General features: G+C 46.9%; 1 protein-coding gene across 1 annotated transcript; it reads right to left on the minus strand.

The window, feature by feature from the left end:
• Positions 1 to 5293: 5293 nt before the first annotated feature.
• Positions 5294 to 83722, minus strand: LTA4H (leukotriene A4 hydrolase). The gene is made up of 19 exons (XM_073556926.1): positions 83505 to 83722; positions 80462 to 80592; positions 67922 to 68042; positions 63711 to 63779; positions 62390 to 62494; positions 61938 to 61990; positions 58317 to 58389; positions 50113 to 50253; positions 46420 to 46443; positions 44642 to 44712; positions 43581 to 43692; positions 42722 to 42866; positions 39226 to 39329; positions 39046 to 39116; positions 35838 to 35892; positions 32544 to 32639; positions 21678 to 21760; positions 21194 to 21298; positions 5294 to 6346 (listed from the first exon to the last, which is right to left on the minus strand). The coding sequence occupies exons 1-19, from the start codon at positions 83649 to 83651 to the stop codon at positions 6226 to 6228; spliced, it is 1827 nt and encodes a 608-aa protein (XP_073413027.1). The 5' UTR covers positions 83652 to 83722; the 3' UTR covers positions 5294 to 6225.
• Positions 83723 to 144179: the final 60457 nt, after the last annotated feature.

A 144179-nucleotide genomic window follows, 5' to 3' on the forward strand; every position in this document is an offset into this window, starting at 1 on the left:
TATTAGACCACTTTACATTTCTCTCCTGACTTTCTCATATGGATGATAAAAATGTATTAAAAGGATACCCATCCGCAGAATTATTCAGCTGCCTCCCTCATTATAAAGTTAGTTTTAGGAAGTGTTAAACAGACCATATAAAAATTCTCAATTTTTCATAAATCTGGTATTCGATCGTCCATGACAGCACCATCTGAGAGAGGGGATCTGCCCTTCAGGAACAGCCTACAGATACATAAGGGTGGCACCTCTTCCACTCATCAGTTGGTTTCCTGTTCCTGGAGGACAAGATTCCCTACAGATCGTGCCATTATGGGCGTCAGGAATTCCCAGGCCGGCTGTCTGACTCAGGTAGCGAGGGGGTCTCCTATCTCTGTCAGTGCTGGGTCCCTGGAAGGTGGGTCCAGGTAGGTCTCCACGGCAGTGTGCGGAGCAGGTGGGAACGGGGTCCGGAGGATGCCCGTCTCTTGAGCCAGCGCTGGTAGGTATCCCCCCAGCCCCCGGGTCCGTCCGGATCTTGCTCCTTTGCATGTCCTCCATCCGGGCCGTTTTGCGCTGTGTGGCGGGGGGAGGGGGCGTGCCGGGTTGGTCCGCTACGCCGCTATCGGCCTGCGCGTCCCCACGCGTTGCTGGAGGCCGAGACCACAATGGGGCGGAAGTGACGGGGGTCGGATGCCTGCCGGCTTCTCCCTTCCTGTGCGCCACCGGGCTGCGGCGGTATGGATGTCGGCGTGGAGGTGGGGCTGCAGTGCGCAGATCCGTGAGGGTCCCATTTGGGGGGGGGGGGGGGACACGTAACCACTGGCACACCCTTGCTACACCCGGATGTCCGGCTATAAAAGGAGCACAGAAGCGCTGCAGGACTGCGTTTGGCCCACTGCAGCAATGGATGAGCCAGAGGCTCTAGTCACTCAGCTGGAACAGGAGCAGGAGCGTTCCTCAGAGAGGTCCCACCCAGGCTCCCAGGAGCGTTCCCCCCCCCCCCCCGTGATCCGGTACCTATTCCTACTGCCTGGGTAAGAGATCTTCGTGAATGTACCCTGATGCAGTGTTCCCCTTTATATTTTGTCTCCTAGGGGATGAAATGCTCTGCTAAGATGAAAAACAGGGAATTTGCCCTTTGCAGTGGTCCCTTGCCAGAAGCCTACCCTAAAAAATTGTGTCAGCCGGAAAGAAGGGTTCATGCTGTGGGATTTGAACCTAGTTCTCACGGCCATGACAGAAGCTCCGTTTGAGCCTATTGCATCAGCCTCCATAAAGACCCTGTCCCTCAAGGTAGCCTCTCTGGTAGCACTGACGTCAGCTCGTAAAGGCCCCGTCACACATAGTGATCTCGCTAGCGAGATCGCTGCTGAGTCACAAGTTTTGTGACACAACAGCGATCTCACCAGCGAGATCGCTGTGTGTGACAGCGATCAGCGACTGGCCCCCCTGCCAGTATCGCTGTAGGAAAGCCCTGGACATTTTTTTTGGTCGCTGGTCTCCCGCTGGCCAGCACGCATTGCTGCGTGTGACAGGCAGGAGACCAGCGATCAGCTGGTAACTAACGTACACATCGGGTATCTAAGGGACGTGCGTCCCTTAGATACCCGATGTGTACGTTAGTTACCAGCGCGCTGATGCAGGGAGCTGTTAACGTACACATCGGGTATCTAAGGGACACATGTCCCTTAGATACCAGATGTGTACCATAGTTACCAGCTCCCTGCATCAGCGCACTGGTAACTAATGTACACAGCGACGCCGGGCGCTTGGCGTCGCTCTGCTGATCGCTGATGAAGCTGTCTGTCTGACAGCTCACCAGCGATCACATAGCGACTTACCAGCGATCCTGACACGTTGAGATCGTTGTCGGGATCGCTGGTGAGTCGCTATGTGTGACTCCAGCTTAAGCGACATCGAGGCGTTATCTAGGCTTCCTCCTTATACTCAATTCAGGGATGATAGGGTAATACTGAGACCTGACCCAGCAAACATACCTAAGGTAGCCTTCAGTTTCCATAGGGGAGAGTTCTTCCATCTTTTGTCCCTAATCCAACTAACGAGAAGGAAAGGAAGCTACATAGCCTAGATATTAGATGTCTCCTGGAATAGCTGGCAGTTACTGAGCCCTGGAAAAAAGGTAATGCCTTGTTTATCTCCTATCAGGGCACTAGGAAGGACCTTAGGGCATCAAAAAGCTCCCTAGCTAAGTGGATTAGGGAGGCCATTTCATTAGCATACACCTCGAAGGGCAGGTCGGCACCTGGCAAGCTGAGGGCGCATTCCACCAGAGCCATAGCAACCTCGTGGGCGGAGATCGGAAGTCTCGATCAGCCAAATATGTAAGGCAGCTACCTGGTCCTCTCCGAGCACCTTTTACGATCATTATAGACTAGACTAGGGTGCTTCCTCAGACCTCTCCTTTGGTGTAAGGGTACTGCAAGCTGTAGTCCCTCCCTAAGTAAGTAATTATTACTATCTGTAATTCTCTCAGGTGGTGCTGTCATGGACGACCGAATAAAGTCTTAGTTACTCACCGGTTAACTGTATTTTTCGAAGTCCATGACAGCACCCGTAGATTCCCTCCCTTTTATTTAGTCTGGGTGTGCACTTCTTCCTCTTATATGTACACTGGTAATAAATAGTTAAGTAGTAATAGTGTTGTACATAAATCTTTAACCTTGGTGGTCCTCTTGTGCTCTGTAAACCAACTGATGCGTGGGAGAGGTGCCGCCCTTATGTATCTGTAGGTTTTTCCTCTTCCTGAAGGGCGGATCCCCTCTCTCAGGTGGTGCTGTCATGGACTCCGAAAAATACCATTAACCGGTGAGTAACTAAGGCCTCTTTCACACTTCCGTTTTTGACAATCAGTCAAGATCCGCCAATTTTGAAAAAAAACGGATCCATTTTTCTCCCCATTGACTTTCATTATTGGCGGATCCTGACTGATTGCCGTCCGTTGCATCCGTTTTTTTGAGGATCCGCCACAATGTTAGTGTGCGTCAACATCCTCAAAGATTTACAAACGGAGCTTGCATCTCTCTTTCTTTCTTTCTTTTTTTTTTTTTTTTCAGGATCCGTCTAAAAACTGATCCTGTGCCATCCGTTCACATCAGTTGAGAATGGATCCGCTTGTCTGCCTTTTTGGCGGATTTTAACTAATGCAAATAACTGAAGTGTGAAAGAGGCCTAAGACTTTCATTATGTCATCTGTATGTTTGGCAAAATAGTTTTCCATCTTGCATTACTTTAATAGAACTGATCCAGACAGATGGTGTCTATAATTTTGTTTTTGTACACCCATTGAGTTTGATGAACAAATCTGATGAAAAAACACAACAGATCAGAGTCGGAATAGTGCATTTTTTTTTCTTTTTATATGGGTGTAAAAACTTTCATCTGAAATCCTTCACTCACTTGCATTAGTCTGTGTACTGTCCTTTTGACACAAGAACTGATTAATTACTCACTGGTCTGAACGAGCCCTTACTCTGACACTTTGATACTTTTTCCCTGTACCTGGAACTTTTTAATTATGGTCCTAAAAATATCATTATCGATGGCATGTAGTTAGTCATGCAGAACTGGGCAGAGAAGCCGAGGTTGAAACATTTTCCAGCTCCTGACAGAGCCCATAGTCAATAGATTTCAGCTTTTATGTGCAGTGAAGGTTAGAAAATAAAGCTTATAACCATTTATATTTTAATATAATACCTACAAAGAATCATTGCATTTCAGTATATCTAAAAAAAGGACGAATAAAATCAGTTATATAAAAAGGTTAATCTATCATGAAGGAAAGTCCAAAGATGTTTAACTCCATATCGGCTTGGGTTTATTAGGAATTGCTCCTGTCAAACCATTCTAATCGGGTTTTATGAAGAGGTAAGCTATAGACTGGACCAAGGTGGGTCATTGGATCTGGTATATCTTGATTTTTCCAAAGCGTTTGATACGTTCCACACAAGTGGTTGGTACACAAAATGAGAATGCTGGGTCTGGGGGAAAATGTGTGTAAATGGGTAAGTAAATGGCTTAGTGATAGAAAGCAGAGGGTGGTTACAAATGGTATATTCTCTAACTAGGTCGCTGTGACCAGTGGTGTACTGCAGGGGTCAATGTTGGGACCTATTCTCTTCAACATATTTATTAAAGATCTGGTAGAAGGTTTACACAGTCAAATGTCGATATTTGCAGATGATACAAAACTATGTAAAGCAGTCAATGCAGGAGAAGATGGTATTCTGCTACAGATAGATCTGGATAAGTTGAAAACTTGGGCCGAAAGGTGGCAGATGCAGTTTAACAATGATAAATGTAAGGTTATACACATGGGAAGGAATCAATATCGCTATTACACACTGAACGGTAAACCACTGGGTAAATCTGACATGGAGAAGGACTTGGGGATCCTAGTTAATGATGAACTTACCTGAAGCAGCCAGTGCCAGGCAGTGGCTGCCAAGGCAAACAGGATCATGGGGTGCATTAAAAGAGGTCTGGATACACATGATGAGAGCATTATACTGCCTCTGTACAAATCCATGGTTAGACCGCACATGGAGTACTGTGCAATGTTTTGGGCACTGGTGCTGAGGTAGGATATAATGGAACTAGAGCAAGTACAAAGGAGGGCGGCAAAATTAATAAAGGGGATGAGGGAACTACAATACCCAGAGAGATTAGCAAAATTAGGATTTTTTAGTCTAGATAAAGACTGAGAGGCGATCTAATAACCATGTATAAGTATATAAGGGAACAATACAAACATCTCTCCGAGGATCTGTTTTATACCAAGGAATGTGAAGGTCACAAGGGGTCACTCTCTGCGTCTGTAGGAGAGAAGGTTTTTCCACCAACATAGAAGAGGATTCTTTACTGTTAGGGCAGTGAGAATCTGGAATTCCTTGCCTGAGGGAGGTGGTGATGGCAAACTCAGTAGAGGGGTTCAAGAGAGGCCTGGATGTCTTCCTGGAACGTAACAATATTGTATCTTAAAGTGACTAGGTTGTTTAGAAGGACGTATCTGGGGATTTAGTCTGACGGAATATAGGCTGAACTGGATGGACTAATATCTTTTTTTTGTTTTGTTTTTTTTTGGCCTTGCTAACTATGTTACTATATAGGATATGTACAAATCAAGTAATCTAAAATACATGAATAATTCACTTAATTAGGCATGACACAGGTCCTGTTGTATTATGTATCCCTATATATAATGGCAGATAAGGCAATTACAAGAGGAATGATATAGCTGTCAAAAATATAACAGGTAAATGAATATAGAACTAAATGAAACCGTCAAGCTATATTGATGTGAAAAATCAGTTTAATAAACATATTTCACTAAAGGGATGGTAGCAAACTAACCAAAGTGTAAGACCTTATCAAAACCTCATGATAAATGCATAATATGAATGGTACCTATGCACACGAGATGCGTGTTTTACAGAGGCTTCTTCAATGGGGCGGATGTGTGTTTCACCAATGCTTCTTCGATGGAGCGATATAGTATATTTTAAGGGTGTGTGCAGACGCTGCGGAATCCGCTGCGGAATAATCTGCACGGATTTTGCAAAAACCGCAGATAAACCGCAGGTCAAAAGACCTGCGGATTATCTGCGGTTTTGCCTGCGGTTTGGTCCTGCGGATTCACCATCTCCACAATGGTGGAGATAGGAACCCGCTGCGGATTCCGCAGAAAGAATTGACATGTCAATTCTTTCTGCGGTTTCAAAACTGCAGCAAATCCGCGCAGATTTTTCCGCAATGTCTACACAGCGTTTTTTTTTTACCATTCATTTGAATGGGTACTGTACACCGCAGCCAAAACTGCTGCGGGTCCGCAGCGGCCAAAACCGCTGCGGAAACCGCAGCGTGTGCACATACCCTAAGGCTGGTTTTTTTTTTTTTCTGCTGTATCTGTTCTTACTCTTTACACTGGTCCTGTGGCAAGCTGCCTCTTGTTTTGTAGGCTTTTTTTATTTGGTTACCATTTGTGTTTTACGAAACTGGCATGAACAGAAACTTGCAAATTATACAGCTAACTTTCCCTAAACTACATTAATAATGCACAGGTAAACCCTTAAATATACCTATAAAAGCTCACCATGATTATTTATTGTAGCAGGGAAAAAACCAAATACTTTGACTTTTGTTGCAATCCCCTGATTAAGGCAGTAATTTCTAAATCATTTAGCGCAAGTAAAAACTTATGAAAACAATGTTGAGGGGCCAACTACATTATCCATCCACATGTAAGTCTTTGGCCACCAGCATTGCAGTCACTGGATGCATGAAGGCTCTGTTCTTGACGAAAGTGCTGACTGCTTGGTCCCGGGCTTTGTCAAAGTTGTAGAGGTCCCTAAAGAATACACACAAAGTAAATCAGTTAGGCTGGGCTCAGATAAGTATGCAAACATTGTCCACACTTCATTCAGATGAAGAGAGACTAGTTTTCTTTATTACTTGTCTGTTTTTCATCCATGTAGCATCCAGCTTTTAAATGAACAATGTAATGAAAGGTTATACACAGTTTCCTATATTAATAATCGTAATAGATCTGTGAAAGTTGCATGATATCTAGATGGGAATGGGTATGTGATCTGTTTTTTTTTTTTTTTTATTTTTTTTGCATACCCATTACTTATAATGGGAGAGTCAGATCTGAATTATGGATCAAATGCATGATGTCATTAATTTTTAAAGGTAGATCATTGGACAAATCTGTAAAAAACAAAAATAAAAGCTAGTTAGTTAACATGCTGACTTGAATTGGTCAGTGTGCTGTCCATACCCATTTTGCATAGGGACAGCACACAAACCGATTATACTCAAGTCTGAAACGGTAGTTTATTTAATCAGTTAACGACCAGAGGTATTCAGTTTTTTGTTTTTGCTCCCCTTCTTCCCAGAGCCATAACTATAGCCATTTTGACAGAAAACTATGTGAGTGCTTGTTTTTCTCCTTCGCCTCATTGGGGGACACAGGACTGTGGGTGTATGCTACTGCCGCCAGGAGGCTACCACTAAGTGAATGAAAAAAGGTTAGCTCCTCCTTCGCAGTATACACCCTCGCCTCGATTGCAGGCGGAATCAGTTCATGCTTAGTGTCCTAGGAGGCAAACACGTCTGGTCTTTTTCCAGACTCTTTTCTTTTTACTTTCCATGAAGATGAGACAGGGGCAACGGACCCTATTGAAATGGTCTGATTTCCCCAAACCATCAACGGGCGAACACGTGCGAGTGTCTCCTCCACGTATCCTCTCCCGGCAACGTGGGACACGTATGGTCATTTTTCCCAGACTTTTTTCTTTTTACTTTCCATGAAGATGAGACTGGGCAACGGACCCTATTGAAAGGGTCCGATTTCCCCAAATCAACAACGGGCGAGCACGTGCGAGTGTCGCCTCCACGTATCCTCTCCCGCAACATGGGACATGATGCCAGACTCAGCCATGACCACCCTAAGGTATTGAAACCCTAGGCTGTACAGAGGCACAAGTACAGTCCATGCGGCCCCCACTGCTCCACCAATGCCGGAGTGCGGTGCTGCAAGGCGTCGGACGGTCCCTCTTCTCATCCCGGGTAAGGAACAATGGAGCCAGTGTGCCTGCACCGTCCTGTACACAGCCCCCCTCTCCCCCCACACACACCTGACAGGCTGGCAGCTGAAGCGCTCCATGCGGTCAGGACAGGGGGCACGGATCGAGGGTGGGCTGGGAGGGCTCCTGTGGATGGCCTGCCACTTTCCTGGTGCAGCTCGGTTTTTTATTGCATTTTTTGCGCCAGCAGCGGTTCCCTGGCGCGTTCAGCGTGGCGCCGCTTCATCGTGGCCAACGCCAGAGCCTTTCTCCCTGGCTCCTAGTTCGCCCTAGGCCGCGGGCGGGAGTCCCGCCACTGTACCGTCCATATCCAGCAACCGGGCCGGCGCTGTAATTTCAGCCCCCGGCTTTGGCCTGTGCTAGGTCACAGTCGGACGTCATGCCCCCAGACACGCCTACTTCTGGCGGGCCCGCCCAGTCGCGAGGCGCAATTTTTGAAGTTAGGAGCGGCCCAGACCCTCCTGCTGCGCTTCAGGACGCTCAGGGGCGCAGGACTGTGGGTAAGTTCTACCCCCCCCTCCAGCCGGGCACCTATACTAATGGCGTCACTGCCACAGGCTATGTCAGCCAGCAGGCCCATCATGTTGCCACCGGCCACTCTAGGTTGAGTATGACTGCTCTTGTCAGGTGGCGGCCGATAAAAGGTCACTGGCCATGAAACGGAGGTTCAAGCTCATACAGTGCTATTGCTGTACGCACCGCCGGTTGGTTCGTTCTTTTCTGCAGGCACAGAGCTATCAGTATGCGAGGCTTGCTATCCCTAACGCGCCCAGGAGCCTTCCCCTGCGACCAGCCCCAGAATGGGCTCTATCTTTGTCGCAGTTTATGACACAATCAAGTCCCTTCAGGCCCCAGATAGGGGCAAGGACAGTGGCTCACCTGTCTTGGAGATATTCTTGACCTTACAGGAGCCTCCGGCCTGCAGAGGCCACCCTCTCTAGATGCAAGGGGGGAAATGAACCCAAACAGCGTAGCCCAGCCCGACTGCCTTGGCATCCATGAGCTCTGCTTCTCTCTCCCCTGTTCCAGGGGATGACAGCGAGCAAAACTCGAATTACGATTCAGAGGGGCCCCTCATTTGGATGCACCTAGTTACCAGGAATCAGCTGTCAGGCTTAGTGAGGCCATCAACCAAGCCCTGAGTATTGGCGAGGAGTCCACCTTGACCTCCGGTCATATGGTGTCAGGCAAATGGGCCAGTCGGTAGACTCTCCCAGAATTTGAGGACAGACGCAATGACAGAGGGCACTGGATGAAAGATAACCGTCTGCCTCTGAACTCCGTGAAGGGTGGGCAGAGCCCCCATCAGTAGACCCACCTGTATTGCGGTTGGTGTCAAGAACCCGATTATCCCTACCTAACGGGTCTCCTGATAAGGATCCCACTGACCGTCTCAATAGAGAGCCGGGCTCGCTTGGTGTTTGAGGCCTCAGGATCAGCCCTCTCTCCCGCTTGCACGGTAACTTAGGTAGCCAAGGCCATGATTCCTAGTCAGTCATCAAATACAGCTTTGCGGAGCCTGTGCCTACCGTCGGAGGTAGCTGAGATCGCAAATCAGATAAGCCCTGGGAGGCTAGTTCAATTAACGCATCCTTGGATGCAGCTAGCACGCAGCACTGGCTGCCGCAATGCGATTTGCATTAGGGGAGCCCTATTGCTGAGAACATGGCGAGCCTACCTGACTCCCAACAAATCCCTAACTACTTTGCCCTATCAAGGCAGCAGAGAGTTCAGTGAGAAGCTAGATCAGCTTATCTCCAACACCACAGGGGGGAAAAGCAACTTTCTCCCACAACAGGGTAGCAGTCATTTCATCACCAGTTTCAAACATGGTTTCGACCGCCAGTTCAGGTTGGCCCAATCAGGGCAGAGATCATCAGATCTCATATAGGACCAACCCATTGGGGAGGATGCGCTCTATCCAGCCAAGATCAGGGGGATCAAAGCCCCACAGGTTCACAGCTGAATGACTGGAGAAACATCCGGTCTACACCTGCAGGGTAGGCCGGGGCCTGCTCTAGTTGCATGACATCTGGCTCACCGTCGTATACGACGCGTGGGTAGGAGAGCTGGTGCCTTCAGGGTACAATATAGTATTTATCAGCCACCCCCAAAAGGAGAGATTTCAGGGTTTCTACTCCAACCTGCTTGTAGTCCCCAAAGAGAGGAAAGATTATTAAAAAATAAATTTTTAATGGAGGAAAGGAACGGAATCGTGGAACTGAAGCTTCTGAACAAGACTCTTCCGGAGGGAATCCGGTCATATCTGCCGTGAAAAAGGGAATATTCGGCAGCTATCGACGCCCAGGGAGCCTACCGCTGCATTCCCATTTTTTCCTGGCATAAAGGGCTCTTACAGTTGCCATCAGCAACCTGCATCACAGCCTTACCCTTCGGGCTAGCCACTGTCCCCACGGTATTCACAGGGGTCATGTCAGCCATCATGTCCATCCTGCATCCGGGGCATATAATCATTTGGCGTTATCTGGACGCCCTCCTGGTCAAGAGTCCATCTTTTTTAGTCTTACGAGGAGAGCATCAACTTCACGCTGGATACACGTCTCCACCTAGAGTGGCTGGTGAATTTGAAGTTCTGAGGTTTGTCCCCGATTCCAACGCGCAACAATTTCCCTTCTAGGGATGATCTTCGACACGTCCCGAGGGTCGGAAAGATCTCCCTCAGGATAAGGCCCTAGCACTCCGGTGGGTAGCCTGGGCACTTCTCCAGCCGCTCATCTGTACCATCCGGGTTGGCATGAAGGTCTTAGGGAAAAAGGTGGCAGCAATAGAGGCTGTTCCATTTGCCCAGCCCCACCTTCGTCCCTTGCAGCACGCCCTCTTGGCATCCTGGGACAAGAATCCTGTTTTTTCTCCGACCACCAGTGCCGATTGTTTGCACCGGTCAGACAGGCTCTCAGATGGTGGACGATGAGTCCCTCCCTGCTGCAGGGAAAGTCGTCTTCTGCAAACCATTGGTTGATGGTCACGACCGACGCCAGTCTCCTCGGATGGGGAGCAGTAATTCATCAACACACAGCCCAAGGATGTTGTCACCTCGGGAATCGCGCGCCTCTATCAACTTTTTCGAGATTCAGGCGTTTCGGCTAGCACTTTTCATCATCTCCTGGAGGACGCCCTGTCCGAATTAAATCAGACAATGCCACAGCAGGAGCTTACATAGACCATCAAGAGAGGCAGCCCCAGCAGGACGACCATGATCGAGGCAAAGCATATCCTTTGTGGAGCCAAGAAAGGTCACTCTGTGATCAGCAGTTTACAGTCTGGGCGTGGAGAACTGGGCGGCGATCCTTTCTCAGCCGGCAGGGTCTCGCGTCCGGGGTATGGCCACTCCATCCCGAGTTGTTCACAACAGTTTTTCCAACATTGGGGAACCCCAGAGGTAGACCTGATGACTTCCAGGATAAAGGCCAAGGTGCCTAGGATTGTCGCTCGGTTCCGGGACCCACAGACAATTGCTGTGGAAGCGATGGTCCTTACGCGGAACCAGTTTTCATCTCTCGTACCTGTGTCCTCCGCTTCCGCTGCGTCCGAGGGTTTCAGGAAGTTCAAGGCATAGCGGGGTCCAGTAATACTGATGGCCCCAGATTGGCCTCGTCGGACAGGTTACGCAGATTTAGTGTAACTATTCGTCAACATCCCCTGGTGGCTGCCAGAGCCCCAGTCCTACCTTCCCAGGGCCTGATCTACCGGAACCCAGAGGCCTTGTGTTTGGCGGCTTAGCCGTTGAATCTTGGATCCTGGCTCAGGCTGGGCTCGGCTGGCGGGGGGTGGCTGCGATAGTTAGAGCCCGGGAGCCCGCCTCAGCACGTGTTTACCACCAAGACTGGGAAGTTTTCCTCTCACGGTGTAGGACCCGGTCATCCTCCACTGGGATTCTCCATTCTTAACATTTGTAGCTCTTCTCCAGTCTAGACTAGACTCAGTTTTAGCTCCAAGATCCCTTAGGAGACAGGTTTTTTCCTTATCTGCCCATTTTTTCCAGTGGAGGATTGCTACCAATCTGCACGTAAAGACCCTCAGCCAGGGGGTCTCCCGCCTGATACCCCCCTATAGGGTCCCTCTGGACGCTTGGGGGCCTTAACCAGGTCCTAATCTGTCTGCAGGAGGCTCTGTTCGAACCACTACAGGGTCTCTTTGTCATATCTTTCCTGGATGGTGGATTCCTCGTGGCTATAATGTCAATTAGTCGGGTCTTGGAGCTGGCGGCTCTATCCTGTCGAAGCTCTGTACCTGTTTTTTTTCTTTTCCACACGGATAGAGTGGTTCTCTGGCCGACTCCTTTTTTTTTTTCTGCTAAGGGTCATTTTCTTCATCTTTATTGAGGATGTTATCTTTCCCTTTCTGACCATCACCGGAACACCGGGTGGAAGAGGCTCTTCATACGTTGGATCTGGTAAGAGCTCTGAGGAGGTACGTGTCACGGACGACACCCTGTCGTTGGAAAGGCACGCCATTCGTACTCCCCGAGGATCGCAGGAATGGACTCGCGGCCTCAGGATCGACTGTAACCAGGTGGACTCGTGTGGCTGTGCAGGAGTCTTACCGCATCAGAAGCGCACCTGTTCCAGCGGGATCAGGGCACACACCTCTTGGGCACCAGGCTTTGGTCAAGCACGTCAGCAAAGTGGCAGCCTGCTCCAGTCTGCACACATTCTGGAAGCACGACAATATCCATACTCGGGCTTCAGCATACGTGACCCTGGGTAGAAGGATTCTCCAAGCAGCAGTGGTGCACCTTTAGACAGGAGGTGCATATAGCTTGGACCGGTGAGTCGATTTCCAACCCATGGACTGCTTTAGAACGTCCCACAGTCCTGTGTCCCCCAATGAGGCGAAGGAGAAACATGGATTTTTGTGATAAACTCACCGTAAAATCCTTTTCTTCGAGATGCTCATTGAGGGACACAGAACCCACCCTGCTAGCCAATTGGCTCCTTTTTGTTTATTAACAGGTATTTGATACCAGGTGTTTTTTTTTTTTCTAGACATATTGTTACCTGCATTGAGGCTGATTTTGTCTTGTAGACCTCCTACTGCTTTTGCACTGAACTGATTCCGCCTGCAATCGGGGCGAGGGTGTATACTGCAGAGGAGGAGCTAACCTTTTTTTTCATTCACTTAGTGTCAGCCTCCTGGTGGCAGTAGCATACACCCACAGTCCTGTGTCCCCCAATGAGCGTCTCGGAGAAAAGGATTTTACGGTGAGTTTATCACAAAAATCCATGTTTTGCGGGTCAAGTTGTACTTTTGGTTTTAACATATTGCGTACTGGAAAACAGGAAAATAAATTTTAAGTGCGGTGAAACTGCAAAAAAAATGCAATTCCAGTTTTTTTTACCATGTTCACTTCAGGCTAAAACTGACCTGCCATTATGATTCTCCAGGTCATTACTAGTTCAGTCGCCACCAAACATGTCTAAGATCTTTATTTAAGTAGTGAAAAAAAATCAAATTTATAAAAAAAAAAATTAAAAAAATAAAACAAATGGCGTCCTTTTCAGAGACCTGTAGCATCTCCTTTTTTTTTTGTGATCTTGGGCTGAGTAAGGGCTTATTTTTTGCACGCCAAGCTGACGATTTATTGATACGATTTTGGTGTGCCCGAAAGGGTGCAGGGTCCGTGGGAGTTCCGCATCAGTGTACTATTACTCCCAATGTTGGAAATGGGTTAAAGGGATTCTATCAGCAAAGAATGACTGATCAAACTAAGTGCCGCCACTTGGTGCGGAATAGCGGGGCTAATTATTTATATACACCTTCCCACCTGATTGTTTTCCCTAGATCTCCCGCCCCCTTATTTGATTGACATTTCTGGCTTCATATAGCCTTAGAAGGGCAGAGACAGATGGAAACCAAGCAGATGGGAAGGTGTATATAGAGGTTTGACTTGAACAGTCATTCTGTGCTGGAAATCCCTTTAAGAGCACATACAGGTGTTTGATGAAGGAAGTGAAAATGGAACAGATGGGTTTTTTTTTTCTCGTTCGCCTTATTGGGGGACACAGAGACCATGGGTGTATGCTGCTGCCACTAGGAGGCTGACACTATGCAAAAAAAGGTTAGCTCCTCCTCCGCAGTGTACACCCCACCGACCGGCAGGGATTTCCTCAGTTTAGCTTAGTGTCAGTAGGAGGTGGACACGGGTCTTTCATTAGACCCCTATCTACCTCGTCGTGCGTCGTTCCTTTACAGGTTCTACGGAGGGATACAGAGTGAACAGTCACATCTGTACTCCCACATGGAGTCTGCGAGTACGGCGTGTACTGCCACCCCGTATCCTTGCAGTTCTCCGCGACAGGACCAGCAGCCCAGACGGACGCCGACACCAAAACGTGCCAGCGACTCCAGGGGTCCTTGTCGCCAGTCTCCCTCCCACTCGCCTACCAGAGCCTGTCGGTTGGAGGAGACACAGGAGCTCTTCAATCCAGGTAATTGATCGGGGATGGGTGAGTATGGCCTTTTTTATTTTACCTGGCTGCCCATTCCCGACGGACAGGGGGTCCTCTCCATTGGCACAGGGATGCGGGCGCGCAGCCACCCTACGGGCACATCATCCTTATATTGCTGCCCTCCGCTCTTCCCCTTCCCTCCCCCCTTTCTGGGGACAGAGAGCACAGGGCCTCTCCCTCCCCTTCTTCCATGCTGGGAAGCGGCTTCCAGCGGCGGCGTCCTTGTCCCGACCTCCGCGCCGACCCCCTGCTGACAGGCGGCCGCCGCAACTAATTTAGGCCCCGGCTTCTGTTCGGGCCTACCGCAGCGTCGCGGCCACGCCCCCCACCCCTTTCTTCTAAGCGGGCTTTTCTCCCGCTCTCCCCAGGCCCTCCCCCCGCCTTTCCTTCTCCTGCTCAGCCTGTTATGGCCAGAGGGCAGCGATTGGGTAACCCTGCGGCGAGCTCCGCCCTTCCCCTTCTCCTGGACGCTCGCTTCTCTACAGGCAGGCGCCATCTTCACAGCCTGTCAGCCGGACGCACATCTCCGGATATCCAGCAGCCTGTGCTTTGGGGACACCGGTCCGTGAGTAGCTCTGCACTGCAGACTGACCCTTCTCCGCCTTCTGTCCCCCAACCTTCCGGCGCTACCTCAGGTTTTCATTATGTCTAACTCGAAATCTGATCGTACCCGCTCTATGGCCCTCCCCTGCACCCTAGTCAAGTTCTTTGCATGTTCTTCGTGCAATCGCAAACTTCCCTCAGGTCAGTCCTCTCCCCTCTGTCTGGATTGTAGCAATCCAATTCAGTCGGACGCCGCCCAGGAGCCATCTACGGCCCCAGGTGAGAGTGAACCCCCCATGCCTGGCTGGGCCTCTTCTCTATCTCAATCAGTGGCAGACCTCACCAAGGTGTCTCAATCCCTAGTTGCCGTTCTGGATAAGTTGCCCCTGGACACTTCGGCAGGGCCCAGCAGGTCCCAAGAGATTCCAACTGAGTCAGCCAACGTTAGTCGCAAACGACCCAGGCGAGATCCCCAGCCGGAATCCTCTCCTAGCCCCATCTCACCGCATAGCCCGTCTCAGCAACCTCCCTCTCGGGCTTCCTCTCCCGAGTCAGGTGAAGCGTTTTCGGACAGGTCATCTGAGGGGATTTTAGAGCTGGATTCAGACCAGGATGTGAACATGAAGGTCACAGTGCAGAACCTCATTGCAGCGATCCATCATACCTTCGATATTGCTGAATCCCCTGTGAAATCCTCAGATCAGGAGGTTTCATTCAGACGGGCAGAAACTCCCTCCAGGGTATTTCCTTTCCATTCCGAGTTTGGAAAGATTTTTACCAGGGAAAAAGAAGATCCGACCAGACGCTTTCAAAGAGGGAAGCGTCTCGGCGTACTCTATCCGTTTGCTAAGGAGCTCACGGACAACTGGTCTGCTTCTCCCTCGGTGGATCCGCCCGTGTCCAGGCTTTCCAATAACACGGTTCTCCCGCTTTCAGGCGTGGCGTCCCTAAATGATTCTAATGACAGGATTATAGAATCCCTGGCAAAGTCTGCTTTCGAAGCGGCTTCAGCGGCGGTATGTCCAATCTTTGCTTCATCCTGGGCAGCAAAAGCCATAGCGATGTGGGCAGACGACCTCCGTCAGGGCATCCTAGATAAGGCGCAACCGGAGCGTTTGGCCGATCTCGCCAATCAGTCCCCCGCATGGGAGATCTATCTTCTTTCCGCTTCCTTGGATGCAGCATCCTGCACAGTTCAGGCGTCAAGCAACGTAGTTGCAATTCGACATACTATTTGGCTAAAGGCCTGGCAAGCTGACTTGTCTTCTAAAAAGTCCCTCACTAACCTGCCTTTTCAAGGGGTGCGCCTTTTTGGGTCCCAATTGGACCAGATTATTAAGGACGCCACCGGAGGCACGAGTTCACTCCTCCCCTCAGTCCAAGCCTCGCAGACCTCCACTAAGGCGTCAGTTTCGACCCTTTCGGACTTTCCGCCGTTTCAATACGGCGGACAACTCCTCCAATCAACAGAGACTGCAGGCACGCCAGGATAGGAAGTTTCTTTCAGACCCACTCCTTCCTGGCAATCCCACTCTTCCCAGGGCAGACCGTCCAGATCTAGATCTGGACGGTCTACATCAGCATGACTATCGTCGAGCACCCGAGGGGCCCTTCCAATTGGGAGGTCGACTTCTTTTCTTCAGAGAAGTTTGCCTGGCCTCCGTAGAGGACGCTTGGGTCAGGGAGGTCGTATCCTCAGGATACAAGATAGAGTTCGTCTCTCTTCCACTGGATCGTTTCTTCGAATCCCGGCCTCCAAAAGACCCAGCCTTGATCCCGGGGTTCTCTACGGCTATCGCCTCTCTTCTCAGTTCTGGAGTGATTGTGCCCGTTCCCGAATCGGAGCGCTTCACAGGGTTTTATTCGAACCTGTTTGTAGTGGCGAAAAAAGACGGCGCAGTTCGTCCCATCTTGGATCTCAAGCTGCTCAACAAGAGAGTCCGCCTTCGCCACTTCCGAATGGAGTCGCTTCGCTCGGTCATCGCTTCCATGGAGGAGCAGGAATTCATGTGCTCAATAGACATCCAAGATGCCTATTTACATGTTCCAATCTTCTCCGGACATCAGAAGTTTCTGCGTTTTGCGATTCGGCAGCACCATTACCAATTCGTCGCACTGCCCTTCGGTCTCGCCACCGCTCCCAGAGTCTTCACGAAGATCATGGCTGCGTTGATGGCTTTGTTGAGAGTCAGAGGTCTCGCTCTTTTTCCGTACCTCGACGATATTCTGATCAAAGCTCCCTCATTTCAACAGGCTCACCAAAGTTTGTTAATCGTCCTGGACACTCTTTCCAATTTCGGGTGGATCGTCAACAGGAGAAAGTCCTGTCTGGTTCCTACCCAACGTTTGGTCTTTCTAGGCCTACTGTTCGACACTCGTCGGTCAAGGGTCTTTCTCCCTCAAGAGAAGATCCTTTCCCTGCAGCAGGAGGTACGATCGCTGCAGATCACACGATCCCCGTCCCTCCGTACAGCCATGAGGGTCCTGGGAAAGATGGTGGCGGCAATAGAGGCGGTTCCCTTTGCCCAATTTCACGCCAGACCTCTCCAGCAGGCCATTCTGTCGAGATGGAACAGGTCGCCTCTGTACCTGGATCGCCCTGTCCATCTTTCATGCCGGATCAAGCGGTCACTCAACTGGTGGTTGACGTCACCTCTCATCCTATCGGGTCGATCCTTTCTTCCCATTCACTGGCATATAGTAACCACAGATGCCAGTCTCCTCGGCTGGGGTGCAGTGTTCCGCAACCACACTGTTCAGGGTCGATGGTCGGATCGGGAATCGGCACTACCGATCAACGTTCTAGAGATTCGAGCGATCCATCTGGCTCTCGTTCACTGGGAGAGGCTTCTCAAGGGACTGCCTGTTCGGGTTCAGACAGACAATGCCACAGCGGTGGCATATGTCAACCGCCAAGGGGGAACACGGAGTGTCTCAGCCCTGGCGGAGGTGTCCAAAATTCTTCTTTGGGCGGAGATTTCCGTTCCGACAATTTCCGCGGTCCACATCCCCAGCGTAGACAACTGGGCCGCCGATTTTTCTCAGCCGCGAGGGTCTCGCGGCGGGAGAGTGGTCCCTACATCCGGAGGTGTTTCATCGGCTCTGCCTCTGGTGGGGAACCCTGGATGTAGATCTCATGGCGTCTCGCCTCAACAGGAAAGTTCCACAATTCGTGTCCAGGTCTCGGGACCCTCTGGCAGTGGGCGCCGACGCCCTGGCCGTTCCTTGGTCCCAGTTCGATCTTCCCTACCTGTTCCCTCCTCTGCCTCTTCTTCCCAAGCTGTTGAGGAAGATCAAGGCAGAAGGAATTCCAGTCATTCTCATCGCCCCGAATTGGCCCAGAAGGTCTTGGTTCGCGGACATTGTCAATCTTCTCACGGACGCTCCCTGGAAGCTTCCGGACAGAGCAGATCTGCTGTCCCAAGGTCCGATTTGCCACCCCAATTCTTGGCCGCTCAATTTAACGGCGTGGCTGTTGAGACCGAGGTTTTGAAACGAGCTGGATTTTCCGACCAAGTAATTCAGACCATGATCCGAGCCAGAAAGCCATCATCTTCCAAGATCTACTACCGTACTTGGAAGGCCTATTTCACTTGGTGTGAGACCAATGACATCGTGCCCATGTACTTTTCGCTCCCTTCAGTCCTAGCCTTTCTCCAGGCAGGATTGGAAGCGGGGCTTGCCCTCAGTTCCTTGAAGGGGCAAGTTTCGGCGCTGTCTATTTTCTTTCAGAGAACGTTGGCTTCCCGTCCTCAAGTCAAGACCTTTCTTCAGGGCGTGGCTCACACGGTTCCGCCGTACAGGGCGCCCGTGGATCCATGGGATCTTAATCTGGTTCTTGAGGTTCTGCAAGGTTCTCCCTTTGAACCTCTCAGGGAAGTTTCCCTTTCTCTTCTTTCTTGGAAGGTGGCCTTTCTGGTGGCCATCACCTCCGTCCGGCGCGTGTCGGAATTGGCAGCTTTTTCTTGCCGCTCTCCCTTTCTGGTGCTTCACCAGGATAAGGTAGTTCTGCGGCCTCCGCCCTCCTTCCTTCCGAAGGTGGTGTCCTCGTTTCACCTCAATGAGGATATCGTGCTACCGTCCTTCTGTCCGAGTCCAACTCATCCCCGAGAGCGGTCTTTGAACAAGCTGGACCTGGTTAGGACAATAAGAGTCTATCTGTCCAGGACGGCTTCCTTGCGAAAGACAGACTCTCTTTTCATTATTCCAGATGGGGCGCGGAAAGGTCTCCCGGCGTCAAAGGCCACTATTGCTCGCTGGATCAGATCGGCAATTTTGGAAGCCTACCGAGTTAAGCGTCGCGGAGCCCCTCTGGGGATCAGGGCCCACTCTACTCGGGCGGTGGGTGCCTCCTGGGCGGTACGCCACAGAGCTTCCGCGCTGCAGCTTTGCAAAGCTGCAACATGGTCATCGGTTCACACGTTTGTGAAATTCTAGAGTCCACACCTACGCTTCGGCGGACGCCAGCCTAGGTAGAAGGATTCTGCAGGCCGCGGTGGTGAGTCCGCTGGCCTGATGGAAGTTTGTTTCCCACCCCAGGGACTGCTTTTGGACGTCCCATGGTCTCTGTGTCCCCCAATAAGGCGAACAAGAAAACAGGATTTTTGGGTTGCTTACCGTAAAATCTGTTTCTCGGAGCCTTCATTGGGGGACTCAGCACCCTCCCATGTTCTACAGCTCCTGTTCTTACTTTGGTTGAATGGTTACAGTTGAGTTGTTTGTTCTGTTTTCAATCTATTCTGTTACTTCTCCTACTGCTTTCTCACTAACTGAGGAAATCCCTGCCGGTCGGTGGGGTGTACACTGCGGAGGAGGAGCTAACCTTTTTTTGCATAGTGTCAGCCTCCTAGTGGCAGCAGCATACACCCATGGTCTCTGTGTCCCCCAATGAAGGCTCCGAGAAACAGATTTTACGGTAAGCAACCCAAAAATCCTGTTTTTCCTTTATTCGCCTCAGATGCGAAAATTTGCTGTAATATCAGAGCAAAGTAAGTATGAAAACTGATGCTAAAGGGGTATTCAGTTGAAGATACAAAAATCTACATGATTTACCATGGGAGTTGAAGAATTTTTTCAAATGAATAAACTGTAGTAAACATTAAAAAATAGCCTATTAAAACCTTTTTCATCCATGTTCCATGGGTCCCCAACAAGCTTTGCCTACTTTGCTGGAGTAGTGATGTCGCTTTTATCCAGGTGACTGCTGCCACCAAGCACTAGCCTCAGCAGGGTGTGCTGAATGATTGGCTGCAGCAGTACAGTATCTCGTTTCTGGAAATGAAAAATGAGAATTCCAGGGACTGCTGAAGCCACGGTGGATTTCACAAGCAAGTAACCTTTGTTCTATTATTTAATACAGTTTAAGACACAAATCGGATGTATTTTTTTCAGATACAGACTTAAAATCTGATGTACACTCACTGGCCACTTTATTAGGTACACCTGTCCAACTGTGTGTTAAGACTTAATTTCTAATCAGCCAATCACATGGCGGCAACTCAGTGCATTTAGGCATGTAGACATGGTCAAGACAATCTCCTGCGGTTCAAACCGAGCATCAGTATGGGGAAGAAAGGTGATTTGAGTGCCTTTGAACGTGGCATGATTGTTGGTGCCAGAAGGGCTGGTCTGAGTATTTCAGAAACTGCTGATCTACTGGGATTTTCACGCACAACCATCTCTAGGGTTTACAGAGAATGGTCCGAAAAAGAAAAAAAATCCAGTGAGCGGCAGTTCTGTGGCCGGAAATGCCTTGTTGATGCCAGAGGTCAGAGGAGAATGGGCAGACTGGTTCGAGCTGATAGAAAGGCAACAGTGACTCAAATTGCCACCCGTTACAACCAAGGTAGGCAGAAGAGCATCTCTGAACGCACAGTGCGTTGAACTTTGAGGCAGATGGGCTACAGCAGCAGAAGACCACACTGGGTACCACTCCTCTCAGCTAAGAACAGGCATCTGATGGCTACTTTCAGCAGGATAATGCGCCATGTCATAAAGCTCGAATCATCTCAGATTGGTTTCTTGAACATGACAATGAGTTCACTGTACTCAAATGGCCTCCTCAGTCACCAGATCTCAATCCAATAGAGCATCTTTGGGATGTGGTGGAACGGGAGATTCGCATCAGGGATGTGCAGCCGACAAATCTGCGCCAACTGTGTGATGCCATCATGTCAATATGGTCCAAAATCTCTGAGGAATGCTTCCAGCACCTTGTTGAATCTCTGCCACGAAGAATTGAGGCAGTTCTGAAGGCAAAAGGGGGTCCAACCCGTTACTAGCATGGTGTACCTAATAAAGTGGCCAGTGAGTGTATATGGTAATATAATATTGTCTGCCTGTGTCCGTCACTGGAGGGTGCTTACAGGCTTATTGCAAATTGTGTAACATTTTGCATTGAGCGCCCCCTAGTGGTAACTGCAGGCAGCAAGACTTTTATCTTCCATCTATGCAAGGGATCTCCTGGAGCCCTTTATAGCAGAAGTCCATTCACAACAACATCTAATTAGTGCATAATTCTGCATATATTTAGAAAGCAGACGATTAACATTCACTTTGATGCTCTTTGTTTCCAAAATCCTTTTTATATCTTACCGATACAACGGACGAGTAAATTTCATCCGACCCTGCTCGGTTGCCATTTTTAAAGCCAAAGGAATGACGTCTTCCCACTTTGCAAGAATACAAAGTCGTAACCATCTGTATGTGCGAAGAAAGAAACATTCAGTAAGTGTGAAAAGTTAAAACTACATTAAAAAAAAAAGGTAATTAAATCAAGGGAGTGGTCAGAAGATATTTCTGGCAGGTTTACAGCAGTCTTGCCATTTAATAATGGAGGATAAATCTATATCAAGTAGAACTGCAACATATAACAAAATAAATAATAAATACATTCTTCTTTACTGAAATTATAGTGGAAAAAATGGAAACAAGTATTTAAAACGCCAAAAAAGAAAAAAACCTTCACACTGATTAATAGTAGGTCTCAAATGTACCAGCAGAGGGCAGTCCTCACTAGTATGGCAACAGTTTTTCCACTGGACATTGTGAGCCGATTGTCAGTTTTGATCTTCCATACCTAAACAGGATCTCCGAGTTCTTGACATCATTGAAGTTGTATACCTCTTGCATACGCTTCACATGAGACACTGGCAATGGGTCCTGCGCAGAAACCAAATTAAATTTAGAGTCCGTATTCTACACTCGTATTATGTGAAAAGGTATACAGCACGTTTATCTGGACAACGGTGCTTCCAGACTACCCCTGTATCAATAGAGAAAAATCCAGACTACATCCTTAAAGGGCATCTGTCAGCTTAACATGTGGCCCTAGGTAAGGGCAGTTCTATTACAGCCACAGGTTCCTGCATCCAGTAGCCCAAATGGCTCAAAACGTGTGCCGTTTGGCTGATCGATGTGCTGAAAGCATACAAGTCCTGTGTTTAGGAGAGCACTATATAATATAGCGCCTTAAGGAGGTAAATGGCAGACTAGCGAGTATGCATGCCTACATAGCCTGTCAAGCACTACAATCCTAGTACTCCTATTAGGGCTCATACTCACATGAGAGAAACTCGGACGAGTCTCGCACGTCAATACCCGTCGCTGCCACCGGCACTCAGATCGGAGTGTTCAGCTGCATGTATTTCTTTGCAGCCGCACGCTCCGCTCCCAAGTGCTGGCGGCAGTGCCGGGTATTGACGTGCGAGACTCGTCCGAGTTTCTCGCATGTGAGTAAGAGCCCTTAAAGAGAGTCTCTGCACAAAATGACTTCAAATCAAGCACCGGCGCCTGGTTCACGCTTGGAATGGCCAAATAGTTCAGTGACCCTACTAGTTTTTAGTCTATCTCCACCCTCAACTTCTTCCTGACTGGATGATTTTTAGAAGGGGGGGGGGGGTTATGCTTTAATTTTTTCCTCCCGATTTTTCAAGAGCTATAGCTTTATTTTTCCCTTCACCCATGACAGCACCACATGAGAGAGGGATCCGCCCCGCCAGGACAGGAACCTACTGAAACATAAGGGGCGGCACCTCTCCCCCGCTTCAGTTGGGTTCCTTTCCTGGAACGGGATCCCAGTCTGACAGCGGCGGTGCCCGTCATGGATGAAGATGGACCCAGGGCCGTCTCGGCGCGGGACGAGCAGGTCAGCTTACCTGCAGCGCCGGCCGTCGGTGGCCTGGAAGCGCAGGCCCCGGGTTCGTGCGGGTGCGGTATGGCGACCTCAGCAGCGGGGTTCTCCGTGCCTCCCTCCCCCTGTGCACGCCCGATCCTTCTCCCTGAGTGACAGGGGAAGCCGGGGGCGGTTTCGGACGTCGGCGGTGCGGTGCACCCTGGGAGTGCGCCGGCTGACGTCACACACGCGACGGCAACATGGTGCCTGGTGCGGCGCCGGCCACAGAAGAAGGAAAACGGCCAGCGGTCGCAGGGGGGAGGGGTAACGAGCACTCACCGGAGGCACCTACAAAAGGAGAGCAAGGAGCAGGACGGCCAGGTGCTACAATGGAGTCTCAGCAGGAGCGTTCATTGTCTCCGCCCCCGTCGCAAACCTCTGCACGCAAGCATGGGAGCCGTTCAAGCGGCAAGAGCAGCCGCCCGAGCCATAGATCGAGGGATTCCTCGAGATCGAGAGAGCGCAGGACGCATGCTCCAACACAACCTCCGAGTCCGGTATCTGACTTTGGGGGTGGTGAGTGATCTTCGAGAATGTTAGACCAATATTGACAGGGTCCTTCTTGTGTGTTATTTTTTTCCCTTAGGAAAAAGGCAAAAAAGCAGGGAGCAAAAGGAATAATAGTGTGTGCTATATATGCCAGAGCCCCCTAGCAAAAGATTGGCAAAAGGACCTTTGCGCCAGCTGTATCCAGCATACTATGACGGAGGAGGAGCTGAGCCTGGCAACTAACCTCAGATCAGTCATAAGGTCCGAGGTAGAGGGCTCACTTAAAATATTATTAAAGAAAAAGAAAAAAAAATATAGAAGAGACTCCCCAAGTCCTTCATCAGACTCTTCCTCGTCCGAATATCAGATTGAACACAGATCCTCCTCCTCTTCGGATAGTGATACGGGGGCAGGCCGTGTTTCCCGGTAGAGGAAACGGACGCTCTCCTTAAGGCCATTAGAACGACTATGGGCCTACAGGAGGAGAAAGTAACTAAGTCCCTAGAAGACGTAATGTTTGGGGGATTACAGGAAAGGAAAAAGCGCACCTTTCCGGTCAACGACAAAATCCAGGCACTCATTGATAGAGAGTGGAGGAAGCCTGAAAGATCAGGTAGCCTTCCCGCTTCCTCAAAAAGGAGATATCCCTTTGAGCCTAAAGATACAGATATCTGGGACAAGGTCCCAAAAATTGATGCGGCAGTATTCCGATCATCCAAAAGGTCGGCCCTGGCCCTAGAGGACTCAGGAGTACTGAGAGATCCGCTAGATAAAAAAAGCAGACTCCTACCTAAGACATACATGAGAAGCAGCGGCAGGGGGTCTGAAACCGGCAATAGCCGGCACCTGCACAGCCCGGTCCTTAATGATCTGGTTACAGCAGCTGGAGGAAAAACTCGCATCCAAGGTGTCAAGGGAAAAATTTTTAGGAGAGATGTATCTTCTACATGGAGCAGCCGCCATTTTGGCCAACACCTCTGCCGATTCCATGAGGTTGACGGCGAGGGCAGCGGGGTTATCAAACGCTGCAAGGCGTGCTTTATGGCTTTAAAGGCTGTCCTGGAGACCTACAATCAAAAGCTAAGTTATGCTCTCTTCCAAGTGATGGACAATTTATTTTCGGAAAAAATTTAGACTACATCCTTGAAAAAGCAGGGGATAGGAAGAAGGGCTTCCTCAGATTTATGAAAGATCAAAGAAGACCGCCCTTTCGGAGGGGAAAATTCAATAGAGGCCGTCCTCCGGGGGATCGGAAAAGATGGGAGGACAAAAGAAAGAGTCCGGATTCATGTTTGGGGGAGCCGCTTCATCCGCAAAAAAAGTCCCCACAATGACGCCAATATCCCTGTAGGGGGGAGACTGATGCTCTTTCATCAGGCCTGGGAAGATCTATCTTCCAAAACTTGGATTTTAAACATCATAAAAAGAGGCCTAAAATTTCCTTTTTTTTTTTTTTTCAACGGCCGAGAGCATCGTTTGTGGTGACCCCCGTCAGGAAAGGGTTAGAGCAGTCAGCCCTAGAAGCAGAGATCCTAAGTCTGCTGGACAAACATGTTCTGATCGAGGTTCCAAGTGAACAGGAAAAAAGGGGTTTCTACTCACCCCTCTTCCTAATAAAAAAACCGGATCATTCATTCAGAACGATTATAAATCTCAGAGGCCTCAACCAATGGATAGGAAACCAGACCTTCAAAATGGAGTCAGTCACTTCGGCCATAAAGCTGTTACACCACAATTGCTTTATGGCCATAGTCGACTTAAAAGATGCCTACTACCACATCCCTATCCACCCAGAGTACCAGAAATGCTTAAGGGTAGCTCTCTACATTCAGGGCAACCTTAGACATTTTCAATTCAAAGCCCTTCCATTCGGCATATCCCCAAGGGTGTTTACGAAGGTAGTAGCAGAGATGACAGCCTTTCTCCTCCGAATCCACAACACGATTATAATACCCTACTTAGACGACTTTCTAATTGTGGGCAACTCGGAACGTCACTGCACAGAACAAGTGGAAAGGGTAACAGATGCCCTACAGAGACTTGGCTGGATGGTGAATGTCAAGGCTACAACCCCTAAAAAGACAAACAATTTTAGGATTCATCCTGGACTCGGAACAGCAAATTTGACTTTTACCAGAGGCCAAGGTGGAAAAGGTGAGGAATTTGATCTTGGCAGCAATAGACCAACCTCACACGACTCTGAGAGGGGCGATGTCCTTACTAGGCACTCTGACGGCCTGTATCCCAGCGGTCAGATGGGCACAATTTCATACCCGTCAACTGCAAGCAGAGATTCTATCAGCACAGAAATTGCTAAAAGGGCATTTAGAAGGAAGGCTGGAACTTTCCTTAACCCCTTAATCCCCAAGGATGGTTTGCACGTTCATGACCGGGCCAATTTTTACAATTCTGACCACTGTTCCTTTATGAGGTAATAACTCTGAAACGCTTCCATGGATCCCGGTTATTCTGACATTGTTTTCTCGTGATATATTGTACTTCATGCTAGTGGTAAAATTTCATTTAAATAACTTGCGTTTATTTGAGAAAAAAACGGAAATTTGGCGAAAATTTTGAAAATTTCGCAATTTTCCAACTTTGAATTTTTATGCTCTTAAATCACAGAGATACGGCACACAAAACTTGATAAGTAACATTTCCCACATGTTTACTTTACATCAGCACAATTTTGGAACCAACATTTTTTGTTAGGAAGTTATAAGGGTTAAAAGTTGACCAGCAATTTCTCATTGTTTGCAACACCATTTTATTTTTACGGACCACATCACATTTGAAGCCACTTTGAGGGGTCTATATGATAGAAAATACCAAAAAGTGACACCAGTCTAAAAACTGCACCCCTTGAGGTGCGCAAAACCACATTCAAGAAGTTTATTAACCCTTTAGGTGCGTCACAGGAATTTTTTGAATATTTAAAAAAAATGAACATTTAACTTTTTTTCACAAAAAAATACTTCAGGTTCAATTTTTTTTTATCTTACCAAGGGTAACAGGAGAAATTGGACTGCAAAATTTATTCTGCAATTTGTCCTGAGTACGCTGATACCTGATATGTGGGGGGAACCACTGTTTCGGCGCATGGCTGAGCTCAGAAGGGAAGGAGCGCGGTTTGACTTTTTCAATGCAAAATTGGGCTGGAATTCAGATCAGACGCTATGTCACGTTTGGAGAGCCCCTGATGTACCTAAACAGTGGAAACCCCCCCCACAAGTGATGCCATTTTGGAAACTAGGCACCCCAAGGAACTTATCTAGATATGTGGTGAGAACTTTGAACCCACAAGGGCTTCACAGAAGTTTATAACGTACAGCGGTACAATTAAAAAATCATATTTTTTCCACAAAAATGATCTTTCCACCCCCAATTTTTATTTTCCCAAGGGTAACAGGACCCTAAAAGTTGTTGTGCAATTTGTCCTGAGTACGCTGATACCCCACATATGTGGGTAAACCACTATTTGTGCGCATGGCAGAGCTCGGAAGGGAAGCAGCGCCATTTGACGTTTTTGGCTGGAATTGAGATCGGACACCATGTCGCGATTGGAAAACTCCTGATGTACCAAAACAGTGGAAACCTCCCACAAGTGACCCCATTTTGGAAACTAGACCCCCTAAGGAACTTATCTAGTTGTGTGGTGAGCACTTTGAACCCCCCAGTGCTTCACAGAAGTTAATAATGACCGGGCGTGAAAATAAAATCGTATTTTTTTTCCACAAACATGATCTTTTAGTCCCCATTTTTTTTTTATTTTCCCAAGGGTAACAGGAGAAATTGGACCCCAAAAGTTGTTGTCCAATTTGTCCTGAGCATATGTGGGAGAAAACTACTGTATGGGCACACGTCGTGTCTCGGAAGGGAAGTAGTGACGTTTTGGAATGCAGACTTTGATGGAATGGTCTGCGGGTGTCATGTGTGTTTGGAGAGCCCCTGATGTACCTAAACTATTGAAACCCCCACAAGTAACACCATTTTGGAAACTAGACCCTCCACGGAACTTATCTAGATGTGTGGTGAGCACTTTGAACCCCCAAGTGCTTCACAGAAGTTTATAACGCCCGGGCGTGAAAATAAAAAAAAAATTTTCCACAAGAATATTTTTGCCCCCAATTTTTTATTTTCCTAAGGGTAACAGGAGAAATTGGACCCCAAAAGTTGTTTTGCAATGTCCTGAGTAGGCTGATACCCTATATTTGGGGGTAAAACACTGTTTGGGCGCATGGCAGAGCTTGGAAGGGAAGGAGCACCATTTGACTTTTTCAACTCAGAATTGGCTGGAATTGAGATCAGACGCCATGTTGCATTAGGAGAGCACCTGATGTGCGCAAACAGTGGAAACCCCCAATTCTAACTCCAACCCTAACCCCAACACACCCCTAACCCTAGCCCTGGCCCTAACCCTAACCCTAGCCCTAATGGGAAAATGGAAATAAATACATTTTCTTTTAATTTCATTATTTTTCCCTAACTAAGGGGGTGATAACGGGGGGTTTGATTTACTATTTATGGCGGTTTTTATGTTTGGCAGCTGTCACACGCTAAAAGACGCTTTTTATTGTAAAAATAGTTTTTTGCATCACCACATATTGAGAGCTATAATTTTTCCGTATTTTGACCCACCAAGTGATGTGGGGTCTTATTTTTTGTGGGACGAATTGACGTTTTTATTGGTACCATTTTCGGGCACGTGACATTTTTTGATCGCTTTTTATTCCGATTTTTGGGACGCAGAATGAACAAAAACCAGCGTTTCATGAATTTCTTTTGGGGGGGTGCGTTTACACCGTTCCGCGTACGATAAAATTGATAAAGCCCTTTTAGTCTTCGGGTCAGTACGGTTACAGCGATACCTCATTTAGGTCTTTTTTTTTATGTTTTGTCGGTTTTATGCAATGAAAAGTATTTTATAAAAAATTATTTTTGCATCGCTTTATTCTGCGAGCTATAACTTTTTCAATTTTTCGCTGATGATGCTGTATGGCGGCTCGTTTTTTGCGGGACAAGATGACGTTTTCAGCGGTACCATGGATATTTATATGCTGCTTTTTGATCGCGCGTTATTGCATTTTTTGTTCGGCGGTATGATAATAAATCATTATTTTTTGCTTCGTTTTTTATTTTTTAAGGGGTTCGCTAAAGGGGTTAACTAATGGGACAGTTTTATAGAGCAGGTCGTTACGGACGCGGCGATAACAAATATGTGTACTTTTATTGTTTTTTTATTTCCAAAAAATGAATTTATTGGGGGAATTTTTTTTACTAATTTATTTGGCGATTTTTTTTTTTTTAACTTTATTACATTGTCCCAGGTGGGACATCACATCAGATCGCTGATCTGTCATATCACAGATCACTGTGACATATCAGCGATCTGTCACAGGCAGTGCAGCAGGCTTTCTCGTGCCTGCGCTTTGCAAGCACTGAGGAAGCCCGCTCCCTGCAGGCCCCCGTCGCCATCTTGGATTCGGGGGTCTGTAGGGAAGGAGCCCCCCGCAGCAGCGCTGCACATTGTGCTGCCGTGGGGGGCTCAGGGAAGCACGTAGGGAGCCCCCTCCATGCCGATGCTTCCCTTTAACCCCGGTACACCGCAATCGTGATTGATCGCGGTGTGCAAGGGGTTAACGTGTCGGGGGCGGTCCGTGATCGCCTCTGACACATTGTGCCGGGTGTCAGCTGTGATAATCAGCTGACACCTGGCTGCGATGAGCGGCGCTCACAACGTGGGCGCCGCTGATCGCTATGACGTACTATCCCGTCCCTGGGAATTAAGTCCCAGGGCACATGGACGGGATAGTACGTCATATGGGATTAAGGGGTTAAAAGTCAAAAATTCTTTCAGGTGGTGGCTAGACAAAACAAACCTAGCAGCAGGAACATTATGGCACAGTCCAGTATCCGATGTGATTCTAACGGACGCAAGCTCCTCGGAGTGGGGCGCACACCTGAGAGGACAGGGGGCCTGGGGACACAAAGAACAAAACGCATCCTCCAACCTAAGAGAATTAAAGGCAGTAAACAAAGTCCTAAGAACATTCATCCCCAGTCTAGAAGGCCGCAATGTCCGGATCATGTCGGACAACAAAGTGACAGTGGCATATATCAACCAGCAGGGAGGGACAAGGTCACACTCCCTAATGAGCGAAACCAACGAAATCTTTCGCAGAGCAGAACGACACCTACACTCTCTAACGACCTTACACATTAGAGGGGAAGGAAACATACAGGCCGATTTTCTAAGCCGCAACACGTTAAGACAGGGAGAATGGGCCCTAAATCATTTAGTGTTTCAAAAGATAGCACAACTCTGGGGACAGCCAATAATAGACCTCTTTGAAAACAAAAGCAGGCAGGTAAAGAGATTCTGTTCACTGAACCCAAAAGAAGACCCATGGGCAGTGGACGCATTACAAATTCCGTGGAAATTCAAACTGAGTTACGCCTTTTCCCCCCCGGTAGCTCTAATCCCGGCGGTAGTAAAGAAAATAAGAGAGGACCAGGCCAGAGTTATCTTGATAGCTCTGTTCTGGCCAAAAAGGCCCTGGTTTTCACTACTTCAGATGATGTCCCTCTCAGACCCATGGGTGCTGCCAGAAATTCCAGACCTTCTAGCTCAGGGTCCGGTATTCCACAAGCAAGTCAAGGGGTTCCATCTGATGGCGTGGAATTTGAGAGGTCACTTTTAAAAGATAGAGGGTTCTCCCCTGGGTTGGTGGCTACACTGATGAAAAGTAGAAAGCCAGTAACAACCAATATAAACGGTAGGACATGGAATAAGTTTCTGCAGTTCCTAGGAAGACCGTTAGATCAAGAACCCCTGATCAAAGCTATCAGAGTTCTTGCAGGCAGGACTACAACTAGGCCTAGCGGTAAATACACTCAAAGTGCAAATTTCAGCACTAGGCGCTCTATATAACTGTAATATAGCAGCAAACAGATGGGTAGCTAGATTCATTAAATCCTGCCAGAGGTCCAAACCAATCCCCTTGCCAAAAATAGCTCCCTGGGATCTAAACCTGGTGTTAGAAGCTCTCACGAAGGAGCCATTTGAACCTGTGCAACAACTACCAGTGAAATATCTTACCCTAAAAACCATTATTTTAGTGGCCCTTACATCAGCACGTAGAGTGAGTGACTTGCAGGCCCTCTGTTAACCCACCCTATACCCAGGTGTACCAAGACAGGGTTGTCCTAAAAACAGACCCTGCTTATTTACCGAAAGTTGTATCAGATTTCCATCGTAGCCAGGAAATTGTCCTCCCCTCCTTCTGTGACAATCCAAAAAACCCAGGAGAGGAGAAATTCCATAATCTGGACGTCAAAAGAGCCCTCTTAGAATATATATCAGTAACTAGCCAGTGGAGGAGGTCCCAGTCCCTATTTGTGGCCTTCCAGGGTGCCAGGAAAGGTTACGGTGTATCCAAAGGGACTATTGCCAGATGGATTAGGGAGGCCATTAGTGTAGCCTACTCAGCTAGTGGTGTCCCGATTCATGACGGCATCAAGGCTCATTCCACCAGAGCCGTGGCGACCTCCTGGGCTGAAAAAGCAGAGGTATCAATTGAGCAAATTTGTAAGGCCGCAACCTGGGCCTCACCCTCAATCTTCTTTAAACACTATAGATTAAATCTATCCTCCTCTGCTGACTTAACCTTTGGTAGAAGGGTGCTGCAAGCGGTGGTCCCTCCCTAAGGTGTTTCGAAGACTCCAAAAACCTCTCATGTGGTGCTGTCATGGGTGAAGGGAAAACCACCATGGTTACTTACCGGTAGCCGGTTTTTCCCTAACCCATGACCGCACCCGTATATTCCCCCCCCCTTTTTCACCATATGGGTGTGCACAATAGTCGGGTGCATTTGTGTGATGTGGTGATGGATAAACATGTAACTAACCGGGAAGTCCGCTCAATGCTCTGTAATCCAACTGAAGCGGGGGAGAGGTGCCGCCCCTTATGTTTCAGTAGGTTCCTGTCCTGGCGGGGCGGATCCCTCAAATGTGCTGTCATGGGTTCCGGAAAAAACGGCTACCGGTAAGTAACCATGGTGGTTTTCCATAGACATAGCCATATGAGGACTTGCATCATCAAAAAATTACAACTTGTCAAGCAAAAAAAAAAAAAAATTGATTTACCATTTAATGTGCTAGAAAATAGGAATAAAATTCCAAGTGCAATGACATTCTTAAAAACAAAACAAATTTGGCTTGTCGCCATTACCCGTGATCTGTAGAGCTTTTTTTTTTTTGCAGGTTGATGGAGCTCTGTGTGAGGACTGCTTTTTAGCGTTTTTACTGATATTGATACCATTTTGGGGAGATCCATCCTTTTGATCACTACGTTTTGCAATTTTTGACAGCGCTGTGGAGACTGAAAGGCCGCACACAGTTCTGGAGTTGAGAATTTTGGATCGCCAATGAGCAGAAAGCCATAATACATCCTACCAATAGGTTGTCACTTTCTGAGGTGAGATAGCAATTTAATTGGAATCTGTCAAGTTGTTGTCCCCTATGGTGCCATCTAACACTTCTTCTGTAAGTTACATACAGAATCCATATTATGTAAAACTTAAAAGGGCTATTCCCTTCTCCAAGGCCCTATCCCAAAATGTAGTATGTGTGATATCAAATACTTCCAGTTAGAAATGTAGTATAGTTCTTCTGATTCGCCATGTTGCTTACCCCATGTGCAGGGCACTGTAGTAGCTTAGGTATCCCTGGTTACAACCACTCAGTGACAGTTAGCTAGTTAATAGTGGTTGTAACTACAGATGCCCTGCATATGTGGACTGAGAAATGTAGTGTAGTTCTTCTGATTTCACTAGGTCTACTTGGAGGATAAAAATAATAATAAACCTACTACATATTGCGATAGGATCTTTGAAGATAGGAATATCCCTTTAACATGCCACTGCCAGAAATGTTGTTTATGATATTACGTAGGTAAGTCACCCTAAAACCCAGCAATACAGCAACATGCTAGAGATTTAGGGTACAAATATTTTGTGACCGGTCACCTTTAAAGCCAGTGTAGTTTAGTTAACCCTAGAGTATACAGTATAATCTCTATAGCATTGTCTGCTTCCCCTGAACTATAGGTGCGAAGACAAATGATTACACGGTTAATAGATTTTGTTTTTTAATTACATGTTTGGCCTACCTTGTACCCTCTTTATCTGAAAAGTATCACTATTAGTAAAATGGAATCAATGCAAAACAGTTTTCAGAATATAATATGATATTAATGCTACAGTGAAACCAGGAACAATTTACCTTAAGAAGCAAGAGAGTCAGGAACTCAATTTGCTGATGGGATGATAATTCTTTCAGGTCGGTGGCAGTGAATGAACTCAAATCACTCTCCTTAGCCTAAACAAAATGACAAAAAAAGAAAAAAAATTGTGAATGCTTTACCCTAAAAAAGTACTGTGCCAGCAGGATTCATATTTATCTATCCTGACTCTACTGTGGATATTCTACATATATTCTCTTTTGCTTTTCAAGATTGAGTTTGAGCCAGTATTTGTGTGAGATAACAGGTCCCTCTCAGTAAGGCCTCTTTGTCTAACGGATTTATAGGAAAGTTGGATAAATGAACCTAAGGGGAGGAAACACACCTACCGTATTTTTTTGACTATAAGACGCAATTTTCCCCAAAAAATTTGGGAGAAAATGGGGGTGCGTCTTATAGTCGGAATATACTTACAAGTAGTGTGGCGGCAGCAGGAGTTGGGCGATTCTGCGGCGGTCCGACGTGGCAGGGCGATGATCACACTCCCTTCCCAGGCTGGTGTGGCAGGATTCGGCGGTGCGGGGCTCTGCTGACTTTTTTTGAAAGCCCGGAGACCCGCACATCCCCACTGCTGCAATGCGGTGGCCTCTGGGAAAATAGGCGCCGGGTCGGCGCATGCGCAGATTGACATATCGGGAGACAAGATCTCAATCTGTGCATGTGCTGACCCGGCGGCTATTTTCCTAGGGGCCACCGCATCGCAGCAGTGGGGATGTGCAGTGCTTCGGACTTTCACAAAATGTCGGCAGAGCCCCGCACCACTGAGAACTGACTAACCTGCCGCACCAGCCTGGGATGGGATTTCCCGGAGGCCTCCACTTTACAGCAATGGATGTGCTGGGGCTCTGGGCTGTCAGAAAATGTCGGCGAAGCCCCCGCACCACATGCAACACAGAACCTGCCGCACCAGTATGGAATGGGAGTCACATCATCGCCAGACCACCAAACACCCCCTGGGACCACGCTCCACCAGCGCTACTGCTTTTCTCCAGTAAGCTGAATTTGGACTGTAAGATGGACCCCCATTTGACACATTAATTTTTTCCCCCTATTTTCCTTCCGAAAATTTGGGGTGTGTCTTATAGTCTGAAAAATACGGTAATTTCTTAGCTGGGTGTAGACAGTATTACCTATATCCAATGAGATGTATATATGCTAATGCCAGCACATATTTAGAGATAGGATGAGCCAATTATATTGATACAATGCATGAATATTAATAACCTATAAAACCCTGACCAAGGTATGTAATAGAATCATCTGCTTTGATTCCTAATGTATTAGAGTGGCTTTTCTGTTCATGCATTTTAATTTTACAATTTAATTTGGAACAGGCACAACGTCCCGCATTATGTGGCGATGACGGTACAAACCGTGATATCTGATCTAATTGGTCATCATATTACAATCATTTCAGTCTATTAAAAGAATAACTTTATGTATACACATATGAATATATAAAATTATATACACACATGCGCAAAAGTAAACTTTTTAGCTCTTTTATGCCTGTTAATTGGTTTTTATTGTGTTCTACAAACTTTTCCTAGAATCACATCTGCCTTTTGAAAGAGGCTTAGGCCGGGGTCACACTAACCGACGCAAAATACGGTCAGTATTTTACATGCGTAATACGGATGAATGGCCCCTAAACAGTGCTCCGTATGTCATCCGTACGCAAGGTGTGGTCGCGTATTTTGCGCATGTAAGCATCTGTATGTAATCCGTATGGCGAGATTTTCTCGCAGGCTTGCAAAATGGACATATAATGGATCCCTATGACAGGGTTTATAACACAAACCAAAGAATAGATATAGACACATAGAATGCATATATATATATTCTATGTGTATATATCTATTCTTTCTTTTCTTTATTAAAACTGTCAGTGTGAGTTTACTGTATAGCGCACTGAATTGCCGGCTTTGCTAAAAGACACCGGGTGCGTATTTCTCGCAAGTCACATGTGTGGTCCGTGTGTAATCCGTATTTTTTGCGCACCCATAGACTTGCATTGGCGTATTACGGGCGTAGTACGCTGACAATCGCAGCATGCTGCGATTGGCACGGACCGTAGAATACGGATAAGAAATATACGGCTGGTGCGAGGGACCCCATAGAGAATCATTGGTCCGTGTGTAATGCTTGCTTTTAACGCCTCTCACTCGTCCGTATTCCTCGCCAGTGTGACCCCGGCCTTAAAGGGAACCTGTCATGTTGAAAATGGCATCTGATCTGTTGGCAGAATGCTATAAAAAGTGTAGGTGCTGTTTGGATTGATATATATTTTCATGGTGAAAGTTTCAGTAAGGGTACGTGCACACACGGCAGATTCTGCTGCGGTTCCGCAGCGGATTTGGCCGCTGCGGTGTACAGTACCATTATTCCCTATGGGAATTAAAAACCGCAGTGCAGACGGTGCGGATTTGTCCACGTGGTTTTTCTGCGGGTTTGAAACCGCAGAAAGAATTGACAAGTCAATTCTTTCTGCGGATTCCTCTGCGGTTTGCCATCTCCTCCATTGAGATGAAAAACCGCAGGGCAAAACCGCAGAGCAATCCGCAGGTAAAACCGCAGGTCTTTTGACCTGCAGATTTACCTGCGGATTTTACAAAATCCGCAAGGCCAAATCCGCACTGCAGTCTGCAGCGTGTGCACGTAGCCTAAAACTTGCCTTGCATTCCTTGCAATCCCTGGTGTTTATATGTATGTGTCCAGTGGGCGGTCCTATTCAGTGGTTGATCGCCATCTCCTCATGTTCAGTTCAGTCATACAGGGAAGACCGTCAGTCACTGAGAAGGACTGCCCACAGGACTCGCGTATAGAAACACCAGGGATCTCAATGAATAAAATACAAGTTATAGTAATTTTTTTTCCGCACCAACCTATATAGGATTCTGCTCAGCTTCTCCTTCTCTATACTATGCTCTCCAGAGATCAGACTGCATGGACACCATCACAGGTTCCATTTAAAGTGGCTGTTATACTTAAAATTAATCCATAATAGGGTGTATAAAACTTTGAAAGACACTACCAACAACTGATGGGCCAGGTTTTTTCTTCTCACGAGAACACCCTTAGCATATGTGAATGCTCTGAACCATTCTACAAAATGGGCAAATGGTGCAGTTTACGTTGCGGATGTACGGCATATGTCACCCTCTCCTCTACAATGATGGTAGTGTAATGCTTCTCTGATCTGTGTGCGTGTACCATTAATCTTCTGACTACCAATAGAAAACGGTTAGAGCCAAGAATGAAGCTGCGCTTCTTACCTCTGTCCATCTGTTACCAAGTAGAATACAGGCATTGGCAAGAGTCATATCGTACCTGCAAAAGAGACGGACGATATCAGCCAGTAAAGCAGAAAACTAGATACGGATTCCCATCAGGGGCTAGAGGGGGAAGAAAGAGTCTGAGGAAAATGAACAGTTTGATATTTTCAAATTAGGGGTAAATTGGAAAGATCCATTAAGAAGCGTTTCCAGCACATGGAATGATGTACATAGATTTAGTTAACCATAATATACCATGTTATGAGGTAGGTGACTAATACAGGAGATAAATGGAGGGATTGCCTAGAACTAAACTCTGGATCTTCGCGTTCATCCAATCTCCTGCCCTACCATAGTAGGACAGTTGGGCTCTATCTGGATATTCTAACCACTTTCTTTACACTGGCTGCCTCAAATAATAGATATATTCTGTTCTCCTGTCAGAAGATTACTTCTCCCAGACCCTTTCCGTTTCTGCGTGATCAGCTCCGACTGCTTGTTTGCAGCTCTATTAATATAAGCTCTTAAAGGGGTGGTCTTCGTTCAGCATTGCTCTCCCATAGACTGTAGTAGATGTAAAAAAACTAAAAAACAACCTGAGAATTAATCACCCTACCTTGAGTACAGCTCTGGCACGTCGCAGCTGCCCCAATCAGTGAGATCAGCGGCTCAGTTTCATTGGGTGCAGCATTGTCCATGTGACAGACTGAAGCAGTGACAGTGGACCTGGGGAGGGTAACTAATACTCCTACAATTACTGCAGACTATGAAAACGCTTTCTGAAAGGGAAGTACTCCTTTACTTTCCCGAAATAAGGGTCTACCCCAACAGTTTAGGGTTTTTGCTCAAGACACACTTTGAGACCACTACCCCTATTTTAGACCTTGTCACAGTGGCAGAGGGGTGACTATTTCCCTTTGGACATTTGTAGATAACTGTGTGTCAGAACATACAACTCTCGAGGGTTTATGCCTAATATACATTTATCAGTACTGTACAAATTTGTCACGGGACAAGTGATACTTATCCCTTTACTGCCATTGGACGGTATAGTACGTCCGATGGCAGTATCCCCCAGTTTGATGTGGGTTCCGGCAGTGAGCCCACCTTAAAGCCGGGAGATGTCAGCTGTTTTGAACAGCTGACATGTGCCCACAATAGGTGCGGGTGGAATAAAGATCCGCCCCCGACTATTAACTAGTTAAATGCCGCTGTCACACGTTGACAGCGGCATTTAACAAGCGCTTCTGGCCATCCGGCCGGAAATGCGCTCACAGGTGACCCGTGATCGCAGGTCACCAGTGTGTCAGCATAACAACCGGTGGTCAGAGCTCGTAGCAAGTCAGTAATTCTGCTACGTAGAGGCGATCTGAGCATCACCTCTATGCAGCAGAGCTGATCGGGCAAAAGTTAAAAAAAAAAAAAAAAAAAGTTTTAAAAATACAAAAAATAGAAGTTCAAATCACCCCCCCCCCCCCTTTCAAGATAAAACCATTAAAAAAAAATCAAACCTACACAAATTTGGTATTGCCGCGTTCAGAATCGACCGATCTATCACTAAAAAAAAAAAAAAAAAAAGGATTAACCTGATCGCTAAATGGCGTAGCGGGAAACAAAAAAATCAAAACTCCGGAATTACGTTGTCTTTGGTCGATATGACATTGCATTAAAATGCAAAAAGAACGCATCTGCACCAAAATGGTATCAATAAAAACGACAGCTCAGCACACACAAATTAAGCCCTCACCCGACCTGAGATCACGAAAAATGGAGATGCTACAGGTCTCGGAAAATGGTGGATTTTTTTTTTTTTATAGCAAAGTTTGGAATTTTTTTCACCACTTGGATAAAAAGAGAACCTAGACATGTCTGGTGTCTATGAACTCGTAATGATCTGGTGAATCATAATGGCAGGTCAGTTTTAGCATTTAGTGAACCTAGCAAAAAAAACAAACAAAAAACAAGTGTGGGATTGCGTTTTTTTTTTTTTTTTTTTTTGCAATTTCACTACACATGGATTTTTTTCCCCCCGTTTTCTAGTACAAGACATGGCAAAACCAATGGTGTCGTTCAAAAGTACAACTCGTCCCACAACAAATAAGCCCTCACATGGCCATATTGACGGAAAAATAAAAATGTTATGGCTCAGGGAAGAAGGGGAGTGAAAAATGAAAACTCAAACCGGAAAAAGCTCTGGTCATGAAGGTGTTAAAAAAATACTGTAGACATTATTCAAACTAATAATCTTTATACACAGCACCAAAACGTGTCTGAGACATTATCAAGGGGTTTTCCAGGTCAGGCAACAACTTTGGCAGCGAGTGCATCATGCCGAATACTAACAGTGTGTAACATACATACTGTTAGGATCGTCCTCTGCTCGAATGGATGGTCGTCGTGTGACCACTCGTATCTAGTTATACATTTTTGTGGTCACCTGCCAAATTGCGTTTATCGGTTCTATCTGTGAAAGACTGAGAACAAGTACGAAAAAGTTGCAAATGGACAGAATGGATGAATTTCACAAACTGTAGGAGGGTCACCGACGCATTTCAGGCCATTAATGGACCTTAGTTATAATGAAACATAAACCGCATTACTAACTTTAGACCAACCATCCATTCTGTATTTTTGATATTAGGAAATCAAACTTCAGTCACTAGGACGAACCGAATGCTGGCTTTGCCTTCTTGCTCACATCCGCTTTGGCTTTGAAATCAGGCTTGCGTCCATGTAATTGCGGGTGAGCGGATATATTCTTAATACAAATGACAAGCTAATTATATAATGTTTTCCTGTACTTAATCTGAAGCTACATATGCTATTTAAAACAATGTACTTTTTGTTTTAGGTTTGTGTCATGTGTAATTTGTTTTCTTTTCTACAAAAGTAAAAAAAAACAACCCCCCCCCCCCCCCCCCCCAGTCACACGTTGTGGGGAAAAAAACTCCCCATGAAAACTAAACCATGGGACAGATATCCCAATACAGAGTATTTTTGTAGCACCCTATTCAATGCCTGGTAAAGGAGGGGATTTTCTTGAGGATTTCGTTCTACGGCAACGAAATCCACAAATGCATGCAGATTTATGGCGAACTTGTAATCAAATCTGAAGCAGAAATTTTCACCAATGTGTAAAAAAAAAAAAAAAAAAAAAACTAGCCATAGGGGGAAGAGCATATTAACAATAGAGGCAACAGAAACTCACTTGGGTTGCACTGGTGGCATGCCTGGCGTGTGCATCCACCCATTCCAGTCAACTTTATCAAGAATCTCCACCTGTATTAACAGACAAGAGGAACACATCATCTATGGTGAACTTTGAAAACAATAACCCACGGGCAAAAAACCCCCCACAAAATAAAAACAAGCAAAACCACACTTGTACCTTGTCTTTGAAATATGAATACAGGAACGTTTTCCACTCCTCGGTGGTTACACTTTTATAAGCAAACGCCTGGATGTAGGTTTTCAAAAATCCCAGAAACACATCTAGAAAATAAGTTTGTAATTACAATTAAAAAAAAAAAAAACCCTACAGATCTATGGGAAGGAATCATCAATAGTCATAAAATAAATAAAAACCGCTGAAAGTAGAAAGTCTTTCAGTATTATATACAATGTCGCACCGGGAAAAGATGGCCGCTTCAGTCGATAGCAGGAAGCCACGTTCGAGAACAAGGGTGGCATTTTACCAACTTTCCAGTATAGCCTAGTAAGTGTGGCCATTCTGTTATTTCTTATGGTATACAGAACTCCATGCATAAAATTATATATAAAATAAGACGCGCACACCATTTTTCAAGTTGGGAAAATATAAGTTTTAAGTTAAATCGTGCATCTTAAAAAACCACTTGCTGTAATAAGGTCCACAGTATTGTCACAAAGCTCTAGCACATATATTAAAAGCAAAATCCAAGGATAGATGGCAAGAACCGTCACATAGATCCACACCTCCGAACCGCACTTAAGGGCCTGTCACACTAAGCGATATCGCTAACAATATCGCTATAACTAGTGACGTTATAGCGATATTACTAGCGACATTGCTGTGTATGATACTTACCTACAACCCGCTCCCCCGCTGGTTATCGCTGATCGCGTGAGAACGTCCTGGACCGTTTCTCATCGTCAGCTTCCTGCGGCGCTTCCTGTGGAGAGACGAGCGACGACCCGGCGGGAAGACGCAGGATCGCCGCGTCTGACAGGCAAGTAGTGACCCCCGTCCCCAGCGATGTCGCTGGTGAGATCTGCCTGTGTGGCAGCTCACTAGCGACCACCTAGCGATGCACCAGTGATCCTGACCGCGTCATATCGCTGGTCGGGATCGCTGGTGCATCGCTAAGTGTGACAGTACCTTTAGTGTGTGTGAGAGACGCAGACGGCAATTAGGTGTTAACCCTTAGGTGCACATTCATGAAAAACAAGCAAATCCAGATTGCAAAAATATAGAAAGAATGGCACTCACCGGGTAAAGTAGTCAAGGCTTTATTGTAAAAGCAGGTTAACGTGAGAACGGGTGCTGAAAAGGAGCAACGACGATCGTTTTGCGCGGAGAAGGCGCTTCCACGGGTCGACTTCTCCGCGCGAAACGATCGTCGTTGCTCCTTTTCAGCACCCGTTCTCACGTTATCCTGCTTTTACAATAAAGCCTTGACTACTTTACCCGGTGAGTGCCATTCTTTCTATATTTTTGCAACATATATTAAAAGGATATTCTAGTTTTAGGGGAAAAAAAAGTCTTGGTCATATGATAATAGGTGTGTGTGATTACAGGTACTAAAGTCATATAATGCTATAACCTAGGTGACTATTCTAATCTAACTTTACCATAAACATCTTAATTTTTTTTTTTTTTTTTTTTTTTAATAGGGCATCTGTCAAGCAATATGCTGCCCTATTTAAGGCAGTATATCATAGGGACAGGTGTATTGTAAGACTAAGCCGAAATAACACAACAATATTGCAACTTCAGGCTTGTAACACTATACAGTACTATGGCACATAGTTAGAAGTCCAGGGTATTCATGAGGAGAGCAGCGCTCCTCTGCCTCTCCGGTCATCAGCGGACCTTTATGGCACGCTGCATGTATCTACAGGGCTTTGAGATCTAGATTTTGGGAGGTGATTAGAAGAAACTGAAAACGGTCTTCAAATAATGGTACGAACATCGATTTAGGCTGCGTGCATACGCAGCAGATTCACCTGCGGATTTTTCCGCGTGGATTTTCAGGTAAAACCGCAGGTAAAGTGACCTGCGGATTTGCCAGCAGTTTTCCCCTGCGGTTTGACACCTGGACAATGGAACAGGTGTCAAACCCCTGCGGAATCCGCAGAAAAAATTGACATGCTGCGGATTTAAAACCGCAGCAAATCCGCACAGAAAAATCTGCAGCGTGGGCACTGCGGTTTTGAAATCCCATTGGCTAGCATTTTACTGTACAATGTCTGCGGAACTGCTGCGGATCCGCAGGGCCAAAAACGCTGAGGATCCACAGCAGAATCCGCAGTGTGTGCACATACCCATAAAAAAACAAAACAGTCTGATAAATAATCAAATAGCCATTTCTGTAATATTAGAACGTTTGTTTCAGGTAAATCTGCAGATCTTTTATAGTTCTCCAGAAAAGCCATTTTAGAGAAAGCAAGACAGAATTTCCACACGTCCAGTTGCTGCACAGATGGATTGCTGTAATATTTAATTGTGAAACTTAACGACTCATTGCATCAACTATACTTTTCTAACGAGCCAAGCATTTCTTTAGAAACGGCCATCAATACATAATAGTGAACGTAACAAAGAATCATCAACATAAGTGTTCTTGGTTTCTGGTCCAGGTTTCCTGTAGCGCGTTGTGTTAGCAATACTATGGCAACTCTCGAAGAACGAGGGTGAAGGATCGGTCTGCACCTAGAATACAGTCGTGTAATGAAATGACTCAATAATACAATGAGGATTGTAAATGAGCCAACCTTGTGTTTCATAAAAACTAACACCAGCCATGGCTTGCTAATTCCAAATGTTCCTAAATCACAAGGCCAAAGTATTTTCAAGTTGTGCCCTAACCGGTGGAAGTTATTCAATGTGATCATTTAAAAAAAAAAAAAAAAAAAATGGAGTTGCCGGTTGTGACACCACAACAAACTACATACAAATGTTGTAAAAGTCAGTGCTTGCACATAACCTCCGCGTTTCGGAGAACCTCTGTCTCCTTCATATGGGAGGCCATGTGCGATAGCTCCTTCTTCCACTTAGACGTTCTCTGCAAGTAATTGCCTACACCAGGGTGACTCGTTCACAATCCTCATCTTTAGGCTAGTTTTATTACACAACTGTATTTTAATTACTATGTGGAATATACTTTATATTATAGTGGGCGGCATGGTGGCTCAGTGGCTAGCATTGCAGCCTTGCAGCGCTGGAGTCCTGGGTCTGAATCCCACCAATGACAACATCTGCAAGGAGTTTGTATGTTTTCCCCGTGTTTGCGCGAATGTCCTCCGGGTACTCCAGAGACATACTGATAGGGAATTTAGACTGTGAGCCCCAATGGGGACAGTGATAATAATGTCTGTAAAGCGCTGGGGAATTAATGGCGCTATATAAGTGTAATATGAGTAATATCAATAGATATTTAGTCCTGTGCTGGATTGGGAATTACTACTCTGCAGCAGGTAGTTTATAACTTTTTATTAATAGTGCCAGGGTTTTTTATGGCTTCATCATGTTCACATAGAAGTTTATTCTCATGTGACGTGGAAGAAAACCCTACAGTTGCCACATGGGTTTGACCTGTAGACAGAAATTTAGGATGTCTTGGCACCCAAAATAAGAAATATTAATCTTCTCTTTCACACGTCTTCCACATCCAACATTTACAGACCTGGTCCACCAAGAAGCTGCTCCAAGTAGAACAAAAGGGCAAATCCTTTCTCGTATGGTACAGAGGAGAATGCGGCGTCCACATCGACTTCATGTAGATTGGGGACCAGGTTGGTGAGTGGATTAGTAGCACCGAAGGTGTTAACCTGTATCCCAGAGAGAATGCCCAGCATATTAGTCAAGCACTTTGTCCAACGAAAGAACAAAATCTGAAGTCTTCTAAACAAAAGGAGCACACGTGGCGCCTATGGCTTCTGGATTCCCAAATGATGGGGACTGAATGATACACAGTTCGGATAAGTATCATCATTGTGCTGTAGGCCCAGCTGAGAACGCTCCAAGCAGAGGCCGCTTTGCCTCCTCAACGTTGTAAGACCGTAGGGGCACTGCAGCTAACCAAAGCAGGTCAACTTTAGAGCTGCGCTTGGAAGCTCTGTAACAGAGAGCTTGTAAGCGCTATGCTCCTTGCCTAGCACACAGGTCACCGGTGCCAGACTGCAGAGGTGGCCAGTAAATTAACCAATAAACTATACACAATAAAATTAAAAATCCCTCCATTCATGAGAATGAGGAGCATTAAGCAAATTCAAGGTACATTTTCTAGGATCACTTTGCAATTTTACCCATTTAGGAAGATGAAAGGACACCCTTTAAATCCTGCACTGCCTACTTTTGCCTGACCCAAAGCATAACCCAAATGGTTCTTCCCATAAAGTTCCTTTCATATATTTAGCGCTTGACCTCAGACCTCTGAACAATAGCAGACTAAATGGATGAAATAACGGCCTACATCTACAGCTGGAGTAAAATCATCAAATTCCTAGTATATACACATAATGAAGATAAACATTCCTACATACAGCGTTTTGAAGTTCTTTCCATCCCCCCAAAGCCTTGAACTGTCGGAACTGCTCTCCGTAGAGAAGTCCATCAATTCTCCGTTCCAGATAAACTGTGTGACCTTCATTTAACCTGAAACAAAAAGCTGCGACTTGATATATTCTCCAACATTAAAATGGGTGAATGACTGATAAAAACAAAGGGTCTCTTTATCCCAGTAACACTGCCCCCATTACGTGTTGGTTGTGTCAGGTATTGCAGCTCTGCTCTGTTCACTTTAATAAAGATCAGCTGCAATCCCACACACAGCCCATAGGCCCAGAGCCAGTACAAAGCTTATGGAAACAGTCAGGCTGGCCAGATGTAACACCAGGTTTATGCTTCCCAATCTGATGGCAGTATAAAATAGTAACAATTCCAGCCATCACTTATTTGGCTTTTTGCAGTAGTTTTGAAAAAAATCAAGGTTTTATCTGCTGCCATTTAGCTCTTTTATATACTCTGCCACAACACTTGACTGTTTCCTGCCTACACTGTGCATAGGCAGAAAACCTCCATTCAATAGTGGGGGTTGAGATGGCAAGAGCTCATGAATATATGAATGTGAGCTTATCACTGCAGCAGACAGACTTATATGAAAACTACAGCCAGAAGCCTAGTAGGTGACATTGCTGGAAGCAGAATCTCTTTCTCTATATTATGCTGCAATTGGATGGGAAAAAAATGATAAATTCCTTTTAACAAGCGCTACAAATTTTAACTCCAGTCACCCGCTGATTTTACATAGGCACGATGTAGAGTTCATCAAGGCATGGAAATCAGTTGAAGATGCAGTGTTGGCATGACGCTGCTTGAATTTGATCAAAAGTGAAAATACCGGGTCAATCTATAGCTTTTTGGGACAAATATGTGATTTGATGCACAAGGCAGCATTTCCCATTAAATGTATTACCTATATGTAACTTCAGCCTCATAAGGTACCATGGATTTTATTAGGCTTTCCTCATCATCTAAACAAGTTTTTGCTTGGGGATGACAAAGACAACCATGTAAGGAGATGGCGGATCAGATATGCACATACCAGAAGTTTTCCCAGGTTCGGTTTGTGACCAAGTTTCCTGTCCAGCTGTGTGAAATCTCATGTGCGATGACCTACAAATGAAATAGCGTTCCATTTCTGACATCCAGCAGATGAGACATTGGTGGCTATTACGGAATGTAACGAAACTTGTGAACTGGAAAAATATGGTTAAAAGTTTCTATATGTAAAAGATTCTAAAAATAAAAAATGGAGGAGATGCAAATCAACAGAATGCAGCTTTTGGAGCAAGAATATTCCCAACGCAGCTTGCACGGTTGAACAAGCAGGGTAGAAGACATTTCTTGGTTGTAATTGTTTAAATGTTAACGTTGCAGGAAAAATAAAAATACATCCGCAAAGAGGAGGCGTTTCTAGATGGAAGCTAATGCATGCACCTTTATAGAGCACTACATATAAGACACAGGGGTGCTAAGGAGTCCTTACCATCAGTGCTGGCTAGGCCTCATTCACGTGGCAGATTTTCCACATATGAGGAAAAATGGGCAGATTATTTTGATCAAGGTGTGGTACAAGTGTAAACCAAGTTTCTGGTAAGTGGAGAGAAGAAAAACAAAATTCTCCATTCTGACAGCCCATGAAAATGGGACCGCACTTGGATGTAATCAGAGTGCAGTCTGATTTTTCCATGGACCCATTAAATTACATGAGACTGTGAAAGTCATGGATAGCCCTCGTACGCAAAAATCGGACGTGTGAATGAGGCCTTATGTTCACACTACGATTTAAAATCCTGCTTAAAGCCGGAACAGACAAAACCAAATCCTTTGCATAACTGGGAAGAGACTGAAGCAGAGGGAAGTCACTGATTATTATGGGTTCTGATGTGGGAGCTTTTAGCACAGAAGAAAACGTTCTGCATAATCCGCTTTTTCCTTCCATTCTGAAACTGACCAAGACGGCCCCCATCGAAAACAAAGGGGGTTTGTCTTCTATTTTCATCATTTTTGTCAAAGATTTCTTTTTTTCTATTAACTATAGTAGTCTGCCCCTAAAAAAGGAACAGACGAGGAATGTCAAAACGTAAGTGCGAGTTTGGCAACATTGGCTCCACTTCCAAATTTGGCAAACAAACAATGGAAACATGTACTGTGCAAATTGCTATGATGTGAAGCTATATCAGCAATAAATCTATTTGCTAGGTCTTGAGATTTCTATTATACAGACCCTCTGCTCTACAGGGTGGGCTGTTTATATGGATACACCTAAATAAAATGGGAATGGTTGGTGATATCAACGTCCTGTTTGTGGCACATTAGTATATGGGAGGGAGGAACTTTTCAAGATGGGTAGTGACCATGGCGGCCATTTTGAAGTCGGCCCACCCAGGTGTATCCACCCTGTACTATGCCGTCAAACATTGGGTTAAACAGCAGAAATCCGAGTTTTTCTTATAACCGCTGTTAGAACAGAGCTGCAGCTATGGCCTTGTGGACCAGCACCACGACTTTGCTCATTGGGGGGGCAGCTACTGTTGGCTACTTAAGTCGAGCATGCTTTTCTCATCTTGCTGAAGTGGTCACATTGGTAAACCTGTTTAGAAAACCTACAAAGAAATTACATAACGAACGACATTGCAGGATGAAATCCCAAATCTAATCTGTGGTATAATTTGCACTCGTTACCTGGCCCGCTTTTCAAAATAAGCGGGAAACATGAAAGCACAAATTTTAGTGCAAATATGCTGTGCAAAAAAAAGTGCTAATTTTTTCAGGTCAAAAATAGCAAAAGAAATCTGCTAATAATACTGTGATACTTACACTTGCTAAAGATCGGTCGCCAGCCTGGAATCGGTCGCCAGCCTGGAAAATAGAAACATACAAGAACTAGATTCAGACGGATATACTTTTTACATGTTACAGGGTACAAGATTATCCTCTACCTAAGAGAAGTAAATAATGCAGAAAAAAAACAAAACCTCATTGCATGCACTTACCCCCTCAATGACCAAGTCTGGAAAGGCATCAACGACCAGTCCGTTTTATTTGATTTTGCCTCTAACAGCAGTTTTTACTACTTTTTCACTAAAGTGGCTATATGAAAGTTTGTTTTATGCAGTAGAAATGGTTTTATTTTTCATTTTTTTTTTTTGGGGGGGGGTTAAGCTAAAGTTATTGTGTAACTTATGTAACTTTTATGTGATGTGACTATACAATGAAAGGTCTGATTTTGGGATTATTTATAATATGGCTTGCGTTTCGCTGTAAATAACCGGATTCATTATCATAATTCTTGACATTACTGCGACAGTGTGTGCATACCCAATATGTAAGGTTTTTTCTGATTTTTAAATGCAACAGTGTTTTGTTTTATTTTTTGTTTTTTCTTTGGAGAAGGTTTTGACTACGTTTTTGTGTTTTATATATACACTCACTGGCCACTTTATTAGGTACACCTGTCCAACTGTGTGTTAAGACTTAATTTCTAATCAGCCAATCACATGGCGGCAACTCAGTGCATTTAGGCATGTAGACATGGTCAAGACAATCTCCTGCAGTTCAAACCGAGCATCAGTATGGGGAAGAAAGGTGATTTGAGTGCCTTTGAACGTGGCATGATTGTTGGTGCCAGAAGGGCTGGTCTGAGAATTTCAGAAACTGCTGATCTACTGGGATTTTCACGCACAACCATCTCTAGGGTTTACAGAGAATGGTCCGAAAAAGAAAAAAAATCCAGTGAGCGGCAGTTCTGTGGCCGGAAATGCCATGTTGATGCCAGAGGTCAGAGGAGAATGGGCAGACTGGTTCGAGCTGATAGAAAGGCAACAGTGACTCAAATTGCCACCCGTTACAACCAAGGTAGGCAGAAGAGCATCTCTGAACGCACAGTGCGTCGAACTTTGAGGCAGATGGGCTACAGCAGCAGAAGACCACACTGGGTACCACTCCTCTCAGCTAAGAACAGGAAACTGAGGCTACAATTTGCACAAGCTCATCGAAATTGGACAGTAGAAGATTGGAAAAACGTTGCCTGGTCTGATGAGTCTCGATTTCTGCTGCGACATTCGGATGGTAGGGTCAGAATTTGGCGTAAACAACATGAAAGCATGGATCCATCCTGCCTTGTATCAACGGTTCAGGCTGGTGGTGGTGGTGTCATGGTGTGGGGAATTTTTTCTGGGCACTCTTTGGGCCCCTTGGTACCAATTGAGCATTGTTGCAACGCCACAGCCTACCTGAGTATTGTTGCTGACCATGTCCATCCCTTTATGACCACAATGTACCCAACATCTGATGGCTACTTTCAGCAGGATAATGCGCCATGTCATAAAGCTCGAATCATCTCAGATTGGTTTCTTGAACATGACAATGAGTTCACTGTACTCAAATGGCCTCCTCAGTCACCAGATCTCAATCCAATAGAGCATCTTTGGGATGTGGTGGAACGGGAGATTCGCATCAGGGATGTGCAGCCGACAAATCTGCGCCAACTGTGTGATGCCATCATGTCAATATGGTCCAAAATCTCTGAGGAATGCTTCCAGCACCTTGTTGAATCTCTGCCACGAAGAATTGAGGCAGTTCTGAAGGCAAAAGGGGGTCCAACCCCTTACTAGCATGGTGTACCTAATAAAGTGGCCACTGAGTGTACATGTATTTTATTACATAACCCATCCGCCGAGCTAACACCTACTTTTTTTTATTGCTCAGGTTTTCACGGTGACTAGAGCATCTGTAGGAGCCGACAGTCTTTAACAGCCGGAGACCCCACCTTAGCTTTCTACAGGTATTCTACGGTATTAAAAACAAAACTCTGTATTTCTTCTTCCCCAAGCTGCACCACTCTCATCCATAAGCAGGCTAAATATTAAAGCTCATCCCAAGTTACTGTGAATTAATATAAGCCACTGCAAAACACCCCAAACTTTTCTAGCCTATAATTTCTAAGTGTTCTCTGAGCTTGATTATCCAGTTAGAGCACGGGTGGGCAATTAATTTTCCCAAGGGGCCACATGAGAAACCGTGACAGTTGTGGAGGGCCGAACCAATAAGCTGAAATTAATTCTACTCAATATTAATATCAATATATTATCTCTCTATATAAAAGTGTATGTGTGTATCACCAACCAGTCAAGACGCATCTTTCATTTCACCAGAGCTGTTCAAAAGAAGCTGAGCTGTGATTGGTGGCTATGAGCAACAGTTTTCCTTGTAACCAATCACTAAGCATCTCTCATTTCACCAGAGCTGGTTAAAAGTAGCTGAGCTGTGATTGGTTGCTATGAGCAAGTTTTCCCACTTGACAACACCTCAGCAGACACTGACATGGTGGGAGAAATCTAGCATCCCCAGGAACATAAGCTCCCAGCCATTGTCTGCCCCCCTGAAAGGAGCAGAGAGCACAACAGAAATGAATCCCCCCACATCGGGCCCTCTGGCTGTCTCAGTCCGGCCCACGGGCTGCACTTTGCCCAGGTCTGAGTTAGAGCATCCACTGAGATATTGTATTTATTCTTATATTAAATCGATTTGGTCCAGGACTTAGAGATTGTCCACTACTTTTACACTGACTGGTCCTTAGGATAAGTCATCAATGTCTGATTGGCCGGGATCAGACACCCAGCAATCAACCGCTATCGGTACTCACATGCAGTGCTGCTTAGTCTTCTGATAGTGGCTGCGGCAGGGTACTACACATCCACTTCCCATTGATCTGAACAGAAGGTGGATGTGTAGTACCACAACCCAGCCACTATAAGTATATGGAGCAGCTTGGTAAATGAGCACTTCTGCCGATCACCCGTTTTCGGTGCCGGCCAGGAGTGCTGGGTGTCGAACCCCGGCCAATCGGACATTGATCACCTATCCTAAGGACAGGTCATCAATGTAAAACTAGTGGACAACCTCTCAAAATGTCGATGGCTTCACAAAAGTATCAGTGATCAGTATCATATTGTTGGGAGTTTTACGTTTTACACCTTGCAACCCCAAACAATCGCATGCTTGCATCTCCTGCTGTGGCCGAATGTACACTGTGTACAGCGCAGGAACAACATGGCTCTCTAGTGGCTGTTTTCAGGTACTGTGGTTCAGCTCTGATTGGAATGGAAGCCGAGCTGCAGTACCAGAGAATGACCACTACAAAGTGTATAGCGCTGTTCACTTCCAGATCTGCACAGTGCGATTATACAGAGAACCCGCTAATCTGACCTATAGATAGGTCATCAGTGTACAAATCCTGAACTCCTTTACACCCAAAATTAATCCAAACTAAAATAGAAAACATTTAAAAAAATGCCAATTCCTATAGATATTAATGTACGTCAGGGCATAATCCAAGAACCCATTTTCCTAAATGGTTTGTTTTTAATTTTATTGAAGACTTATTGTTACATAGGAACAAACATGTTTCAATAATGTTTATCTATCTATTGAACATATATTGCATAAAGTACGGTGTCAAAGCCAGCATCACACAGCACCGTATTATACACGTCTACATGAATTACTTACCAGCACAGTCGGCGTCACAAAGGTAAGGCAAGGGTTCTCCATTCCTCCGTATGGGAATGATGGAGGCAAAATGAGCAAGTCGTATTTCTTCCAGACATAGGGGCCTGCCAGAGACTCGGCAAATTTCAGCATTTTTTCTGTCTACAAAGTGAATGTATAATAAATTATTCAAACACAAAGGAGTCTCAAACTCTTTTATGCGAAAAGCTGAACATGTAATGGAGGGCTCAGACGACAGCATGCCATTTGTGTCTCATTCTCATGTACAACACCATGGCATCAATGGTGTGCTAATAATAAAATCATTTTAAACCCCTTAACCCCTTCATGACCCAGCCTATTTTGACCTTAATGACCTGGCCATTTTTTGCAATTCTGACCAGTGTCCCTTTATGAGGTAATAACTCTGGAACGCTTCAACGCATCCTAGCGATTCTCAGATTGTTTTTTCGTGACATATTGGGCTTCATGTTAGTGGTAAATTTAGATCGATAATTCTTGCGTTTATTTGTGAAAAAATCAGAAATTTGGCTAAAATTTTGAAAATTTCGCAATTTTCAAATTTTGAATTTTTATTCTGTTAAACTAGAGAGTTATGTGACACAAAATAGTTACTAAATAACATTTCCCACATGTTTACTTTACATCAGCACAATTTTGGAAGCAAAATATTTTTTTGTTAGGAAGTTATAAGGGTTAAAAGTTGACCAGTGATTTCTCATTTTTACAACAAAATTTACAAAACCATTTTTTTTAGGGACCATCTCACATTTGAAGTCACTTTGAGGGGTCTATACCCAAAAGTGACACCATTCTAAAAACTGCACCCCTCAAGCTACTCAAAACTACATTCAAGAAGATTATTAACCCTTTAGGTGTTTCACAGGAGCTAAAGCAACATGGAAGGAAAAAAAGGACATTTTAATTTTTCCAACAAAAATTTTCTTTCAGCATCAATTTTTTCATTTTCACATGGGCAACAGGATAAAATGGATCCTAAAATTTGTTGGGCAATTTCCCGAGTACACAGATACCTCATATGTGGTCATAAACCACTGTTTGGGTGCACGGCAGGGCCCAGAAGGGAAGGAGCGCCATTTGACTTTTTGAATGGAAAATTAGCTCCAATCGTTATCGGACACCATGTCGCGTTTGGAGATCCCCTGTGTGCCTAAACATTGGAGCTCCCCCACAAGTGACACCATTTTGGAAACTAGACCCCTTAAGGAACTTATCTAGATGTGTAGTGAGCACTTTGAACCCCCAAGTGCTTCACAAAAGTTTATAACATAGAGCAGTGAAAATAAAAAATCATTTTTTTTCCTCAAAAATGATTTTTTAGCACGCTATTTTTTATTTTCACAAGGGTAACAGGAGAAATTGGACCCCAAAAGTTGTTGTCCAGTTTGTCCTGAGTATGCTGGTACCCCATATGTGGGGGGGGGCACTGTTTGGGTGCACGGCAGGGCGCAGAAGGGAATGAGCGCCATTTGACTTTTTGAAATGAAAATTAGCTCCAATCGTTAGCGGACACCATGTCGTGTTTGGAGAGCCCCTGTGTGCCTAAACTTTGGAGCTCCCCCACAAATGACCCCATTTTGGAAACTAGACCCCCTAAGGAACTTATCTAGATGCATAGTGAGCACTTTGAACCCCCAGGTGATTCACAGAAGTTTATAATGCAGAGCAGTGAAAATAAAAAATCTTTTTTTTTTCCTAAAAAAAAATTTTTTAGTTGGCAATTTTTTATTTTCACAAGGGTACTAGGATAAATTGGACCCCAAAAGTTGTTGTCCAGTTTGTCCTGAGTACGCTGGTACCCCATATGTGGGGGGGAACCACTGTTTGGGCACACGTTGGGGCTCAGCAGGGAAGTAGTAACATTTTGAAATGCTGACTTTGATGGAATGGTCTGCGGGCGTCATGTTACATTTGCTGAGCCCCTGTGTGCCTAAACTGTAGAAACCCCCCACAAGTGACCCCATTTTGGAAACTAGACCCCCCAAGGAACTTATCTAGATGTGTGGTGCGCACCTTGAACCCCCAAGTGCTTCACAGAAGTTTATAATGCAGAGCCGTGAAAATAAAAAATCATTTTTTTTCCCTCAAAAAAAATGAATTTTAGCACGCAATTTTTTTTTTCACAAGGGTAACAGGAGAAATTGGACCCCAAAAGTTGTTGTCCAGTTTGTCCTGAGTACGCTGATACCCCATATGTGGGGGATGACCACTGTATGGGCACACGTCAGGGCTCGGAAGGGAAGTAGTGACGTTTTGGTATGCAGACTTTGATGGAATGGTCTGCGGGCATCATGTTACATTTGCAGAGCCCTTGATGTACCTAAACTGTGGAAACCCCCCACAAGTGACCCCATTTTGGAAACTAGACCCCCCAAGGAACTTATCTAGATGTGTGGTGAGCACCTTGAACCCCGAAGTGCTTCACAGAAGATTGTAACGCAGAGCCATGAAAATAAAAAATCTTTTTTTTTCCTCAAAAAATGAATTTTTAGCTCGCAATTTTTTATTTTCACAAGGGTAACAGGAGAAATTGGACCCCAAAAGTTGTTGTCCAGTTTGTCCTGAGTATGCTGATACCCCATATGTGGGGAGGGACCATTGTTTGGGCACACGTCGGGTCTCGGAAGGGAAGTAGTGACGTTTTGAAATACCGACTTGATCGAATGGTCTGCGGGAATCATGTTACGTTTGCAGAGCCTCTGATGTGCCTAAACAGTGGAAACCCCCCACAAGTGACCCCATTTTGGAAACTAGACCACCAAGGAACTTATCTAGATGTGTGGTGAGCAGCACTTTGAACCCCCAAGTGCTTCACAGAAGTTTATAACGCAGAACCGTGAAAATAAAAAATCTTTTTTTTCCTCAAAAAATGATTATTTTAGCCCGCAATTTTTTATTTTCACAAGGGTAACAGGAGAAATTGGACCCCAAAAGTTGTTGTCCAGTTTGTCCCGAGTACGCTGGTACCCCACATGTGGGGGGGAACCATTGTTTGGGCACATGTCAAGGCTCGGAATGGAAGTAGTGACGTTTTGAAATACAGACTTTGATGGAATAGTCTGTGTTCGTCATTACGTTTGCAGAGCCCCTGATGTGCCTAAACAGTGGAAACCCCCCACAAGTGACCCCATTTTGGAAGCTAGACCTTCCAAGGAACGTATGTATGATGTGTTGTGAGCACTTTGAACCCCCCAAGTGCTTCACAGAAGTTTATAATGCAGAGACGTGAAAATGAAAAAATCATTTTTTTCCACAAAAATAATTTTTTAGCCCCCAATTTTTTATTTTCCCAAGGGTAACACGAGAAATTAGTCCCCAAAAGTTGTTGTGCAATTTTTCCTGAGTACGCTGATACCTCATATGTTGGGGTAAACCACTGTTTGCGCACACGTCAGGGCTTGGAAGGGAGGGAGCACCGTTTGACTTTTTGAGCGCAAAATTGGCTGGAATCAATGGTTGCACCATGTCGCGTTTGGCGACCCCCCTGATGTGCCTAAACAGTGGAAACCCCTCAATTCTAACTCCAACCCTAACCCCAACACACCCCTAAACACATCCCTAACCCTAATTCCAACGCTAACCCTAATTCCAACGCTAACCCTAATTCCAACGCTAACCCTAATTCCAACGCTAACCCTAATTCCAACGCTAACCCTAATTCCAACGCTAACCCTAATTCCAACGCTAACCCTAATTCCAACGCTAACCCTAATTCCAACGCTAACCCTAATTCCAACGCTAACCCTAATTCCAACGCTAACCCTAATTCCAACGCTAACCCTAATTCCAACGCTAACCCTAATTCCAACGCTAACCCTAATTCCAACGCTAACCCTAATTCCAACGCTAACCCTAATTCCAACGCTAACCCTAATTCCAACGCTAACCCTAATTCCAACGCTAACCCTAATTCCAACGCTAACCCTAATTCCAACGCTAACCCTAATTCCAACGCTAACCCTAATTCCAACGCTAACCCTAATTCCAACGCTAACCCTAATTCCAACGCTAACCCTAATTCCAACGCTAACCCTAATTCCAACGCTAACCCTAATTCCAACGCTAACCCTAATTCCAACGCTAACCCTAATTCCAACGCTAACCCTAATTCCAACGCTAACCCTAATTCCAACGCTAACCCTAATTCCAACGCTAACCCTAATTCCAACGCTAACCCTAATTCCAACGCTAACCCTAATTCCAACGCTAACCCTAATTCCAACGCTAACCCTAATTCCAACGCTAACCCTAATTCCAACGCTAACCCTAATTCCAACGCTAACCCTAATTCCAACGCTAACCCTAATTCCAACGCTAACCCTAATTCCAACGCTAACCCTAATTCCAACGCTAACCCTAATTCCAACGCTAACCCTAATTCCAACGCTAACCCTAATTCCAACGCTAACCCTAATTCCAACGCTAACCCTAATTCCAACGCTAACCCTAATTCCAACGCTAACCCTAATTCCAACGCTAACCCTAATTCCAACGCTAACCCTAATTCCAACGCTAACCCTAATTCCAACGCTAACCCTAATTCCAACGCTAACCCTAATTCCAACGCTAACCCTAATTCCAACGCTAACCCTAATTCCAACGCTAACCCTAATTCCAACGCTAACCCTAATTCCAACGCTAACCCTAATTCCAACGCTAACCCTAATTCCAACGCTAACCCTAATTCCAACGCTAACCCTAATTCCAACGCTAACCCTAATTCCAACGCTAACCCTAATTCCAACGCTAACCCTAATTCCAACGCTAACCCTAATTCCAACGCTAACCCTAATTCCAACGCTAACCCTAATTCCAACGCTAACCCTAATTCCAACGCTAACCCTAATTCCAACGCTAACCCTAATTCCAACGCTAACCCTAATTCCAACGCTAACCCTAATTCCAACGCTAACCCTAATTCCAACGCTAACCCTAATTCCAACGCTAACCCTAATTCCAACGCTAACCCTAATTCCAACGCTAACCCTAATTCCAACGCTAACCCTAATTCCAACGCTAACCCTAATTCCAACGCTAACCCTAATTCCAACGCTAACCCTAATTCCAACGCTAACCCTAATTCCAACGCTAACCCTAATTCCAACGCTAACCCTAATTCCAACGCTAACCCTAATTCCAACGCTAACCCTAATTCCAACGCTAACCCTAATTCCAACGCTAACCCTAATTCCAACGCTAACCCTAATTCCAACGCTAACCCTAATTCCAACGCTAACCCTAATTCCAACGCTAACCCTAATTCCAACGCTAACCCTAATTCCAACGCTAACCCTAATTCCAACGCTAACCCTAATTCCAACGCTAACCCTAATTCCAACGCTAACCCTAATTCCAACGCTAACCCTAATTCCAACGCTAACCCTAATTCCAACGCTAACCCTAATTCCAACGCTAACCCTAATTCCAACGCTAACCCTAATTCCAACGCTAACCCTAATTCCAACGCTAACCCTAATTCCAACGCTAACCCTAATTCCAACGCTAACCCTAATTCCAACGCTAACCCTAATTCCAACGCTAACCCTAATTCCAACGCTAACCCTAATTCCAACGCTAACCCTAATTCCAACGCTAACCCTAATTCCAACGCTAACCCTAATTCCAACGCTAACCCTAATTCCAACGCTAACCCTAATTCCAACGCTAACCCTAATTCCAACGCTAACCCTAATTCCAACGCTAACCCTAATTCCAACGCTAACCCTAATTCCAACGCTAACCCTAATTCCAACGCTAACCCTAATTCCAACGCTAACCCTAATTCCAACGCTAACCCTAATTCCAACGCTAACCCTAATTCCAACGCTAACCCTAATTCCAACGCTAACCCTAATTCCAACGCTAACCCTAATTCCAACGCTAACCCTAATTCCAACGCTAACCCTAATTCCAACGCTAACCCTAATTCCAACGCTAACCCTAATTCCAACGCTAACCCTAATTCCAACGCTAACCCTAATTCCAACGCTAACCCTAATTCCAACGCTAACCCTAATTCCAACGCTAACCCTAATTCCAACGCTAACCCTAATTCCAACGCTAACCCTAATTCCAACGCTAACCCTAATTCCAACGCTAACCCTAATTCCAACGCTAACCCTAATTCCAACGCTAACCCTAATTCCAACGCTAACCCTAATTCCAACCCTAACCCTAATTCCAACCCTAACCCTAACCCTCTTTTCAACCCTAACCCTAACCCTCTTTTCAACCCTAACCCTAACCCTCTTTTCAACCCTAACCCTAACCCTCTTTTCAACCCTAACCCTAACCCTCTTTTCAACCCTAACCCTAACCCTCTTTTCAACCCTAACCCTAACCCTCTTTTCAACCCTAACCCTAACCCTCTTTTCAACCCTAACCCTAACCCTCTTTTCAACCCTAACCCTAACCCTCTTTTCAACCCTAACCCTAACCCTCTTTTCAACCCTAACCCTAACCCTCTTTTCAACCCTAACCCTAACCCTCTTTTCAACCCTAACCCTAACCCTCTTTTCAACCCTAACCCTAACCCTCTTTTCAACCCTAACCCTAACCCTCTTTTCAACCCTAACCCTAACCCTCTTTTCAACCCTAACCCTAACCCTCTTTTCAACCCTAACCCTAACCCTCTTTTCAACCCTAACCCTAACCCTCTTTTCAACCCTAACCCTAACCCTCTTTTCAACCCTAACCCTAACCCTCTTTTCAACCCTAACCCTAACCCTCTTTTCAACCCTAACCCTAACCCTCTTTTCAACCCTAACCCTAACCCTCTTTTCAACCCTAACCCTAACCCTCTTTTCAACCCTAACCCTAACCCTCTTTTCAACCCTAACCCTAACCCTCTTTTCAACCCTAACCCTAACCCTCTTTTCAACCCTAACCCTAACCCTCTTTTCAACCCTAACCCTAACCCTCTTTTCAACCCTAACCCTAACCCTCTTTTCAACCCTAACCCTAACCCTCTTTTCAACCCTAACCCTAACCCTCTTTTCAACCCTAACCCTAACCCTCTTTCCAACCCTAACCCTATTTTCAACCCTAACCCTAATGGAAAAATAAAAATATTTTCTTTATTTTATTAGTTCTGCCTACCTATGGGGGTGATAATCGGGGGGTTTATTTACTTTTTCTTTCATTTTGATCACTGTGAGAGTGATCAAAATGAAAGAATGGAATCTGCAGCCGGCAGATTCGGGCGGGCGCACTGCGCATGCGCCCGCCATTTTCTAAGATGGCGGCGCCCATGAACCGGACCCGCCGGACACCGGGAGCGACAGGGGGACTTAGAAGGTGCCGGGGGAGGTGAGAGGGGGTGAGGGGGTTATCGGAATCTGGCGGGGAGCAGAGGGAATGGGAGGGGGGCAGATATGATGACAGCGGCGGCAGATCGCCGCTGTCATTCAGTTGCGGGGGGGGGGGGGGGGGGCGATCGCCGGTGGGGGGGGTGTGGAATCGGTGTCTCCAGCCATGTCCGATGCTACAGCAGCATCGGCCATGGCTGGATTGTAATATTTCATCAATTTTCATTGATGAAATATTACTATCGCTCTGATTGGCTGTTTCACTTTTAACAGCCAATCAGAGCGATCGTAGCCACGTGGGGGCGAAGCCACGCCCCCTGTGGCGAAGAACAAAGCCCCCTGTATCTGCGGGTCGGGTGACCTTTCAGTGACCTAGGTCACCCGACCCGCAGGGGGGCTTTAAAGTCATGACGCCACATAGGCGTCATGGGTCGTTCTGACACGACTTTTCATGACGCCTACGTGGCATCAAACCCGTGAAGGGGTTAAAGGACCTGGCGATTTTTTTGCCATTTGCGTTTTCGATTTTCCTCCCGTTATTTCAAGAGCCATAGCTATTTTATGTTTCAATCAAGATACCAGTATAAGAGCCTTTCTTTTGTGGGAACAGTTTTACTTTTGAATGACACCATTCATTTTTATCAAGTAATGTACTGGAGAGTGGGGGAAAAAATCCAACTGTGGCGAAATAGCAAAAGGAGCACAATTCTGCAAATGTTTTTTTTTAATTTTTTTTTTTTTTTTTATTCAGAGCGTTCATTTTATGGTAAAAATGACCTTACAACAAGATTTTCCAAGCATAAGACCGCAGGTGACGTACAATGCAAGCCGTATATCGTTAAGGGGTTAAGAGAATTCTAAGCTGTAAAGACCCACCTCTGCAAATTCATAGGCAGAAGCTTCCAGAGACTCTTTCTCGGTCCATACTGTGGTCCTTGGACCAATCTTCCTGAAAATAATGATAATAAATCATGAATAATGGTATATATAGGGAGTGTCGCGGGTTACAGGGAAAACAAACCTGCTTTTGTATGTGGATTAAGAGGCTGATTTCACCAATTACTGTACAACTCATGAAATCAAGACATTATTATAGAAAATCCGAAATAGAGCATGACAAATCAGGCGCTTTCCATGAATTTCATGGGCAGGCGTAGCTACGTCCCATCTCTGCCCACTTTGGCTGAGCTGCTTCAATCGCCAAAAGTCAGAAAATTTTTGCAAAACTATGGTAGACATTGCGCAGAAATATTGCTACTTTTTAAAGTTTCAAAAAATACTTTTGATTTTTTCCATCACACCCAAATTCATTTTCTATCGATATTACTTTAGGTACAGCGGGATGACAGCACTGTAATGCTATTTATATGCAAATTCACGCTACATCTGCAGGTAAATACTGGTTTCCAAGGTGACATTTCCTTTAAATATAGGCATTACTTGCTGCAGCAATATGCAATCACTTACCGAATGATGGGGGGTGTCTATCTCTTTTGACCCCCACCTCTACTTGGAATAAAGATGCTGCATAAAGAGTTAAGCAATATGGCTCATCGCTGATTCGCTCCATAGATTTGGTCCTGCTATGAAGAAATAATACCACAGCCCAGGGTCGGACTGGCCCACCGGAGAACCGGAGGATTTTCCGGTGGGCCCAGGCACTGACACCTGCTGGCATACTGGCCAGCAGCTGCATAAAGTCCCCACTCCTCCAGGGGCCCCCAGCCAGTGGCGTGTCGCTAATAGCGGCACACCCAGCTACTACGGGGCCCCTTCTGGTGCTAGCGGAGCAGCAGCTGGAGACGGGAGCCTGTCCCTGCTGCTAAAGAGAAATTAATATTCATGCTGGAGAGGAGTGAATACCATTTCACTTTAGTAGCGGGCAGTGTTAGCCACAGGCTGAGGCTAACATTGCCCGCATGTAAAGCCGATGCGGCTGCATCGGGGCCCCTGCAGCTTGGCAGCGGAGCTGCAGGGATCCGATGCCGTCCTGCTTCCTGCCCAGCACTTCCTGTCTCACACAGAGCAGCTGTGACGTCCTCATTCAGCGCGGCTGTTTCAGAGAGAAAGCTGCTGGGATGTGCTGCGGGGAACATGCGGAGAGGTGAGTGGTGCTGTGTGTGTTTGTGTGAGAGAGAGTGGCGTGGTGCTGTGTATGTGAGAGTGGTGCTGTGTGTATTGGAGATTGCCAATGTTGTGGGTGATGGAGAGAGCAGTGGTGGGTGAAAGGACGATGAGGGTGGTGGAATGGGCAATGATGGGGTGGTAGGGGGGAAGGCAATGATGGTTGTGGTGGAAAGGAGGCAACGATGGAGGTCGTGGAAAGGACAAAGATAGGGATGGTGGGTGAGAAGGCAATGATGGAGGTGGTGATGAGGACAATGATGGGGGTGGAGGGGGAGAACAATGATGGAGGTGGAGGGGGGGCTGCGTTATACTTTGAGGGGGCTACATTATATTCTGTGTGGGGGCTGCATTATTCTCAGGGAGCTACATCATATTATATGAGGGGGGGTTGCATTATACTCTGAGGGGCTGTATTATACTATATGAGGGTGCTACATTATATTCTATGGGGGGCTGCATTATATCTTATGAGGGGGTTGCATTATATTTTGTGGGGTGCTGCATGATATTCTATGAGGGGGCTGCATTATATTCTGTAAGGGGGGCTACTTTATATTCTATGAGGGGGCTACCCCAACCCCTGCTACATAATTAAGACGTGTACTACCTTATATTATACCCTGATATTGGCACGTTTTACCACACAATTGGTGGTCTTGCATTTATTTCTATGTAGCTACATAGTGGGCTCCAAGAAAGATTTTTTCTGGTGGGCCCAAGGTGCTCCTGTCCAACGCTGCCACAGCCCCTTTAACTTGGCTATAGCACTGTTGTAATCCCCTGAGAAGTTGAAGCCAAGATTGCCAACATGAAGGAAAACACAATAAGGGGGTGGTCTTAAGCCATTCATTTTTCAGATCAACAAAGTATACAAATGTTAGACTCTTGCTTATCAGAATACTATAACATATCTTAGCAGTATACCATAACATTTTAAAGAAGCTTTTCAAAATTTGCCTGTATAGTGTAGAATAGGCCCTTGTATATAGTGTATAACCATTTTAGTTGATGAGCCATAAAGGCTCATTCAGACGTCCGTGTAAGAGGGTCCAAGAACGGCTCACAGTTCACGCACTGGCTGCGGGTCTCCTGCCCTGAGCATGACAGCATCATAGAAATATATAATGCAGTCACATTCAGGTCAGGAGACCAACAGCCAGCCCAACGTCTGCATGTTATCCACCATCTTGATTCATATTTGCCTGTGATATTGTTGCCCTCATGCAGTCTGCTCTACACACTACAGAACATGAGAATCCACTCTAAGGACAGTAGGGACAGATCAGTGACAACTGCTGTGCCCTAACTCATACTGCTGAGTCTCGGTAATGATGTTAGTCTAAAACAGAGAGTTCTTAAACTCTCCTTATACAGTGCTTCTTTGCTACCTGGCTGTAAAGTTTCCAGAATATTTCTTTAAGATGCTGCTCCAGTATATCCTCCGCTTCTTGTGATAAGTTTCTGCCTGTCAGCTCTTAAACTATTACAAGCAGAAGGCAGAGAAAGCAGTGTGGCGATACAATGAATATTCTGAACACAGCACTCAGACAGCATTGAAAGGCAGTATAACTCAGGGGAAATTTCTAACTCACCAGCTAACAACTGTATGGAAACATCTAAATATGCAGCCTAATGGGCAAATATAGTCTCGGTGACACTAGTGTAAATAGCAATTTATTTCCACACAATGGAAGTTTTGTGTAAAACCTTGTTCAAAGAAAAATGTGCGCAATTGCCCATTTCAACCAACCAGCTTCAAGTGCTCCTTTTTCTTCCAGAAAATATGGGCCATGCTCTGCCTGGTTGAGCAATAATCTTATTTTTATAGCACCAACATATTGCGCAGGACTTTAAAACTCAGAGGTGATACATGTACAGACAGACATTAGCGAGTAACACATAACTCTGCACATACCAGGAGGAGTGAGGGCCCTGCTCACAAGCTTATAATTTATTGCGATGGGCAATTTTGCTATTGCTCCAGAGTGCATTTTCAATAAAATGCAAGCAACCAATTTTACTTAATGGGTGCAGAAATGCGGCAAAATCAAAAATCTCTCTAAAAGCTAAATGTGGGAATGTAGCCCAAGAGTCTCTTCCAATGTGGATAAGGTAACAGACACTGGAATAGCAAGTGCCGTCACTCACAGAGCTTAGGTAAGTTGCAGATATAAGACCATTGTATCAAATGGTGATAACTGATTCTAAAGGTTTTTATGGGGGTTTTCGCTTTTTTTTTTTTTTTTGTATGCCAACACTCCAAATAGTTGTGAATACAATATGCCATATTTAATAATCTGTAACAGAAATGGTAACAATGGTGTTTTACTGTATTTAATATACAACAGGCTTAACCAGGAGTACACTTACCTCCCCTCCAAAGCGCCAACCACCAGAGCAATTAAATAGCTTGGTATTGGCACCTGTTATAAAAGAAAACAAACAAAGATAATTCTTTAAAAATGGGAATTCTGTAAGGTTAGTTTCACACATTAATGTTGATTAGAACCCAAAAGTACTTTTTCCCCAACATATTATTGCAAGAGTTTTCTTGAGTTTTTTTTTTTTGCACTTGTTTCTGTTATGTTTAGCCATAGACAATGCCATCTCGCAGAATTGTTCAGTTTATTGCCGTACAAAGCAATACAAGACTATTGTGCGATCTATTTTCTGTATAGCAAGGCTTGAAAACGTTATTGTGCATTATTGTAACACAGATAAACACAAAACAATATCTCAGATGGTGAAAGTAAAAAAAAATAATAATTCTATACATTATACATGAAAGATTAAAAAAAAAAAAAAGGAAAAGGAGACCCTACATTTTGCTTGAAGCGAAAGATCTTCCTTTTGCAGTCATGTGGATCAATAAAATCTCCATCATTTAGAGCGCTCATTAATGCCACCAACTCCTTCGGAACTGACACCTACAGACAAAAAAATACACCGACAACGTCAATTATTTCAAAGCTGCAATGGTAAAAATTAATAATCAGAATTGCCATAAAATGTCACAGAAAAAAAAAATTCTAGGACTTAACCCCTACCCCACCTTGGGATTTTCAGTTTTCTGTTTTTGCTTCTTCTTCCCAAAGCCTAACTTTTTTTTTATTTTTCAGTCAATATGGCCATGGGAGGGCTCGTTTTTTGCGGGACGAGTTGTACTTTTGATTTTACCATATATTGCATTCAAAAATGGGGAAAAAAATTCTAAGTGCGGTGAAATTGCAAAAAAACCTAAAATTCCTCAAGTTTTTTTTTTTTTTTTAAATTCGCTTGAAGCACTATGATAAATCTGATGTATTTTAAGACTCTCAAGACTAAGTTTGCATTCTCAAAAAATTAGACAGCAGGGGGAAAAATTATTAAAACCTAGCTTTCTTTATGCCAGTCTTCCTAAAATTGACACATCTTACTCTATCGTGCTTAATATTAAGAGGTGCAGCTTAAGGCCGGGGCCAGATGTGCGAGAAACTCACACGAGTCTCGCACGTCAATACCCGGCAGTCCCGCCAGCATTCGGACCGGAGCGTTCAGCTACATGTACTGTATTTCTATGCAGCTGAGCGCTCCGGTCCTGAGTGTCAGCGGCAGTGCCGGGTATTGAGACGCGAGACCCATGTGTTTCTCGCACGTCTGACCCCGGCCTAACACATCTTCAATGTGGTGATGTTATTATAGCAGTGCTTTAAAGATGACCTGTCACCAGATCTAAAGTGGCCATTTTTTTTCCCGCAGCTCCCCCGTGTATTCAGTTTTTGTTTATAAATCTGCCAAATGATTCTGGAAATAAGGAACTTTTTATTCAGCGCCAATTTTATGATCTTTCAAGGAAGTGGTACACAAAGGATCCTCTGTGGGCTGCTCTGCATTATTACCCTGTGATCTACACCCTCCTTGGGGGAGAGGATTAAAAAACAAAAACATACAAACGAAATAAACAAAATGTCAGACTTAAGGGAGCAGCGGGAATAAAATGAGGGCAATAACTACCACTAATGATAGGCGACAGGCCGTCTAACACAACTTTACATTCAATTTAGTAGGACACCAAGCACTATTGCCGTTATCAGGATCTCTCAGTGTACTAGCGGGATCCTAGAATAATCCAAGCTTCTATTATCATTTCTTTTGGTAACAAACCTGGCAGTAATATGTGAATTTTATTGATGGAGTGTCTTGACAAGGAATTATAGTTCTGCAATGTGTAGCCTGGAAAACATAAAATAAATATGATTGGTAATATATCAGTGATAACTAGAGATGAGCGAATAAATGAAGAGTGGAATTAAATTTTATATTAAAGCACATTTGCCAAAATGAAGATTGGTTTTGCAATCCACCATTTCTCTTAAGCATGAAACACAATAAAAGGTATAACAAAATGTATCCTTACACTCGCCTTATGGCTCAGTTCTCCAGACTGTGGTTGCTGGACTGTAACCCTGATAATACCAAATGCCTAATGGCATCCATGGCACTTCGAATGGTTAGCCGACCTAGTCATGACAATACGTGTGCATCACGCCGCAATGATGAGGTCGTGTCAGACCAGCTAGTCAAACAAAGAGTTGCACATATGGCGAGGCAAGAGGTGGTTCTCAGGGTTTCCGTCCTGCAACGACAGATTACTGGCAGTTTATCTACTGATGGTGCATTAAAGGGAACCTGTCAAGTCCAAAAAATGCAATTTACCTGCAGAGCAAGCTGTCAAAGTGCCAGGGAGTGATTATAGCTGAGCTCAATGTATAGTGAGCCATCACCATAGTCATTTTGTGTACACCGGTACAAAGAAAAGCGACCGGCTCCCGGGTGCATACAAGTTCATTCGCTCCCGGTCACGTGATTTCAATAAGGGGGCCAAGCAGCAGGTTATTCGGCAGGTAAATAGATTTTTTTTTTTTTTGTTTTAAATATGACAGGTTCCTTATAACAAAATGCTGAGTTCAGGGGCAGGCAAGGAAGAGCAAACAGCAGGACGCCTGGCTGCTTTGGTTAAGCTGGAGCATATACGATAAGTTGCATGGAAGTTCATTTTAGTCAATGGTGCATAATGTGATGGCAGAGGCTGGGCTTATGTGACATGTGAGTGAGGCTTAAATAAACCATGGGCCTGCTGCTCCCCAGGTAAATGTGTATGTGTAATACCAGCTTTAAAAAGGCAGACATTGCTGAAAAGGAGGTCAGCTAGTGACTCCATCTGCTTCACTAAAGTCAATGGCTTTATTAGGGTATATGCATGAATCCTGGTTTTGCAAGGCTTCAGACGCAAAATCTCACAACCACTGATGTGTGGCAAACATCTGATGTGAACTGTGTGAATAATGTGTGCAGGCGAGTCCAATATATGTAGTGTGAACAAGTGTCTGGGCAGAACGTGTCCGATTTCTGAGTGACATGGATCGACTTGGTTTCCTGTGTGACTAAAAGAATATATAATGTTGTTGCACAAAGAGCCCTGTGACACTAAGGATGTATAAATGGGTCAGCTGTGTGGTACGCCTTCCACCATTATGGGAATGTCGTGCTATTGACGCAATATCGGCACGGCAAAAAATACCAGACACCAGTAGCCGTGCCAGCGACAGTGAGTAAAATGCTTTTTTTAAAAAAAATAATTTTTATTACTACAAATTGCACCCAGGGACCAAGATTTCCAGCCAGGTATACGCTGAAGCCATAATACATTGCAATGCATTTGAATTACAGTGTACTATACTAGCAATCAAAGGCATGCATGTTCCTAAAGAAATATTAAAGAGGAAAACCACCCACTGTCGCAATAAAGAAAAGGGGAAAAAAATCTTTTCTGTAGCAGAATAGAGCACTTGAACTTAATTTTGTGTTTTTCACCCCTTAACGACTGTCGATACGTCTTAACGGCGGTAGTTAAGGGTACTTAAACCACAGCGCCGTTAATTAATGGCTCTGTGGACAAAAGTGTATAGCGCCCCCCCAGAGTCGGATTTTCTCTGGGGTCTCGGCTGCCGGGGGTAGCCGAGAACCCAGAGAACATGATTCGGGTCGGTTTTTACCGACCCCGCTTTTGCGATCGCTGTTATTAACCGTATAACAGCGACCGCAAAACAAAAAAAAAGTTGCGATTTTGCTTTCACTTTCTTTCCCCTCTGATGTGATCACACATCAGAGGAGAGAGAAATAGGGTCCCTGATTTCCCCCCCGGTACCTTCCGGTGGTCCTTGGGCCCTCCTGCCTCCTCTGGTGGGGGCCGTCATCTTGGTTCGGGAAGAAAACGGCAGGCGCATGCGCAGTGCGCCCGCCGAATCGGCCGGCAGATTCCTTTCATTCAATGTACATTTTGATCACTGTGATAAACCGTATCACAGTGATCAAAATAAAAAAAAAAAGTAAATAATCCCCCCCTTTATCACCCCCTTAGTTAGGGAAATATAATGAAATAAAGAAAATATATTTATTTTCATTTTCCCGTTAGGGTTGGAATTAGGGTTAGGGGTGTGTTGGAGTTAGGGTTGGAGCTAGAATTGAGAGGTTTCCACTATTTAGGCATATCAGGGGGTCTCCAAATGTGACATGGCGCCACCAATGATTCCAGCCAATTTTGCGTTCAGAAAGTCAAATGGTGCTCCCTCCCTTCTGAGCCCAGACGTGTGCCCAAACAGTGGTTTACCCCAACATATGGGGCATCAGCGTACTCAGGACAAATTGCACACCAACTTTCGGGGTCTAATTTCTCCTGTTACCCTTGGGAAAATAAAAAAAAAATTGGGGGCTAAAAAAATCATTTTTGTGGAAAAAAAAAGTTTATTTTCACGGCTCTGCGTTATAAACTTCTGTGAAGCACTTGGTGGTTCAAAGTGCTCACAACACATCTAGATAAGCTCCTTAGGGGGTCTAGTTTCCAAAATGGGGTCACTTGTGGGGGGTTTCTACTGTTTAGGCATATCAGGGGCTCTGCAATCGCAACATGACGCCCACAGAACATTCCATCAAAGTCTACATTCCAAAACGGCGCTCCTTCCCTTCCGAGCTCTCCCATGGGCCCAAATAGTGGTTCCCCCCCACATTTAGGGCATCATCGTACTCAGAAAAAATTGCCCAACAGCTTTTGTGGTCCAATTTCTCCTATTACCCTTGTAAAAATAAAAAATTGTGGGCTAAAAATCATTTTTGATGGGCAAAAAAAAGGATTTTTTATTTTCACGGCTCTGCGTTATAAATTTTTGTGAAGCACTTGGGGGTTCAAAGTGCTCTCCACACATCTAGATAAGCTCATTAAGGGGTCTAGTTTCCAAAATGGTGTCACTTGTGGGGGGTTTTCACTGTTTAGGCACATCAGGGGCTCTCCAAAGGCGACATAGCATCCCAATCTCAATTCCAGCCAATTCTGCATTGAAAAAGTTAAATGGTGCTCCTTCCCTTCTGAGCTCTGCCGTGCGCCCAAACAGTGGCTTACCGCCACATATGGGGTATGGGTGTACTCAGGACAAATTGCACAATAACTTAAATAGTTAAATATTAATTTTTTCCTTCCACATTGCTTCAGTTCCTGTGAAGCACGTAAAGGGTTAATAAACTTCTTGAATCTGGTTTTGAGCACCTTGAGGGGGTCCAGTTTTTAGAATGGTGTCACTTTTGGGTATTTTCTGTCATGTACACCCCCTCAAAATGACTTTAAATATGTGGTCCCTAAGAAAAAAAAAAAATGGTTTTGTAAATTTTGTTGTAAAAATGAGAAATCGCTGGTCAACTTTTAACCCTTATAACTTCCTAACAAAAAAAATTGTTTCCAAAATTGTGCTGATGTAAAGTAAACATGTGGGAAATGTTATTTATTAAGAAATGTGTGACAAAGTATCTCTCTGGTTAAAGGGCATAAAAATCTAAGTTTGAAAGTTTCAAAATTTTCGCCATATTTCCGTTTTTTCATAAATAAGTCATATAGAAGAAATTTTACCACTAACGAAGTAAAAAACACTCCGAATCAGTGGGATCCATTAAAGTGTTTCAGAGTTATAGCCTCATAAAGTGACAGTGGTCAGAATTGTAAAAATTGGCCTGGTCATTAAGCTGCAAAATGGTTGTGTCACTAAGGGTTAATATACTTATTTTTGCACTGAACTGTATTTTGATGAGAAAAATACACAATATAGAATTTTTACATTGGCTATATGGAATACACTTTGTATAAAATTGTACTCCTTTCTCTAATACAAGCTGGTAGAGGGGGCTTCACGTATAAGAACTGGTGCGGACATGGAGTGTCACGTTTCAGGTATCCGACTGCTCTGGACAACAATTTGTCGCCAAAAGAATTCCGAATTAATACAATATACCACAACAAAGGATTACTTGTGAGAAGGTCGTCATATTACCTGACACTGACTGAAGAGATAAGGATGAGTTTTCCCTGCAGTCTGCTCAGGGTTAAGCCACTGAAGGGCCGATGATTTTGGGGAGGTTTCAGAACAGATTTCCAAAATGGCTTCTTGTCCTCTATGTAAAATAAATAAATAAAAATAAATTAATACATAATAATCCAAAGCTATACTAACTACTTTATAGAGTTAAATATTTTGTTTCCATTTTCACTTTGTGCTTCAGTTTTTTTCTTCCCCTTGCTCCAACAGCCCTAATTTATTTTTCCATAGACTTAGCCATATGAGGACTTGTTTATTGCAGACCCCTTTAATTTTGCCATATACCGTTAAGTACTGGAAAATCTCTATATATAAAACTGTATGTATGTGTGTATCACCAACCAATCACGAAGCATCTTTCATTTCAACAGAGCTGTTCAAAAGAAGATGCGCTATGATTGGTTGCTATGAGCAACAGTTTTCCTTGCAACCAATCACTAAGCATCTCTCATTTCACCAGAGCTGGTTAAAAGAAGCTGAGCTGTGATTGGTTGCTATGAGCAAGTTTTCCCACTTGACAACACCTCAGCAGACACTGACATGGTGGGAGAAATCTAGCATCCCTGGGAACATAAGCTCCCAGCCATTGTCTGCCTCCCAGAAAGGAGCATAGAGCACATGACTGAAATGAATCTCTCCTCCTGTGCCCATATACACATCACACATCCTCCATCCTATAGGCACATCTTCCCTCTTAAAGGGATCATTGGTATGGAAGTCAGAGCAAATCCATCCAGCGCTTTGGTTTTGACCCCAGGCCTCTCTTAAAGGGATCTCCGGTATGAAAGTTAGGACCGTTCCACTCAGCTCTGTGGTTCTGACCCCAGTTTCTCTTAAAGGGATCATTGGTATGGAATTTAGGGCAAATCCACTCTGCGCTTCGGTACTGACCCCAGGCCTTTCTTAAAGGGATCTCCTGTATGGAAGTTAGGGCAAATCCCTCAGCGCTCTGATTCTGACCCCAGGGTTCTATTAAAGGGATCATTGGTATGCAAGTCAGGGCATATCCACTCAGCGCTCTGGTTCTGATCCCAGGCTCTCTTAAAGGGATCCCCAGTATGGAAGTGAGGGCAAATCCACTCTGCGCTTTGGTACTGACCCCAGGGTTCTATTAAAGGGAATCTGTCACCCCTTTTTTGAGATCATATAATGATATCATTCAATTGTGTGTCACATAAGGATTCTCTTAGTACTTTTGCGTCCCCCTGACCCTGCACCTTTCATGCATAAATACCTTTTTTTATATCGGTTCAGATGTATGTAAACTGCCGCTGTCCAGTCCGCTGGGCGGGGCTTATTCAACTGCTCCCCCCCTCCCTGTCTTGCTCTACACATTTCTTCTTGTGTAGAGCAAGACAGGGGGGGGGGGGGGCAGTTGAATAAGCCCCACCCATCGGACCGGACCGTGGCAGTTTACATACATCTGAACCGATATAAAAAAAGGTATTTATGCATGAAAGGTGCAGGGTCAGGGGGACGCAAAAGTACTAGGAGAATCCTTATGTGACACACAATTGAATGATATCATTATATGATATCTTAAAAAAGGGGTGACAGATTCCCTTTAAAGGGATCATTGGTATGGAAGTCAGGGCAAATCCACTCAGCGCTCTGGTTCTGACCCCAGGCCTCTCTTAAAGGGATCCCCGGTATGGAAGTTAGGACCGTTCCACTCAGCGCTCTGGTTCTGACCCCAGGCTGACAGAATGATGTGGAGTATTAGGGGTAGTAGTCCGGTGGCTCTGGCTGACAGAATGATGTGGAGTATTAGGGGTAGTAGTCCGGTGGCTCTGGCTGACGGGATGATGTGGGATATTAGGGGTAGAAGACAGGTGGCTCTCGCTGATGGGATGATGTGGGATATTAGGGGTAGAAGACAGGTGGCTCTGGCTGACAGAATGATGTGGGATATTAGGGGTAGTAGTCCGGCGGCTCTGGCTGACGGGATGATGTGGGATATTATAGTGAATGTGGCTATGTGGAGTAAGTGGGGCTCTACACTCAGATAGATAGATAGATAGATAGATATCTCTATCTATATATATATATCTATTTGTTATAACTAACCGTAGTTAGTTACTATGCCCGGGCAGCGCCGGGCTCTTCAGCTAGTAGGGAATAAAATCCAAGTATGGAGAAATTGAGGACACTGCGCCCTGCAGTTTCACCATGGTTTTTAGGGTTTTCACACTTGACATTTTGAGGAGTGAGGGTGGGAGTGAAGTTTTATTTAGTCCCCCTTCAAACTTAAAGGGGTATTCCCATCTCCAAGATCCTATCCCTGTATGTAGTAGGTGTAGTAATAATAATATTAGCAAACATCTTTAATTAGAAATGTGGTATAGTTTTTCTGATTCGCCATGTCTCTTTCCTCATGTGCAGGCATTGCAGACCCTTAGGTATCCATGGTTACGACCACTAGCAACTAGCTAACTGTCACTATATCAGTGGTCATAACCATGGATACCTAAGGTCCTGCAATGCCTGCACATAGAGAAGTAGCGAATCAGAGAAACTATACTACATTTCTAATTAATACAAAATCCCAGTAACAGAAATCATCACAGATAGTGGTGAATGCTTAATACTTCACACCACATGCAGGCATTAGCCCATGGAAAACTCCAATGCATATATGAACAAACAAAAGAGAAAAGGTGTCTAAATCCACCAATAAAATTACTTCATTATTTTATTAGTACTCACAAAAAGACTGTATAAAATACATACACAAGTGAACAACCATAAATGACAATGCGTTACAAAGAGACTAAGGTGCAACTATGTGCAGGGCTGCTAACAGCAAACAGAATTATCATATCTAAAGCTAGTGCCATTATGCTCCAGAGGCCCCATGGATACTAATTAGCATAGGTGAAATAATCCCCCAGTGAGGTGTGAATTACAAAATAATCCCCTGCTAATAGTCCTCAGGTCATAACCTCCAAGCCATTGCTCACCCATTTGCTGTCAGGACCACCACACACTGCGCCCCTACGCGCGTTTCGTGTGGGCTTCTTCCGGGGGCTGTTGCGGTGTCTGCTGTCTAAAGGGTCCTCGTAATATAGGCCACTTACAGGTGCCAAACCATGCGCTAATCAGCGGCGCATGTTTCCGGGTCCGGGGACTGGATGTGACGTCACACCCGGCGCCAGGAAGACCGCATGCATCACAGGTTTCCCCAGTGACACGCACACTTCATCCAGCGGCGCCAGTGGGATGCCTCCAGCCCAACGTCACTGCAGACATGCGCACTAGCGATGGAGATAGTAAATACACATGACACCGGGGATTGATCACAGCATACCAATTACCAGATAATTTACACGGGCTTGCCATCACACCAGATCCTTGGATGGTTTTGTTTTATTGATGATGTGCTATTTTTTTGGCAAGGCACTGTTGAGGAGTTACATCTGTTCATGTCGGGATTGAATCGCAATGAGTCCAACATCAAGTTAACATATAATTTTCATCAGCATAAAATAACATTTCTTGATATAGAATTAAATGTACAGGTAGATGGATCCATCCACACCGATTTGTACCGGAAGGAAACGTCTGTAAATGCATTATCCTCACATCCACGATCAATGCGATCCCCATCGGATGATGTGTGCGTGTCACTGGGGAATCCTGTGACGCGCGCGGTCTTTCTGGCGCCGGGTGAGACGTCACATCCGGTTCACGGACCCGGAAACATGCAGCGCTAATTAGCGCATGGTTTGGCACCTGTAAGTGGCCCATATTATGAGGACCCTTTAGACAGCAGACACCGCAACAGCCCCCGAAAGAAGCCCACGAGAAATGTGCAGTGTGTGGTGGTCCTGACAGCAAATGGGTGAGCAATGACTTGGAGGTTATGACCTGATGACTATTAGCAGGGGATTATTTTGTAATTCACACCTCACTGGGGGATTATTTCACCTATGCTAATTAGTATCCATGGGGCCTCTGGAGCATAATGGCACTAGCTTTAGATATGATAATTCTGTTTGCTGTTAGCAGCCCTGCACATAGTTGCACCTTAAGTCTCTTTGTAACGCATTGTCATATTTATGGTTGTTCACTTGTGTCTATGTATTTTATACAGTCTTTTTGTGAGTACTAATAAAATAATGAAGTAATTTTATTGGTGGATTTAGACTCCTTTTCTCTTTGGTTTGTTCATATATACATTTCTAATTAAGAGGTATTTGCTAATATTATTATTACTACATCTACTACATGTTGGGATAGGATCTTGGAGAAGGGAATATCCCTTTAGACCTGCAACTGTTTGAGCATTTATAATGCACACTGCGATCGCACAGTATAGCAGTGCGTAGCAATATCACCCATTAAGAGCAGCCTGTAGTTGAGCTTTACAGGACAAAAATTGCAGTTACAGAGGTCTGCCCTGCTACCCCCTGATTGTATCATGAAATGGGGAGCCGATGTGTGCGCACACCAGCCATAATGTAATTTAAACCCTGCTTTCAGAGCTTGACAGCGGCATTTATAGAGGACTTTATTTTTTTTTTACTTTAAATTGGTACTGTTCCACTGTTCGTAGAACAGTTTTTATTTTTTGCCTCCGGTGCCCCTCCTTCCAAAGTTTTGCCCCTTGTGATAAACTTGCAAGTACAAGAAATGGATCAGCACTACTAAATGAAGCAGGCTTAAAGCATATAGAAGTTACATGTGTGAGATCAACAAGTCCAAGATAATTCCAAATAGCAAAAAATACAAAAACCTATGCACTCATCCAGTGGCTAAAACAGTCCTTTATTAATTACCGGACAAAGGACACAGAAGGATAAGGTGACTGCTGTTTCACCCTGTCAAGCACTTCATCCACGCTGATGAAGAGCCTGGATATAGCACACCTCCATCTCTGGCAGTTACTGAGCGCTTGTCGCAGCGCCAGTACTCAGAGGACAGAGCGCGCTGCTCGCCTGTCTGCACGCTGCTGCTGGTTGGCGCCAAAACTGAAAGCTTCCACGCATGCGCTGCTGCTCTGCCACACCCCCTGCTTCCGGGCCACGAGATTTGTCTGGTTTCTTATTCTTTTCCCCGGACAACAGAGGAGACAGCCCCGACACAGGAAAGGTACCCGCAGCCCAGTATTCCGCCTTACACTCCTCTCCTTTAGCTCTCCATTCCACGGGCGAGAGTTCTTGTAGAAATCGTTAACATTCCTCCATCTCTCGAATGATCCGCTGCCAAATAAACTGATCTTGCTCAGAACAATTGGGAGGTATTCCGGCTGTTCGTTCTGTGCGTCGCAAGTCGGGTTGAGTAGTTGAGTCAGGATGAGTGGTCGAGGACGGGGATGTCAGAGTTCAATGGAGCAGCCATCTCGGGAGTTTCAGGCCTCTGTACTTCTTCTGGATTGATGAGTGGCGGGCCATCCAAGTCGGATAATTCTTCACAGTCGAAAGCTGCCGAAGGGGGCATCTCAGGAACATTTGGCGCTCTCTTCGGTTGGTCGGGATCTCGAGACAAACAAGGACGTACCATACTTCGATGAACTACTTGACTACTGGAGTGGGGTCTCTTCTCCTTCAGATTTAACCTCATAGACAGGACTATCAGATCTGATTCTGCGTTTCACCTGATACAGAGTTTTTTTCCCACCGGTACTCCAACTTGCCTCCGGGTCATTTGTCTCGAACCAGTACTCGGTTTCCGGCCTTGAGAGCTGACCCTCGCAGGGGCATCGTCTTATGGTGTTCAAGCTCTCGAAACCTGGTCTGTACCAATCGATGTAGCGTCTGCAAATGGTGGTGTCGATGTTCACGGACCCAGGTGGACACCCCCATCCGTGGGTAGTCCTCCTCTGGATCCAATTCCAGCTCAGTAATCTCCCACCCTTTTCAGCCAAGCAGCAGGGTGTATGGCATGTGTCCAGTTGGGCCGTGCACCCGGTTGTTGTACACCCACACTAATTCGCCATCATGCTCAGGCCAGCGGACTTTCCTGTCTTCTTCCAACGTTCTCAACATCTGAATCGGTGTCGGGTTCAAATGCTCACAGGCCCCATTTCCTTGTGGATGGTAAGGAATCGTCTTGGACTTCTCAATCTAATACAGACTATGCAATTCTTCCATTACTCGCCCTTGGAAACAGGCACCTTGGTCAGAGTGAATTCTCTTCGGACAACCGTACACCGGGATGAAGTCTCAACAAATGGCCTGTGCCGCTGACTCGGCAGTCTGATCTCGGGTCGGAGTCATCACAGCAAATTTGGTAAAATGATAAGTCATCACCAGGCAATGTTCGTATCCGAGGTGAGCTGGATATACAGTCAAGTAGTCGATCATTAACACCTGTAGGGGAGCAGAAGTCATGATAGTCTGCATAAGGGGCCCTCTGTTTCGGAGGCTTAGCTAGTTCACAGTTTCTGCATCGCTGACAAGCCTCATCTACTGCAGTCTTCAGCCGGGAATGGTAGACCAATGTCTGTAGCCACTGGAACGTCTTCTCCGGGCCAAAGTGAGCCCCTCGCTCATGAGCTTCGGTGGCCACTCCGCCGATCAATTTTTCGGGGAGTACTACTTGCCAGGCAACCCCTAACTCTTGCACCAGCTGCACTTTCCGATACAGCAAACAGTCTTCCAATTGGAGCCTTTCCCACTGCCTCAGAATCTGCAGTGCTCCTGGAGACAGAGCGGCTCTCACTTTGGGCTGGGGAGTCGTTTCAAAGCCACCCACTGCCTCAGCTGGGTGAGGTCTTTATCTTCTTGCTGAAGCCTCACCCAATCATCACAAGGCCTTCCCAGCATGTGTTCTTCCGACGCCTCTCCAATCTGTCCCTGCGTCGCCACCAACGTCCTGGCGTGGTTCCGAAACCTCGGGATCTCTTCGGCCTCCAATTCTTCGTCCTGATCGGGTCTGGGTCGTTCATGGGTCACTCTGGACAGAGCATCGGCATGCGTGTTTTCAGCTCCTTTTGCGATATGCAGTCTAATATTGGTAATTCGCCATACGAGCTACCATCTCTGCTCCAAGGCCCCTAATTTTGCATATTCTAAGTGGCCCAGAGAGATGTTGCGCACCAAGACTTCGGACCCAGGTATTCGGCGATCTTCTCGGTCATTGCCCACACTAGCGCCAGCAATTCCAACTTGAAAGAACTGTAATTATCTGGGTTCCGTTCTGAGTCATGATGAGACCGGCTAGCAAAGGCAATTAAGCGCTCTTTTTCATCCTGCATCTGTGACAATACGGCCCCTAGTCCCTGTAGGCTTGCATCAGTGTGAAGAATGAAAGGTTGAGAGAAGTCTGCATAGGCCAGTATGGATGCTTCAGTCAAGGCCATCTTCAGGGCTCAGAAGGCTTCTTCTTGGCTAGCTCCCCACTGAATGGTAAGTTTATTTGCACCAGATGTTACTCCCTTCAACAACTCCAGCAGTGGGTTGACAATACGAGTGAAATTTTTCACAAACAGTCGATGGTACTCGCTAAGGCCCAGAAATGCCTGCACATCCTTCAATGTCTTTGGAGTAGGTCAGTTTTGTACTACTGCTATCTTCTCATGTGCTGGTCTCAATCCTTCAGCGGATACAACATGTCCTAGATATTCAACTTACTTGCAGAAAAGGTGGCACTTCCGGGGGTTTCACTTTCAGGTCGTGCTTCTGCAGCCAACTCAACATCTGCTCCAGCCGTCAAAGATGCTCCTCAAAAGGTAGCTGTATAGACTGTCATCCAAATAAATGAGGGTAGCTTCAAAGTTCAAGTCTCCCAGACATCTCTTCATCAATCGTTGAAAGGTTCCAGGAGTGTTGTTAAGGCCGAAGGGCATCCTGTTGAATTCGAACAATCCTATGAGCAGTATGAAGGCTGTCTTCGCCCGGTCATTCTCAGCCAAGGGCACTTGCCAATGTTCACTGGCCAGATCCAATGACGAGAAGTACTTTGCTTTGATCAGAGCGGACAACGACTGCACAATTCTCAGTAGCGGGTAAGTCAGGCATGGTGCAGGCATTCAATTTGAGGTAATCAACCCAGAAGCGCAGGGTTCCGTCCTTTTTCCGTACTAAGACGATGGGAGCAGCCCACGGACTTTGGCTCTCTCGGATTACTCAACTCTGCAGCATATGCACCAACATCTTTCACCTCTTGATACATTTGCGGTGGGATTTGTCGATATCGCTCCCGAATGAGTGAGGTGCTTCCCGTGGGAACCTCGTGGGTGATGGCTGTGGTGTACCCGAAATCATCGTCATGACTAGCAAAACCGTCCTGGTCACTCTCCAGTAGAGTTGAGCGACTTTGGTCGGATCGGGTTTCATGAAAACCGAATGAAACAAAATTTGTTTCAGATGAAACTGGTCCGACTAGGGCAAAAAAAAAGTCAGAGTTTCGTCCGAAACCCGACCCCAATGCAAGTCAATGGGAAATAAGTCGTCATTGAGCGGATGAGAGTCAGTGATAAGCGGTCATAGAGGAGCGCTTAGGAAGCAACCCAGGGGCAGACAAAAATGTCAGGTCTCCACCGCAGCTCTAGCCGAAAACCTCCAATGGAGGATAGGAGCAATGAGAAAATGGAAACGGTCTTAGGAGCGCAGGAAAGAGACTCAGACAAGAGATGGGGTTAAACCACAACGCGTTTCGACGGAGGATCCACCTGAAGTTTCCACCTGATGAAGACTGATCCTCCGTCGAAACGCGTTGTGGTTTAACCCCATCTCTTGTCTGAGTCTCTTTCCTGCGCTCCTAAGACCGTTTCCATCTCGTCATTGAGCGGATGACATTCATCCACTCAATGCCGACTTTTATTTCCCATTGACTGGCATTGGGGTCGGGTTTCGGACGAAACTCCGACTTTTTTTTGCCCTAGTCGGACCAGTTTCATCTGAAACAAATTTTGTTTCATTCGGGTTTCATGAAACCCGATCCGACCAAAGTCGCTCAACTCTACTCTCCAGCACCGCTTCCACTTGTTGTACCTGTTGTGATGAGAGTTCCATTAGCTCAGCCCGCATCTGCTCCAGGATCTGACACCCTTCCTTTAGATTGTTAGGTGATGGCTCAGAGGACACGGTAACAGCCACTGTCCAGGGATCTTCTTGTTTCACCACCAACTGGATGGCCTCTGGTTGCATCAGTTCTTCCTGCATACCCATTATCTGTACCACTTCACTTTTGGGCAGGAGCGCGAGACTGTCCTTTCCTAGGTTGAAACACTGCACCAGTACATTACCATCGTGAACGATGGTTAATGTCTGTGCAATGAGGAGCCCTGAGGTAGTTGATCCATTAAAGCTGGCTCTAGCTGAACTTCTACCCCTTCAAGAGGCATGAAGGCTCGTACGGGCAGAGTGAACACAGTCTGACCTGGTGGTAGAACGAGTTTGGCGGCGGCCGGGACTATCCCCTTCCCCAAGAGTTTTCTGAGTTTAGGCCACCCGTATCAACTGTTGGAATACTTTTCTCTAAAGGGTGTGAGGGCTCCATCGATTTAGAAACGCATCTGGCTACTCACTAACCAGGATGTTCCCGAATTCCTTCAACACGTTAATTCCTAAAGTTACAGTGGGGCCATTGCCAGAGTCTCCGGCGGTTAACATGACTCCTTTTCAGCCCACATCTTTGCCACACACAGTGATTTGCATCCAGACCACGCCTGTGAACGGGATGGGCAACTGATTGGCCGCTGTTAAATTTGATCACTGGGCCCCATCGCCTAGGGGAAATGATGTCTGAAATAGGTCTCTGGCATAGTGGTCACTTGAGATCCGGTATTGACTAGACAGCGGACGGCCCAGCCATCCATTTCGGCACATACGAGAGGATTCAGAGAAACCAAACTTGTGGGACTTCCTTCTCTTCTTGGCTGCTCAGGCCTCTGGGTGCCATCCCCCAGCCCACTAGTTTAATGGGCGGCGGGTAAGGGGTTCTTCTCCGTCATGCGCATCCTCGGGCATAATGTCCAGTGTCTCCACAAATGAAACAAATCGTCCGTCTTTCTGCGCGAGGTTGTTTCGTTTCCTGGCGAGGCTCGGTATCGGTTCTGCCTCCAGAGTCGTTCAGGATTATTGGAGGTTTCTTCCTTAAGTTGGACCATTCTTCTTGCATGTCCTGGATTTCCTTCCAGAATTCTTTTGCCCAACCTGGTTCAGCTGCAGGCGGAACAGACACCTCCCCGCTCCGGACTTTCCCCGTCGGGGCTGTCATCCCCTGCTCTTGCTCCCGAGCGCACTTCTGCCCCAACTTCCAGGAAAGACATATGCAGATTAACTCACAAGCGCTCCCGTAAGGCCTGTTTAAGCAGCGTACCTCTAAAGCCTGACACTAGCTGGTCTCTCAGAATTACATCAGGAGGCCCTACACCCACATAATCCCGCTTAGCGATCGCAGTGTGGATCTCCTGCAACGTGTTCAGACTTCCCTCCCTTTGGACACATCTAAACAAGTGCATTCGCAATTCTATGACGTCTGTGGGGTCCCCGTGCATCTCCTCTAGGATTTATAATACCTTGGTGAAAGTGTTTCGCTCATGCGGGGGACGGAACATGACTGAGCACCTCGCCTCTCTGCCCAGGGCCATCATGGCAATCTCTGCCTCCATCGTGGGAGTCATGAGGTGCATTCTCAACATACCCTTAACCAGCTCAGTCCAGTCCCATAGCAAAGAATTGCTCGCTGTGAACTTTAGGAGGTTGCTAAGCATGGCCCCCAAGCAGTAAGCTGGCCCTTGGGATACCCGTGGCCGCTTGGTTTGTCACCTCTGTGCTTGTGGACTGCATCCTGCCGACTACGCCAAGTGTTAGCAGGTTGCAGGATGCAGTGAAAGACAGAAGGAAGAGCAAGGGTTAACAAATTTAACAGTTTAATTTAACAAGAGATTAACTCCTCGCACGGAGACAAAATGGTTAATGGGGAAATATGCAGAATAAGAACAGTCTTTTTAGAAAGAACTTATCATGTTCTTTGTGCTCCTTCATGGCAGATGATCCCGCAGGGAGTTGTAGCATCAGCAACAGCTGAAAAAATGTCCAAAGGGAGGTCCCTTACTCAACGGTCTGTCTTCTAGTGGCAGGGGTCGGTGTCAGGTACCTTCCGCTGAGCCCCTAGTCCATAAATACTTGCGTCCGAAGCAAACAAAGTCACAGCACTCCCAGAGACAAATGTGAATGGCGGTGAAGCGGCAGGGTAGGCTGCAATAGTCTGTCTGTTACTTGGCTCTGCATGTGCGCGGTACTCAGTCAGTGGGCGCATGGCATCTACATCTCTGGCACCTCTCTGCGCAGTGGTCCCACTGCAGACAGCGGGGACCAACTGATGCGGCCTGTCGCGGCGCCGGTACTCGAGGGACAGAGCGCGGTGCTCGCCTATCTGCGCGCTGCTGCTGGTTGTCACCAAAACTGACTGTTTCCGCAAGAGCTGCTGCTTTGCCACGCCCCCTGCTTCTGGGTCACGAGATTAGTCTGGTCTCTTATTCTTTCCCTGGACAATAGAGGAGACAGCCCCAACAGTTCCGGACCCGGCACAGGAAAGGTACCGCAGCCCGGTCTTGCTCCTTACAAACATAACCATAAAGGGGTCTTCCTATTAATATGAATTACAGACCTCATACATTGTGGAGGGGATTCTCCTGCTAAGGTGGTCCTGTCTGTCAGCCAGATTAAGGAGCCAACTTCCACTGGCTGCACCCCCCAGGAATATAGACGGATAGCAGGGGGTTTCGAGAGCATAAATAAAAATGCACAGACTTTCAGATACAATATTCACCCCAAACCAATTAAGAGCCACATTCATCAATTATTATTCTTGCTTTTTTATTACAGACATATTGCCAGTTTAATGGCAGGTGCTACTTTCTACTGTGCCCTCACAATATGACTTGGATGGATTACATGTTACTTAAGGGAACTCTAGGAATGTTGTAGTTCTACTGGACAGTATCTAGATGCACAATAAAAAAAATAAGATGAGAAACTGCCAAGTAAGGAGCACCAGGGTCTGAGTCAATAAAGTGATAAACTTCGTACTTAGCTCAGTCATTATGTATGTGGCTCAGTCAGCTGCGATAGTGGGACAAGTAATAAAACTGGTCAGAGTCTTCACAATGTACAAGTTTGCAAAATGTAATCATGTATTCAAAGCAATCCAACGTCTTAAAAGTCAAAGAACCTTATTATTCTGAAGTTTAATCAGGATCTCCTACCATACAAGAACAAATCACTTGCCTGCCAAGACCAGCCATGAGAGATAATTATTCATTGGAGGAGCAGATTAACTCTAAAATACATGATTTCCACCACACAAGTGTCTCATGAATACATCAGGGCAGTGTTTCACAAATCCCGTCCTCATAGCCCCCAACACTGTGTTTTTGGGATCTCTTTAGTATTGCACAGGGGAGAGAAGCTGTGGCCATTTTTGATGCCTTGATAGTAATTCCATTACCTGTGCAACACTCAGGAAATCCTTTAAAACATGGCATGTTGGGGGCCGTGAGGACTGAAGTTTGGGAAACACTGCATTAGGGAAAAGGTAACTTACCTGGTCAGGGGGGATGGAAGGATGATTTCCAGTGGTGTGCCTTTAAAGCTGTGAGCTGCCCCAAGGGAAAATTTTGCCTCTTGGCCATTTAGAGAAACTTTTTTGATAGTGAGATCTTTGGTGTCCAAAATCTATGGAGAATCAAAAAGATTAGAAATAAGCACACAAAGAAGAAGGGCAAACTGCTTAGCGGGAAGAATGCTAAAGGGTTAACCTGAGAGTAAACTGCTATTCCTAGGGCATGTGAGAAGTGTGTGGTCAGTGGTCACGGCTCTCACCTACACACTCTCTGGTATGGTAGCCAAGCTCCAGTCACAGCAATACAATACACGGAATAGAGGAGATTGGCATTCCAAAATAAAAATGCTCCCAGGCCTCCCGCCTAAATTTATTTTATTTTCTTTTACTGTACCCAAAAGATTAGTAGCGTACAGTTATGAGAAACAGCAAATGACAGCCAAACCTGTATATTTTGGTGGGGCCTAATAATCTTCTAATGCATATAAAAGTGTTCAGACTCTTCCCTGATGACAGAAGTAAGGAAAAAGAAGGATGGAGCCATGTTGGATTATAAGGCTATGTGCACACCTAGATTTTGGTCCTGCGGGTTTTTTCCGCGCAGATTTGGAAAAATCTGCAGGTAAAATCTCAGGTCAAAATACCTGCGGTTTCATACCTCTACAATAGAGGAGATGTGAAACCGCTGCGGAATCCGCACAAAAAATTGACATGCTGCGGATTTGAACCCACAGCAAATCGTGCGGAAAAATCTGCAGCATGTGCACTGCGTTTTTCAGTTTACCATTGAAAACAATGGTGCTGTACAACGCACCTAAATCTGCTGCGGACCCGCAGAGCCTGAAACACTGCAGATCCGCAGCAGAATCCGCACCGTGTGCACATGGCCTAACACTCATGCCTTAGTTTCATGGGAAACAAGCCACCGTCAGAGGAGTCCGGCAGTAGATCTTTCCCTTTTGTCTATAGGGAACACAGCACATTTGGATGTGAATGTGTAAGAAGGGGAGGGTTAACAGAAATCGGTCACCTCGGATAACCCTATATCTGCAGGTTGTGTTACAAAGGTGTCCAGCCGTCTTACTGAAACTGCGGCTGCCTGGAAAAAATTAACTTTATTCCTCCTGTTAGCCATGTTTAAGTCAGAGGTGGCCCCTGAGCGGCTTCAGTCATTGCTCACAGTACTGGCAATGGCGGCTGAAATAAAGGGCCGGGACTTGAATGACCTCCGACTCTGCAGAGCCAGTTGACAATCAAGATGACGTGAGTGATTAACGCCTCCGCTCACAGAATAGTGAGGTGACTGAAGCCACTCCGTGTGTGTCCCCAATACGGAAAGCTAGCAGAGCACCTACCGTATACGTGAGCGGAGGCATTAATCACCGACATCGGGTCTGCAGAGTATCAGGGCAGAGCCAGCTGACATTTAAGTCCTGGGGCGGACTACATCCGCCGCTCACCGTACTGTGAGCAGTGACTAAAGCCTCTATGGGCACTGCCTCTATGACTTAGAGCTGGTGGATGGGCACTAGATCGCCTTTTGGTAACTTTATTGGTGCAGAAATATCACAGTTTAAGGCACGGAGGGCCTTTATCAAGTCCTAAAAGAGAGCTATGCCATGGCTTGATAAAGGCCGTGCAGACCAAATCTTCTGCAGTAATAAAGTTCCCAAAAGGAGGACATCTGGTGCCCTGGTTCCTCTGTGTTGCTACAAGCTTGACGAGGCTTAGATAATATGTGCGCGGACCACAGAGTGGTGCACCAGACTAAGGCCGGGGTCACACTTGCAAGAAACTCGCACGAGTCTCACGTCTCAATACCCGGCACTCGGGACCAGAGTCTGCGGCTGCAAGTATTTCTATGCAGCTGAGCGCTCCAGTCCTGAGTGCCGGCGGCAGTGCCGGGTGTTGAGATGCGGGACTCGTGCGTGTTTCTCGCAAGTGTGACCCCGGCCTAATACTGCAAATCTGGCAGCTACTAGGATAAATAAAGCTCGTTTTCTCTAGGCAGCTGTACTTTCAGCAAGATAGCCGGAATGCATAGTAACTCCAATAACCCACAGATTAACCCTGTATCTGCAGTTAAGCATCATCTGTGACAGTTTCCCCTTACGGAGAAATTGCAGTTGTCTGACAGCCATCTGTGGTGCCTAGCCAGCCTTAGATCAGTCCAGCTACCCACAACGAATAGTAACACACAACACTGGTGGAGAAGAAAGAAAACAGAGGGACAATCCGGAGAAATAGAGAACACTAGACCAGAAAGAAACTAAATTTCTAAAGTTACAAAATATAAAATTACAAAGCGGTAAATCAATACAGCAGAGAATTGCTACACTTAAAACTACAATTCTTGGCAAGAAAGTGCAGCGAGTACAGAGAAGCTACCATGGTGTAACAGGACGGACTGTATGCATAAATCTGAGACATGGTATTCTTAACCTGCACAGATAAAGCCACGAAAGCGGGACCGGCTGCATGTGACACTGCAGTATATCATAGGGAATGATAGTGTGCCAATCAGAATTCATCTTAACCTACTGCTCAGAGGTACAGTTGTAGTAGTGATGGCCTAATGGGCGCGATCTAGTAAGAGGAGGACAGGAGGAATTCTGGAACACAAAAGTAATAGACACCGGATATGTGGAGCCAGATTTGGTAAAATACACCATCGATAATTCCAGAATTACAATCCTCCATGGCATTCCAACAGCAGGTAACATATCCGACATTGTCCGAAGGATCGTCAGCAGGTTCGCTGCACAGATATACTGACTGCCATTTAAAGGGGCTCTCCTAAAACCACCTGATCGCTGGCGGGGCAACGTCTACTTGCCAATATAGTGACATTCACTATCACATAAAAGTGAGCAAGATTGACCCTGTACTGACACAATGTGTCCCTGGTGCAGCCAATGGAGCAGAGCCCCCGACTATTCTGTGTGCTGATGGGACAGTGCCTGATCCTCCTGTATACTGCACAGCTCACATACAGGCAATCACACTATGTAAGGGGCACAGGTACCAGGCTGGAGAGCGAGTCCTGCAGGCAGCGCACGGTCAGGGCACTGGAGGCGGCGATCACGCGGGTGCTGAAGTCCACTCTCAGGTGCAGGCTCAAGTGCCGGGTGATGAACTGCTCCGGGGAACAGAACGAGCTGGGGTCAGACATGATGACCGTGACACGAGCAGCGCACACTGACGGCAGAGGGTGACGGCGACACACACACGAGAACGATTAGAAAGGGGCCAATCCCTGGCTGCAACGGGGCCACGTGACCGCGAAAGCCCTTATGGGAGTTGTAGTAAGTGTCGCAATTTCCCTTCCAGGAAGAGCACATTGTCTAGTACATACAACCTCGGAAGGAAGTGGTTTGCTGCTACATCCAGTAGTCAAAAAATAGGCTACATGGACCAGAAGAAGAAAGCACACTAAAATTCAATAAATAATGGAGACAAAACTTTATTGGCACACAGTTACAACAATGAAAACATAAGTAAAAGCATGTGGGTCCAACCACTCAAGCCCATGCTCTCAATACATGTGGAAATGCAGGAAGACCTGGGTATGTGGACTTCTATGCCCACCGACAGAGACCATGCATCATACAAAATAGTTGTCAATAAATCGATACAAGTGTCTATCAAGTTAATAGAAAGTGAGCAATTTGGTATACTGACTCCCAAGTACAATACCTATAGCCCCAGATGAAAGGATACAACACTAAGGTTAGCATAAAGGAATGCTTCAGAAAGGTACTTAGCTTCATGCATATGGTATATGCCAGCCAGGCAGAAGGAAAGGCCAGATCAATAGAATTCCTGTGAAGCACCTGAAGGGTTAATAATCTTCTTGAGTGTGGGTTTGAGTACCTTGAGGTGTGCAGTCATTAGAATGGTGTCACTTTGGGGCATTTTTTTGTTATATAGGCCCCTCAAAGTCACTTTAAATGTGGGGTGGTCCCTAAAAAAATGGTTTTGCAAATTTTGTTGTAAGGGCTCATACTCGCGAGAGACTCGCACGATTCTCGTACAAGTCTCTCGCATGAAAACCTGGCACTGCCGCCGGCACTGGGATCGGAGAGTGCGGCTACATGTATTTCTATGCCGCCACACGCTCTGGTGCAAGTGCCAGCAGCAGTGCCAGGTTTTCTGCGAGAGACTTGGACGAGAATCGTGCGAGTCTCTCGCGAGTATGAGCCCTAAAAATGAGAATTCGCTGGTCAGCTTTTAACCCTTATAACTTCCTAATTTTTTTTGTTATGTTTCAAAAATTGTCCTGATGTAAAGTAGACATGTTGGAAATGTTTTTATTAACTATTTTGTGTGATATGACTCTGTGATATAAGGGCATAAAAATTAAAAGCTTGAAAATTGCAAAATTCTCAACATTTTCACCTAATTTCCTTTTTTTCCACAAATAAACACAAGTCATATCAAATAAATTTTACCACCATCATGAAGTCCAATATGTCACGAGAAAACATTCACAGAATCAGTGGGATCCATTGAAGCGTTCCAAAGTTATGACCTCATAAATTGGCAGTGGTCTGAATTGAAAAACTGGCCTGGTCAGGAAGGTGAAAACAGGGTTCGGGGTGAAGAGGTTAATTATTTGACCAGGGACCTTGGGTTTATAAAGTCTAATGCTGAGCTTATAACATCTAGACTCAAGCAATGGAACTTTTTAGATGGAACTGCAAGTGTTGGAACAGGAAGAGACATCTGATTTTTTCCAACTTTTGTATCCGTGACGATAAACCCTGCTATTGTCATGATATAACTGGTATGTTTCAGAATATTGGATTTCCTTTTGATTCTAGTGAGCAGGGCCTCCTCATTGACAGCTCATCAAAGAGTCTTAGAGCAGTATTACCCCATTATGGTAACAAGTATCCTTCTCTTCCCCTTGCCAATTCCGCAAAGCTTAAAGAAGACTATGAAAATGTGAATATGTGGCGCCCCTGTGGGTTCAGTCGCCACAGAGGTACTGCACCTCCTCCTGAGGTGTAGTGCCCCACCATTCAGGTAAGGTGGAGACACCTGACCACACTACAACACCTGCATCCCACACAACATAGAAGTGTAGCAAAGCACCTTTGGTGGCTCCCTGCTTGGAACACGAAGCGTGCAGGGAGGTGGGTGGAGCTTAGTCTGCACAAGAGAGCGGGAGATTATTAGGACTAGGTCAGTCTGTGAGGGAAGCTCCCCTGAGAGGGATGGATTAAAGGAAGTGCTGCAGCAGACCTCAGTGACCTGGGTCTGCTGGCACAGGAACGAGATATTTAGAAAGCCTAATTCTCCATAAGAAAGAAAGATTTGTACGGAACGTGGGGAGAAGAAGAGAACTAAGGACTAGGGTTAGAGCAGAGCCCTTCCTCAAGTTCTAAGCGCATGGCCGGGGTCCGGTCCCCGAGGTTGTATGGATACTAATTGTCCTGCGACAGACACCGGAGGAATAGAAGTTGTCACCACTTTATTCCCACACAAGACTTGGGGGCACAACAGCAACGAGAGTGAGCCGGGACTTAGTAGTAAGGAGTCCCCCGAAGCAGGCTACAGCTGTCTGCCGTACAAGTAGAGTTCTAAGAACATCTGAAAGGAGGAACTCCAGTGTTACTCAGTACTGTGAGTACTTCACTACGAGCGCTAAGGAGGGAGACGTTCAGAAAAGGCACATATGTTGGCGGAGTGGTGGAACGGAGTACTTCATCTTGCCTGGAGGTTGGCTGAGCCCCTGACCTGGAGGACACGGCACGGATGCGGGCACCTGTATGCACAACAGACTGTGAGTAAAGCTTTGGAACTACATGCCCTGGTGTCCTCCGCTTATTCTTGCGCCAACCCACTCAGCACTGCTATATCTCTATGCTTGACACCACACCGCGCTCCTCTCCTGGCAAACTCTCCATCTACACTGCCCTGGCACTACAGCCCTGCCTGTGGAGGGCTACACCATCATTGCTGCACCACACCATCTGTCCCAGAGGATCTGTCTGCAGCGTCTGCTTAACACCTTCATTGCCGAACACCACAGGTGGCGTCACGAATCATTCACTAATAAACTTTAATCATCATCCGCACACTCAAGATTTCCCATTTTTACAATGGACGCCCAGGGCCACGGACTGGGTCCCAGCTACCGTGACAACTCCCATTGAAATCAAATACCCTGTATTTGTTATACAGCACTTGCTGATCACTGTTATATTTTTTACTGCAGAGTATTTTTGCAAATTTCAGCCATTGGGTGGTGTGAGCATTGTCTTACTGACTTGTTCACAATTGTGCATGTCACATATGTTTTTAATCCATTTTTCCTTGCTAAGCATGGTTTGGGAGACCCCACCCCTCTCCTGTGTGACATGCACATAAATGAGCTGTCTTACACCACAAGCCCATATACTAGGGGGCACCTGTCTGTATTTTGTTCATTTAGACACTGTTCACATGTTCAGGTTTTAAATACATTAGATAGGGACTGCTTCGTGAAGGGTTACCGTGACGTGGTGAAGCGGCTTGGCATACATTTTTTGCAAAAAACGTATCGACTAAATACCCTGTATTTGTTATACAGCACTTGCTGATCACTGTTATGTTTTTTACTGCAGAGTATTTTTGCAAATTTGTTATTTTGTGTTCTCTTGTTGTGTTTCAGCCATTGGGTGGTGTGATCATTGTCTTACTGACTTGTTCACACTTGTGCATGTCACATATGTTTTTAATCCAGAGGATCTGTCTGCAGCGTTGGCTTAATACCTTCATTGCCGAACACCACAGGTGGCGTCACGAATCATTCACTAATAAACTTTAATCATCATCCGCACACTCAAGATTTCCACCTTTTACAATGGACGCTCAGGGCCACAGACTGGGTCACAGCTACCGTGACAACTCCCATTGAAATCAACGGGCCCGATACCGAGTACCCCACAGCCCTGGGAGGGCGACCAATTTTGGCGTCACGAACAGGATGACGAAGCCCGGTGCCACCGGGTTCTGTGTGCCGAAGATTTATTGGACTTAAACATTACTGAGAATGTGCAGAAAAACCAAATTAATCGACTGTAAAATGTACTCTCAAAATGGCCGCCGGCGCGGTGAAGAAGGGCGTGACAACATGGGTGGTCCTAAGAAAAGAGTGCAAACTGTCCTGGGCCTCCCCTGCCTAAACTTCTATGCTACAGCAACATGGTCCACCCCCAGAGGGGTTCGTATACTGGCCTGGTATGGAGGAGTAGGAAGAAGACGCCGCCCCCAGAAGGAGGAGCGAGAGCCGGTGGCAGGAAAAGAGCCCGGGAAGGAGGAAGAAGGCCAGAACGCCATATTGGGAGAAGGAAGGAGGCCTGAAGAGCATGAGGAGGTTGAGCTGAACTTCCCCGGCACAATGGCTGAAGGCTCCGACCCTGCTTCCATGATGGACCGCCGGCAGCTGGAGGACGAGATTGCCCAGCTGACACACCGCCTGCGGCTGAGACAGGAGGCTCTCTGGACTCTGAACTGGCAGCGTGTGCAGGAGGGGCCTAAGCCATTGGTACCTCCATCACCGGTACCCTCGCCCACGGTACTCGCACCACCAGTACCCACCGAGGATGCCCTGGTCCTCCCTCCGGCAGCACCTGCGGAACCTGAGGCTGCTGCGATGCCATCGGCAGCGCCTGTCACCATCTCCCTGCTGCAACTGCCTCTGAGCGCCGCCTGCTGGGAGGAGTTACCGGAGGGCCCGGGAGCCGAGCAGGAAGAAGCTGGACTCCTGCCTGGACCTAGCACGGCTGCGCAGGTCCCACCGGAGGCCCCTGCGGACCCGGAGACGCCATCAGTTCGACCACCGTCTCCCGCCTCTGACCCGGCAGCTCAGGTTACCACCGCCGCCCGATGCCAGAACCGGAGCCGACACAGCATCACCGGGAAGCTCCAGGTATGACCGCCGCCCCTGCCAACGGGTTACCCCCAGAGTTTTCACGCACTGCGGCCGGCATGCTCGAACTCCGCATGGGGCAGATGGAAGAGTTGTGTTCTCAATTCAAAAGCACTAAGCTGACTGCGATGGGGAAATGGAAGAAGTCCCTGCTGTACCACAGGCAGTCACCCCCAAAATTCCAGCTGACTACCGGCAATTCATTAATCCGCCAGGAGGTGGACATCCAGATCTTCTCCCCTGGAAGCATCCAAAGCAACCAGCTTCCACTACCCCAGGAGGGGACCCTCAATAAAGAAACACTCCAGTAACTGACTAGTTGTTACCCAGGAGGGTATTTGCACCGTTGTGCCTTCTTTGTTATCATGTTTCCTTTGGTTTTAGAAGTTTTTGCCTAGTTGCGATGGCAGCATATTTTTTTATTGAACTCTAGAGATCATGGACAATGAATGATCCACAAACTGTGTTGTAAATAGTTGCACCTCTCAAGGTGCCCTCTTTTGGTTTTACATTGATTTCTTATGAATAAGGACTACCTCATCTTGGAGCATAGCTCCAACCCAAGAACACTGCAAGAAATCCCGGCTGGGAGCGGTGTTCAGCACGTGCAAGAGTTATTGATGTCTTAATGTGAAGCATTGTATGATGTGTCTTATAAAAATGTTGACAGATTTTATAGAATAGTAGTATTTAGGTATTTGATTAGGAATGGATATTTTACAGAATTTGATAATGTTGAATAAAGATTTGAATGCAGGTGACGAACCAGGCATCAGCGGTTGTCACCCATGTCTAGCAGAGACAGCAAAAGAAAATGTGAAAGATAAAGAATGATAGTACTTGAATTGGTAGTGAGTTTACTTCCATAGCACTTTAAATTAAGTAATATATTAAGTATAGATAGTCTGTTAAAATTGTTTTGCAATGTTCAAGAGTGAGTGCCTCCCACACTGGGAAGTTTAGTTTATCACGCATCTCAAAAAATTTTGTATGTTCCTTTCATTGTCTATCTTTGTTTTACTTGCAGCCCGTGGACGTACTGTGTTTAACGGGGGGGTATGTGGCACCCCTGAGGGTTCGGTCGCCACAGAGGTACTGCACCTCCTCCTGAGGTGTAGTGCCCCACCATTCAGGTAAGGTGGAGACACCTGACCACACTACAACACCTGCATCCCACACAACATAGAAGTGTAGCAAAGCACCTTTGGTGGCTCCCTGCTTGGAACACGAAGTGTGCTGGGAGGTGGGTGGAGCTTAGTCTGCACAAGAGAGCGGGAGATTATTAGGACTAGGTCAGTCTGTGAGGGAAGCTCCCTTGAGAGGGATGGATTGAAGGAAGTGCTGCAGCAGACCTCAGTGACCTGGGTCTGCTGGCACAGGAAAGAGATATTTAGAAAGCCTAATTCTCCATAAGAAAGAAAGATTTGTACGGAACATGAGGAGAAGAAGAGAACTAAGGACTAGGGTTAGAGCAGAGCCCTTCCTCAAGTTCTAAGCGCATGGCCGGGGTCCGGTCCCCGAGATTGTATTGATACTAATGGTCCTGCGACAGACACCGGAGGAATAGAAATTGTCACCACTTTATTCCCACACAAGACTTGGGGGCACAACAGCAACGAGAGTGAGCCGGGACTTAGTAGTAAAGAGTCCCCGAAGCAGGTTACAGCTGTCTGCCGTACAAGTAGAGTTCTAAGAACATCTGAAAGGAGGAACTCCAGTGTAACTCAGTACTGTGAGTACTTCACTACGAGCGCTAAAGAGGGAGACGTTCAGAAAAGGCACATATGTTGGCGGAGTGGTGGAACGGAGTACTTCATCTTGCCTGGAGGTTGGCTGAGCCCCTGACCTGGAGGACACGGCACGGATGCGGGCACCTGTATGCACAACAGACTGTGAGTAAAGCTTTGGAACTACATGCCCTGGTGTCCTCCGCTTATTCTTGCGCCAACCCACTCAGCACTGCTATATCTCTATGCTTGACACCACACTGCGCGGAGCGCGGGCTCCTCTCCTGACAAACTCTCCATCTACACTGCCCTGGGACTACAGCCCTGCCTGTAGAGGGCTACACTATCATTGCTGCACCACACCATCTGTCCCAGAGGATCTGTCTGCAGTGTGGGCTTAACACCTTCATTGCCGAACACCACAGGTAGTGTCACGAATCATTCACTAATAAACTTTAATCATCATCCGCACACTCAAGATTTCCCCCTTTTAGAATGGACGCCCAAACCACGGACCGGGTCACAGCTACCGTGACAACTCCCATTGAAATCAACAGGCCCGGTACCGAGTACCCCACAGCCCTGGGCGGGCGACCCAAATAGATTTCTAAATGCATTGAAATAAAAAGAATATGGTTGAATAGTAATTGTAGATTTCAAAATGGTTTCATTTTTGATGTGTCTTCAAGGTGGATATACTAAGATTAATTACAAGCTGTCTTTTTGTCATGGGGACACTAAAGCACACTACCATAGACAATATTGGTCTCAACGTACTGAGTTTTCTGTGTGCAATAACAACATTAAATGAGAGCCATTTGTAGACCCTCGAAAGGCACTAATGCCAAATTTGCACATCAAACTAGGCCTCATGAAACAATTTGTCACAGCTTTGGCAAGAAATCAGTATTTACAGGATCTCTTCCCAAATCTTTCAGAAGCAAAAGTTTAAGCTGGGGGTTTTGTTGGCTCGCAAATCAAGAAATTTATAGAGTGTCAAGTGTTTCCCAGCCTCCTAAAAAAAAAAAAAATGGTGAAAGAAGCATGGATCACTTTTGTTAAAGTAGTTACAGCCTTCCTTGAAAATCATAAAGCTGAAAACTATGCTGCTTTGGTTGAAACTCTAGTGAAAAGCTATAGCAAACTGGGCTGCAAGATGAATCTAAAAGTACATATCCTGGGTGCCTGTCAGGAAAATATGAATACGTTTACATTCTATGTATACTTCCAGAGCTCGTACTGCCCCTCCCCCATCACGTTTGTGCAGTTCCTCACTGAGCTTCTTATGTGCAGTTCTCTCTCCCCCTGCCTGTGTGTAATTCTATCCCACTTTTTCCCCCCTCCCTCGGGAATGTGGCTTTTGACCAGGTAAATCTGATTTGCTCAGTGCACATGTTTCTTTGTCCATTCAAACTCAAATATAATAACACACAATAATCATAGAGGCAGGAAACTTATATTTTTGGAATCGATGTAATTAAAGCTATCCACAGGTAGATTTTGAGGCTTGTGCCGCCGCCGCCAGAAATCGAGAAACGGATTTCTGCCTGCCTGCATCTCCCAGGCACATCATATCTGGTCTTAAATGAAAGATAATGTCGTAATAATAAAAATGACACCCCTGTCGTCTCCTTCCGGGGTTCCCACCCAGAGTTAGGACAAATAGAAGTTTTTAAGAACTTTTTAGAAGGGGGCATATATCCTCTAGCTCAGTCCCCAGTGACGTCGGCAAAGGAAAGGTATAATTCTAGGATTCTTGATCAGGAAGGGGTCTTTTGCCTGGGGAATCAGCTACATGAAGCTGCGCAGATGTACCCTTTTGTTCTGGGACGGTTCCCCTCCCCCTCAAGCACACGGCATTCCAGTGACTGATATGTGTAAGTTCTTATTTTAATCCCTTTTATTTCTAACTGTCTGTATATACGGCAGTTGTCTCCTTTTGTAATTTTTTTTGTATTTTTGGAAATACTGCCTATATTTTCTGGAGTATATCTATAAAATGTACTAGTTTAGTTTTCCTTGCTCTCTAAACGAACCGCCACGACCTCCGTGCTAAAAATCGCTACCCTGTGGGTGGGCTCCTAATCCGATATTGGTTTTTCATGTCAAACAAGGAGCTAGTGGCAGCATAGTGTTCTGGGGGATTTGGGAGACTCTAGCAGTGACGGAACGGAGGCTTATGTGTGTATTTCCTGCCTGAGACTGGGGATCTACATACCACCCACACTGCAGAGTGCCCAATAGCCAGTACACGGCAATGCAGCCTTTCTGGCGACTACTTATCCTAGTTGTAGTTCCCTGACTAACCTGAGGGCAAGGTGGACACCAGAGAACTGCAAGTTCCTAACCAGAACCGAAAAAGTGGGATAAGAAAGTAAATCCCTGACTTATAAGTGGGATCACAAAATAGGATTGACCGACAGTGCCCATCTTGATAGTTCCAAATAGAACATTGGTGCCTATTCAGAAGTGCAAAAAAGTGCTTTCATTATGATATCCTATATTTTGAACGTCACTACCAGGGAAACTACAATGAAAACATGATGGATTACTACATTTGGGGATTAATGCGTGAAAGTGATCTCACATACCCTCGCAAATGTAAACATATCTAGGTTCCTTTTCTTCAATTTGTAACATTTTTATTCAAATATACTATTGGTTTGAAATATATTGTATTTTGTTTTTATTATGAACTTAAACCCAAACATTTGTACTTTGTCTTAAAGTATTCCAATTTCAACTTTTCGCTGTCCTGACTGCAAAATCAAAGTTTTTGCAGGCTATCAAATTTTTTTCATGTTTTTAGGATATAACCTGGGGCGTAACTACCACGGTCACAGCAGTCGCCACTGCGAGTGGGTCCGGGGAGAGTCAGGGGCCCGGCAGGTCAGACCATGTTACCGTGTCGATTCTCGTGGGATAGTCCCATTTTTGACCCCCCCCCCCGCATCCCGCACTGAGCCATCACGCCCCCCATGCACCCCATCCTCACCCTCCCAGATAGACCCACCACAGCCCCCCACAGCCTGAAATGAATTCCTAGACTGTTCTGTGGCTGTGCGCACAGGACCTGTGAGGAGGTCACAGGAGGGGAGGAGTCAGGGGTCACATGATCAGGAGCCTCATCTGCAGGACTCTGCTGTGCTGGTTGTCATGATGCTGGATGAGGTAAATTTTCTGTGTGGGGTCAGGAGGGGTTTACAGGGTGAATGTAGCAGAGTTGTGTGTGTACGAGGTGTACGGAGCGAAGATGTGTGTATGGGGTGTGCAGATCGGAGCTGTGTGTGTACGGGTTGTGCAGAGATGTGTGTGTACGGAGCGGAGCCGTGTGTGTATGGGGTGTGCAGAGCGGAGCTGTGTGTACGGAGTGGAGACGTGTGTGTATAGGGTGTACAGAGCGGAGCTGTGTGTGTACAAGGTGTACGGAGTGGATCCGTGTGTGTACGAGGTGTACAGAGAGGAGCCGCGTGTGTACGAGGTGTACGGAGAGGAGCCGCGTGTGTACGAGGTGTATGGAGCGGAGCCGCGTGTGTACGAGGTGTATGGAGAGGAGCCGCGTGTGTACGAGGTGTATGGAGCGGAGCCGCGTGTGTACGAGGTGTATGGAGAGGAGCCGCGTGTGTATGAGGTGTATGGAGCGGAGCCACGTGTGTACGAAGTGGACGGAGAGGAGCCGCGTGTGTACGAGTTGTACGGAGCAGAGATGTGCGTGTATTTTGGCATGAAGGGGCCCCATTTGAAAGTTCGTACCGGGGCCCATAACTTTGTAGTTACGCCACTGGATATAACCAATTAAGAAATTACATGTATTCCCTGGGAACAAAAGTCATGTTACAGTATAATCCATTTACACACCAGGCACAAAACAGATAGAAGAGAAACATCAAACACCACAGTTGGACTCCACCTTTGTTGTCAGGAATATCCCTCTCACATTCAAGGCAAAGATGAACAATTTTAAAGGGCCGTGTTACCGCCTAACACATTCACCATTGTTACTGACGTGTGAGGTTCTATAAAGTCCTGTGGCTTTCTCTTATGGCATGTGGGTTCTTGGAACAGTAGGGGGTTTAACCAAGTAACATAGGACAGGTGAATCTGGGTGTGTGACGACAGCAGGCCGCTGCCACCAAATTGTGACGAACGACAGCACCCTGTGCCACCTATATGTCACGATCCCACCACTGACCCGGGTATGTCAGCGGATGGAGAGATGCGATGCACTGCCGGCACACGGCTATCACAGGCACAGTGGGGGCTTATCTTAGTTATCCCGCCACTGGTACCATGTGACAAAAATATACAGCAAGCTAATGTCGCTCTAACAATTTACCGCAGGGGGGTTATTTTGGATGCCCCGCCACTGCTAACAACCTTCCAAGAACTGCGGGGATTTATGTATATCCCACTTTCTCAGTTCCACTTTGGAACTCGCTGCTCTCCGGCGCCCCCCTTACCCTCAGGTCAGTCAGGGAACTGCACCTAGGATAATTAGTCACCAGATGGGCTGCTTGTTGTGCCTGGGCAATTAGACTACTGCAGTAAGGGAATTATCAATGCTTTGGGCCTCAGCCCCTCATTCAGCAATATAAGACCCTTCCGGACTGCCAACTAGCCCAACCCACCGAACACACCACGCTGCCACCAGCCACGATTCACTTAATCAAACAATTAATTAAAAGGGTCCGTGGCAAACCCCCCAAATTAGTAGCGATTATCTAAAAAAGGCGCATAGTTCGTTTCTTAGAGCATGAAGGCAGACTGATAGATTTTATCACTTATTCCCAAAATTTGGGCAGTGATTACAGATAAAAGTTGTTATAAATTGAGACATTAAATATGTACAATGCAGTATAAAACAAAAGGATTAAAACAGAGATTAACACGTGTGCTTAGTTGGTATTAGGCAGGCCATGTGGCTCGGGGGAGGGACGGCCAACCACACATCCCAAGACATCTGCACGTCTTGTCAGCATCAAACTCCAGCTTCAACTGACTGGTTTTTCCAAGGGAATGCCTTATAGCCTCTGCTGTGTGACATCATGGAACGGGCAGTCCGGAGTGGGTCTGCACCCTACTCTTGGATTTAGAATCAAACTACAAAACTTAATATAACTGTATCTCGTAGGAGGAAGTTCGCACAAACACGCACATGGTATTATTCTTTGTAGTTTGATTACAATAATTCGAAACCAAATATGCAGTAGTTCTGACACACCGTTTAGAAGGAATCCTTATCTCAGTTTCTGGGGGTGCTAGAACCATGAAGACTAGGGGTAGAAAAGCTGGTTTCGTGCCTTTCGCAGAAATGTAATTTTTATATCTCTGCAGGGCATGGTTTTTGCGATATGACTTGTTTTAATACTACTCATATTGATCCCAGCACATGTCAAGAGAACAAAAGACTTCCTTTCCTGGCTGTGCGGGGGGGGGGAAGAGAGAATCCTCATTGTGATCTCTGATTTCACAGAGCTGCAAGCAGGAAGACACTGGTGGGTGTGTTGTGGGGGAAAAGGGGGGGTTGCAGCTACATGACAGGCTGGTCTCAGTGTGTAGCAATGGGAGATTCTAGAAAGTTCTGTAAAATCATATCTTACATTACAGGGTGTAACTTGGTTCAGTGTTAATTATCCATTGTTACAATAAAATCAAAAATAATGTTAGCATTCACACCTCTTCTCCAATCATTTTCTATGGGAATGCTGAATATAGCCAAGTACAGCCGATGATTTAAAAAGATGGAGCAAACCTTTAAGGATATAGGTATTTGTCACCATCATTTTGGTTACCAGATGTATGGATGATTTGTTTTTGAGGAATGTGCTGAATGCATAATTTTGAGTTTTATAGTTAAACAAGTCCCTTTAATGAACCACAGGAATTATTCAAGGAGGAACTCATAGTATTGCAAAATATACCATAGTTAATTTTGTTGAATCTGTATTTTACATTGAAGAATTTTAAGCAATTGTGTTGCGAAACACTTTCTCTGTTTTCAAAGAAAAGGAAGAGACAGGGATAGGCTTGGAAGACAGTTCAAAGGCTGTAAGAAAACACAATAGCTTTGCGAAATGCATTAAAGTGTATAAGGAATGATCTGTGTTTTTATATTAATAAATACATTGTAACATCTACACAAATAAGATGGCTATTGGTACTTACTTTTGGTCACTCCTCAGTCGTAGTTCATGTCTCAATAAAGACCAGACCACTCAAATAACTTGACAAAGTTGTCTTTTTATAGCAAAGAATTTGTCTGCTGTGCCTTGCTTGTGCATAAAGTACATTATTTTGGGCAATTAGTATTTTTTGTTCCTGAACTTAACCCCTTAATGACAGAGCCATTTTGCAGCTTAATGACCAGGCCAATTTTTACAATTCTGAACACTGTCACTTTATGAGGTTATAACTCTGGAACGCTTTAACGGATGCCACTGATTCTGAGAGTGTTTTTTCCGTGAAATATTTTACTTTACGTTATTGTTAAAATTTCTTCTATATGACTTGTGTTTAGTTTTGAAAAAAAACTGGAAATATGGCAAACATTTTAAAAATTTAGCAATTTTCAAACTTTAAATTTTTATGCCCTTAAATCAGAGAGATATGTCACATACATTTCTGAATAAATAACATTTCCCACATGTCTACTTTACATCAACACAATTTTGGAAACATTTTTTTTTTGTTAGGAAGTTATAAGGGTTAAACATTAACTAGCAATTTCTCATTTTTTTAGGGACCACATCATATTTAAAGTCATTTTGAGGGGTGTACATGACAGAAAATACCCAAATTGACACCATTCTAAAAACTGGACCCCTCAAGGTGCTCCAAACCACATTCAAGAAGTTTATTAACCTTTTACATGCTTCACAGGAACTGAAGCAATGTGGAAGTAAAAAAATTAATATTTAACTTTTTTTGCAAAAAATTTACTTCAGAACCAATTTTTTTTATTTTCACAAGTGTTAAAAGAGAAAATAAACCACCAAATTTGTTGTGCAATTTCTCCTGAATACGCTGATACCCCATATATGGGGGTAAACCACTTTTTGGGTGCACGGCAGAGCTCGCAAGGGAAGAAGCACTGTTTGACTTTTTCAACGCAGAAGTGGCTGGAATTGAGATCGGATGCCATGTTGCCTTTGGAGAGCCCCTGATGTGCCTAAGCAGTGGAAAAAAACCATAAGTGACACCATTTTGGAAACTAGACCCCTTAAGGAACTTGTCTAGATGTGTATTGAGCACTTTGAACCCCCAAGTGTTTCACAGAAGTTTATAAACGCAGAGCCGTGAAAATAAAAAATCATTTATCTTGTTCAAAAATGAATTTTTTGCCCGCTATTTTTTATTTTCCCAAGGATAACAGGAGAAATTGGACCACAAAAGTTGTTGTGCAATTTGTCCTGAGCATGCTGATACTCCATATGTGGGGGGGACCACTGTTCGGGAGCATGGCAGAGCTGGGATGGGAAGTAGCGCCATTTTGGAAAGAAAACTTTGATGGAATGTTCTGCGGCCGTCATGTTGCATTTGCAGAGCCCCTGATGTGTGGTGAGCACTTTGAACCCCCCAAGTGCTTCACAGAAGTTTATAACGCAAAGCCTTTCCTCAAAAATGATTTTTTAGCCCGCTATTTTTTATTTTTCCAAGGGTAACAGGAGAAATTGGACCCCAAAAGTTGTTGTGCAATTTATCCTGAGTACGCTGATACCCCATATGTGGAGGGAGCCACTGTTTGTGCACATGGGAGAGGTCGGAAGTGAAGGAGCGCCATTTTGGAAGGCAGATTTTAATGGAATGTTCTGCGGGTGTCATGTTGCGTTTGCAGAGCCCCTGATGTGCCTAAACAGTAGAAACCCCCACAAGTGACCCCATTTTGAAAACTAGACCTACCAAGGAGCTTATCTAGATGTGTCGTGAGCGCTTTGAACCCCCAAGTGCTTCACAGAAGTTTATAACGCAGAGCCATGAAAATAAAAAAAGTTTTCCCCACAAGTGATTTTTTAGCCCCCATGGGTAACAGGAGAAATTAGACCCTCAAAGTTGGTAAATAGTGGAAACCCCTCAATTCTAGCTCCAACCATAACCCCAACACACCCCTAACCCTAATCTCAACCCTAATCCCCAACCCTAATTCCAACCCTAACCCTAATTCTAACCCTAATGGAAAAATGAAAATAAATATATTTTCTATATTTCATTATTTATTTCCCTAACTAAGGGAGTGATAAAGGGGGGGTATTTACTATTTTTTTTTTAAATTTTGATCACTGTGATAGGGTTTATCACAGTGATCAAAATGTACATTGAATGAATGGAATCTGCCCTCCATTTTCTTCCCGGACCAAGATGGGGAGGTAACAGGGAGATCGGGGACACTATTTCTCTCTCCTCTGATGTGGGATCACATCAGAGGAGAGAGAAATTAAATGCAAAATCGCAACTTTTTTTTGCGGTCGCCGTTATACAGTTAAGGCCGGCGTCACACACAATGATAAAAAAATCGGTCTGATTTTCACAGACCAAAATCGGACAAATGTTTCATGAACAGTGATCCGTCTGTCATCCAAAGTTCCTGCGATGATCCGATTTTATTCGCATCTAAGCATCCATTTGACATCCGTCTGGCGATATTTTCTCGGAGGCTTGCAAAATGGACAAATAACGGTTTTTAGGCCTGAAACTAATTTAAATCATCATCCAGCCTTATATTTATGGGCTCTACAACAGGTGGTAGCCTGCTACCTTTGCCATAGAGTCTGTGCTTGGATTTGGTTATCTCTGCTTTGTGTTTAACATGACAGTGTGACATCGGCGGCCGTGCCCGCCGATGCCCCTTCAGCGGCGGTGCCCGCCGCAGCTTCCTCTCACCTGCGTCCCCCTGTCCGCGCGCTCTTCCGCCCTGCTCACCGCTCTGTTACGGGTAACCGCGCCGGCCTTAGGCCGCGCACGCGCGTTCCCCCGCCCTCTTCTGTTGGTAGGGGGCGTCGCTGAGGGGAGGATCTGTAGGGCGTACTTCCGGTCTCCGCATATATCAGGCGTCCGCTCTATTCTGAGGGCGCCTGGTGATTGTTTGTGACTTTCAGCAACCATCGGCCATACCTATTCTAGTGTACCCTGCCTATCCTTGCTGTTCTCATTGTGTGCTCTTTTCCTGGCCCATTTCCGTCTGTCTGTCTCCACCCCGTGGTCCCCGCTGACCCTTCCCTGTAGACTCCTAGCCATTACCTTCCTCCTTTCCATCCCGCTATCCCTGCTCTGCCTGCCTGTCCTCCGAGTCGTCCCTGCTGGCTCCGGCTGTCGCGGTTCCGCCCCCTGCGGTCCTGTCCCTAACGATCCCTGTACAGGGGTCGGTCTTCACCAGGTGCGCTCGGCCCAGGGGCTCCGGATCCGTGACCCAGAGGGTCCACTCTTGGACGTATTAGCCTGAGTCGTCACAGTATCACCAGGCCATGGATCCCGCCGGTGCCGCAGCCGCCACACAAAAGGAATTACTTTTTCTTCGTGAAAATCAGACCCGGATAATGTCCTTTATGAAGTCTATGGACACCCGGTTATCCGCCCTGCAGACCTCTGACCCCGGGCACGCTCCCCTCTTAGTCAGCCTCCAGCAGGAGCTCGCGCAGCAGCGCGACGCTCAATCCCACATCTTAGGTTACATGGCATCCGTGGATGATCGATTGCTTGCTCTGCAATCCTCTGCTGCCGCTGCAACTTCCTCCCCTGACGTAGTCTCTACTCCGGCTCCCCGTCTGGGCAAACCCCCCAGGTACAGCGGAGATCCCAAGTTATGCCGGGGTTTTCTAAATCAATGCAGGCTACATTTTGAGCTTGCCCCCCTTCAGTACCCCACTGACCGCGCCAAGGTGGCGTTCATTGTGTCCCATCTCGAGGGTGAGGCCCTGTCCTGGGTGAACCCCTTGTGGGAGAGGGATGACCCCGTAGTGTTAAGTATACAGACCTTCTTGGAAACCTTTCGCAAGGTGTTCGATGAACCGGGTCGCTTAGCATCCTCCACGGAGGCCCTTTTTAACCTCCGCCAGGGTTCCCTCACAGTGGGGCAATACGCCATCCGCTTCCGGACCCTCTCTTCAGAGTTGGGGTGGAACAATGAGGCTCTTGTGGGAGCCTTTTGGAGAGGCCTCTCCAGTAAGATCAAGGATGAGCTTGCCGGGCGAGACACCCCCACCACTCTGGAGGACCTTATTTCGCTGGCCACTCGCATTGATCTACGCTTTCAGGAGCGCACTCGAGAGGCGGTCGGAGAGAGAAGGTCCTTTAGGCTGTATCAGGCTCCTGTCCCCCGTTTCCCTGTATCTCCTGTTAGTACCGCTCCTGAGCCTATGCAGATTGATCGCGTCAGACTGTCCGAACAACGGCGCAGGGAGAGGATGACCAAGGGTCTCTGCCTGTACTGTGGAGGTGCCAACCATTTTGTGCGTTTTTGTCCGGAGAAGCCAGAGAGGTCGGGAAATGCCTCCACCTAGGTCAGGTAAGAGAGGACCCCCTAGGTGATCAAAATTCCTCTCTTCCCCTTACCCTTTCAGCTTTGCTAATTACAGGTCGGGAGCGTGGATCTGTGGAGGCGTATGTGGACTCGGGTGCTGCCGGTAATTTCATCCGCCAGGAGGAGGTCGATAAACTCCAGATTCCGGTGATTGTTTTGAAGAACCCTCGCGCTATTTCCTCCGTTGATGGTAAACCTTTACCCGGACTCATCACCATGGTTACCGTCGAAGTAGACCTTCAAATCGGAGCTCTCCACCTCGAAAAGATAGCCTTTTATGTCCTGCCACAACTAGCCCATGCTGTTCTTCTAGGGATACCCTGGCTCAGACGGCACGAGCCGGTGATTGACTGGCGCTCTGGGGAAGTTCTCCGTTGGGGGCACTCCTGCCAGGAGCACTGCCTACGGGCTCTCACTCGTCCCCGTCCATGCTCGAAGCCTGCCGACCTTCCGGGTCTACCCGCACCCTATCACACGTTTGCCGATGTGTTCAGCAAAAAGGAGGCGGACTCCTTACCCCCTCATCGCTCCTATGACTGCCCTATCGACCTGGTCCCCGGAGCCACTCCTCCCCGAGGGAGAACTTATCCTTTATCCCCAGCAGAGACCTCGGCTATGTCGGAATATATACAGGAGAATCTGGCCAAGGGGTTCATCCGGAAGTCCTCGTCCCCTGCGGGCGCAGGTTTCTTCTTCGTCCGGAAGAAAGATGGGTCCCTGCGACCCTGTATTGATTACCGGGGCCTGAACAACATCACTGTTAAGAACCGGTACCCGCTCCCGCTGATTCCTGAACTCTTCGACCGGCTGAGGGGGGCCAGAATTTTCACGAAGTTGGATCTGCGGGGAGCTTACAACTTAATCCGAATCCGAGCGGGGGACGAGTGGAAGACGGCCTTCAATACTCGGGACGGCCATTATGAATACTTGGTCATGCCGTTCGGTCTCTGCAATGCTCCGGCGGTGTTTCAGGAATTCGTAAATGAGGTGTTCCGGGACCTACTCTATTCCTGCGTGGTGGTGTATTTAGATGATATCCTCGTTTTCTCGACCGACCTCTCCTCCCATCGGAGAAGTGTACGCATGGTCCTGCAGCGTCTTCGAGAAAATCGTCTTTACGCCAAGATCGAGAAGTGCCTCTTCGAGCAAACAGCGTTACCCTTCTTGGGATATATCATCACGGATTCCGGTCTTAAGATGGATCCGGAGAAGCTGTCCGCGGTACTCCAGTGGCCTCGTCCAGTTGGCATAAAGGCCATCCAGCGTTTCCTCGGCTTCGCTAACTATTACCGACAATTTGTACCCCACTTTTCTACAGTCACCAAGCCCATCACGGTCCTGACCCGTAAGGGGACGAAGTCTAACGTCTGGTCTTCCGAAGCCGAGGACGCCTTTCTTGCCCTGAAACGCTCGTTTGCCTCTGCTCCGATCTTACACCGTCCAGTGGCTAGTAGGCCCTTCATCCTGGAAGTTGATGCCTCCTCCACTGGAGCTGGGGCGGTTCTCTCCCAACAGGCTCCATCCGGACGTCTAGTCCCCTGCGGGTTCTTCTCCAAATCCTTTTCTCCGGCGGAGTGCAACTACTCCATTGGGGACCGGGAATTATTGGCCATTAAGATGGCGCTGGAGGAATGGCGATATCTGCTCGAGGGGGCAGTGCATCCCTTTACTATCTTCACGGACCACAAGAACCTGGCCTATCTGCAATCTGCCCAGAGACTCAACTCCAGACAAGCCAGGTGGGCTCTGTATTTTTCCCGTTTTGAGTTTAAGCTCCACTTCCGGCCCGGCAGTAAGAACATCAAAGCTGATGCGCTTTCCAGGTCTTTGCAGCCACCGGAAAAGGAGGAGGATCCATCATATATCATCGAGCCGGCTAAAGTTATCTCCGTGGCCCCTGTGAGATTCTCTACTCTTCCGCCTGGCAAGACCTTCATCCCTTCAAACAAACGTCTGGAAGTACTGCGCTGGGGACATTCTTCCAAGGTTGCTGGGCACGTTGGGATTAAGAAGACTCTTTTGCTCCTTTCCCGGTATTACTGGTGGCCCTCTCTCCACCAGGATGCAAAGGACTTTGTAGCCTCCTGCAGGACTTGTGCTCAGAACAAGGTTCCAAGGACTCTGCCCTCCGGGCTCCTTCATCCGTTGCCTGTGCCAGAGGCCCCTTGGCAGCAAATCGCCATGGATTTCGTGACTGATCTGCCTCGCTCTGCTGGATGTACTACCATCTTAGTCGTCGCAGACCGCTTTTCCAAGATGGCCCACTTTATTCCCTTGGTCGGACTGCCATCTGCTCCAAAGTTGGCCGAGATCTTTATCCACCACGTTTTCAGGCTGCATGGTCTTCCTCTACGAATCGTGACCGATCGAGGGGTCCAGTTTACTTCCCGATTCTGGAGGGCCCTCTGTCGGCTCCTGGGCACGTCTCTCGACTTCTCCTCAGCGTATCATCCTCAAACCAACGGCCAAGTGGAACGGATTAACCAAATTCTGACCACCTACTTACGCCACTTTTCTAACGCCCATCAGGATAATTGGGTCTCTCTTCTACCTTGGGCGGAATTCGCTCATAATAATCATTCCAGCGAATCAACGTCCAAGACACCGTTCTTTGTGGTAACTGGGCTAAATCCTGGGGTTCCATTGCCCTTTTCCGCATCGTCTGGAGTTCCTGCAGCAGACACTCTCGCCAAGGAATTTTCGCAAATTTGGAAGGAGACCAGAGAGGCGCTCGAGCTAGCCAACATCCGAATTAAGAAACACGCTGACAAGAGACGAAGGGATCTACCCCCGTACCATCCCGGGGACAAAGTCTGGCTTTCTACCAAACATATCCGCCTGAAAGTCCCTGCTTACAAATTAAGTCCTCGATATATCGGGCCTTTTGAAGTACTTGGGCGCATTAACGAAGTAGCCTACAAATTGAGGTTGCCGGCGTCACTCCGGGTCCCTAACGCCTTCCATATCTCGCTCCTTAAACCTGTGGTCTTGAATCGGTTCCAACCAACCTCCATGTCCCCTCCCTCGCCAATTTGTTCTAACGATGTCTTTGAAGTAAAAGACATTCTGGCTATGAAAAGGGTCAAGGGTAAAACTCTTTTTCTTATCGACTGGAAGGGTTTTGGCCCAGAGGAGAGGTCCTGGGAGCCCCGAGAGAATGTCGATGCCCCCCTTATCATGAAAAGATTTCTGACCAACCTCAGAAGGGGAGGACTTATGGGAGGGGGTACTGTGACATCGGCGGCCGTGCCCGCCGATGCCCCTTCAGCGGCGGTGCCCGCCGCAGCTTCCTCTCACCTGCGTCCCCCTGTCCGCGCGCTCTTCCGCCCTGCTCACCGCTCTGTTACGGGTAACCGCGCCGGCCTTAGGCCGCGCACGCGCGTTCCCCCGCCCTCTTCTGTTGGTAGGGGGCGTCGCTGAGGGGAGGATCTGTAGGGCGTACTTCCGGTCTCCGCATATATCAGGCGTCCGCTCTATTCTGAGGGCGCCTGGTGATTGTTTGTGACTTTCAGCAACCATCGGCCATACCTATTCTAGTGTACCCTGCCTATCCTTGCTGTTCTCATTGTGTGCTCTTTTCCTGGCCCATTTCCGTCTGTCTGTCTCCACCCCGTGGTCCCCGCTGACCCTTCCCTGTAGACTCCTAGCCATTACCTTCCTCCTTTCCATCCCGCTATCCCTGCTCTGCCTGCCTGTCCTCCGAGTCGTCCCTGCTGGCTCCGGCTGTCGCGGTTCCGCCCCCTGCGGTCCTGTCCCTAACGATCCCTGTACAGGGGTCGGTCTTCACCAGGTGCGCTCGGCCCAGGGGCTCCGGATCCGTGACCCAGAGGGTCCACTCTTGGACGTATTAGCCTGAGTCGTCACAGACAGACAGGCTGACTTTTAAGACCATTGAGTGTGTTCTTTTCTATTGGGTTATATCCCGACGTTTTGGTGAGCCATACCCTGTGATTGTCGATCCGAGGAGGCGTAGATGAATGTGGGTCCATCCACTTTTGTTGCGCAGGATATCTAAAGGCCATTTCCACCGTCTCTATATATCTCTGCGTAGCCATCCGGAGAAGTTCTTTCAATATTGTCGGATGAGCCTTGCTACATTTGATATTTTGCTGGAGATTGTGCGCCCTGGGATCATGTTTCAGTACAACAGGATGCGCAGAGCTATTTCTGCAGAGGAGCGGCTTCTCCTCACCTTACGGTGTGTCTTAAAGCAATATGTTGATGATGTGTGAAGCAGCATATTTCATTTCCAGACCTTGAACCTTATATATTTTTGCCATTTAAGATTATATATTTACAAGCACATTTCCCAAGATACATTATACGCTTGTGTATTACTGAACCAAGCCATGGCATGTAATTTAATTTTGACCATGCATACTTTAGAATTGATACACTATAACTTTGCTTAAAGCTTTATCTGTTGTTTGTTGGGCTGTGTACTCATGTTTTTTTTGGGGGGGGGTTTAGCTTCCTTTCAACTGGCCTTTCATATGCTGGTCTGCATTTAGAATTTTTAATTGGAAAATCCACAATATCTGGCATTGTCCGGTCTACCTGCTCAGAAATCTGGTCCAGACTCCATCATGTGGTAATGCCAGAGCCCAAAATGGCAGACTGGTTCTGTATCTCCCATGGATTTGAGGCAACGTGCCAGTTTCCACAATGTATTGGAGCCCTGGATGGGAAGCACATCCGTGTGCGTAAGCCGCCGAACTCAGGGTCCCAATTCTATAATTATAAACAATATTTTTCTGTATTATTGTTAGCCCTGGTCGACACTCACTACAGGTTTATAATTGTAGATATTGGCGCCTATGGAAGACCTGGAGACTCCAGAGTCTTCAATTCTTCCATTATGGGCCGGCGGCTGCGTAATAATTAGCTGGACCTACCACCACCACGTCAGCTTCCAGACTCAAATCTTGTACTGGTGCCTTATGTTCTTGTAGCAGATGAGGCGTTTCAATTGACCAGACAGTTAGTGAGGCCATATTCACGACGAAACCTTGACCACCGGCGTCAAATATTTAACTTGCACCTATCACGTGCTCGGCGACTGGTCTAGTGTGCCTTTGGTATTCTTTCTGCCAAATGGAGGGTCCTACAGTCTGCGATTCAGCTGAGTGAAGCTTGTGACATCGGCGGCCGTGCCCGCCGATGCCCCTTCAGCGGCGGTGCCCGCCGCAGCGTTTCCTCACCTGCGCGCTCCTGTCCTCGCGCACTCCCGCTCTGCCCTCCGCCCTGCTGCGGGTACCCGCGCCGGCCTTAGGTCGCGGGCGCGCGTTCCCCCGCTCTCTTCCGCTAGTGGGGGGCGTCGCTGAGGGGCGGGGCTGCAGGACGTACTTCCTGGCTCAGGATATATCAGGCGTCCTCCCTATATGGAGGGCGCCTGGTGATTGTGTGGCTACCCTGCACACTCCGGCCGCATATCTTCCCTATAGTACCCGGCCTGCCCTTTTGTCTAGTGCTACTTTCCTCTGCCTGCCTTCTGTCCTGCCCTGTTCCCCTCGGCCAGCCTTGTGTCCTGCTCCGCTCCCTTCTGCCTGTCTCTGCCTTGTCCCTTCCGCTCCGATTCTCCCTCCTGTGGTCTTCTGCCTATTGCCCTCCGTTATTCCCTCCTGGTACTCTAGTTCCCGTCCTGCCTTGTCCTTCGAGCCGTCCCTCTTGGTACCGGCTGTCGCGGTTCTGCCCCCTGCGGCCCTGCCCCTAACGATCCCTGTATAGGGGTCGGTCTCCACCTGGTGTGCTCGGCCCAGGGGCTCCAGATCCACGACCCAGAGGGTCCACTCTTGGACGTATTTAGCCAGAAACGTCACAGTATCACCAGGCCATGGATCCCGCCGGTGCCGCGGCCGCTACACAGAAGGAACTGCTTTTCCTACGAGAAAATCAGACCCGGATAATGTCCTTCATGAAGTCAATGGACACCCGGCTATCTGCCCTGCCGACCTCAGACCCCGGTCACGCTCCCCTCCTGGCCAGCCTCCAGCAGGAGCTCGCGCAGCAGCGCGACGCTCAATCCCACATCTTAGGTTACATGGCGTCCGTGGATGATCGATTGCTTGCCCTGCAATCCTCTGCGGCCGCTCCAACTCCTCTCCGGGACGTAGTTTCAGCCCCGTCTCCCCGTCTGGGTAAACCCCCCAGGTACAGCGGAGACCCTAAGTTATGTCGGGGTTTTCTAAATCAGTGCAGACTGCACTTTGAGCTGGCACCCCTGCAGTATCCTACTGACCGCGCCAAGGTGGCGTTCATTGTGTCCCATCTCGAGGGTGAGGCCCTGTCCTGGGTGAATCCGTTGTGGGAGAGGGATGACCCCGTAGTGTCCAGCATCCAGAATTTCTTGGAAACCTTTCGCAAGGTATTCGATGAACCGGGTCGTTTAGCGTCCACTACGGAGGCCCTTTTTAACCTCCGCCAGGGTTCCCTTACCGTGGGGCAGTACGCCATCCGCTTTCGGACCCTGTCTTCTGAGCTGGGATGGAACAATGAGGCTCTTGTGGGTGCCTTTTGGAGAGGCCTCTCCAGTAAGATCAAGGATGAGCTTGCCGGGCGAGACACTCCCACCACCCTGGAGGATCTCATTTCTCTGGCCACTCGTATTGATCTGCGGTTTCAAGAACGCGCTCGAGAGGCGGCCAGGGAGAGAAGGCCCTTTAGGCTGTACCAGGCTCCTGTCCCTCGTTTCCCTGCATCTCCTGTTAGCACCGCTCCTGAGCCCATGCAGATTGATCGTGTCAGACTGTCCGAGCAGCGGCGCAGGGAGAGCATGACCAATGGACTCTGCCTGTACTGCGGAGGGGCCAACCATTTTGTGCGCACTTGTCCAGAGAGGCCAGAGAGACCGGGAAATGCCTCCACCTAGGTCAGGTAAGAGAGGACCCCCTAGGTGATCATGATTCCTCTCTCCCCCTTACCCTTTCAGCTTTGATAATTGCAGGTCGGGAGCGTGGATCTGTGGAGGCGTATGTGGACTCGGGTGCAGCTGGTAATTTCATCCGCCAGGAGGAGGTTGATAAACTCCGGATCCCGGTAAATGTACTGAGGAACCCTTGTGCAATTTCCTCCGTCGATGGTAAACCTCTACCCGGACTCATCACCACGGTTACCGTCGAAGTAGTTCTTCAAATCGGAGCACTCCACCTCGAGAGAATAGCCTTTTATGTCCTGCCGCAATTAGCCCACGCTGTTCTTCTTGGGTTACCCTGGCTCAGACTGCACGAGACGGTGATCGACTGGCGCTCTGGGCAAGTTCTCCGTTGGGGGCACTCCTGCCAGGAGCACTGTCTGCGGGCTCTCATTCGTCCCCGTCCGTGGTCGAAGCCAGCCGATCTTCCGGGCCTTCCCGCACCGTATCACGCGTACGCCGATGTATTCAGCAAAAGGGAGGCGGACTCTTTGCCACCACATCGCTCCTATGACTGCCCTATCGACCTGATCCCCGGAGCCACCCCTCCCAGAGGGAGAAGGTATCCTCTATCCCCAGCAGAGACCACGGCTATGACGGAATACATACAGGAGAATCTGGCCAAGGGGTTCATCCGGAAATCCTCGTCCCCTGCGGGCGCGGGTTTCTTCTTCGTTCGGAAGAAAGATGGATCCCTGCGACCCTGTATTGACTACCGGGGCCTGAACAACATCACTGTTAAAAACCGGTACCCGCTTCCGCTGATTCCAGAGCTCTTCGACCGGCTGAGGGGGGCCAGGATCTTCACGAAGTTGGATCTGCGGGGAGCTTACAACTTAATCCGAATCCGCGCAGGGGACGAGTGGAAGACGGCCTTCAATACCCGGGATGGCCATTATGAATACTTAGTCATGCCGTTCGGTCTCTGCAATGCTCCGGCTGTGTTTCAGGAATTCGTAAACGAGGTATTCCGGGACCTACTCTATTCCTGCGTGGTGGTATACTTAGATGATATTCTCATTTTCTCGGCCGATCTGTCCTCCCATCGGAGAAGTGTACGCATGGTCCTGCAGCGCCTTCGAGAGAATCATCTTTACGCCAAGATTGAGAAATGCCTCTTCGAGCAAACAGCGTTACCTTTCTTGGGATATATCATCACAGATTCCGGCCTAAAGATGGATCCGGAGAAGCTTTCCGCGGTACTCCAGTGGCCCCGTCCAGTTGGCATAAAGGCCATCCAGCGTTTCCTCGGTTTCGCTAACTATTACCGACAGTTCGTACCCCACTTTTCTACAGTTACCAAGCCCATCACGCTCCTGACCCGTAAAGGGACGAAGTCGAACAGCTGGTCTTCCGAAGCCGAGGACGCCTTCCTTGCCCTGAAACGCTCTTTTGCCTCTGCTCCGATCCTACACCGTCCAGTGGCCAGTAGGCCCTTCATCCTAGAAGTGGATGCCTCCTCCACTGGAGCTGGGGCAGTCCTCTCCCAACAGGCTCCATCCGGACGTCTAGTTCCCTGCGGGTTCTTCTCCCAAATCTTTTTCCCCTGCGGAGTGCAACTACTCCATTGGGGACCGGGAGTTGTTAGCCATTAAGATGGCGCTGGAAGAATGGCGATACCTGCTCGAAGGGGCAGTGCATCCCTTTACTATCTTCACGGACCATAAAAATTTGGCCTACCTGCAATCCGCCCAGAGACTCAACTCCAGACAAGCCAGGTGGGCCCTGTATTTTTCCCGTTTTGAGTTTAAGCTCCACTTCCGGCCCGGCAGTAAGAACATCAAGGCTGATGCACTTTCCAGGTCCTTGCAGTCTCCTGAGAAGGAGGAGGATCCATCATATATTATCGAGCCGGCTAAAGTTATCTCCGTGGCTCCTGTAAGATTCTCTACTCCTCCACCTGGCAAGACCTTCATCCCTCAGAACAAGCGTCTGGAGGTGCTGCGCTGGGGGCATTCCTCCAAGGTTGCTGGGCACGTTGGGATTAAGAAGACCCTTTTGCTTCTCTCCCGGTATTACTGGTGGCCCTCCCTCCACCAAGACGTAAGGGACTTTGTAGCCTCCTGCACGACCTGTGCTCAGAACAAGGTTCCGAGGACTCTGCCCTCCGGTCTCCTTCACCCGTTGCCTGTGCCAGAGGCTCCTTGGCAGCAAATCGCAATGGATTTCGTGACTGATCTGCCTCAATCTGCTGGGTGTACTACCATCTTAGTCGTAGCAGACCTCTTCTCCAAGATGGCCCACTTCATTCCCTTGTCCGGACTGCCATCAGCTCCGAAGTTGGCCGAGATCTTTATCCACCAGATCTTCAGACTGCATGGTCTTCCTCAACGAGTTGTGTCTGATCGGGGGGTCCAGTTTACCTCCCGATTCTGGAGGGCTCTCTGTCGGCTTCTGGGCACGTCTCTCGACTTCTCCTCGGCGTACCATCCGCAAACCAATGGCCAAGTGGAACGAATTAATCAAATCTTGACTACCTACTTACGCCACTTTTCCAACGCCCATCAGGATAATTGGGTCTCTCTCCTACCTTGGGCAGAATTCGCTCATAATAATCATCCCAGCGAATCAACCGCCAAGTCGCCGTTCTTTGTAGTAACTGGGCAAAATCCTGGTGTTCCGCTGCCCTTTTCCGCATCGTCTGGAGTTCCTGCAGCAGATACTCTCGCCAAGGAATTTTCGCAGATCTGGAGGGAGACCAGGGAGGCGCTCAAGGAGGCCAGCATCCGAATTAAGAGACACGCAGACAAGAGACGAAGGGATCTACCCCCGTACCATCCCGGGGACAAAGTCTGGCTTTCGACCAAACATATCCGCCTAAAAGTCCCTGCTTACAAGTTAAGTCCTTGATACATCGGGCCTTTTGAAGTACTTGGGCGCATTAATGAGGTAGCCTACAAATTGAGGTTGCCGGCATCACTCCGGGTCCCTAACGCCTTCCATGTTTCGCTCCTTAAACCTGTGGTTCTGAATCGGTTCCAACCAACTTCCATTTCCCCTCCTTCTCCAATTGGTTCGGACGATGTCTTTGAAGTAAAGGACATTTTGGCCAAGAAAAGGGTCAAGGGAAAGACTCTTTTTCTTATCGACTGGAAGGGTTTTGGTCCCGAAGAGAGGTCCTGGGAGCCTCGAGAGAATGTAGATGCCCCCCTTATCATGAAAAGATTTCTGGCCAATCTCAGAAGGGGAGGATATAAGGGGGGGGTACTGTGACATCGGCGGCCGTGCCCGCCGATGCCCCTTCAGCGGCGGTGCCCGCCGCAGCGTTTCCTCACCTGCGCACTCCTGTCCTCGCGCACTCCCGCTCTGCCCGCCGCCCTGCTGCGGGTACCCGCGCCGGCCTTAGGTCGCGGGCGCGCGTTCCCCCGCTCTCTTCCGCTAGTGGGGGGCGTCGCTGAGGGGCGGGGCTGCAGGACGTACTTCCTGGCTCAGGATATATCAGGCGTCCTCCCTATATGGAGGGCGCCTGGTGATTGTGTGGCTACCCTGCACACTCCGGCCGCATATCTTCCCTATAGTACCCGGCCTGCCCTTTTGTCTAGTGCTACTTTCCTCTGCCTGCCTTCTGTCCTGCCCTGTTCCCCTCGGCCAGCCTTGTGTCCTGCTCCGCTCCCTTCTGCCTGTCTCTGCCTTGTCCCTTCCGCTCCGATTCTCCCTCCTGTGGTCTTCTGCCTAGTGCCCTCCGTTATTCCCTCCTGGTACTCTGGTTCCCGTCCTGCCTTGTCCTTCGAGCCGTCCCTCTTCGTACCGGCTGTCGCGGTTCTGCCCCCTGCGGCCCTGCCCCTAACGATCCCTGTATAGGGGTCGGTCTCCACCTGGTGTGCTCGGCCCAGGGGCTCCAGATCCACGACCCAGAGGGTCCACTCTTGGACGTATTTAGCCAGAAACGTCACAAAGCTAAAGTAAATGAAGTTATTAAAGCCTGTTTGGTCCTACATAACTTCACACGAATTCATGATTGCCCCGCACATGATGATGCTGAAGTTGAGTCTGGCAATGTGTGTAGGCCTAGGCCACTTGTGAACCCACCCCATCGTCCAATCTCTGGACTCAATGTACGTGATGTGTTCACTAATTATTTTCTTACACCTCAGGGTGCTACTCCCTGGCAAAATGATGCCTTATCTATGTAGTGGTTTTGTTTTGTTGTGTTATCATAAATAATTTTTTCTTGACCTTTTGTGTGTTTTTGTGACTTGTTTACTGTTTTAGATGTATCTAACACATTACATAACATGTCCGAACATGAACAAGCACACATTGTGAATTAACAAGTTTGTTACTTGTCTTATTTTTTTTTGAATGCCAAAAGAAAATAACCATATTAGTAACATATGGCATAAAGTTAGCAGCACATTATGATTTCAAAATCTGACCAAAAAAATATACATACTGTATAAAAAAATAAACAATCCACTGAGTACCAAATGCAAACCTACAAGTTATGGTAGTTTGGGTTGGTGAAGGTGGGGGTCCTGCTTGGATATTTGGCCTTGGTTCCTGGGCCAAATCACTGTCCCCCTGTGCGCTGCCAGATGGCTCTGGCATCTGTGGCATCCTGGCAGGATCAATTTGTGGGTTTGGGTAGGGATAATTAGGACATTGTTGGGGCTAGTCCTGTTGGTAGGGCTGCCCAAATTGCCCATATCCCCCAATATCGCCATGTCTAACATACCCATGTTGGGGCCAGCCTCCAATATTGAGTAAGTTAAAGTGGCCATATTGTGCATGTGCGCCCTGGCCCATATTTTGGACCTGTGGAGCCACATTCTGTATTTGTGCAGGCTGAGGTGGAGGTGTTGGCAACCGTGGCGGAGGAGGAAGAGGTTCAGAGGATGCTTGACTTGCCACTTGATGTCCACCCAGCCTGTGTGTTTGATTTTTGCCCGACAGCTGTTACCTTTCCAAACATTGAAAGACAGTGCTGGGATTATTGGGTGGTGTGCTTGCGTCAAAGACTATTTGGTGAGCCCCTCTGGTACGCAGCCTGTACCCACGGGGAATTACCCTGATGTACTGTGCCAGACTGCGCCCATAAGCCTCATTCCCATCATCATGAGCAGCTGTGGACAAGTAGTCCAAGACACCTCGGTCCACCTGCCTCCTTATTCCCGAAGCTGCTCCTTCTCTCCTGCACCGACCTTGTCGTGGTAGGGCAGAAGGCTGTGAAGAGGTATCCAGTAAGTGGAAAAAATGGTTAGCACTCGACTTTTTGTGAAACGGTGCCAGTGAAAGGAACCCGAGGTCCCATAAGCATAAGTTCAGAGAAAATCACTGCACACGTACAAGAAAAATAATGCTTCAGGTGAGTTTATTGCTGATAGGTGAAGCGACGATTTAAACGACGTTTCAGCCAATCATTGGCCTTTATCATATAGTCGCCTTTTCAAAAAAGCAGCATGGGGAAACCAGGTAAGTAGTGTCACCGCAATGCAATATGATATGACAGAGCCTATTGGGTCCAGTTTAGAGTCAATGCCCAGTGTATTCAGTGGGTTCAGGAGGAGCCGCTCTCCATTGAGTAAGGGCTTGATACATTGGTGACGCAGTGGAGGGTGCAGACACTTCTGTGTCCCAGCGGTGACAGAGGTTTCCAGTGGCATGGTGGGGCTGCTCCTGTTGCCCTGGTCCTCGTGTTGTGCTGGCTGGCTAGCAGATTCTGGTGGTGGTGGTGATCTTGGTGGTGGGGGTGTGGCTCTTGAAAGTTCTGCAGATGGGCCAGACCCTGCAGCAACATCAGACACTGGATCCATCACCACCTCAGAGTCGGAACCCATCTCCCTCTCTGTAAGGTTTGACTTGGTGCTACAATTAAAAAAAAATCCTTAATATTTTAGCTTTAAAATAAATAAATAAAAAATACCCTGCAATTACGGTCTCAGATCCATCACTTGAGCAAGGATATCTAGGCGGTCGAAGTAGAGGTATTTCCTCTTGGTTGTTGCGGCTGCTCCACTACAGGCCCTCAGCTGTCTCTCCCTCCTATATGTGTCCCTACAGCTGCGCCAACGCCTCATCACATCAGTCACTGCAATGTAAACCAAAACACAAGTGTTCAGACGACACATATGGCTATGTTATCAACGGTTTAAATTTGCTTATGCAACCATATTTAAACTTATAGGAATTCTATTGCTGATGGCTCTACACCAATACTACAAAAAGGAGTAACGGTTTCAGGCCTACTACAAAGGACCTTCTAACCAACATACTTTAACCAAAAATGCAGAAAAACATGAGGTAATGATGTATGGATGCGAACATCTATTATTTTTTGTCACAAAAAAAAAATCAAGATATATATACTGGCTAAGATAGGGACTTTCATAAAGTCCTACGCCAAGGAGGCCACATATTGTAACTTACATAGACCATATTACATTTGCCTTTTTAATTATGGGTCCACATTTTTAGAGTGTAATTTAAATTTTTTGAGAATATTTAACTTACTAATTTGCTCCTGCTCCTCCCGAGATCTGGCCGCATAACCAGTGAACATCTGGGAACAGATTCTTCTCCACGCTGCCTCCTTGCGTGCCCGGTCAGCATAGTGGGGATCTCTCTGGTCCCATAGTTCTGGCCTCTCCTGGACCAGAACTATGAGCATTTCAACATTTACATGCGTGGACATGCTGGAGGAATCCGTGGAGGCGTTCTTCCTGTTTTTTTTTATGGTGCCAGTGAAATTTGCATGCCAAAGCTTCCTGCCAATGCCTGATGCTATTTCCTGCTGACCTGGAGAAGTCTTGCGATTTTACACTCACACTCACACTTGTGGTCCGTTTGTAATCCGATTTTTTATCGCACCCATAGATTTGCATTGGCGAGTCCGATCCGAAAATCGGTGACAATCGCAGCATGCAGCGATTGTCTTGGTCCGAGGAAAAGATCCGAAAAAAAATCGGATGATGGGAGCTACACCATAGAATAACATTGGGAGGAATGCAATGTGATTTTTTTATTGCATTGTATTTGTCCGATTTTTTCTCTAGTGTGACGCCAGCCTAATAACGGCGATCGCAAAATTGGGGTCGGTAAAAACCGACCCGAATCATGTTCTCTGGGGTCTCGGCTACCCCCGGCAGTCGAGACCCCAGAGAAAATCCGACTCTGGGGGCCGCTATACACTTTTACCACAGCACTGTGGTTTAAGTACCCTTAACTGCCGCCATTAAAAGGCGTATCGGCGGTTGTTAAGGGGTTAAATCAGATAGTTTAATAAATAACATTTCCCACATGTCTACTTTACATCTGCATCATTTTTTAAATATATTTTTTTTTATTCGCATGTTAAAGGGGTTAAAAATTTAGCAGCCATTTCTCATTTTTTCAACAAATTTGCAAAACCTGTCTCTTTAGGGACCTATTCAGATTTAAATGGACTCTGAAGGGCCTATACATTGGAAAATCCCAACAGCGATACCATGTTAAAAACCCCACCCCTCAGATATTTCAAAACTGATTTGGGGAATTTTTTAAGCCTTCAGGTGCTACACAGGAACTAATGAAATTTAGAATAAAAAAAAATACAATTTTACCTCTAAAATCATGCTTTAGCTCTAATTTTTTTCATTTTTTTCAAGAGGTAACACAAAAAAGTGGACTACACAGTTTGTTACTGACTTTCTTATGAGCATGCCGATACTCCATGTGTAATCATAAAGTTCTGTTTGGACAAACAGCAGCTCTTGGAACAGAAGGGGCACACTTTGAATTCTGGATCACAAATTTGGCTCCAATTGTAATAGATTGACATATTGTATTTGCACAGCCTGTGTGGCTGAAGAGCAAAAGAAAAGCCCAGGGGGGTGGGATTCAAATTTTTAACAACAGGTTCTGTGTCTGTGTGTAGGAAAACCACACCCATTTTTTAAGCCACACCCATTTACACACACCTTTTCCTCAAACATATACAAGTAGGGGCACAGTCAAACAGTTGAAAAAAAATAAATTGGAATAAGACCAGAACAGTGCACATTCTGGCCAGCGGCTCTCCTAATCCAAGTGTGACAGCTGCATATATTTCTATGCAGCTGTCTCACTTGACTGACCGGCTGGCCAGGCTGTGCACTACATTCTACAGTATAATGGCCCCACATGATGTTGCATACAGTATAATGGCCCCACATGATGCTGCATACTGTATAATGGCCCCACATGATGATGCATAATGTATAATGGCCCCACATGATGATGCATACAGTATAATGGCCCCACATGATGATACATACAGTATAATGGCCCCACATGATGATGCATAATGTATAATGGCCCCACATGATGATGCATACAGTATAATGGCCCCACATGATGATACATACAGTATAATGGCCCCACATGATGTTGCATACAGTATAATGGCCCCACATGATTCTGCATACAGTATAATGGCTCCATGTGATGATGCATACAGTATAATGGCCCCATGTGATGATGCATACAGTATAATGGCCCCATATACTGCTTCATACTATATAATGGCCCCACATGTATGTATGGCTGGGTTCATTCTCATCCCCCCCGTCCCCCTGGGCTCATTCTCATCCTCCCCCCGTCCCCCTGGGCTCATTCTCATCCTCCCCCTGGGCTCATTCTCATCCTCCTCCTCGTCCCACTTGGCTCATTCTCATCCTCCCCCTGGGCTCATTCTCATCCTCCTCCCCGTCCCCCTGGGCTCATTCTCATCCTCCTCCCCGTCCCCCTGGGCTCATTCTCATCCTCCTCTCCCCCCTTGTATGCATGGCTGGGCTAACCTGAGTCCTCCCTCGGTCCCTGCATGTAAATCCAGGTGCACGTATCCTATTCCTGTATGAGCGGTCACGTGGTACCACTCATTAAGGTCATGAATATGGATGCCACGCCTATGGGAGTGGAGTGGCATCCATATTCATTATTGTAATGAGCGGTATCACGTGACCACTCATACAAGAAGAGGATACCAGCGTACGGAGCTGCAGGCACCGCTGGAGGAGGTGAGTATGATGTCTTCAGGAGGGGGAGGAGTGGAGGAGGAGGAGGGACCGACCCCGGACTTATATTAAAAAAAAACTTGCCCCTCTGCCACCCGGCCCAGCCTGCCCCTGGTGGCAGTACCGGATCTCGGCTCTGAATCTCCCCAGTTCGGGGAACCGGCTGCTTTTTAAACAAGCGGTTCCATCGAACCGGGGAGAACTGGCCGAACCCCACCCCTGGAAAAGCCCCATATCTTTTTTGTAAATTATATCATGTAATCTATCTATCTATCTATCTATCTATCTATCTATCTATCTATCTATCTATCTATCTATCTAGTGATGTAGTGAGTAGTTTTATACCACCATTTTTTATACAGCTGATGCAACACAAGTTTGAAACATCACAATTTGCATTTTTTTTACTTTCACAAATATTTTTTGAACATTCTGTGGAAAGGACATCAAATTTTATTGTACTAGTTTTTGGAGTAATTGTCAGTGTACACATGGTACCCTTGGTGAAGAAATTGAGTCATTAGTTCAGAGACAATTTTACCCAGGATGGGTGCAGACAGTTTGGTGGGTTTATTTGGTGGTCCCTACCTTCATCTATTAGAAAAGTGCACGTGTATCCTAATGTGCTCTCACACATTTTGTACAATTTTACACCGCATTTGGCGCACTTGAAGGGAATAAATTGGTGGAATGACAGACGACCCTTGAAACTCATAAGGGACTCGTCGACTGCAACATTTTGCTCTGGGGAATACGAATTTTGAAGGTAATCTTTTGGGAGGGCAATTAGAAGTCTCAATTTGTTAAGACGATCATAGGGTAATTTCTTGGGGGAGGGCTTGGGAATTATCACTAAAATGAAGCAATCTCATTAGGGCTTCATAGCTAGAAATGAGCGAACATTGTCGTCTCCCTGCTTATTTGGCAAGCTATAGCGCTTACCAAAGAAGCTGCATTGGGAACCTGGATACCTAGAGCGCTCCCGATAATCAGCTGTTCGGCGCCGCAGCTGCATATGTCGCAGCTGTGTGACAGTCACAACATACAGGCTCTCTATGCATGTGTTGTGGCTGTCACATAGCCACCACACATGTGTGGGAAGAAGGGCCCCCGCTGAGTATCCGGGCCGGAACCAAGGGGACCGTCACCTAGGTTCCGGGTGAAACTGTTCCCGGGGGACAGAGTTCAGGGACAGGCCATTAAGATGGACAGATGGGCTGGGGAGGAGCCAGTATAAAAGGGGCGGGGAGCGCTAGTGACGATGAGTCAGCAGCCAACGCAACTTACCAGAGCCAGGAGAGATGTTCACCTAGGACATCAGAGAGACAGCACCCAGATGACCGTCCGAGAGCCACTGCCCCGATTCAACCTGCAGCCGCTGCCGCCTTCCCCCTGCCCGTGGCTGCAGCCTACCCGCGGTCCCTCGCGGTCGTTGACGCCTCGCTCCAGCCCAAAGCTTTGGCTCGTCTCCCACCACCTGCAGCCGCCCTGCTCTCACCCGTGGCCGCGGCAAGTCCAGTGCCGTCGGCGGCCACCACTGTCCCGCTCCAGTCTGCCGTTGCTCACCGCGGATTCCCCGTCACAGCTGTTAGCTGCACAGGTGGCCTGTCAATCGCCACCCCGCATCGCTGCCGCTTGCCCTAGTCCGGGGGCTGCGGCCCATCCGTCCAAGGACTCCTCCAAGGCCTGTGGTGCCCCGGTGTCACCGGAGCGTCGGAACACTCGAAGACTACGTCAACTCTTCAGCGGCTGGGCCAAGCGGCTGCTACGCCGAAGAACCACCGTCCAGAACGCCGAGGGACTTCAGGACGGCTAAGTTGACTATATAGATAAGGACCCATAGTCGGCCATACCGAGGCCCTATAATGACCGGCTTTCGCCGGACGTAGTCATGTTCCATTCTGTTCGTGTTTGCTTGTATTGAGCCCCTGCGAGGGCAACTCTTGTTACCCCTTTGGTTGGTCAGGCTACGGCCGAGGACAGTTACCTTTAGGCCTATAAACGTTATTACTAGAGTTGAGCGAAACGGGTCGAAAAATTTCAAAAGTCGCCGACTTTTGGCAAAGTCGGGTTTCATGAAACGAAACCCGACCCTAGGATGAGGTCGGCCACGAGGTCGGCGACTTACGCGCCAAAGTCGCGTTTCAAAAGTTTGTTTTGCTCTCTTTTTAAGCCAATCAGGATCCACGGACACTGTGGGCAACGTGATGACATAGGCACGGGTCACCACCATCTTTCAGAAGGGCATGCAAGTGATTGGCTTGCTTTGGTGGGCGTCACAGGGGGTATAAAAGGGCGTGCACGCCGACCGCCATCTTACTTCTTACTTCAGTCACTGTGTGTGCAGTGCAAGGGGAGGCTATATTGTGGTGTATCAGTGGTGTTTGTTGTTGGGCTGCCTTCTAAGGCTTCCTGACAGCTGCATTGCTGTTTACCCACTGCTCTGCAAACTGCTTTTTTAAAAGCAATCCCAATTTTTTTTGTCCTGCTGAGGTACTGAGCTGCAAACTGCTTTTTTAAAAGCAATCCCAATTTATTTTTTTTGCCCTGCTGAGGTACTGAGCGTGCATTTTTTCACACCATACAGCGGTGTACGCTCCTCACACAGTACCGTGTAACTGCTGTTATCACAGCCACAGTGAAGCTATCTGTGTCACTCTGTGAGAATAAGTCGAGGACATGTTCCGTTCTTACAGACCTGCACTCTAGGGAGATTCCTATTCTGCCCAATTCTACATACACCTTGTAGTTTGTGATACACTAGCCAATTTCTGCCTGTGACATAGCGCTGTGATATTCAGTGGGCCTCACACAATCCAAAAGTGTCCAGTGTCCACAAGTGTCTGCAGAAATTCAAAATCTCCCTTATCCTCTAGTCACTTTGGTCACAGCTGTGCCATCGAGCCTGTGACATAGCGCTCAGATATTCAGTGGGCCTCACACAATCCAAAAGTGTCCAGTGTCTGCAGAAATTCAAAATCTCACTTATCCTCTAGTCACTTTGGTCACAGCTGTGCCATCGAGCCTGTGACATAGCGCTCAGATATTCAGTGGGCCTCACACAATCCAAAAGTGTCCAGTGTCCACAAGTGTCTGCAGAAATTCAAAATCTCACTTATCCTCTAGTCACTTTGGTCACAGCTGTGCCATCGAGCCTGTGACATAGCGCTCAGATATTCAGTGGGCCTCACACAATCCAAAAGTGTCCAGTGTCCACTAGTGTGAGCAGAAATTCAAAATCTCACTTATCCTCTAGTCACTTTGGTCACAGCTGTGCCATCGAGCCTGTGACATAGCGCTCAGATATTCAGTGGGCCTCACACAATCCAAAAGTGTCCAGTGTCCACTAGTGTGAGCAGAAATTCAAAATCTCACTTATCCTCTAGTCACTTTGGTCACAGCTGTGCCATCGAGCCTGTGACATAGCGCTCAGATATTCAGTGGGCCTCACACAATCCAAAAGTGTCCAGTGTCCACAAGTGTCTGCAGAAATTCAAAATCTCCCCAGTCCTATAGACACCTTGTACCTTGTTTTACATTACTATATAGTTTGTTGGATTTTGTCTACATTTCTACCAAAAATGAGGAAGGCTGGTGGAAGAGGCCGTGGAATTGGGCGGGGGTTGGCAGCTGGTAATGATGGTGTTGGTGGTGGATCTGATGGTAGTGGCAAGAGCAAAATAGGACCGAATGCAGGAGGTGTTGAGCCTGCGTCATCGTCTGGCTCCATAAGGCTTCGAAGGCTTAGTTTTCTAGGAGTTGGCAAACCGCTTTTAAAGCCAGAGCATCAGGAAAAAGTTTTGTCTTACATTGCTGACTCAGCCTCCAGCTCTATCGCCTCCTCTTCTTCAGTTGTAAAAAGTAAAAGCACTGAGTCGTCATTGGAGGCTCATGTTCATGAACCACACCTTTCCTTGTGTCCTTCACCCCAACCAAGATTGAAGGATGACGCAGGCCATACTACTGATTACTCCATGGAGCTGTTTTCACATACCATGCCTGGATTATCAAGTCAAATGGTGAATTACCCAGGCCAAGATGAATCTGACATGGAGTGCACTGATGCACAGCCGCTGATGGATGATTCTGCTGGTACATTCACTCAGAGCACTACATTGTCCTCGCAGTGTACAGAGCCAGATTCTGACCCTGATGAGACTCAGGTGCCCCTTCCCGCACACTATACCACCATACACGGTGACACAGAGGAAGGTGCACATGACATTGAAGAGGAGGTGATGGATGACCCAGTTGTTGACCCAGATTGGCATCCATTGGGGGAAGAGGGTGCTGCTTCCAATAGCTCAGATGAGGAGCATCCACAGCAGACATCGACATCGCAACAGCTGTTATCTGGCAGGCCCGGAGCACTCCAAAGACAGGTTCCAAAAATCAAAAGAGTTGCTGGACAGCTTGTCCAGAGGGTCAAAAGATCACAGCGTGCTAGGCCGCAAAATGTCTGCCAAAGTAGGAAGAGTGCAGTGTGGCAATTTTTTGAACAAAATCCTCATGATCAGGCCAAGGTTATCTGTAAGAAGTGCGCAAAGACCTTTAGCCGAGGGAAAAATCTGAAAAATTTGAATACCAGTTGCATGCTTAGACATTTAAACACCATGCACTTGCAAGCGTGGACACAACACCAAACCTCAAGTGCCACATGTGCAACTGATCACAACGAAGGTAGTCAGCAACGCTACATTGTTTCCCCCACTGTAAGCCCACCGGTTAGCACAGCAGCAAATGTTGAGGTGTCATTGCAAGGCCACAGCAGTCAGGGGATCCCACTGTTATATCAACGAAAGACTGATTCTAGGCCATCAGAAAGAACACCAACTCCATCACCATCATCAACCCTCTCTCAGTCCGCCCTGTCCACCGCTACTTCCACCATATGCAGCTCTCAAGTCCAGCTCACCCTCCCAGACACTATGAGTAGGTCAAGAAAGTACTCAGTCTCTCATCCGCGTACACTGGGTTTGAACGCCCACATTGCCAAACTAATCTCGTTTGAGATTATGCCCTTTCGGTTGGTGGAAAGCGCAGCTTTCCGCGAACTCATGGCCTATGCAGTACCACGCTATGACCTACCCAGTCGCCACTTCTTCTCTCGCAAAGCCATCCCAGCCCTCCACCATCATGTGAAAGACCGCATTGTCCATGCACTCAAGCAGTCAGTGAGCGGAAAGGTGCACCTCACAACTGATGCATGGTCCAGTCGGCATGGCCAGGGCCGTTACGTGTCCATCACTGCGCACTGGGTTAATGTGGTGGATGCAGGGTCCACAGGGGACAGCGGTGGTGGGACAGTGCTGCCTAGCCCACGGTATAGGAAACAGTTGGCTGTAGGCGTTCGACCCTCCTCCTCCTCCTCCTCCTGAAGCGAAAGCTCGTCCACAGAGCGCAGTCGTACGAGCACTCCATCTGCAGCTGCCACTGTTGCACACGAGGTGTCCCCCTATCGAGCAGCTAGTGGAAAGCGTCAGCAGGCTGTGTTGCAGACGATGTGTTTGGGCGACAGACACACCGCCGAGGTGCTGGCCGAGTACTTGAAGCGACAAACTGAGTCATGGCTGGGCAGTGTACATCTTGAGGCAGGCAAGGTAGTTAGTGATAACGGCCGTAATTTTGTGGCAGCCATAGCCCTTTCAAAACTCAGCCACATACCTTGCTTGGCTCACACCTTGAACCTGGTGGTGCAGTGCTTCCTCAAAAATTATCCGGAGTTAACAGCCCTGCTCCAGAAGGTGCGAAGACTGTGCGCGCACATCCGCCGGTCGCCTGTACACTCCGTTCGTATGCAGAAGCTGCAGCGATTGCTCCACCTTCCCAACCACCGCCTCATTATCGACATTGCAACAAGGTGGAACTCCACCCTGCACATGGTGGAGCGGCTGTGCGAGCAGAGGCAGGCCATAACGCATTTGTGGGAGGATACACGGCCAGGCACTTTGAGAGCAGACATGGAGTTGACAGGTGTGCAGTGGTCGAAGCTGAAAGACCTCTGTAAAGTCCTTCATTGTTTTGAGGAATGCACACGGCTGGTAAGCGCAGACGACGCCATCCTAAGCATGAGCATCCCACTTATGCGTCTGCTCATGCAAACTTTGACGCACCTTAAGGAGCAGGCTTCTGCAGCCAATGTTGATGAGGAGGAAGAGGAGGAGGGAATCCTTGATGACATTCAGCCATTGTCTGCTCAGGGACCTCTCCTGGACGAAGTGGAGGAAGAAGAGGAGGAGGAGGATGATGGGGATGATTACTTAGGGGAGGAGGATGCATCTCGTGGGGCAAGTGAAAATGTTGGCGTGGCAAGGTCTGGTACAGGGTTTGTGCGTGACTGGAGGGATGTGGACTTGCCAGAAAGTGCTCCTCCAACCAGCACTCGCAGTGCATCATTGACACCGGGAACAATGGCCCACATGTCAGATTATGCCTTGCAGATCCTAAAAAGGGACCCCCGCATTGCCAAAATGATGAATGATGACGACTACTGGTTGGCCAGCATCCTGGATCCACGCTATAAAGGCAAATTACAAAACATCATGCCACAGGAGAACCTTGACCTAATATTGGCTAATAAACAAGCAACTCTGGTAAATCGGTTGCTTGAGGCATTCCCAGCACACAGCAGCGGTGATGGTTCTCACACGAGCCGTACGGGCCGGGGGCAGCTTGGCAGAGGTGTTCGTGGTGCACACAGCAGAAGTGGCGTTGGAGACAGGGGTTTCATGACAATGTTGTGGACTGATTTTTCAAGTACCGCTCACACAACTGGTAATACTGCATCGATGGAAAGTGACAGGAGACAGCAGTTGTCAACTATGGTTACAAACTACTTTTCCTCCCATATCGATGTTCTCCCACACAGGTCATTCCCCTTTGACTATTGGGCCGTTAAACTGGACACCTGGCCTGAATTGGCACAATATGCCTTACAGGAGCTCGCTTGCCCAGCTGCAAGTGTGCTATCGGAAAGAGTCTTCAGTGCAGCTGGATCAATCCTGACAGAAAAAAGGACCCGTCTGTCAACCCAAAATGTGGATGATCTAACCTTCATTAAAATGAACCACGCATGGGTTTCCAAGGATTTTGTCCCACCTTCCCCTGATGACACATAGGGTGACAGAAAAATGGCTTGCTTTGGTCCACCTCTTCCTGGGACTTGACCTATTTCACCTTTTGCATCAGCTGAATGTCCAACATCAACATATGCCACTTTCTAAAACTCCCTAACTGTGCTGCCTCCCCCCCCATGGCCGGGGTCACCACCTAGCGCACGACACCGTGCGAGTGCCGTTGCCCTGGACAGGTGGGTAGGCCGACTCTTGGGCGCGGGCACTGGCACAGGATCCCTCATAGTGCAATCAAGTGTCTCTGACGGTGGTGGTGCACACCCGCCATCAGACACACCGCCGTACTATGAGGGGCCCAGTGCCAGTACCGACGCCCATGAGTGGGCCCCCCTTGCTTGGGCAGGGCCCCAGCATTTGCAATCTTTACCTCTCCCTGCTCCTCCGCTGTGTAGTCTGGGCCGTCAAATCCATACTGTGCCTGACACCGTTTGAGCCTGCCTCCTGATGTATAGACATATATTTTGAATGTGTACGCTATCCATACATGTTATCTGGGGATACGGTACCCTTTCTAACCTTTGTGCAATCACGTGCAATCCATACTGGGCCTAACACCGTCTGAGCCTGCCTCCTGATGTATAGACATATATTTTGAATGTGTACGCTATCCATACATGTTATCTGGGGATACGGTACCCTTTCTAACCTTTGTGCAATCACGTGCAATCCATACTGGGCCTAACACCGTCTGAGCCTGCCTCCTGATGTATAGACATATATTTTGAATGTGTACGCTATCCATACATGTTATCTGGGGATACGGTACCCTTTCTAACCTTTGTGCAATCACGTGCAATCCATACTGGGCCTAACACCGTCTGAGCCTGCCTCCTGATGTATAGACATATATTTTGAATGTGTACGCTATCCATACATGTTATCTGGGGATACGGTACCCTTTCTAACCTTTGTGCAATCACGTGCAATCCATACTGGGCCTAACACCGTCTGAGCCTGCCTCCTGATGTATAGACATATATTTTGAATGTGTACGCTATCCATACATGTTATCTGGGGATACGGTACCCTTTCTAACCTTTGTGCAATCACGTGCAATCCATACTGGGCGTGAGAACGGCTGGCGAGCTGTTAAGCAAGCTACAGCACCTGTGGTTTGCACACGTAAGTTTTTCATTTTTTCAGGAATGACGGTTAGGCCTAATTCCGGAACTGCGGTTGACCTGCACTTAGTGGGAAATCATTGTTCGCGGGTAATAATTGTAATCAGTGATCCCCATCACTAACGTTGTTCAGCGGGTTATCTGCACCTGTAAGCGACAAACGCTGGCCTTTACAGTGTAGCGCACATGCAGCCACGGACATGTAAGGGCATGACACACCAGTTATTGGCTAATCTCATGTGCCAGAGCCTCACGTGTCCCTCTAGTAAGCCGGACTCGGACCGCGGGGCATGACGGAGTCTCGTTCGTTAACGGAATTAAGCTTGCAATGTGTGCATCTGTTCTGTAGCTGGCATGGTTGAGGTTTCCCAGGTGGAGTCGAATTTAACCGTAGGCTCCACTCCTGGTGGTGCCCTTCTGGACATTCCTTTAAGGTTCAGCTTTGCAACCATACTGCCCACGTAAAACAAACACTTTGCCTTCATGAACGCTGTATGGAGGGTCATGACTCGTGGGAATAACGCCGCCCATTCAGTTAACCTGCCAGAGAGATCATTCGTTGCTCCCAAGCATGACATCACACTCCCTAGGAGGAAGGTAATGCCACTGTGGCGACCGTACTCCTGGGGGCGACACAAGTGCACTGATGCCCAGCCACTGCTCGATGAATCTGCTGGTACATTGACCCAGACCACTACATTCCCCTCGCACGCTACACGGCCTGAATCTGACCCTGATGAAACTCAGGTTACCATTCCCATATACAGTTCCATCTTACACGGTGACAAAGAGGAAGCTGCAGATGAAAGTGCAGGTTCGGCCCACCCGCCATCAGACACACCACCGTACTATCTGGGGCCCTGTGCCAGTACCGTCGCCAACGAGTGGGCCCCCCCTGCTTGCTCAGGATCACAGCACTTGCAAAGTTGAAATACTGTGCAGTGAGATGGAAGATGGGGACGACGAGGAGTCCAGACAAGTACAGGGATTCCCTAGCGAGGAGACTTATTTGATTGTTTTCAATGTTGGGACAGCAATTTTTGGGGAGCACTATACTCTGGAGAATGATAGATGGGGCCCACCATACACTGGAACATTCCAAAGGTGGACATCAGACACTGGAGCAGCATTTACAGGGCCCATTATACACTAGAGCATTAGAAATGGGGCCCATTATGTTTGGAGTATTATTTGGGCCCATAAGACAGTGGAGCTTCATCCATGGGGACCAACATATACTGTAGCATTATGTGGAGCTCATCATATACTGTTTAAAACATTATATGGGACCAATGATTCTGTATGGAGAAATAGATGGGCCTCGTCATGAGATGTAAAAAGTGAAGTATTTTTCATTGTACTATACCGCTATTTCTCTGCCGTATCGGAGCATGATGAGTTGTGGTATGTGTTAAAGGGGCGCTCTTTCGCCCAGGGCACATGAAAACCTGGAGCCAGCCCTCCCCCCCACAACTGTAGCAAAATAACCCCCATTTTTCAGTGCGTAACTTGTATTATGAAGTTAATTAAGGTTGACAAGCTTAAGTAACAAGAATTGATGCTTTTGGCATTCAAATGGGCACTGTTGGTATGTTTCCTGTCCTCCTCTCACTGCCGACTTTTATTCCCCATTGACTTACATTGGGTTTCGTGTTTCGGGACGACCCCGACTTTTCCCTATAATCGGACGATCTTGCTTGACCCGACTTTTGGAAAAGTCGGGTTTCACGAAACGAAACGCGACCCTAAAAAACCAAAAGTCGCTCAACTCTAGTTATTACTAAAAGCATTAAACCGTGTCACGCCTTGTCACTGTGTCCTGCGTACCTGCTAGTACCACACATGCAGCTGCGGAGCCGAGCAGCTGAATATCGAGAACGCTCCAAGTATCTGGGTTCCCAATGCAGCTTCTTCGGTAAGCACTATAGCTTGCCGAATAAGGAGGCAGCCGACAATGTTTGCTTATGTCTATTCATAACTGGCTTAGGACATGACAGCTGCCAATACAGGGAAGCTGTGGACAGATTCTGTTGCCCAGTTGGAATGGAGAGTGTTTTTTTTTACTAAACCCATGTTAAGGGTAAGGCCCAAAAATGTTGTATTTCAGGGACATTTGTGGGGATCCATGAATGGGAATGAAAGGAAATGGATTTTTGGGAAATATATTGTCGGGCATATAAAGTGGTTCGGAAAAATTCAAAGGGGTAAAATTGGTCACATCTAATTATATTCTAGGAGCTGCTGAAAAAGGGGGAATTTGAGGGAAAAATGCATTGTTGGCATACGACAATGGAGGGAGACTGTGGAACTTGATCTTGCCTTTATCCACTATCACTGGGCTGTGGGATCCCGTGGAGGAAGAGGGGAGGGCAGGGGATGGGAGAAAATACTGACAGCAGCAGCAGATTGCCGTCAGTAGCGGGGGCAGATCGCCCCCGTCAGTCGTGGTGGGGCAGATCGTGGTCTCCAGCCATGGCCGATGATATTGCACCATCGGGCATGGCTGGATTGTAATATTTCACTAAGTTTCATTAGTGAAATATTACAATTGCTCTGATTGTCTGTTTCACTTTCAACAGCCAATCAGAGCGATCATAGCCATGGGGGGGGCAAAGCCACCCCCCCAGGATGAAGTACAAGTCCTCCTGTACCTGCGGGTCATGTGACCTTTCAGTGACCCCGGTCATCCGACCGCAGGAACGTGATTTCCACCATGACGCCTACGTAGGCGTCACAGGTCGTAATGCCACAACTTTTACTGACGCCTAAGTAGGAGTCATAGGTCGGGAAGGGGTTAACTGCCCCTGTTAAAATGTGCATCGGTGGTCATTAAGGGATTATAACATCTGTGGTCTAGCCAGAGTCCATAGTGACATGGTAAGGAATGAGAGTTGCAAGAATATTCAGCTCTTATTGTAACTCGCTGTATTTCAGGCTGGATCTAATATTAAAATTACCATTTTATGAATACAGCTCTACTGACTCGAGCATAACCGTTCCATAGAAATGCAGGCTTACAGGCTTTAATTTCTAAAAAGTACTTGTATTGTTTTTACAGCTTGTGTAAAGGTGCTGTCACACTTAGCGATGTACCAGTGATCCCGACCAGTGATATGATGCGGTCAGGATCGCTGGTACATCGCTAAGTGGTCGCTAGTGAGCTGCCACACAGGCAGATCTCACCAGCGACATCGCAGGGGTCGGGGGTCGCTACTTACCTGTCAGACGAGGCGATCCAGACCTCCCGCCCGCCTCCACGTGTCGCTCGTCGTCACAGCAGGAAGCCCCAGCAGGAAGCTGACGACGAGAAACGGTCCAGGACGGTCGGAGGTAAGTATCAGACATAGCGATATCGCTAGCAATATCGCTATAACGTCACAAAAACCAGTGACGTTATAGCGATATTGCTAGCGATATCGCTTAGTGTGACAGGTTCTTTAGTTAAAAAGTTTACTCTCAAACATTGAGTAATTTTTTGGGTTCAATACCCTAAATTGTGGGAAGAGCTATGCCAATAAGCTTACCAAATGGTCACTGTGGTTTTAACAACTTTTACATAAATTCATAGTGCAAGCAAATATAAAACACTTTGTAAAATGCATGGTTGTGGGAGTATCAGCAAATAGAACCCATATGGAATTAAACACAAGATTTTATAATCCTCTGTGCTTGCCATGTGAAACCAGTGATTTCATAATACACTGAGATACTATGGAATTGCAATGTATTGTATAGGTGATCAAACAATAGTTCATTTGAGTACGGACTAATTAAAAATGGGAACATGAAAAATACATTTAAAAAAAAATCTAAACGTTGAAATCGCCCCATTTTCCCGTGTGAAATAGCAAAATGTAAAAAATAAAAATGAACATATTTAGTATTACTTTGTGCATAATTACCTGAATTTAAGGGAATCTGTCACCTCATTTTTGGCATATGAGATGCAGCCACCGCCATCAGGGGCTTATCTACAGCATTCTGTAATGCTAAATCAAGCAAAAAATCAATTGTATACAAATCAAAGTCCTGCACTATACACATAAAATCCTCCTAAAAAAATGTGCAATAAAAAGACCTATGGTATAAATTTTATTTTATTATATAAAGAATATTTGTTAATAAAGATTATAAAAGCTGAATAAAGGGCAGATTATTACAAAAACCCAAGAAAATAATATATATTCAGTACATATACATGTTCTGTAAATATTTCATATATTAAATATTATGTACACATAAAGGACATATCAGATAACCAGCATAAATGCAAAAACAGCCAAAAAAATATACCGTATATACTCGAGTATAAGCCGACCCGAGTATAAGCCGACCCCCCTAATTTTGCCACAAAAAACTGGGAAAACTTATTGACTCGAGTATAAGCCTAGGGTGGGAAATGCTCCATAGATTATTCCCCCATATGCTGCCCTCATAAGAAGCTCCATAGATTATTCCCCCATATACTGCCCCCATAAGAAGCTCCATAGATTGTTCCCCCATATGCTGCCCCCATTAGAAGCTCCATATTGTTCCCCCAGATACTGCCCCCATTAGAAGCTCCATATACTGCCCCCATTAGAAGCTCCATATTGTTCCCCCATATGCTGCCCCCATTAGAAGCTCCATATTGTGCCCCCATATACTGCCCCCATTAGAAGCTCCATATTGTTCCCCCAGATACTGCCCCCATTAGAAGCTCCATATACTGCCCCCATTAGAAGCTCCATATTGTTCCCCCATATACTGCCCCCATTAGAAGCTCCATATTATTCCCCCATATGCTGCCCCCATAAGAAGCTCCTTAGATTATGCCCCCATGTGCTGCTGCTGCATGTAAAAATAAAAAAAATGACATACTCACCTCTCCGTCGCTGGGTGTCAGATTCTCACCTGTCCTGCGTCCATGGCTGCTCACCGCTATCTGCCACGTCATCGGTCAGTGACGTTCAGACTGCAGGGGGCGCGGCACGCACTAATCACGTCACCGCGCCCTCTGCTGTCTGAAGTCACTGACCGATGACAGACAGCAGCAAGCAGCCATGGACGCAGGACAGGTGAGTATCGCTATACTTACCCGTCCTGACGCTGTGTCTTGAGCCCCCAGCTTCTCCGCGCTCTCTCTTCCTGCCTTCAGCGGTCACGTGGTGCCGCTCATGAATATGCGCATATTCATGAGTTTTAATGAGCGGCACCACGTGACCGCTGAAGGCAGGAAGAGAGAGCACGGGGAGAAGCTGGGGGCTCAAGACACAGCGTCAGGACGGGTAAGTATGACCTGACACCCCCGCCCCCCTCCCCCTCTGACCCCCGGTGTATATGACTCGAATATAAGCCGAGAGGGGGACTTTCAGCCCAAAAAAACGAGCTGAAAATCTCGGCTTATATTCGAGTATATACGGTAAATGGTTTACAAAATAAGTGAAATTAATTACTAACAATCCATATATAGTCATACATATATGTGCAAATATACAAATAAAGTGCATATACAAAAAAGTGCCAAGTGCTCAATACAAATACTGCTTAATTAGATAAAAGCCAAAACATATGAATGGTGACTGACAAACTAAACACAGCAAAGCGCTGTAATCTTTATTAAAAAATATTCTTTATATAATAAAATAAAATTTATTCTATAATACCATAAGTCTTTTTATTGCACATTTTTTTAGGAGCATTCTGTAATGCTGTAGATAAGCCCCCGATGTAACCTGAAATATAAGAAAAACGAGTGGACATCCTCTTCTTTGCTTCCCGTCAGGGCTCCGGCGCATACGTACTGCTCAGCCCTGTTGAGGGCAGAGCAGAGTACTGCAGCGTGCAGGCGCCAGGAAAGGTCAGAGAGGTCCGGCGCCCCCCAGTGAGTATAATCTAGCTTGTATTTCTTATCTTTCAGATTACAGCGGGGGGGGGGGGGGGGGGGGGGCGCGGGGGCTTATCTACAGTGTTACAGAATGCTGTAGATAAGCCCCTGATGGCGGAGGCGCATCTCATATGCCAAAAATGAGGTGACAGATTCCCTTTAATAAAATGTAAAAATATATTTAACCCATATAGTGAAATCAGACACAGTGTCCCAAAAACTGGAATACAAAATGATTACAGCATTGTATGTACCCCAAACTGGTATAAATAAAAACAGCTCGATGCAAAAAACATGAGCTTTCACATGGGTACATAGACAGAAAAATGAGAAAGACACACATCACACAAAACGAGAACACAAACCAATTTGTGCTTAACTCAGAAGGAAATGAGGGCCATAATATAGTGCAGATTTTACGGTTATGGTTTGCAGGTGCCATAACCCACTGGAAGAGCTCTCCAGGTGCCAGAACAGTAGAACCTCCCCATAAGTGACCCTATTTTACATACTACACCTCTGTAATCTTATTGACAATATGGGTGTGTCACACAATTTTATACCATTGAGCAGTGACTAAAAATAATTTCATTTTTACATACAACAGTGGGTCACTAACATGAAGAGCTGGACAGCACCTGGCCCAGACATGATCCACACCTACTGGCTAAAGAAATTAACAGCGGTACATGAACGCATGGCAAAGCAGATGAAGCCACCAAGCTACAGAACCATATGAACCAGTACATGAATCCAGCTCAGAAACACATTGGGACCAACACCAGAGGCTGTAAGCACCAGCTCCTAGTCGAGAGAGCAGTCGCTCAAGACTCAAAATCCAGACAGACCAATCTCAGCACAGCCTGGATTGACTACAGGAAATCCTATGATTCAATGCCACACACATGGATCTGTGAATGCTTGGCTCTATACAATGTCAACAGGAAATTATGAACATTCCTCAGAAACTCTATATGGCTATGGAGAACAACACTGGAAGTCAACTCAAGACATCTAGCACAAGTGACCATCAAATGTGGCATGTGATGCACTGTCCCCATTGCTGTTCTGCATAGGTTTGAACCCCCTCAGGCAGATAACTACAGAGTCTGGCTATGGATACAAGTTCAAGAGTGGAAGCACCATCAGTCACCACCTCTACATGGATGACAAGCTGTATGCGAAAAACAAATGAGACATCAATTCACTGATCCAACTGACAAGGATCAACAGCGAAGACATTGGGATGTCCTTCGGACTGGAGAAGTGCGGCTGGTTGGTAATAAAGAGAGGAAAGGTACTCAAGACTGATGGAGTGGAATTACCAGCAAGGCACATAGCCGATGTACAGACATGCTACAAGTACCTCGGCATCCCACAAGGATACGGCAACCATGATGAGGAGGCAAGGAAAGCAGCAACATCCAAATACCATCAAAGGGTAAGACAGGTCGTGAAGAACCAGATCAATTGGAAGAATAGAATCCGCGTCGTCAATACATATGCCCTGCCAGTTATCAGATACCCTGCTGGCATAGTGTGCTGACCAAAAGAAGAGATGGATATGTGAAGGCACAAAAGCTCTTCACAATGCATGGAGGTCTCCACCCTAAAGGGGGTTTTACACATAGCGATATCGCTAACAATATCGCTAAAGCATCACCGATTTGGTGACGCAGCAGCGATATCTCTAGCGATATTGCTATGTGTGACACTTACCTCCGACCGGCTCCCCCGCTGTCCATCGCTGATCGCGCAGCTCCATTTCTCGTCGAGCCCTTCCTGCTGGCGCCGACGAGCGACGCGTGGACGCGGACGGAGGATGTCAGGATCGCCGCGTCTGAAAGGTAAGTAACGACCGCTAGATCGTTGCTGCATCGCTGTGAGATCTGCCTGTGTGGCAGCTCACTAGCGACCATTTAGCGATGCACAAGCGATCCTGACCGGGTCGTATCGTGGTCGGGATCGCTGGTGCATCGCTAAATGTAAAGGGGCCTTAAGTCTAACTCCCAAAGATTGTATACCAACAGAAAGGAGAGTGGTCGAGGCATAATAATCATCCAAGCCACCATCACGGATGAAACAAGGAATATTCAGGAATACATCAGAAAAATGGCACCAAAAGATGAGATGCTGAGAGAAAGCCTAAGGCAGCAACAAGAACAGATCTGGAAGGAAGAACAGGAATATGAAGCGCCATGGCAAGACAAGACGCTGCATGGGATATACCATCGACAGATAATGGAGGTGGCTGACATGGAGAAATCCTACCTATGGCTGGAGAAAGCTGTACTCCGAGACAGCACAGAGGCACTAATCATAGCAGCACATGAGCAAGCACTAAGTACCAGATCCAGATGCAGGAATCTACCATACAAGACAAGACCCAAGGTGCAGACTATGCAAAGAAACCTCAGAAACAGTCCAACACATATTGGCAGGATGCAAAATGCAAGCAGAAATAGGGTACATCGAATGCCACAACCAAGTAGCGGGAATTGTATACAGGAACATCTGCATAGCAAATGGGCTAAGACCCCTTAGACCAGGTGGGAGACCCCAGAAAAAGGGGTGGAGAATGAACGGGCAAAAATCCTGTGGGACTTCCAGATCCAGACAGATAAGCAGGTGTTAGCTAACCAACCAGACATTGTGATAGTAGACAAGGATCAGAAGGCAGATGTGGCAGTGCCAAGTGACAGCAACATGAGAAAGAAAGAAAGAAAGAAAGAAAGAAAGAAAGAAAGAAAGAAAGAAAGAAAGAAAGAAGAATATGAGAAGCTGGAGAAATACCAGGGCCTCAAAGGAGAACTGGAGAAGATGTGGAAGGTGAAGGCAACAGTGATTCCAGTGGTGATAGGAGCACTTGGAGCAGTGACCCCCCAAGTTGGACAAATGGCTATAACAGATCCCAGGAGCAACATCTGAGCTCTATGTCCAGAAAAGAGCAATGCTGGGAACAACTAAGATCCTGCGCAGAACACTCAAGCTCCCAGGTCTCTGGTAGAGGACCCGAGAATGAGAAAGGACAAAAAAGACCACCCCCATTGGGGGGGGTGATAAGGTCTGTGCAGGTGCTATGGTGCTATATCAGACCGCCCCTTCCTATGGTCGGGGCCTGAGTATCGTGTTGCTTCCCTGCATGGCTGCTTGGTCTGCTCGGTCGCTCCCTGTATTCTGTGCCCCTGCACTCTGCCCTGTAGTGCTTCTCTGCACTCGCTCTGTGCTTGTATTCTGCTTCTTGTCTCGTGCCATGTCTTGTCTTGTCTTTTGTGCCATGTTTTGTCTCTGCTATCCTTGGACTTGTAGTACTTCCTATGTTCTCTGCCTTTGCCTGTTTTCGCCATGTCTTGTCCTTGCTATGCTTTGCCTTGTAGTACTTCCTTTGTTCTCTGCCTTGCCTATTTCACCATGTCTGGCCTTTGCTATTCTGAGCCTTGTAGTACGTCCACGTTTTCCGTACTCTGTCTTATGGTGCTCTCTTGCATATTCCATGTCTAGTCTCAAGGTTCTGCCTTGACCCGGCTCTGGGCTTCGGCCTACGCTCCGCTGCTAGACTCTATCCTATGGTGTTCTCTAGCACATTTCCTGGCTAGTCTCAAGGTTCCCCCTTGACCCATCTCTGGGCTTCGGCCTACGCTCCGCTGCTAGTCCTATACTCTCTCTCTGACCCGGTCTGTGCTTCTGCCTACGTTCCGCTCCTTGTTCCGTACCTTGTCTAGCTTTGCCTTGTTTCTTGCCTTGCCTTGCTTCTTCGTGTGCCCTTTGCATGCACCTGGCCTTCCTAGCCTCCTGTCTGTGCCTCAGCCGTGCTCGCCCTAGCCGTGCCCGCCTGCTTGTGCCTCAACCGTGCTCGTCGGCCAGTGACAGCTGTGTTGCCTGTTATGCCTCAGCCGGGTTCGCTGGAGTCTTGCCCGTCTGTCTGTGCCGCAGCCCGACCAGCTAGCCAGTGCCCCAGCTGTGCTCTTTGTGCTTCCTTGCACCCACGCTGTCTCTGCACTGTGCTTTGCATGCTTCTCTAATAGCACGCGCAGGTCCTAGCCTGCTCCTTGGCATACCTCCCCGTGCTTCTGTAAAAGTACGCGCAGGTCTTGCCATGTACCCTGTCGTGCTCTCTAGCACGTACAGGCCCTAGCCTATACCCGGTCGTGCCCTCTTGCATACACAGGCCCTAGCTTGTACCCAGTCATGCCCTCTTGCACGCACAGGCTCTAGCCTGTACCCTGGCGTGCCTCCTAGCACGCGCAGGCCCTTACCTTAGCCTGAACCCTGGCGAGTCTCTTAGCACACACCCTGAGTTGAACCTGATCCTGGCGTGTCCCTCGGCACACGCAGGACCTTGCCTTGAACCCTGACCCTGGCGTGTCTCTCAGCACGCGCAGGACCTTGCCTTGAACCCTGACCCTGGCGAGTCCATCGGCACGCGCAGGACCTTGCCTTGAACCCTGACCATGGCGTGTCCCTCGGCACGCGGAGGACCTTGCCTTGGACCTTGAACCCTGGCGTGTCCCTACACACGCACCATGTCTCATACTTTGAACTTTGAACCCTGGCGTGTCCCCTACACTCGCACCATGTCTTGTAGTTTGAACCTGGCGTGTTCCCCAACACGCACCATGTCTGGAGATCTGTCGTGCCTCCTTGCCTGAACCCTGGTTTGCCTGCCGAATGCCCAGAACCTGCCGATCGCTGCCAGAGATTGTAAGCCTGATGACTGCGGACTGATGTCCGGAGCTGATGTCCGCAGCCTGATGCCCTGATCCTGTCGATCGTTGCCAGTTGTCCGGAGTCCAATGCCATTGTGCCCTTGCCTGTACCTAGGCGTGCCACCTGGCACGTACCATGCCATGGACCTTGGCGTGCCACGCACGCACCTTGCTGTGTTTTGCCTGTTATCATGTTTTGTACCTGATGTTACCCTGAGTTTGCCTTAATGAAGCTACCTTGAATTCACGTTTTGTCTTGTCTTGTTTCCTTCACGTCCTTTGTCGTCAGACACTCGTACTTAGTGTCTACTTGAGCCGGCCGTCTGGTCCCAGCTGTCGTGGTGGCTCACCCCCTTGGTCTTGCCCCTGACACTCCCTGTATAGGGGGTGGTTCCTCACAAGGTCAGCTCGCCCTAGGTGGGTGGGTGCCACGACCCAGAGGGTCCACTCTAAAGAAAACGACTCGGCGTAAGCTGACTCTGTCACACCATCATTTCAATTTTTTTTTTGCTGTGCACCTGATCTGAACTAATTTAATTGACAAGTTTATTGATTATAGAACTTATACGTAACCAATCATAGATTCTTATACATCCTGTACAAAACCAGTCATGATTTCACTGATTATGACTGATAGAAGATGGTACCAGTGGAGGACTGTGCACTCAGACCCTATTTAATTGCTAGTCTGTATCTGCATTTAAATCTCAGTTATGCTGAATTCAATAGTAATTCCAATAACAAATTCAGAAATAAAATGTGTATTTGGGTAAAGAAAGTAAAACGATTTGCATTGCCATATCACATAAAATTGTCTGCAATTTAATATCATATTATTGCGACTAATCAAATGGAATATGTTATTATTACAAAAAACATTGCTGGATAATTTAAAGGCTGTATAGCATTTACATGAAATAAAAACTAAATATACCTTGCTTAAAGGGTGTGAACCTTCCCTTTAATTATCCAACAGGTTTTGTAAACCATTACCTGCAATTATGAAGTAATGAGAATTGTGTAATGGACTTAATTGCCTAACTACTGATAAGATGTTAAAATTAATTGCAACAAAGGAATAATATGCATACCACAAAAAGGAAGTACTTTAAGGAAGTATTAAGTAAATTTCCCTTGCTCAGCATTATATTGTGAAATGACTATATAACATGTAATACTGTGAGAGTAAGAGGGGGAAACTCTTTTAGGCGATGTGTGTCAAAATGTATTTGTCTAGGCTCAATTTTAGCACTAATTTTATTGACTATGGAATAAATTCTAAAAGTTTCATTAACACTATGTATTTAAAGTGGAATATATATGTGTGTGTGTATATATATATATATATATATATATATAATCTATAAAGCTCAAAGTGTGTATGTATGTGTGTATGTGTGTGTGTGTGTATGTTTGTTTGTATGTCCGGGATAGGCATCCGCACCGTCGCAGCTACAGCCACAAAATTTGGCACAGTCACACGTCTGGACCCCGAGAGCGTCCTAAGCTATGTTGTGAGGCGAAATTTTAACCCCGCGCGTTCCAATTCACCAAACAATGTTGCCCCTATCTACATACTGGGGGAAAAGTGTGTGCGCGTCAAGCCCCGCCCCTCATTGTGATGTCACAATGCCCCTATTTGCATACTGGGGAAGCAGTGTGTGCGCGCCAAGCCCCGCCCTCATTATGATGTCACAATGGTTGCCATGGCGACGCTGATGTCATCAAAGGTTGCAAGCCCCGCCGCCTCTCATTATGATGTCATAATGGTTGACTATGAGATGGAGGATGTGTGATGAGTATATGGGCACCGGACTATGGGATGGAGGATATGTATGATGGGTATATGGGAACGGCACTATGGGATGGAGGATATGTATATGGGCACGGGACTATGGGATGGAGGATATGTATGATGGGTATATGGGAACGGGACTATGGGATGGAGGATGTGTGATGGGTATATGGGCACTGGACTATGGGATGGAGGATATGTATGACGGGTATATGGGCACGGGACTATGGGATGGCGGATATGTATATGGGTACGGGACTATGGGATGGAAGATGTGTGATGGGTATATGGGCACTGGACAATGGAATAGAGGATATGTTTGACGGGTATATGGGCACGGGACTATGGGATGGTGGATATGTATATGGGCACGGGACTATGGGATGGAAGATGTGTGATGGGTATACGGGCACTGGACTATAGGATGGAGGATATGTATGACGGGTATATGGGCACGGGACTATGAGATGGCGGATATGTATGATGGGTATATGGGCACTCGACTATGGGATGGAGGATATGTATGATGGGTATATGGGCACGGGACTATGAGATGAAGGATGTGTGATGGGTATATGGGCACTCGACTATGGGATGGCGAATATGTATGATGGGTATATGGGCATGGGACTATGGGATGGAGAATATGTATGATGGGTATATGGGCATGGGACTATGGGATGGAGGATGTGTGATGGGTATATGGGCACTCGACTTTGGGATGGAGGATATGTATGATGGGTATATGGGCACAGGCCTATGGGATCGTGGATATGTATGATGGGTATATGGGCACGGGACTATGGGATGGAGGATAATTATAATTTTCTATAACTAACCACAGTTAGTTACTATGCCTGGGCAGCGCCGGGCTCTTCAGCTAGTGTATATATATATATATATCTATATCTAATATATAAAGCTCAAAGTGTGTATGTGTGTGTGTGTGTGTGTGTGTGTATGTTTGTTTGTATGTCCGGGATAGGCATCCGCACCGTCGCAGCTACAGCCACAAAATTTGGCACAGTCACACGTCTGGACCCCGAGAGCGTCCTAAGCTATGTTGTGAGGCGAAATTTTAACCCTGCGCGTTCCAATTCACCAAACAATTTTGCCCCTATCTACATACTGGGGGAAAAAGTGTGTGCGTGTCAAGCCCCGCCCCTCAATATGATGTCACAATGGTTGCCATGGCGACGCTGATGTCATCAAAGGTTGCAAGCCCCGCCGCCGCTCATTATGATGTCATAATGGTTGACTATGGATTGGAGGATGTGTGATGAGTATATGGGCACCGGACTATGGGATGGAGGATATGTATGACAGGTTTATGGGCACGGGACTATGGGATGGAGGATATGTATATGGGCACGGGACTATGGGATGGAGGATATGTATGATGGGTATATGGGCTCGGGACTATGGGATGGTGGATATGTATATGGGCACGGGACTATGGAATGTAGGATGTGTGATGGGTATATGGGCACTGGACTATGGGATGGAGGATATGTATGATGGGTATATGGGCACGGGACTATGGGATGGCGGATATGTATATGGGCACGGGACTATGGGATGGAGGATGTGTGATGGGTATATGGGCACTGGACTATGGGATGGAGGATATGTATGGCGGGTATATGGGCACGGGACTATGGGATGGCGGATATGTATATGGGCACGGGACTATGGGATGGAGGATGTGTGATGGGTATATGGGCACTGGACTATGGGATGGAGCATATGTTTGATGGGTATATGGGCACGGGACTATGGGATGGCGGATATGTATATGGGCACGGGACTATGGGATGGAGGATGTGTGATGGGTATATGGGCACTGGACTATGGGATGGAGGATATGTATGATGGGTATATGGGCACGGGACTATGAGATGACGGATATGTATGATGGGTATATGGGCACGGGACTATGGGATGGAGGATATGTATGATGGGTATATGGGCACGGGACTATGAGATGAAGGATGTGTGATAGGTATATGGGCACTCGACTATGGGATGGCGAATATGTATGATGGGTATATGAGCATGGGACTATGGGATGGAGAATATGTATGATGGGTATATGGGCATGGGACTGTGGGATGGAGAATATGTATGATGGGTATATGGGCATGGGACTATGGGATGGAGGATGTGTGATGGGTATATGGGCACTCGACTATGGGATGGAGGATATGTATGATGGGTATATGGGCACGGGCCTATGGGATCGTGGATATGTATGATGGGTATATGGGCACGGGACTATGGGATGGAGGATAATTATAATTTTCTATAACTAACCACAGTTAGCTACTATGCCCGGGCAGCGCCGGGCTCTTCAGCTAGTATATATATATAAAAGAATGTGTGTGTGTGTGTTTGTGTATCACCAACCAATCACGAAGCATCTTTCATTTCACCAGAGCTGTTTAAAAGAAGCTGAGCTGTGATTGGTTGCTATTAGCACGTTTTCCCACTTGACACCACCTCAGCAGACATTGACATGGTGGGAGAAATCTAGCATCCCTGGGAACATAAACTCCCAGCCATTGTCTGCCCCCCAAAAATGAGCACAGAGCACATGACAGAAATGAATCCCCACCTCTTGTGCCCATATACACATCACACATCCTCCATCATATAGGCACATCTTCCCTCTTAAAGGGATCATTGGTATGGAAGTCAGAGCAAATCCATCAATCGCTTTGGTTTTGACCCCAGGCCTCTCTTAAAGGGATCTCTGGTAGGGAAGTTAGGACCATTTACTCAGCTTTGTGGTTCTGACCCCAGTTTCTCTTAAAGCAGTTTTTCTCAAATCCAGTCCTCAAGACCCACCGACAGGTCAAGTTTTCAGGATATCCTTAGCATTGCACAGGTGATTTCAACACCTACTCAAGCATTAATTCCATCACCTGTGCAATACTAAGGAAATCCTGAAAACATGACCTGTTGGTGGGTCTTGAGGACTGGAGTTGAGAAACACTGTCTTAAAGGGATCATTAGTATGGAATTTTGGGCAAATCCACTCTGCGCTTTGGTACTGACTCCAGGCCTTTATTAAAGGGATCTCCGGTATGGAAGTCAGGGCAATTGCCTTCAAATGCTCTGGTACTGACCCCAGGCTCTCTTAAAGGGATCTCCTGTATGGAAGTTAGGGCAAATCTCTCAGCGCTGATTCTGACCCCAGGGTTCTATTAAAGGGATCATTGGTATTCAACTCAGGGCAAATCCACTCAGCACTCTGGTTCTGATCCCAGGCTCTCTTATAGGGATCCCCGGTATGCAAGTCAGGGCAAATCCACTCAGCGCTCTGGTTCTGATCCCAGGCTCTCTTAAAGGGATCCCTGGTATGGAAGTGAGGGCAAATCCACTCTGCGCTTTGGTACTGACCCCAGGCTTCTATTAAAGGGATCATTGGTATGGAAGTCAGGGCAAATCCACTCAGCGCTCTGGTTCTGACACCAGGCCTCTCTTAAAGGGATCTCCGGTATGGAAGTTAGGCCCGTTCCACTAAGCACTCTGGTTCTGACACCAGGCCTCTCTTAAAGGGATCCCTGGTATGGAAGTGAGGGCAAATCCACTCTGCGCTTTGGTACTGACCCCAGGCTTCTATTAAAGGGATCATTGGTATGGAAGTTAGGGCAATTCCACTCAGCGTTCTCGTTCTGACCCCAGGCTCTCTTGAAAGGATCTCCTGTATGGAAGTTAGGGCAAATCCCTCAGCGCTCTGATTCTAACCCCAGGGTTCTATTAAAGGGATCATTGGTATGCAAGTCAGGTCAGAGCAAATCCACTCAGCGCTCTGGTTATGATCACAGGCTCTCTTAAAGGGATCCCCGGTATGGAAGTTAGGGCAAATCCACTCAGCGGTCTGATTCTGACTCAAGGCCCCTCTTAAAGGGATCCCCGGTATGGAAGTGAGGGCAAATCCACTCTGTGCTTTGGTACTGACCCCAGGCCTCTCTTTAAGGGATCTCCAGTATGGAAGTTATGGTAAATCCGTCAGCGCTCTGATTCTCACCCCAGGCTTCTATTGAAGGGATCATTGGTATGGAAGTCAGGGAAAATCCACTCAGCGCTCTGGTTCCGACACCAGGCGTCTCTTAAAGGGATCCCCGGTATGGAAGTTAGGGCAAATCCACTCAGCGGTCTGGTTCTGACCCAAGGCCCCTCTTAAAGGGATCCCCGGTATGGAAGTGAGGGCAAATCCACTCTGCGCTTTGGTACTGACCCCAGGCCTCTCTTAAAGGGATCTCCGGTATGGAAGTTATGGTAAATCCCTCAGCGCTCTGATTCTCACCCCAGGCTTCTATTGAAGGGATCATTGGTATGGAAGTCAGAGCAAATCCACTCAGTGCTCTGGTTCCGACACCAGGCCTCTCTTAAAGGGATCCCCGGTATGGAAGTTAGAACCGTTCTACTTAGCGCTCTGGTTCTGACCCCAGGCTGACAGGATGATGTGGGATATTAGGGGTAGTAGTCCAGTGGCTCTGGCTGACGGGATGATGCGGGATATTAGGGGTAGTAGTCCGGTGGCTCTGGCTGACGGAATGATGTGGGATATTAGGGGTAGTAGTCCGGTGGCTCTGGCTGACGGGACGATGTGGGATATTAGGGGTAGTAGTCCGGTGGCTCTGGCTGACGGGACGATGTGAGATATTAGGAGTAGTAGTCCTGTGGCTCTGGCTGATGGGACGATGAGGGATATTAGGGGTTGTTGTCCGGTAGCTCTGGCCGACGGGATGATGTGGGATATTATAGTAAACTAGCTGAAGAGCCCGGCGCTGCCCGGGCATAGTAGCTAACTGTGGTTAGTTATAGAAAATTATAATTATCCTCCATCCCATAGTCCCGTGCCCATATACCCATCATACATATCCACGATCCCATAGGCCCGTGCCCATATACCCATCATACATATCCTCCATCCCATAGTCGAGTGCCCATATACCCATCACACATCCTCCATCCCATAGTCCCGTGCCCATATACCCATCATACATATTCTCCATCCCACAGTCCCATGCCCATATACCCATCATACATATTCTCCATCCCATAGTCCCATGCTCATATACCCATCATACATATTCGCCATCCCATAGTCGAGTGCCCATATACCCATCACACATCCTTCATCTCATAGTCCCGTGCCCATATACCCATCATACATATCCTCCATCCCATAGTCCCGTGCCCATATACCCATCATACATATCCGCCATCTCATAGTCCCGTGCCCATATACCCATCATACATATCCTCCATCCCATAGTCCAGTGCCCATATACCCATCACACATCCTCCATTCCATAGTCCCGTGCCCATATACATATCCGCCATCCCATAGTCCCGTGCCCATATACCCATCAAACATATGCTCCATCCCATAGTCCAGTGCCCATATACCCATCACACATCCTCCATCCTATAGTCCCGTGCCCATATACATATCCGCCATCCCATAGTCCCGTGCCCTTATACCCGTCATACATATCCTCCATCCCATAGTCCAATGCCCATATACCCATCACACATCCTCCATCCCATAGTCCCGTGCCCATATACATATCCGCCATCCCATAGTCCCGTGCCCATATACCCGTCATACATATCCTCCATCCCATAGTCCAGTGCCCATATACCCATCACACATCCTCCATCCCATAGTCCCGTGCCCATATACATATCCACCATCTCATAGTCCCGAGCCCATATACCCATCATACATATCCTCCATCCCATAGTCCAGTGCCCATATACCCATCACACATCCTCCATCCCATAGTCCCGTGCCCATATACATATCCACCATCCCATAGTCCCGAGCCCATATACCCATCATACATATCCTCCATCCCATAGTCCCGTGCCCATATACATATCCTCCATCCCATAGTCCCGTGCCCATATACCTGTCATACATATCCTCCATCCCATAGTCCGGTGCCCATATACTCATCACATATCCTCCATCTCATAGTCAACCATTATGACATCATAATGAGCGGCGGCGGGGCTTGCAACCTTTGATGACATCAGCGTCGCCATGGCAACCATTGTGACATCATAATGAGGGGCGGGGCTTGGCACGCACACACTGCTTCCCCAGTATGCAAATAGGGGCATTGTGACATCACCATGAGGGGCGGGGCTTGACGCGCACACACTTTTTCCCCCAGTATGTAGATAGGGGCAAAATTGTTTGGTGAATTGGAACGCGCGGGGTTAAAATTTCGCCTCACAACATAGCTTAGGACGCTCTCGGGGTCCAGACGTGCGACTGTGCCAAATTTTGTGGCTGTAGCTGCGACGGTGCGGATGCCTATCCCGGACAAACAAACAAACATACACACACACACACACACACATACACACATACATACACACATACACACTTTGAGCTTTATATATTAGATATATAATCATTATAATTTGTTATAACTAACTGTAGTTAGTTACTATGCCCAGGCAGCTCCGGGCTCTTCAGCGAGTATATATGTGTGCGCGCGTGTGCGTGTGTGTGTATATATACGTATTTATATATATATATATATATATATATATATATATATATATATACTAGCTGAAGAGCCCGGCGCTGCCTGGGCATAGTAACTAACTGTGGTTAGTTATAGAAAATTATAATTATCCTCCATCCCATAGTCCCGTGCCCATATACCCATCATACATATCCACGATCCCATAGGCCCGTGCCCATATACCCATCATACATATCCTCCATCCCAAAGTCAAGTGCCCATATACCCATCACACATCCTCCATCCCATAGTCCCATGCCCATATACCCATCATACATATTCTCCATCCCATAGTCCCATGCCATATACCCATCATACATATTCTCCATCCCATAGTCCCATGCCCATATACCCATCATACATATTCGCCATCCCATAGTCGAGTGCCCATATACCCATCACACATCCTTCATCTCATAGTCCCGTGCCCATATACCCATCATACATATCCTCCATCCCATAGTCGAGTGCCCATATACCCATCATAC

Source organism: Dendrobates tinctorius, unplaced genomic scaffold (genome assembly GCF_039654945.1).
Source record: "Dendrobates tinctorius isolate UK_male_01 unplaced genomic scaffold, ASM3965494v1 ptg000241l, whole genome shotgun sequence".
In the NCBI taxonomy this organism is placed as follows: Eukaryota; Metazoa; Chordata; class Amphibia; order Anura; family Dendrobatidae; genus Dendrobates; species Dendrobates tinctorius.

Bases quoted from the DNA above. Each gene is read 5' to 3' on its own strand.
- LTA4H (XM_073556926.1), bottom strand. From the start codon at position 83,651: ATGTCTGACCCCAGCTCGTTCTGTTCCCCGGAGCAGTTCATCACCCGG. The intron at 80,593-83,504 runs GTACCTGTGCCC...GATTCTCCATAG, and splicing joins AGGACTCGCTCTCCAGCCTG to ATTTTGGACACCAAAGATCT. The intron at 39,117-39,225 runs GTACAAGTGTGG...CTGTTAATACAG, and splicing joins ATTCATATTTCAAAGACAAG to GTGGAGATTCTTGATAAAGT.